This window comes from Miscanthus floridulus, chromosome 15 (genome assembly GCF_019320115.1).
Source record: "Miscanthus floridulus cultivar M001 chromosome 15, ASM1932011v1, whole genome shotgun sequence".
Taxonomy (NCBI): Eukaryota; Viridiplantae; Streptophyta; class Magnoliopsida; order Poales; family Poaceae; genus Miscanthus; species Miscanthus floridulus.
The window spans coordinates 85,942,331-86,083,759 of record NC_089594.1 but is presented as its reverse complement, the minus strand read 5'-3'; the positions used below and the strand labels follow the sequence as shown (position 1 = coordinate 86,083,759).

Here is a 141,429-nt window from a genome sequence, read left to right as displayed (position 1 = left end):
CATTGACATCTGTTACCCATCTGAGATTTTTATCCAAATATAGAAAGTAAACAAGCATAAGTACTTCCCGTACTTAACAAGATAACATGGGGTTATGAAAGCTCAAAAAGGATGACACTGGTTTACTATAGTTAGTATTTTTAGTAAGTCAAGATTTTATCATCAACTATTATCATATTATGCTTAAGACCCAATTAAACCCATATGATCAGATATTAGAATCCACTGTATCATATTATCATCGTAGGGCATCATAAATGAACAACAATAAATAGCTAGTTATTCTGTGAGTTTTCCAGGCTGCTCATGACCATGAGCACGACTGTTATAATAGTTTGTAACCCTCTACAGAGGTTGTGCACATTCACCATGAGTCATGTTTCCCATATGCCCGGGTTAATTACTCCCATATCACTGCCAAGGTGAGTGGGCGGGGTACACTATGAAGCCATTTCATAGGTTTTTCTAACAAGTTAGGGCCGCTAGGTTTCCTCAGCAGCCAGATGTAGGAACACCCCTTTCCTATGGCACAAATCCTTCGTGGCTATACACATAAGAACAGGGGCAGTCCTATACCCAACGTGGCAAGCCCCTTTTGTGCCATAAAGGTAACCTCTAACAAGCTAGAAAAGGTCCTATTACTGAGCTAAAGTCAAAGCCATGTGACTCTCACGATTGCACTGTCAGTCCCAGCTTTTGCCGACAGATAAGTCCTTATGGAGGGCCGAGAGCATCATGATCAAAAGTCATTTGCTCCTTCACCCTATAATTCAGTTGTTTAAAAGCAAATTTTACCTTTTCATTCTATAGAACCATTATTCATTATTTGGATCATGTACAATTACATTGAGCGCTAGCAACTACCCATATGCATATAACCCGTAGGAGACAAGGGAACATGATAATCAACCACTAGGATGTCCTTACGGGTATCAAAATTAGACACATGCAAATGAGTAATTAATAAGGGTGAATAGGACATCAAGGTAGATCCCATGCTATACTTGCCTTGGTTAACAAACTATTACTAGTCCTGCTAGTCGTCAAAGAACTCTTGGTCACCAACGTTCTCCTCACCGTCTGAACACGACCAACACGACAACATACAACATTTTAGGAACATTCATGCAAAGCAAACAATCCTATAGTTAGAACAGTACACCAGCAGTATATAAAATAAGATAAAATGTTTATGAAAAGAATCTATGTCTCGCTACGATCACGTCAGCGCGAAGTTCACGAAAAACGGAGCTAATACATGAAAGTTATGAATTAAACGGGGTTTCCTATAGCAATTTATTTAATTAAACCTAACCATGAAATTTAAATGTTGCAAACATGTTTAACAGTGGTACTAACACATAGATTATGCAATTATGAAACTAACGCAATTTAAACGGGTCGATTCAGAGCTAAAACGAAGTTTTTATGAGCAAAACAAATCCAGTGGCATTTCTGTAATTATAATGAACTATTTTCGGATTTAAATCAAATCTGTGATTTTTAAAATCGGCCGAGGACCGCGGGTTCAAAATGGAAAGACTTGGGGGTCTCTTTAGAAAAAAGACCCATGAAGGGGTATCGGCCTTCGGTGACCATTGATCAAGTGATGGATGGCTCAGATTGGAACTAAGGGGAAGAGAGAAGGAGGCAGCGGTCAGAACAGTGGCGGCCGCGGCAGGGGCTCCATGGCTGGTGGCGAGGAACTCGCCAGCGCACGTGGATCACGGCCTATAGGCCATGGTTTTGATGAACCGAAGGCACCAGGGAAGAGAGGGGGTGCACGCGACCTCACCCAGGCCGAGATTACGGCCGAAGGACACGGCCGGCAGGGGTGGTCGCCATGGCCGGCGGTGGGAAGGTCAACGACGCTCACGGATTGGGCCCTAGAGGCCATGAAACTCAAAATTGAAGGCATGGAGAGAAGGAGGGGAGCAAGGGGGTCTCACCGCGGTTGAAAACAAGGTCGGAGGTGGCTCAGGGACGGCGGCCACGCGACGGTTCCGAGCTTGGCGAATCACGACGCTGCTGTGGTGGTTGCGGCTTCCTCGTGCATGGGCGAACGCGAAAATAGAGCAGGGGAGATAGCAGGGAGGGTGGCGATGGGTCTTGGCTCCATTTTATAGAGGCTAGGCATTGGGGAGATGCTCCCACGATGACTCGAGTGGGCGCGGGCGGTTGCGGCTTGACTAGGCGCAGGACGTGGGAGGCTAGGGAAGGCACTGACGTGTGGGCCCAGGTGGTCAACGGCTAAGGCGCGGGGAGGGCGTGGCATCGGATGGGCGTGCGGTTCCGCCCGAGCTGGGCCGACGCCTTGCTGGCGTGCGGTGCTAGGTCGGCAGGGCTAGGCTGGCACGGAGGAAAAGAAGGGCCAGCGGCCAAGTGGGCTAGTGGGGAAGGAAATGGCCAGCAGGCCGAAACTAAAGAAGGGAGGGGAGAGAAAATGAATTTCCTTTTCTTTTTCCAAATCAAAGTTCCAATTTCATTTCCAAATGATTTTTGAATCCTTTTGAGTTTAAATCAAAACCACTCAACATATTAAATAAAATGCTGTAGCATGAGTGCATCAATATGTATCTATCCTTATGATTGATTTTAATTTCACAAAAATTATTATTTTCCTATATTTAATGCACACATATTTGCATAAATATATCAAATTTACTATTTTAAAAGAATGCAAATTTTAGGGTGTTACACTTGCTTTTCACCGTTGCCTTCATCCATCGGCGCCAAGTCTTGCTCAAGCTTCACCGCCACATGGTTCATCGCTCCAAAGGCTCCAACTTGCCCTTCACGCTTGCAACCGGTCCATCAAGTCAAGTCTTGTCTTGATCTTCTTCACCTTAGTCACATGACTCATTGTCAGGTCTCATATGCAATGAGCTCCTTCATCATATGTGTGAGCCTTGCAACAAATCCAAGCCATTTCACCTTCATGGCATTGGTTGCTCACACATGATGTACTTCTAGACTAATCATCTGTGTATCTCACTCAAACACATATTAGTCCATCTAAGGTTGTTACTCAATTACCAAAACCAAACAAGGACCTTTTAGAGCTCCTAGAAGCAAGGCTCAAGTGAGCAATGGCAGTATGGCAACTTTGACTACTATCAACAGTAGCCCTATGAAGAAGTTTCAAGCGGTCACTAGGGAGGACGTATGTCCTTCTCTGTTCGTGTCTATCATGATCAGCTAATGGGCTACCACGAGCAACAGATGCAACATTCCCGCCTCAACACCAGGTTGACAAACATAGAAGAGACCTAGCAAGACATTCAAAACATGCTTCACCAGCACTCCCAGTGGCAAGCAGAAGTGGGAGATCACCTCACCAACATCTAGCAACATCAGCAGCAGGACAATGAGAACTGAAGCTATCTATTCTAGAAGTTCAACATTGACCCACCATTCTGATCGACTACAACAACACCCAGCTTGGGGGAGGAGGATCCCCCGTAATCTAAGGTAAGTTTTCCTTTTCCTTTTCTTTATTTTTGAGTTTGTCTTATTTTTAGTTAAAAAACAAAAACAAAAAACACAAAATAAAAATTTGTCTTTATCTTATATATATATTAGTAAGGTGTGATCTAAAAAAATGAAACCAAATAAAAAGAGTGTGTATAAAGTTTGCTTTAAATTCCTATTTTTAAGAGCTAAATAAATAAAAAGAACTTGAAGATGAATTTTCACAATGGAAATGATGAATAGTTGCTCTGTTATAATTCCTTTCAAGTACCTAGTTTTCAGCCTTAAATTCTCCTGAGTTTTGGATATTATTGTTTTGACATGAGAATTTGCTCTGAACTTGAAACTCATGGGTCGCAAATGCTTGATCTAAGTCTAGGTAATTGACGAATATGAAATGAGAAGGTCTAAGAGGCTATTTATCTTGTTCCAAGTGATACTAAATTCTAGAGAATTCTTTTGAAAAACTTAAAAAGGAAATATGATGAGTTCCTGTATGACAAAACTTGAATTCCTACCAGAGTCAAACATGTTTATAGCACAAGACAAGTTTTGAAGATCAAAACTCTAGGGAAGTGGTACTAGAAAAGCATTACTCCCCTTTGGTTCTCTCAACATAATTGTTCTAGTGGTAGTGTCAATGAAAACTCCATGACCCCTCATCCAATTCATGCCCAAAATCACATCTATTGCTAGTCCTGGCAATATTATAAGATCCATAGTGTACTCCCTCTTTTGTATAGAGATGAGTACATCTCTCACTAATTGATTAGTAGAAATAGTGGCCCTAGCTAAACTTATACTATAACCACCCTTGTCTACCTCAATTATCTTCCAATGATACTTAGATGCAAATGTTTGGCTCATAAATGAATGAGAATCTCCAGAATCAAATAAAACAATGGTGGGATATTTGTTAACAAGAAATATACCGACGTTCACAACTTCTCCCATGGGAATTTCTTCCATGGCTGTATAGTGCACGTATCCAGGATGTGCTTTTGGATTGGACTGTTTCTGATTACCCTAGTTTTGATTGCCATTCTTCTTGGGATGGGGGCACTCCTTGGCCCAATGACCCAACTGATTGTTGTTGAAGCATGGCTAGTTGTTCCTTGGTCTTGCTGAGCTTCCCTAGCCTGCATTGCCCTTAGATATGGCAACGGTGAATGCCCTACAAAATATCTTCTGGGGGCAATTAGCCTGAGCTTTTGGCTGAGGAGGCCTATACTTATGCGCTGGGGGACAAAATTATGGCCTAGCCGCCACTAGAGCTCTAGCCTGAGATGATCCTAAGGCACCCACATCAGCTGCTCTTTTGTGGCCCTTTGCTACTATGTGCAAGTTGTTCTAGTTCTCTTGGGTTAAGGCATCACTAACAAACTCATTATAGGTGGCACACCTTGAGTTGGCTGTGGTCTTCATCAGTTTGGTGCCAAGGCCTCTCTTGAAGCTCTCTATTTTCTTTTCCCCCATGTTGATAAACTCTGGGGCATATCTAGATAGATTGTTGAAGGTATGCATATACTCGGTAAGGGTTTTGGTCCCTTGAGTAAGCATCATGAACTTGGCGGCTTTCATGCGCATCTGCCCCATGTTGCTAACATATCTGGCTCAGCACCTCAAAAGCAACTACCTAGGCACCTTCCCAAGGAGTTCTTTTCCTTTAGATTCTGCCTTCCACCCATGCCATAAGGGTGCTTGGGTACGAGCATGTATGGTTAGCTACACCATATACCATTGTAGTCCCTCTAGGTATTCTTTATTCCAGAAATAGAGGGGTGGTTTGGTATCCCCCACAAAATGCAGGACCTTCCAAAGTAGGGTAGGGGTACCAAACATTTCTAGAAAAGTCTCACTCCTAGCTAATGTCGCCATCTGTTCCAACAAAATGGTGCAACTCTTGTGAGAACAACGTTATAATAGAAAAGAGTTACCTAACTGAATAAGAGACTTATAAGGGGAGGAACAATACAAGTGTGTAATGAATGATTGATTATGATGCATGTATGTTTCGTACGTCCTCACAAACTTAGGAAAATTAAACTTCTAACGATATTGTAGGGTTCATAAACCTGGGGTCCTTCGAGGACCATCTTCCACGCCTAGGGCTTGGCCTAGGAAAACAACATATATTTCATGGGCCGACCCAAAAAACTAAAACACAGCGGGCCTAGAAGGGAAGTCTGGTCATCGATCAGGAGGTCTACCCTTAAGAACAGGTGCCCGCCCATCAACTTCTTCAGCCCACCTCTCTGACCGGAGCACTCGCTTCAGGCATCAGCCGTCTCCAAGCAGTCTCTCCAATTGGAAGGCTTGGCCCGAAATGTTGCTTCCTACTCCAACCCCGCAACTCTGACCCCGTGACTCCAACCCTACGACCAGGGCTTATGGGAAGCCTACTCACCGCTCTTCTCTAACCAACGCACTAAGAGCCGACTAGAGTCATCCGACCGGGGACTCCCCTTTTAGAAGGAACCTAGAAGACGTGCAGAGAAAGGCAAGGCTTGGCTCACAAGTCAAAACCATTGTACCAGGGATCATACCCTGCACGAAACAGTGCTCTGCAGCCATCCTAACACAAAGTATTGTAGGGGCCACTAGAAACTCCCATATGGTAAGCCCCCCATGTATCTCTAGACATCGATCGCGGTATGGGCTCCAGGATTTGCCATACCAGGTGAACATAGCGTGGCTCCTCACATGCCACTAGGCATCCAGAAGTATTTGTAGGTACCGACATCCATCCTTCCTGAAGAAGATAGCTCAACCCCCCATGCACATCTGACATCCTATAGCGACATTGATGGTATTGGGGGGCTTCAACCACTATCCAGTTTTCATCACCGTAGGCAGTAAGGCTTAGAAATATCTATACTCTCTCCCTCTCACCTGTAAAAAGCCATCCCCTTCATCTATAAAAGGGGATGTGCTCCCTCCAACCAAGAGAGATCAACTTCTTCAAGCTTAGACTCACTAGATCGACATCAACACTCCCAACTGCAAGACCACCTAGTTCCGACCGTGACCCTTCTGGTCAGAGCCAACCGAACCTCTTGTATCCCTCCTTCTTCCTCCTTCTTGTTTGTACCCCCACTATAGACTTTGAGCGTCCAGGCTTAGGAATAAAGTCAATGACCGACCCCAACTAGACATAGGGCACGTTGCCCAAACCAGTATAAATCCTATGTCATTGAGCGCTAGGCCACCTCTAATCACAACATACAGCAAAACTACAAATATTTACTAGTTGGTCACTTTCTGCACCGATAGTTCGCGTCGTCTATGGGGAAGACGTTGTATGTTCAACACCTTTTGGTCATTGGATGGCCCATTTTTCTGCCACCCCCGCCGTAGCGGGCTCGGACGATACGATTTGTTTCGGCTCACTAGAGTTCCCCACACTCTCGCCCACCAGGATGCAGGTTCCACCTGTCTTCGAGCCGACCTAGGTCTTCCGCTTCGGGAGCCTAGACTTCATCGCTGACCGGCTCAGCGTACTCCACCTCCGTGAGGAGGCTCGTGACTCGACACCCATCGCAGGGACGTCCTCCATCGACTCCGGGATGCACGACTTCAACGACGCGGCATCTGTGCTTCTTTCTAAGCAAACTCTCTGCTCAAACCCCACTATAAGTAATATGCGTACTACTCGCTCTTTATTTGCTATCTCTCACCAGTCACCTAGAGGAAATGTACCGCCCATGCCACAAACGCCATACGATTGGTTCCCCTATGGCCTTGCGTCCTCCATGGATGCCTACGCTCGGGGGCTCCGAAGGATGCTGGCACCGTCCCCCACACGTCCGAGTTCGTGGGAGTGGCGGGCTTCGTTCCTGCCATTTCCCACAAACTCCCGGATGGTGATGGCGAGAGCGACGGTTCAAGCATCGATGATGTGGCACCCCTGCCACTATCTGTCCGGGGAGTGCACTATGGCGGACGCTCCATGACAACCGCCGGTGGTTGCGAAGTCTATGCAAACTCACACCCCTCCGGACCTACGTGCGGGAGCCCTCGTGTCTATGCAAGCACACGCCGAGGAATTATGACAACGATGGTAGAATCAGCCGCCGCCTGCACCAGTGCCGTTAGTACAACACATTGCGCCCCATGCGCCTGGCCTGGCGGGTGGTGCCTGGGGTCGTGCTCGTCAGGTTTAGCACGACATCATGAGCGAGGGGAACGATGTCCCACGATTCGCTCGGGCCGGCTAGAATATCGCTGCTACAACAATGCTTCTCCACGGTGTTCCCAAGCCCGTCGACCCTCAGGAGCGGGCAGTCTACCGGAACCTCTAGGTTCTCGTAGAGGCCGCCGCTGTCCAACAGGCGAAAAGCTCCGCACCATGACTCTGACCCACGCCCTCTCTCCCCACTAGGGGGACGGGGATGCACCAGCTAGATTGATCCATTCACTCACCGCCGTAGCCGGCAGGCTTAGCTCGGGGAGCGGCGGCCGTGCCATGGTCCAACCAGGCACCTGCTCCACACCAACCGCACTAGGACGCTCATAGCATCACTAGCAACCGTCGTCGGGCCCAACACGGCAAGGACGTCTACCATACGGCAGCAGGCGACATGGACCTTGGCCGAACCAATGAGGGAAGCGGTGAAACGCGCCCTAGGCGTGATCGCCAGCCAGATAACTGGAGCCCCAACCCTGAGGGCTCGGGGCCATAGGCCTTCAGCCAGGTGCATCTAAAGAGCACCATTTCCATAGCATTTCCAGCCTCCCACCAACATCACTAAATACACCAGGGAGACGAACCTAGGCATCTGGCTCGAAGACTTCTGGCTCACCTGTCGAGCCAGAGGGGTGGATGATGACTTTTTCATCATCCAATATCTTCCCATTTGCATAGGGGGAACATGTTCGGGCATGGCCCAAATTCCTTCCACACGACAGCATCCGTGACTAGGCAGACCTCAAGAGGGTCTTCATTGGGAATTTCTAGGGGATGTACGTCTGCCCGGGAAACTCCTAGGACCTCAAGAGCTGCCAGTAGGAGCCCAGCGAATCCCTATGAGATTACATCCATAGGTTTTCCCAATGTTGTAACTCCCTCCTTGATGTCGTGGACGCAGACATCATCAGTGCTTTCCTTTTTGGGACAAACTGCAAGTCCCTGATCCACAAGCTTGGCTGTCTAAAACCCTGCACCACTCGTGATCTGCTCGACATCACCACCAACCATTCCTCTAGCAAGGAGGCGGTCGAAGCGGTCTTTAGTGGAGGCTAGGACAAAGGCAAGCCCAAGTGCGTGGATCCAGACGAAGGCCCCTCCACTCAAAGGGGAAAGAAGTACAGGAAGGATCGGCGTCGGTCGGATGACACCGTGTTGATCGCTGCAGCTAAACGCACGCCCAGGCAGCCCCAACAAGGACTCCCTGACCACTTCAATAAACTCATGGATGGTCCATGCCCCAATCATGCCTATCCCATCAAACACCTCTACAAGGAGTGCGAGCTCCTCAAACATTTCCTCCGACAGGCTAGCGCGCCAAAGGAGGGGGACAGCAAGGAGCCGGCAGTTAGGAGGGGTGGTGCAGTAGGCAAGGATGGGGATGGTTTCCCTAAACCTAAGGAGTGCATCATGACCTTTGGTGGGTCCTACGCCATCTGGTCCAAACGCTAGCATATGGTACGCTATAGGGAGGCATGCATTGCCAAAACGGCCGTCCCCTCCTTCCTCAGCTGGTCGGAGTCTCCAATCACCTACGATCAGCGGGACCATCCCTCCCACATCGCAAGACTAGGATGCTATCTGCTCATTGTCGACCCCATCGTCCGCAAGAAGCGGCTTACGAGGGTGCTGATGGACGGTGGCAGCGGCCTCAACATCCTATACATCGACACCCTCGATGCCATGCGCATCCCCCGATCGAAACTCCGCCCAACGGGCTCCCCCTTCCACGAGGTAATCCTGGGAGCACAGGCATACCTGCTCGGGCAGATCGATCTGCTCGTCACATTCGGTAGCCGAACCAACTTCCGCTCAGAGGTACTCACCTTCGAGGTGGTGGACTTTCTAGGGTCCTACCATGCCATCTTGGGGTGGCCATGCTACGCAAGATTCATGGCAATCCCCAACTACACCTACCTCAAGCTAAAGATGCTGGGACCAAATGACATCATCACTGTGAGCAGCGTGTTCTCGCACGCCTTCACATGCGACCGCGAACACTATGAGCTCACCACTACGGTCGTCAACTCGTCTGAGCTCCCACTGGCTCAGGGAGTCATCGGTCCCTAGCAGCCCCGGACTGTAACCAACCAACTTCCTCATCGGCCTTCTGCCCGCTTGAAGAAACCAAGGTGGTGGAAATCGATCCCACTGACCCAACCAAGACAGTTTAGGTCGGGACCCAGCTTCCGGCCAAATAGGAAAGCGAGCTCATCGACTTCCTGCGCGACAACCGTGATGTCTTTGCATGGCAGCCATCTAACATGCTGAGGATACCCTGGGAGGTCACCGAGCATGCACTATGCCTTACCCCGGGCTCTAAACCCACCAAACAACGCCTGTGTCGCTTCAACGACGAAAGGTGCAAGGCCGTAGGCGAGGAAATCACCAAACTCCTGGTAGCCAGGTTCATCAGGGAGGTCTTCCATTCCGACTGGCTTGCCAATCCCATCTTGGTCAGAAAAAAGACCAGGAAGTGGAGAATGTGCGTCGATTATACCGGACTTAACAAAGCATGCCCGAAGGACCATTTCCCATTACCATGCATATACCAGATAATTGACTCCACCTCGGGTTGTGAAATCCTCTCTTTTTTGGATGCCTACTCAGGCTATCACCAGATCACGATGAAAGAGTCCGATTAGCTTGCAACCTCGTTCATCACCCCGTATGGTTCATACTGCTACATAACCATGCCTTTCAGCCTGAAGAACACTGGCGCCACCTACCAAAGGTGCATGCAGCAATGCTTCGCCGACCAAATCGACCCGCTCGACTAGCCCGATCAGGCCACACGGCCAAAACCAACGATCGCCGTCTATGTTGATGATATAGTGGTCAAAACGGCTCAAGCTTGGGACCTGATCACAAACTTGGCCATGACGTTCACAAACCTCCGAAGTTTCAACATGAAGCTGAATCCCAAAAAGTGTGTTTTCGGGGTTCCAAAGGAGAAACTACTTGGATACATCATATACGAGTGCGGCATTGAAGCCAACCCCGAAAAGATCACAGCCATCTCCAACATAGGCCCCATACGCAACATCAAGGGTGTGTAGAGACTCACTGGTTGCCTGGCTGCCTTAAGCCGCTTCATCTCCCGGCTCGGTGAATGGGGGATGCCGCTCTACAAGCTCCTCAAAAGGATAGACATCTTCGTCTGGACTAAGGAAGCCTAGTAGGCTCTCGAAAGCCTCAAAATGTTCCTAACATCAGCCCCAATCCTCATCGCTCCCAAGCGGGGAGAACCCCTCCTCCTCTATGTTGCGACAAGTAACCATGTGGTGAGTGCCGCCCTGGTCGTATAGAGGGAGGAACTAGGACACCAGCTCAAAGTGCAGTGACCCGTATACTTCGTTGGAGAAGTGCTTACCAACCCCAAGGTCTGGTACCCCCAGGTGCAGAAACTCCTATACGCCATACTAATGGCGACTAGGAAGCTCCTACACTACTTCACCAACCACGAAGTTATAGTTGTCACTTCATACCCACTCGGAGACATTATCCACAACCACGACACCACGGGACGAATCTCTAAGTGGGCCCTTGAACTCATGGGACATGACATCAGGTATACCCCTCACACTGCAATTAAGTCTCAGGCTCTCACGAATTTTGTCACCGAATGGACGGAGGTCCAGCTACTGGCCTAGGATGTCTCCCACGAGTGCTGGACAATGTACTTCGATAGATCTGTAATGGCACCTAGCTCGAGGGCTGGAGTGGTTCTGATCTCCCTAGATGGGAGTAGGCTCTGCTATGCCATCCACCTCCACTTTTTGGCTTCAAACAATGCCATGGAATATGAGGCCCTTATCAATGGACTATGCATCGCCATTGAGCTCGGCGCTACGCGACTCTATGTCCGTGGCGACTCAAAACCAGTCATTGATCAAGTCATGAAGGAGTCCTCCTACAAAAGTCCCCTCATGACAGCATACTACCAAGAGGTGCGCAAGCTTGAGGACAAATTCCAGGGAATCGAACTGCATCACGTCCCTCGAAGGGACAATGACGCCGCCAATTTCCTCGCAAAACTAGCCGCCAGGCGAGATCCATCCCCGAGCGGAGTCTTCGTCAATGACGTCCATGAGCCATTCGCTCGCATCCTAGAAGGTCTGACCTAGACACACCCCAACAACCAGCCGGCGCTCGAGGGTTTTGATCCCAGCACCTCTATAATGACGTCACCCGTGGACGTCACCGTATTGGTACTCGATCAAACCGACTGGCGAGTACCACTGCTCGCCTACCTCCTCGAGGAGGTTCTCCCACCTAAAAGAACTAAAGCCTGATGAATCGCTCAATGAGCCAAGACCTATGCCATGCTCGGTAATGAACTCTACAAACAAAGTTCGTCAGGAGTACTCATGAAGTGCGTTCCCGCTAGCCAGGGAAAACAGATCCTCCTCGAGGTCCATTCCGGGATCTATGGACATCTTGCGGCCCCAAGGTCCTTGGTTGGAAAAACATGTCGCCAAGGTTTTTACTGGCCCACCACGCTACAAGATGTAGAGGAGGTCGTCCACAGGTGTGAAGGATGCTAGTTCTACGCTCGGCAAACCCATTTACCAGCGTAAGAGCTCCAAACCATCCCAATCACCTAGCCATTCGTGGTCTGGGGCCTCAACATGGTGGGACCTCTCAACAAAGGTCTAGGCAGTTTTACCCACGTACTCGTAGCAGTCGACAAGTTTACCAAATGGATAGAGGCCAAGCCCATCATCAATCTCTGCTCGGAAGAGGCGATCAAATTCTTCCTCGACATCATCTATCAATTCGATGTTCCTAACTGTATTATCACTAACCACGGGACTAACTTCACCAGGAAGAAGTTCCAAGACTTCAGCAATGGATACGGCATCAAAATTGATTGGGCTTCGGTCGGACATCCATGAACTAATGGTTAGGTCGAACGCACCAACGGCATGGTCCTCCAAGGACTCATGACACGCATCTTCGACTGACTCAACAAACACGCCGGGTGGTGGGTTGCAGAGGTCCCAGCAATCCTCTAGAGCCTAATAACGACCCCAAACTGATTCATGAGATTCACACCTTTCTTCCTGGCCTATGGAGCGGAAGCTGTGTTGCCCTCCGACCTTGACCATGGTGCACCAAGAGTAAAAGCTTTCGACCGTGACTGAGCCACGGCGGCTCAACAAGACGCAGTTAACCTACTTGAAGAGGCCTGCGAGACAACCGTCATCTGCTCCGCCCGCTATCAACAAACCCTCTACAGGTACCACGAAAGGAAGATCAGAGGAAGGAATCTCAAAGTCAGTGATCTCGTGCTACGAAGGACCCACTCGACGAAGGAAAAACACAAGCTCTCTCTACCCTGAGAAGGACCCTATGCAGTAATCGAGGTAATCCAATTGGGCACCTACCGACTGGAGGACAACAATGGCAATGTCCTCAACAACACTTGGAACATTGAACATCTACGTCATTTTTCCCTTAAATCGGTCTAAACACCTTCAGTTAAAGCACATGCTCCTGTAAGAGCGCCCCCGCCTGAACACTTTCAACCCAGGTCGCTCAAGGGCTCCATAAATATACAAATATTGAGTACTACCTCTCTGTTTTGTTTACTGGTGTATGGAGAAATTCCTTCCTACCCTAACGAAGGGGTAGTTCATTCCCTTAAATTTACCTTACATAGCTTTGCTTTAAAAATTCTAACTGATTGCACCCTGCCTTTTCCTACAGCTACATCCAGCCGAGCCTCGCGGGCCATGCCCCAGGCTTGCGAAGTTGCGACCTATGGAACAAATGGGTAGGTACGAGAAAGAAAGAAATTTAAAACAAAATTATGCTAAGGAGAAACTAAGGAACGGAAGGGAACAAGCTTCCTCGAACGGAATAACTCCACCACAGAAAACAAAATACCATTATAGCTGTTAAGCACAGGAACATTTTATACGGGGGCTTCCCCCACAAATTTAAAACTGCTATGGCCACTCAACAACTTCACTTGAATGCCAGAAGAGACAACCAGACCTCCCTGAGTTGATCGAGTCACCCAGGATAGATCAATTGGCCTCCTAAGTCGATCAATTCACTCAGGATAAGCACCTGAGATACAGGTAGGAAGCGAAGGGGCGCCTCATGCGGGCCATGCCGACTCTGTCTCGAATGACGAGCATGGGTCCTAGTCGGACATTTCCAACTAAAGCTCTCTGAACCCCGTCTCTCAGGTCATCAAGGTAAGCATATGTTCATTAAATACAAAACTGTTCACACGAGGGCTAACCCACAATTGACAAGCGCAGGTCCTGGATGGATGTTTCTGACTAGAGCTCGACGAACCCCGTCTCTCCAGTCTTCAAGGTAAAACACTATCAAAGCCCCTCTATTTCAATTTAAAACATTCATACATCCATACGCACATTTCATTCCATACACCTGAATCCCTCTGACGGTTAGGGCATGAACCGCCTGAGGGCTCAGGAACTAAGCATCGCACATGCAGCGAAATGTATCAGAACGCTCCGTGTTGCACCATGAAGCGGTGGCTTGCCTCATTCGATATGAGCAACCGAACAGAGCTAGGGGAGAAAACCGTAGATGAGCACTGTGTGGCCTTTGCCTGGTCTAGCAAACCGGGTCATCTCAACCTTCTCGTTCGACCCTGAACCACTCGCCAGACCCATAGAATCCCCATCGAGGGGAGGCCGTCAGGCCACCCGGGTCGCTCTGCAGAACGACCTAGGCATCTATCGGGTTGTAGGTAAAGGAGTAGTGGAATGCCATAAGAGGGCTATGCCAACCCCGTCACAAACGATGGACCTGGATTCCACTCGATCACACCCGTTAGCGAGCTCACTGAGCTAGTCTTCGAGCCCAAGTGATTGGGATAGGCGACAAAACTCAGCCCCTCTAGTTGTGAGGAACTAGATGGGGTAGCGCAAAACAACTCACAACCCCCATGGAGGCCTGACAAGGCTCGGGGGCTTAAATGCCTTGGGACCGTGACTCCAAACTCGCGTCGATGAGATAGGCGATATCCGGCTACGGCTCTTGGGACTGCGACTCCTAAACTCGTGTCGACGGGATAGGCGACATCTGGCTATGGCTCTTGAGACCATGACTCCTAAACTCGCGTCGACAGGATCGGCGACATCCGGTTATGGCTCCTAGGACCGCGACTCCTAAACTCGTGTAATGGCTTCAGATGGCTTCACTAACTAAAACTACCTCTCTCGATCCACGACGAGCACCGACGCCTCGGTCTACTCATGACTCCACCTTACCTGATCCCACGGCGCGCACTGACACTAAAGATCGAACTCTGTTACATCCAAAACTAAACTTCCTCGCCCGATCCCCGGTGTGCACCGACACCGGGATCAATAAATTCTGTCTCAATCCAATCCCCATGCTTAAAAACACCTCGGCTACACAACGACGCCATGGTTAAACAAAATCACATCTTAAAACTCAAAACACACGCACCCATAGACATAACACAAAGAACCCCCAGCCGATTCTGCCAAACCACCCAGGGGCTTGGGGGCTACACCCGCGGGTGCGCTCGTGCGCACCCGCCAGCAAGACAAAAAACCCCTTGGACGATTTGGCTCAAATCGCCCGGGGGCTCGGGGGCTCCTGTCGGGTTCATAAACTCGGGCTCCCTCGAGGACCATCTTCCACGCCCAGGCTTGGCCCAAGAAAACAACATATATTTCATGGGTCGGCCCAAAAAACTAAAACACAGCAGGCCAAAAGGGAAGTCCGGTCATCGACCGGGAGGTCTACCCTTAAGAATAGGCGCCCGCTCGTCAACTTCTTTGACCCACCTCTTCGACCGGAGCACTCACTTTAGGCACCAGCCTGTCACCAAGCAGTCTCTCTAATTGGAAGGCTTGGCCCTGAAACATTGCTTCCTACTCCAACCCCGCAACTCTGACCCCGCGACTCCAACCCTGCGATCAGGGCTCATGGGAAGCCTGCTCACCGCTCTTCTCCGACCAACGCACTAAGAGCCGACTGGAGTCATTCGATCAGGGGCTCCCCTTTTGGAAGGAACCAGAAGACGTGCGGAGAAAGGCAAGGCATGGCTCATAAGTCAAAACCATTGTACCAGGGATCATACCCTGCACGAAACAGTGCTCTGCAGCCATCCTGACACAAAGTATTGTAGGGATCGCTAGAAACTCCCATATGGTAAGCTCCCCGCGTGTCTCTGGACATCGATCGTGGTATGGGCTCTAGGATTTGCCATACCGGGTGAACATAGTGCGGCTCCTCACATGCCACTAGGCATACCGGTGTCCATCCTTCCTGAAGAAGATAGCTCAACCCCACGTGCACATCTGACATCCTATAGCGACATCGACGGTATTAGGGGGCTTCAACCACTATCTAGTTTTCATCATCATAGGCAGCAAGGCTTAGAAATATCTGTACTCTCTCCCTTCTCACCTGTAAAAATCCATCCTCTTCATCTATAAAAGGGGATGCGCTCTCTCCAACCAAGAGAGATCAACTTCTTTGAGCTTAGACTCAGTAGATCGACATCAACACTCCTAATCACAGGACCACCCAGTTCTGACTGTGACCCTTCCGGTCAGAGCCAACCGAACCTCTTGTATCCCTCCTTCTTCCTCCTTCTCGTTTGTACCCCCACTACAGACTTCGAGCGTCTGGGCTCAGGAATAAAGTCACCGACCGACCCTAACTGGACGTAGGACATGTTGCCTGAACCATTATAAATCCTATGTCATTGAGCGCTAGGCCACCTCCGATCACAACGTATAACAAAACTACAAATATTTACTAGTTGGTCACTTTCTGCACCGACAAATATACACGGTGGCATACATGTGTTCTCTCATATATAACATAGCTAGTCAGGCTACATGTTTCGCTGTTAGTGTACCTACACAAGAATTTCATTTTAGCCCAACCCCACACTTATATATGCAGAAATAAAAATTTGGGCTCTCGGTTGTAAGCTAAATACTTCCATATGTATATACCCATATATATACTTCCGTATAAAAGCTACCCAAAAGTAAATACGTCCTATATATACATATAAATATGCATATACAGTCATATCAAAGCTAACCCATAATTAAATACCTCTGTATATATATGAGACATATATATACTTTAGTATCAAAGCTAACTCTCCCCTTAGACCGCATGCTCACATCTTGCGGTCATGTCACTAATCATCTTACCATGGGCATAGAGGTATTTGATCCATATATTACCACTCAAGTGAATGGCATCCATACAATAGCACGCCATATGGATGACGAAAATTAAAAAAACCCCAAGTTAGTACTTAATTAGCCACCTAAAATCCTTAACTGGGCATAAAGGAAGTGATCATTGGCACACTCTAGATTCAAACTTTATTTTTTAACACCTATATATATAGCTATAAGTTGCTAAAAACTGATTTTGGAAATAAAAACCTTTGTTTTAAATACACATGTGGCAATTAATTTTGAATCTTTCTCTAATGCCAGCTGTAGCAGAACCATCCAATTTATAAGAGCATAAGTACAATGGCAGCATGCAAACAGTCACACTATAATACTTAAGCCTATATAAACCTAGTAGTTCGTCAAGTACCATGAAGGGTCTCGATTAATCATCAACATACAACCAAGATCATACATGATTCAATATATATGTCACACATTACATAAAGTTCACAAATACAGTTCCATACATCAGAGTTGATTAAAGTTATTACAAACCAAGTTCAGATAAAATAGTAGTGGAAGCAAATAGAGTTTGAAACCAACGTCTCCATCATTGTTCAAATACGGTGCTAGCTCATGATCACAATTCCACAAAAGCATAAGAGAGGGATTAACGAGAAATATGTTGCCTAGGGCCCTACTCCTCGTCCATGGTAGGACAGAAGCAGTTCTTACAGTAACCATGATACATCGTATTATCTGCAATAATGGGAATAAACCCTAAGTACGAGAAGGTACTCAACTAGACTTACCCATCATGAACAAAAAATAAAGTGACTCCAAGGATTATGCAAGGCTATATAAGTAGAGCCAGCTTGACAATATTTTGTATAAAAAGCTTACCAATTCAAGTATATAGTTATAATTCAATCATTAAGTTAATTGTAGCTATTCATCTCTATATTAGCAACTAACCAGTGCCAAACATGTGGTATATTATTTAGTAGCATAACAATAATAACCATAGTCGGTGTAGTAATTCTATGTTCTTCATAACCTTCATTCCATAATACACTTACTACGATGTTAGAGCTAGCCAAGTTTCTCACTGTCTAGGAGAAACGGTGATTCGAATCAATTTCAACCAGCTGAGAATTTATTCCTAAAACAAACCCAGTAAGACTAGATCAATGGTCACCTTAGGCACCTTTGGTACAACTTAGGTCCACATTTCACCAAGACGTTCAGGCCCTGACCTACCCTTGGACTCATGTTTGGCTCCCCGCACATCCTTACTACTATCTAGAGTGCACACTTTTACAAAATGGGGCCTAGTCTAAGTTGAGCTACTCAGCTTCGCAGTCAGAATGAGTTATCTGACCAGCTAAGTGAGAGGCAAGTGTTTAATCTCGATAGAAGTGCCAACAATGGTACTGTCCTTAACAGGCACAGACGGAATCACATGAGTCAACCTACACATAAACTCTGCCTGGCCTCTGGTTACATTACGCCATGGTTCTATTCTACGATAGCAAATATAGCTAACCGTGCTTCGGTATCCACCTATATCTCATAGGTGACAGGAAATCACCCGACTTCTACTGGTCTAAGCATGGCTAAGCATATATTTGATCCTAAATCTACATAGGGTTAAAGGTATATATATATATATAGTTCTATGCATCAAGTGTTTCCAATCAACTCTTATAACCTAATGCATCAAACATAAAGGACTTAAGTGATATTTTGTAAAACATGGGAGGCTTAAAATGCTCTATGGCTTGCCTTTGATAAAGGAAGTTGGCATGTGGTCTGGGTACTCGGGTAAGTCTTCAAGAGTTTGCTCCTCTCCTTTTGGTGCTATGGCCTGAGGTGCCTCCTGTTGTTCCTCTGACTCTTCTTCGAACTCCAACAGAGTTATCCCTTCGGATGATCCTATATGCACGAGCATGGAATAAGATACCATGGATGCATATATAATGACAAGTAGCATAGGATATAGTGTGATGAAATGCATCCTCCTAAGTGTTCTCAATAGCATTGCCTTAAGGTTATAACAAGTTATATTTTCTTTTACTGAGTAGGTGCATATCTCTTCTCTAGTAACTAAACAAATACTTATGTAGATCATTATCTGGACTACAAGGCAGCAACCACTTGTTTTGACCATAATAGGAGTTATACACATATAATTAATATAGTTGGGGACTTTCTGGAAAGCTTATGAAATTTCCTACCACTTTCTTTTAATCATATCAAAGTGATTAAGTAGTTATCTAGGTCCTAACAATTCAATCTTTTAGATCTATCCAGAGAGCAAGCATTTCAGATAGCATACTTCTGACCACCATAATTCTCAAACCATAAGGCCTATAACTATGAAAATTTAACACAAGGTATATATGTAAGTTATCTACAATTGTGTTATTAACCATCTTTACTAGAAAAGATCATTATCACCATGAAATCATCATCACAACAGAAACTACACATGAAGTCATCTAGTTGAATTATAAAAGCAATAATTAACTAGTTGCCTATAAACAAATACTTCTAAGCCTCACTAATAGTATCAACGGATTATATGCATCACACGCACCACAGAAAACATCATGGTTAAGCCTAACTAATTTCTTTATATTCATTTATTAATTTCCTTAGATAATAAGGTGATTTACAGAGTAAATATTTTTAGTGCTCAATAAATATTGATAAAATTACAGTATGCTACACATGACCCTAGTAGTCTACTTGTACAAATGTCATTCCATTTGGATAAGTAGAGCTTCCTCTATAAAAATGACAAGTTACATATGCTTATTTTAGCAAAAAATAGTTTAGTATAGTTAAAAGTGTCAAGCAATAGATTTAAAATTTTTCTTACTTTTCTCCTAGCATGAGAATACTGTGTAAAAATTTATATGGTCATATGTTGTGTATTTTTACCCTAATTAATTTCACTAGAATCTAGCAATTAATTAAGATTAAATAGTAAGACCATATTACAATTATGTCTACTATAGGTTTAGTATTTTTCCTAGCTAGAGCATGTAAACACAAGACTATCAAAATAGGAATCATAATTTTATCACTTTTCTAGCTCAAGTTATGCATTTTATAAGATATAAACTACTTTAAAAGTACTTATTTTGCTCAATTTAATTCTACCACAAAAATACCCTAAGAAGTAGATTTCATATTTTTATCAAATAGTACTCTTCATGATGAATCCAACAAAATTTGGTTCACCTCATTTGGATACACATAGCTCTAGATATAATTTTTGCAAGTTAGTATTAAAATCTATGAAAAATAAACAAAAATAACTAAACCCTAAATGCTAGGTGCATTCGGTCTATACACACCACTGTGACTGACGCAGGGTCCCAGTAGTCAACCCAACCCCACATGACAACAAACATAGAACAGAGGTGGTGCTTTGAACGATGAGAACTCAGCCGACGGTGAGGTCACCGGCGACGAGGTCACCGTCAGTTGTGTTCCCCATCATCACGCGCATCTACTGGTACCCTAGGTTTGCTTGGAGGATCACCGGCGCTACCTCACTAGCGAGCATGGTGGCTCAGTGGTGGTGCACGGTGGTGCTCCATCCATCTTCGGTGATGGCATGGCCAGGCGAGCATGGCCAGGTGATGTTTCGGCATGACTGCGGCAGTAATGGGGAACTAGAATATGGCGTGAACACCTACGACCTAGGGTGATGATGGACTAACAGAGAAGAAGGTAGGAGCTGTCAGTGGATAGGATTAGCCATAGGCGAGCTTAGAGCCCGGTGGTGCACCATAGCTATGGAGGCAACGGCGACACAAAATGCAACCTCACTTGAGCTGGATGGTGGCACAGGTGGTCCGGGGAGGTGGAGCGGCTCACAGTCGAGCAGTGTGCATAGATTATTGGCATGGCGGTGGTGGCGCGCAAGCTTGATGAAGGTCAGCGGTGATGATGGCAGCACTATGGTTCCGCTTCGGCGAGCGCAAGAGCGGAGAGAGAGGCAAGGTAGAGACTGAGCGCGAGTCAGAGGTGCGCGGCTCAGCGTCCACTCATGCCCGCTCTGTCCTGATCGATGGGGCCATCACCGGTGGATAGCCACCAGGTGGTGACTGCGGCCTGTGCATGGTTGGCCATGATGGTCAGCGTAGCACTGCTCTGAATCAGTCCATCAGGCCTGACTGACGGAGCATCTTGAAGCGATTACTACTCCTAATCCGTGGTACTTTAGCAAAAATTTCCTTAATAAACATGGTAGAGATACGAGAAAGCTACAAGATTGATTAAAAGAGTTTTGTCTAATTTCGCAATGATTTTCAAACTACAAAGCTCTAATGTGAGCTACTTTGAAACTGAAATCAGCATTCTACACAGAAAATTTTAAGTCACAAAACATCATTTTGTTGGAACTTGTGCGCCCTATTTGACCATGTTAGACACTGAATTAGCTCATGACCCTTAAATATAGTTTGTTACCCATGATGTGAAATACAACTTTTATTTAGGTCACATGGCCATGCAAATACTCTAAGCTACTATTCAACTTTGGTCAAACTAGCATCATGAAAATGGCATTACAAAGTAAACCAACACTTAGAAGCAAAATTGGCTTAAGTTATGAATATAAACATTGTTCCAAATATCATTCTAGATGCGTCTATGGTATTTTGGTTACCTAACAACTATCTCATGCATTGGTCACATATGATCACAAGCATAATTAAGTATATGAGCAACATCACATGTGAAAGAGAAGGTAAATGAAATAAAACTTCATATGCTCATGCTCGTGAATGCTTGAATGATGCTTGTGCTCATGAAATGTAAATGCCAAATGCAATGCTTAACACTGATGTGTTACAGCCCCTCTGTAATACCCTTGGTGTTACGAGCTCGTTTAGCACCGCGATTTAGGCCTAAGTAAAAAATTTTGAAATGAGTTTCTCGGATTTTTGATTTAAAGCGTACTTGACGTGATGAGTGAATCTTGTATGACTTAATTTTGTGGACTCAAATAAACACCCAAGTTAAATTACTTAGTGTGTAAAGATATTCAGGAATGTCGAACGACAATTCTAGCCAATCTATAGCGAACGGTTTGTTCTATTCGATTAAGCATGAAAAGCAACTTTTTATAAATAAAATAAAATCCTATTAATAAATAGAACGATATACATATATATAGTTTTTGAATCAAATTAAAATTGAGCTTTGTTGAAATTTTCCTATGCCTAGACGTTGCAAATTATCTAAATTAGTAAACCATTATATATATACACACAAATGTTACGATGATAACTCAAACAAAAAAAAGGGCAAACATACTCCTATAGTGGCGCTAGTGCAGCTCGGTCCTCTCTGTATAAGTTGACCAACTATTGCTTGCTCTTTCTTCTCTCACACGCCTATCTTCTGTGTCTCCCTTGCTTTGCCTCTGTCTGCCCCTGTCTTGTCTCTGTCTGTCCTCTATGCTGTGCCATACACTCTCTCCTCTCTCTCTCTAGACTTTTGCTGCACTACACAAGGATGCCCCAATAGCCCATGCCTACCCTTGTGAGCCTGTCTACTGCCCTCGTGAGCCTTAAGCCAAGGACCAAGATACTCTGTCTCCCTTGCCCTTCCTCTGCTTGTTTGCGCCGCCGTTGCTCGACCCGGACGCCGAGCCCCGTGAAGCCCTCGACCACTGCCCAACCTATGCCCACAATGCCATTTTTCTTTCTCTCACCGAGGCCAGTGTGTGGCTCTGTCTCGCTTCCTCTCCTCCACGTGCAACACCCTGCCTCGCTACCGTCTGTTGTCGGCCCTTGCGAGCACGTGTGTGAGCCCCAAGGCCGCACTAGACTCCAGCCCTGCCTCTCCCAGCACCAACGCCTCCCTACGCGTGGCTCCTGCTCTAGCCTTGCCTCCTCTCCACCACACGTAGGTGCAACTAAGCCCTCGGCCCATGCCAGAACATGGCCATGGTGCTGCTCCTGTTGGGTCCTGCCGCATCCCATGCCACGACTCTACCTCAGCTCAGTGCCTTCCTCCTCGTGTGCGCACGCCACCGCTGCGTGGACTCGCGCCGCTCCACCTCATAGCCACCGTGCCTCATGCCACTCGACCACACAACTGCCATTTTCCCTCCCCTGCACCTCCTCCACATGCCGCTTCTCCTTGGTGCCATGCGCAGTCTCTCCCTCGCTGCCGGCACCGCCTCGACCATGTGCACCGACGCCTCACCTTCTTCCTCCCCTCACTGCATCACCTTTGTCTGAACGTGACGGGTAGGTCAATCTGCCTGAGCGGGTATGCCTATGCACCCAAGATCACTCTATGAAAGGGAGAGCCCACCAGGCGGAGCTCCGATCAGGGAATATGCATGGCGTCGAGGGTGTTGACGTAGAGGATGTTGAGGCTGCTGTCTCTGTCCATCAGCACCTTGGTGAGGCGCTTCTTGCGGATGATGGGATCAACGATAAGTGGGTAGCGTCCTAGTCTTGCGACGTGGGAGGGATGGTCCTTCTGATCGAAGGTGATTAGAGATTTCGACTAGCTAAGGAAGGAGGGGATGGCCAGTCTCAGTGGTGTATGCTTCCCTATAGCATACCTTGTGCTGGTGCTTGGACTAGATGGTGTTAGATCCACCAAAAATCATGATGCATTCATCGGTGTCGGGGAAACCATCTCTGTCCTTGCTCGCCGTGCCTCCTTTCTTGACTGTCGCCTCTTTGTCGTCCCCTTCTTTCGGCCCGTCGGCCTATCGTAGGAAACATTTGAGGAGCTCGTAGTCCTTGTAGAGGTGTTTGATGGGGTAGGCATGGTTGGTGCATAGGCTATCCATGAGTTTATTGAAATGGTCAGGTAGGCCCTGTTGGGGCTACTTGCCCATGCGGTCAGTTGTGGCAAACGTTTGTCGGTCAGCCTATGAGCACGAGCTCCTCGACCACGCGAGGCCTGCTACTCCACGGTGTCGTCATTCTCAGGCGCCTCCAACCGGCTCCCAGCATTGTTGCCACCGCATGCCCGGTCGGCGCCGCTGTGCCTACCACCATGGCTCACGTGGTCGGACAGCTGGGGACCCACTCGGGTCTTGCCATGGCCAAGCGTGGTCACGCGGGCTCCCATGCCCCTCACCGATGTGTTCCTTCCGCTAGGTCGTGCCTTGTGCGCGCTGCTCTTCCACACCGACACTCCCCGTTATTGTCCACTCCGGTGCTCTGCTCCTCTGCTCCGTGCTTTGCCTTGAGGATGATGGAAAGGTAGAAATGGACTTGAACACAAATAGAATATTTTATTCAGGTCCACTTTACAAAAATGCTAGACTCGTAGATTCACAAAAAGGGGCTTAGTTGATTTAGAGAGAACTCAGGGGCCCCATCACTAAGTGTCATCGCTACATCCGCTTGGGCCGGCCTGTCGCCGCCCTGGTTGGGCCGCTGGCCACATGCCCCGACTAGGCCTCTAGCTGCGCGCGCGTCGTGCCCTGTCTAGGCCATTTGCCCCGTGCTGGGCTGGCCAGTTGACCGTGCACTTGGGCCACTCGCGTGGTTATCACCGCTGCTGGGCCACCACTGCTGTTTATCGCTGCTGCTAGGCAGTTGTCGCCGACCCTTTCTATTTTCTAAATGCTTTTCTACTATAGGGTTCTAATTGACTTGTAAAATTCATAGTAAATCATTGAAAAATCATAAAAATGTCAAACCAATTTTGTTGAGTCTCTAAAAACATGATCTACCTGTTAGTATATTTTGTTCACATAGTTTGATAATATTCTTGGAAGCTATATAATTAATTTAAAGTACTTAATATTATAAAATATAAACTTGTATGAATTGTTGTGATAAAATGGTAATAGTGTTGAATCTAAAATGTTTACAGTAGGCTCCTAGAAATATTAGGTACTCACTGTAATTTGTGTAGCTCTAGAAGAATTAGTTTACTAGATTAATAATGACGTCCTATTTCGAATAGTGATAAAATTGATAGAATCGATAAAGAAACAACTTGGGTTTATATAACTAAAACATTCGTTGGGAAATAATGCCTTATTCACCGACATGGATACATTGCCTAAGTACGGACATCGTTAGAGCGAGCTCGTTAGCTTGTGAGGCATGATCGGGTTTCTAAGCATTTCGGCTGTCGTTGTTTATTTATATCTATGCAATTGCACCGCATTGCATATCATATAGGTACGATGATGGATCAATGGATCAAGTGAAGGATGAGTGGGAATCTACAGATGGTGTGACGGTATTCTCTCTAGGAGATGATGTGATGGGCTTTCTATTCAGATGATGTGGATAATCTGAAGATGCAAATACTAACTTTTGGTTATATTTTACCCAGGCAAGCCCCGGTGCATAACCCCTACTTTTCTGCAGTTTAAACTATATTTATGCATTAAGTTTTAAGGAGTTGAATGAAACCCACTTGCATTTATATCTTTATCCTATGAGTCTTACTAGTATGACAGGCTCATGTAGATTGCTATGCTACAGGACTCCGATAGAAGTCGAGTGATGGCTGTCACTCGTGAAAGATAGGAGATATATTATTGGATTATTATCACTTGAAATATATAAAATGCTGGAAAGGAAAAATGGTGATTGGGTAGGGATATGGTTTGGGTATTGGTGGGTGTAAGAGGTCGTGTCGCCGTGGACGCGGGGCATGGCTTGGTTACACTGCTTTCTCTGTCTGTGTCGATTAAGGACTGGCCGTTGCATAAGACTCTAGGCAAGTCACATACTTATTATGCCGAGCACATACTTGTGTATGGGCGCTTGGAAGACTTGTTGCTCTCTTGTCGTGGGTTCCGGCTCTTTCTAAACCGACTAGTCAGGGTTTCTTTTTGGTGGAGGAGGTCCTTTCACCGCACTGAGTCCGAGACTTAGGGGCAGGGGGCTTGGAGTCCTAGTTTGGATGGGTACCTAGGACCCTAGGACAGGAGGGTTATGGGTAGGTTCTACTTGTGCTTGGGGTGTAAGCGGGGCGTGTCTTTCTGGGGTACCCAGCTAGGGGCATTGATTCGTGAATCACCAGGCAATTTGGTACGGCTTGTCTATGGTTTAGCATCGTAGTAAGAACTAAAAGATGAAAGATGGAAAAAGGAAATTTGATTGCTTACCACCTGCTTGAAAGTAGCAGAAGTGCTTACATAGAATGGTTAGTTAATGAATCAATGCGGCTATTAATAAAAATCGAATATAAGGACGCACGGTTAGTAATGCTTCCTATAAATATAATAAAGCCACAAGCCAGATAGCCTTGAATATCCTTGGAGTCTTTTCTTTTCTTCTATCGGGTAAGTCTTACTGAGTACAATTGAGTACTTAGGGTTTTATTCCCCCTGTTGCAGGTGACAGGTGGATGCTAAAATTGACCATTGTGTGTGTATTCCTCTTGGTGGGCTCAGAGAGGATTTCCTTTACGTCGCGATCATAGTTTTTATTTATAACTCTCACCAAATGTTTTTATAAATGAAAGTTGTATAATCTGTTGTCATAGTTTACATATCAATGCTTCATCATGCCATGAATAGATGTTTATTTCCATTGTAACTCTGTTCATATGTTTATATTCCGTTGTTCAATTAAATTGTTCATAACTCTGATGTTGTATTAAAAGTGATGTAAGAAATGGTAACTAATGATGTAAGCTTTATTCTCTCATTTGTGATTCTGATGGAAAATTATGGATTTTTGAGTTGTCCCCTAGGGTGTACCCAATGGAACTGTGTAGTTCGGTGTTCTCCCTTGAGTGCTTAGTGTCTAATGAAAGACAAGCACTCCCGGGAGGCATTAGATTAGGCGGTTCTACCACACCCTCCACCTTATAGAAATCTCATCCCGAGATTTGCAAGACCTACCATTCTTTATAAAAAGCGGGATAGACTTCACGCAAATAATCCTCCTATTCTAATGTGGCATCTTGTTCACTATGGTTATTCCACACCACCTTATAGAACTTAATGACCTTGCTCTGGGTTACCCTTTCCATTTCTTCTAGCACTCAGATTAGTTTCTCTACATAAGTCAAATCCGTTTGGAGCTTAATGTTGGTGGGTGCAATAGCTTCATCAGGTATGTGGTTTGGGCAGAACCATCTGGGGGGTTTTCTGTGTTGCCAGCGAGGGAGGTTTTTGTTTCATCGATGAGTGCGCACGAGCGCACCCACGGGTGTAGCCCCCGAGCCCCCGGGCGGTTCGGGCAGAACCGTCTTGGGGGGTGTTTGTTAGCGAGCGTGTATGCGTGTTCTTTAGTTGAGATGGAGTTGTTGACTAAGGTGTCGTTGCATAGCTGAGGCGGTTAGTTTTGAGGGATTGGGTGAGATAGAGCTTGTGGGTCCTAGCATCGGTGCACGCCGTGGGACTGGACGAGGCAGTTAGTCTTAGGGATTGGACGAGGTAGAGCTCGTGGATCCTGGCATCAGTGCACGCCATGGGATCGGTCGAGTCAGAGTCATGGATCCTAGCCCCGGTGTAGCCTGTGTAGCCGGGGTAGTTATTTTTTGGGATCGAGCGAGGCGGCAAGGCGGTGCACACGGATCCTAGCGTCGGTGCAGCCCGTGCAGCCAAGGTAGTTAGTTAGTTAGTTAGTTTAGGGATTGGGTGAGGAAGCAACACAGTGCTCATGGGTCCTGGCATCGGTGCAGCCCATGTAGCCGAGTTAGTTAGTTAGTTTAGGGATCGAGCAAGGCGACAAGGTGGTGCTCACGGATCCTAGCATCAGTGCAACCCGTGTAGCCAAGGCAGTTAGTTAGTTAGTTTAGGGATCAGGCAAGGTGGCAAGGCAGTGCTCGTAGATCCTGGCGTCGATGTAGCCCACGCAGCCGAGGCAGTTAGTTAGTTAGTTTAGGGATCAGGCGAGGCAGCAAGGCGGTGCTCATAGATCCTGATGGGGTGAGTTTGAGATCATGGACCCAAGCATTTTGTGTCTTGAGCCCCGAGCCCCGTTGGGCTTTAGTAGGGTTGGTTTGAGTTTTGTGTGTTACCCCGTCCTTGGTTCCTCACAACCGGAGGGGCTGAGTTTTGTCGTTTGTCCCGATCGCTCGGTGAGTTCGCTAACGGGTATGATCGAGTGGAATCTAGGTCCATCGTTCATGATAGGGTCGGCATAGCCCTCTTGTGACATTCCACTGCTCCTTTACCTACAACTCGGTGGATGCCTGGGTCATTCCGGAGACCGACCCAGGTGGGCTAATGGCCTTCCCTCAATGGAGATTCTATGGGCTTGGCAAGAGGTTTAGGATCAAACAAGAAGGTTGAGATGACCCTATCTGCCAAACTAGGCGAGGGCCACATGGGGCTCATCTGTGTTTTTTCCCTTGGCTCTGTTGGTTGCTCATGTCGAATGAGGCAACCATCGCTTCGTGACGCAACACGGAGCGTTGTGATGCATTTCGCTGCACGTGCGATGCTTAGTTCCCGAGCCCTCGGGCGGTTCAGGGCCCAAATCATCCAGGAGGCACGGGCATATGGAATGAATGCGCATATAGATGTATGAAATGATTTATAAAGAAATAGAGGGGGTTTGGTAGTGTTACCTTGATGACTCGAGTGACGGGGTTTGGAAAGCTCTAGTCGGAAATATCCGACCAGGACCCGTGCTCGTTGTTCGTGATGGAGTCGGCATGGCCTACATGGGGCTTCCCTTTGCTCCCTACCTGTCTCTTGATGTGTTTCTTGTATCAATGAATACATCAGTACTATTTTTTGATAGAAATCACTATCCATTCTTTGTTTTTAGCCTAGCATATCTTTTGTTTTTTTCTCCTTTTTCATACCTGCCCGTTAGTTCTATAGGTTGTAGCTTTTTAAGAGCCTAGGCATGGCCCGCAGGGTTTAGCTACTCGTAACCGTAGGTCATGGTGGGGTGCGTTCGGATAGGAGCAAGAACAAAAGTTACGTAGGGCGATCAAAGGAAAAGGAATGCCCTTCCATTTGGGGATGAAGTTGTTTTTCATGTGATAGTAAAAAAGAGAGTAAAAATGAGAGGTAGTATTTAGTATTGTACCCATATGGAGCCTGCGAGCGACCCGGGCTGAAAGTGTTCGGGCTGGGGTGCTTTACAGGGGCAAGTGTTGACTAAAAAGCGGTTAGACCAAATTTAGGGGGAAAACGACATAGTTGTTCAATGTTCCAAGTGTTGGTGAGAACGTTGCCATTGCTGTCCTCCAGTCGGTAGGTGCCTGGTCGAATTACTTCGGTCACCATACATGGCCCTTCCCATGGTGGAGAGAGATTGTGTTTTTCCTTCGTTGATTGGGTCCTCTAGAGTACGAGATCACCGACTTCGAGTATCCTCCCTCTGATCTTCCTTTTGTGGTACCAGTGGAGGGTTTATTGGTAGCGAGCGGAGCAGATGATGGTTGTCTCATGGGCCTCTTCAAGCAGGTCGACTGCATCTTGTTGAGCCTGTGTGGCTCGGTCGTAGTCAAAATCCTTCACTCTTGGGGCGCCATGGTTGAGGTCAGAGGGTAGCACTGCCCTGGCTCTATAGGCTAGGAAGAAGGGTGTGAATCCTATGGATCGGTTTGGGGTCATTCTTAGGCTCTAGAGGATCGCTAGGACCTCTGCAACCCATCACTCGGTGTACTTGTTGAAATGGTCGAAGATGCGTGACTTAAGTACTTGGAGGACCATGCCATTAGCACATTCGACCTGACCGTTAGTTCGTGGATGTCCAACCAAGGCCCAATTGATCCTGATGCGATATCCATCACTAAAGCCTAGGAACTTCTTTCTAGTAAAGTTAGTCCCGTGATCAGTGATGATACAATTAGGAGCGCTGAACCAGTAGATGATGTCGAGGAAGAATTTGACTACCTCCTCTGAGCGGATGTTGGTAATGGTCTTGGCCTCTATCCACTTGGTAAACTTATTGACTGCTATGAGTAGATGAGTGAAGCCGCCTAGGCCCTTTTTGAGGGGCCCCACCATGTCGAGGCCCCAGACCACGAATGGCCAAGTGATGGGGATGGATCAGAGCTCCTATACCGGCAAATGGGTTTGCCAAGCGTAGAACTGGCATCCTTCACACCTGCGGACGACCTCCTCTGTATCTCGTAGCGCAGTGGGCCAGTAAAAACCTTGGCAAAATGCTTTTCCAACCTGCGACCTTGGGGCCACATGATGTCTGCAAATCCCGACATGGACCAAAGGAGGAGTTGCTTCCCCTAGTTGGTGGGGACGCACTTCATGAGCACTCCTGACGGACTCCATTTGTAGAGCTCGTCACCAAGCGCGATGAAGGTCTTGGTGCATCGAGTGATTCGTCAGGCTTTAGTCCTTTTGGGCGGGAGAATCTCCTCGAGGAGGTAGGCGAGTAGCAGCGCTCTCCAGTCGGTTTGACCAAGTGTCAATACGGCAACATTTGCGTGTGACATCATCATGGAGGTACTGGGATTGGAGCCCCGAGGGTTGGCTTGGCATTGGGGTCAAAGCCCCCAGGTGCTGGCTTAGCATTGCGGTCGGAGCCCCCGAGCGTCGGCTGGGCATCGGGGTATGTCTAGATCGGACCTTCTAGGATGCGGGCGGATGGCTCATGGACGTCATTGATGAAGACCCCACTTGGGGATGGATCTCTACTGGCAGCCAATTTCACAAGAAAATTGGTGGCATCATTGTCCCTTCAAGGGACGTGATGTAGCTCGATCCCCTGGAATTTGTCCTTGAGCTTGCGCACCTCTTGGCAGTATGTTGCCATGAGGGGTTTTTTGTAGGATTCCTTCATGACCTAATCAATGACTAGCTCTGAGTCACCGCGAACATAGAGTCGTGCAGCACCAAGCTTGATGGCGATGCGTAGTCCATTGATGAGGGCCTCGTACTCCATGGCATTGTTTGAGGCTAAAAAGTGGAGGCAGATGGTGTAGCGAAGGCTACTCCTGTCCGGGAAGATCAAAACCACTCTAGCCCCTGAGCCAAGCGCCATTACGGACCCGTCGAAGTATATTGTCCAATACTCGTGGGTGACGTCTGGGGTCGGTAGCTATACCTCTGTCCATTCAGCGACAAAATCCATGAGAGCCTGAGATTTAATGGCGGTATGGGGGATGTACATCATGTCATGGCCAATGAGTTTGAGAGCCCACTTAGAGATCTGTCCCACGGCATCGCGGTTGTGGATGATGTCCCCGAGTGGGTATAAAGTGACAACCGTGACTTTGTGGTCGGTGAAGTAGTGTAGGAGCTTCCGGGTCGCCATCAGCATGGCGTATAGGAGTTTCTACACCTAGGGGTACCGGACCTTAGGGTGGGTGAGTACTTTGCCAACGAAGCATACGGGCCACTAGACCTTAAGCTGGTGTCCCAGCTCCTCCCTTTCGATCACCAGCGTGGTGATTACCACATGGTTGTTGGCCGCGATGTAGAAGAGAAGGGGTTCTCCTCGTTCAGGAGTGACAAGGATCAAGGCTGGCGTTAGGGATGCTTTGAGGCTCTCTAGGGCCTGCTGGGCTTCCTCAGTCTAGATGAAAGTGTCTGTCTTTTTGAGGAGCTTGTAGAGTGGCATCCCCCATTCACCGAGCCAGGAGATGAATCAACTTAGGGTAGCCAGACAGCCGGTGAGCCTTTGCACGCCCTTGACGTTGCGTATGGGACCCATGTTGAAGATGGCATGATTTTTTTAGGGTTGGCCTCGATGCCGCACTCGGACACAATGTATCCTAGCAGCTTCCCCTTTGGAATCCCCAAAAACACATTTCTCGAGATTTAGCCTGATGTTGAACCTTTGGAGGTTCATGAACATTGTGGCCAAGTTTGCGATTAGGTCATAGGCTTGAGCTATTTTGACCACTATGGCATCAACATAGACGGCAATCATTGGTCTTGGCCACTCGATTTGGTCAGGCTAATCGAGCGGGTCAATTTGGTCAGCGAAGCATTGCTGCATGCACCTCTGGTAGGTGGCACCAGCGTTCTTCAAGCCGAATGGTATGGTTACATAGCAGTATGAACCATATGGGGTGATGAATGAGGTTGTGAGCTGATAAGACTCTTTCATCGTGATCTGGTGATAGCCTGAGTAGGCATCTAGAAAGAAGAGGATCTCACAACCCAAGGGGGAGTTGACTATCTGGTCTATGTGCGGCAAAGGAAAGTGATCATTCAGGACATGCTTTGTCGAGGCCAATATAGTCAACACACATTCTCCACTTCCTGGTCTTCTTTTTAACAAGAACGGGATTGTCAAGTCAGTCGGAGTGGAATACCTCTCTGATGAATCCGTCTGCAAGGAGTTTGGCGATCTCTTCGCCTTTGGCCCTACGCCTCTTGTTGTCGAAGCAACGTAGGCGCTGCTTGGTGAGCTTTCAGCCCAAGATGAGGCATAGTGCGTGCTCATCGACCCCCCGTGGTACACCCGGCATGTCAGCAGGCTACCATGCGAAGACATCGCAGTTGTCACATAGGAAGTCGACAAGCTCATGTTCCTATTTGGCCAAGAGCTAGGTCCTGAATTCGAACCATCTTGGTTGGGTCGATGGGGTCGATTCCCACCGCCTTGGTTTCCTCGAGCGATCGAAAGTTCGTCAATGAGGTTGGTTGGTTGTAGTTTGGGACTACCGAGATCGATGATTCTGCTCATGGTCGCACGTGAAGGCGTGTGAGAAGGCACTGCTCATGGTGATGACACCATTTGGTCCCGACATCTTCAGCTTGAGGTAGGTGTAGTTGGGGATTGCCATGAATTTGGAATAGCATGGCCGCCCCAAGATGGCGTGGTAGGATCCTAGAAAATCCACCACTTCGAAGGTGAGAACCTCTAAGCGAAAAGTTGGCTCGGCTACTGAACGTGATGGGTAGGTCAATCTTCCTGAGTGGGTATGCCTGTGCACCTGAGATCACTCTGTGGAAGGGAGAGCCCGCTAGGCGAAGCTCCGATCAGGGAATACGCATGGTGTTGAGGGTGTCGACGTAGAGGATGTTGAGGCCGCTACCTTCATCTATCAACACCTTGGTGAGGCGCTTCTTGTGGAATGATTTGATCAATGACAAGCGGGTAGCGTCCTGGTCTCACGACAGTGGGAGGGATGGTCCTTCTGATCGAAGGTGATTAGAGATTTCGACTAGCTGAGGAAGGAGGGGATGTCCGTCTCGGTAGCATATGCTTCCCTATAGCATACCTTGTGCTGCTTCTTGGACCAGATGGCGTCGGATCCACCGAAGATCATGATGCATTCATCAGGTGTCGGGGAAACCATCTCCATCCTTGCCCGTCATGCCTCCTTTCTTGGCTGCCGCCTCTTTGTCGTCCCCTTCTTTTGGCCCATCGGCCTATCATAGGAAACATTTGAGGAGCTCATAGTCCTTGTAGAGGTGTTTGATGGGGTAGGCATGGTTGGTGCATAGGCTATCCATGAGTTTGTTGAAATGGTCAGGCAGGCCCTATTGGGGCTGCTTGCCCATGCAGTCAGTTGTGGCAACCAACGCGATGTTGTCCAGTCGGTGCCAGTTCCTTTTTGTTCTTCTTGCCCCTCTATGTGGAGGGGCCCTCATCTTGCTCCATGCGCTCGACCTTGCCTTTGTCCCAACCTTTGTTGAAGTCTGCTCCAACCGCATCCTCGCGCGGAGGTGTGGTTAGTGGCGACGTCGAGTAGGTCACGGGTGGTATGGGGCTTTAGGCATCTAAGCTTGTGGATTAGGGACTCACAGGTCATCATGGAGAGGAACACACTGATGACGTCCATGTCGACGATATCAGGGAGGGAGTTGTATCGTTGGGAGAACCTGTGGATGTAGTCCCGCAGGGACTCGCTGGGCTCCTGCTAGCAACTCTTAAGGTCCCAGGAGTTCCCTGGGCGGACATATGTCCCCTAGAAATTCCTGATGAAGACACTCTTGAGGTCCGCCTAGTCGTGGATGCTATCGTGTGAGAGGAATTCAAGCCATGCCCGAACATGTTCCCCCACATAGATGGGGAGATATAGAATGATGAAATAGTCATCATCCACCCCTCTAGCTCGGTAGGTGAGCTGAAAATCTTCAAGCTAAATACCAGGGTTTGTCTCCCTAGTGTACTTGGTGATGTTGGTGGGCGGTCAGAAGCGCTGTGGGAATAGCGCTCTCTAGATACGCTAGGTCAAAGGCCTGTGGCCCCAGTCCCACAGGGTTGGGACTCTGGTCGTCTGGTTGGCGACCATGCCTAGGGCACATTTCACCGCTCCCCTCGATGGTTTGACTAGGATCCATGTCGCCTGCTCTTGCTGCCGCCATGTGGACATCATCATCGTGTCAGGGCCTAATGCCAAGTTACTGACAATGCTGTGAGCGTCCTGGTGTGGACCGGGCCACTCGTGTACCAACGGTCAGTGGGGAGCAGGCGCTAGGTCAGACCGTAGTGTGGCTCCCGCCCCCTAAGCCACACCTGGTGGCTTTAGCAGCGAGCAGATGGAGCGATTCATCTAGCGCGTCCCTGTTTCCCTAGTGGGGAGAGAGTGCGCATGATGGAGTCATGATGTGGAGCTTTCTGCCTGTTGAACAGCGGTGGCTCCTACTAGAACCTAGAGGTTCTGATAGACTACCCGCTCCTAGGGGTCGATGAGCTCGGGAACGCCATGCAGAAGCATTGCCAGTAGTAGCGATGTTCTGGCCAGCCCGAGCGAACTGTGGGAGATCGCTCCCCTTGTTCATGATGTCGTGTTGGACCTAACAGACATGACCCTAGGCGCCACCCTCTAGGCCATGCGCATGGGGGGCAACATGTTATACCGAATGCGCCGAAGCAGGCGGCGGCTGGTTCTACTGCTGTTGTCGTAATTCCTCGATGTGCGCTTGCAGTAGACATGAGGGCCCCCACATGTGGGTCCAGGAGGGGTGTGAGTCTGCACAAATTCCACAACCATCGGTGGCTATCCTGGAGCGTCCGCCATAACGCACTCCTGGGACGGACGATGGCGAGGTGCCACGTCGCTGAATGCTGGAGCCGTTGCTCTCACCCTCATCATCTGAGAGTTCATGGAGAGTGGTAGGAGCATAGCTCATCATTGCCATGAATTCAGATGTGAGGGGGGATGGCGCCAGCATCCTTTGGAGCCCCCGAGCGTAAACATCCACAAGGGCACAAGGCTGTAGGGGAACTGAACGTACGGTGTTCAGTGGCGCAGGCAGTATGGTCCCTCTAGATGATCAGCGAGAGATAGTAGATAAAGAGTAAATAATAGTACACATATTACTTACAGCGAGGTTTGAGCAGAGAGTTTGCTTGGAATAGAGCACAGATGCCGCGTTGTTGAAGTCATGAGTCATGGAGTCGATGGAGGGCGCCCCTTCGACAGGTGCCGGGATGAGTGCCTCCTCACGGAGGTGTAGTACGCCGAGTCGGTCGGCGACGAAGTCTAGGCTTCCAAAGAGGAAGGCCTAAGATGGCTCAAAGACGGGTGGAACCCACATCCCAATAGGTGAGAGCGTCGGAAACTCCAATGAGACGAAGCGAATTGAATCGCTAGAGCCCACCACGGCGAGGGTGGCAGAAAAGTGGGCCATCCAATGACCAAAAAGTGTTGAACGTACGTCTTCCCCACGGATGGTGCCAACTGTCGGTGCAGAAAGTGACCAACAAGTAAATATTTATAGTTTTGCCGTACGTTGTGATCGGAGGTGGCCTAGCACTCAATGACATAGGGTTTATACTGGTTCAGGCAACATGCCCTATGTCCAGTTTAAGTCGGTCGGTGACTTTATTCCTGAGCTCAGGTGCTCAAAGTTTGCAGTGGGGCTACAAATGAGAAGGAGAAAGATGGGGTGCATGAGAGGTCTGATCGGCTCTGGTTGGAAGGGCCAAGAGCGACAGGAGCTCCTCTATAAGCTAAGTGTTCAAGCATATGCTTGAGGTTCGAACCTGGTGGTTCTGTGGTTGTGAGTGAGTGAACTTGATCGATCTGGATTAACTTATATGAACTTGAATCCACCTAGTCTCTTAGGAGAGAGCGCATCCCCTTTTATAGATGAAGGGGATGGCCTTACAAGTGAGAGGGAGAGAGTTCGTATACTTCTAAGTCTTGTTGCCCACTGCCAGTGGGTACAGGAGGATGGTAGGCGCCCACAACACTGTTGGATGTCGGTTGTACGTGGGAGGTTATGTCGTCTTGTTTTGGGTATGGCAGATGTCAGCACCTGCATATACTGTTGATGCCTAGAGGCATGTGAGGAGTTTCATCATGTTCACTTGGTACGGTAAATCCCGATGCCAACAACACTGTCGATGCCCAGAGGCATAGTGGGGGGCCTTATCGTATGGGAGTTAACGGCGCCCATAATACTATAGAGGAAAATGTCGACGCCTACAATATTGTTTGTGTCATGCCAGTTGCAAAGTACTGTTCCTGTAGGTGATAGGGTATGGTCCCTGATATCATGGTTTGACTTGAGTGCCTTGCCTTGCTTTCTCCGTTTGTTCCCTAGTCCCTTTCGGGCGAGCGTCCCCAGTCGGTTGGTCCCAGTCGGCACTGGTTGCACTAGTCGGATAAGAGTAGTGAGCAGGGTCTTTGCATACCTCGGTCGGAGACGTGGGGTCGGAGTCGAAGGTAGTGCTTTGCCAGGCCTTCTGGTCAGAGAGACTGTCCAGAGGCGCTGGAGACCGAAATGAGTGCTCCAGTCAGAGAGGTAGGCCGGAGTCGACAAGTGAGCGTTATTCCTCCTCAGTCCTGACCTTCCAGTCGGTGACTGGACCACCCTTCTAGTCTATTATTTTAGACACTTGGGCCAGCACATGAGTTGCACGCTGTCTATTTGGGCTGAGCCTTTGCTGGGGAAGCCAGTCCATGAGGGACCCCGGGTTTATGAACCCAACAGCTTGGTTCATATCTTCATGCTTGGACTTTGCTTGATATCTAGGATCCTAAGGTCTTGCTTAAGGTGTTGATCATCGGATCATCATGTCACCTTCGTCCAAGTCACGTCTTGCGCCCTATTGAACTACAAAACAAACACTTGCAAATTCTTTAGTCTAATTTGGTTGTGTTGGTCATCAAACACCAAAATCCAAAGTAAATGGATCTAGGGTCCATTTTCCTTATAGTGGTGACGCGCCGGTGTCCATCGCAGAGCGTCGCTGCCCCACCCCATCGCACGTGGCCAGACCGCCACAGCACTTCTCAGCTTCAACCGTCAGTAGGGCATACACCATAGTGAGCTACATATGCTTCTCCACCATCTCTACCTTGCCGTGAGGGTGTAGGCTCGCTAGAACAGTCGCGCCGCCGCTGTGGATAGCCGCTCGCCACTGCAGCTCGCTGCCAGCGCGTCTCTGAGTTCCTAACCGACACCCATCCTTGCGCGTTTAGCTGTAGATGGTGGTCGGCCCCTTACTTCCAGTCGTAGCGAGACTAGTTGGCCTGGTGTAACCGCCGTTAACGCTGGTGTGCCGCGCCACCACGTGCGGGCACACCGAGGACCGCCCCATTGCAAAGGCAACACATTCCAGGGTCTTTAATGCTAAGCATGAAGTCTGTAGTAATAGTGTTCTGTTGCTCTACGTTATTATCCAAAAGCCCCGGCCCTCTTTTGCAAAACGCGAGCGCGCGTGGGCTGCCCCGGCCTTGGGCCATTGCTGGGCCACCGCGACGCGCTCGCTGCTGCGCCGCGCTGGGCTACCGGGCCGAAATGGTCGCCATCGGCCCTTTCCTTTTTCTAATGTATTTTCTACTTTAGTTTCTAAGGCAAACTTGTAAATTCAATATAAAATTGTGTAGTTAACCGAAAATTGTGAAACCAATTTTTATCACGTTCCTAAAATCATGATCTATCTGCTAGTATATTTTGTTCATATAGTTTTATAATATTTTCAGATGTGATCTAATTAATTTGAGATGCTTAATATTGTTAAGATATAAACTTGAAGGAATTTTTATGATAAATTGGTGATAGTGTTGGCTCAGAATTTTTCATAGTAAATTTCTAACATTATTAGGTGCTCACTATAGTTTTTGTAGCTCCATAACAATTTGTTTGCTAAGGTAGCCATATGAACCTTAGTTCGATAATATATGTTTAATCAATAAAATGCCGAAACATCTTGGGATTGTATAACTAAAACACTAACTAGGAAACAACGTCTTATTCGACAACGTGGATACGTAGACTAGTACGTTAGTCATTAAAGCTAGCTCATTAGCTTATGGAGCGTAATCGTAATTGAGAGTTATAGTTGCCGTTGATTAATTACATCTCTGTGTTGCATCCACGTATATCATAATAGGAACAACGATCGATCATAGAGTCGACCGAGGTAGCAGAAAAGATGGTGCCTTGATGATCGTGTCACCATGATGGAATGCTAACTTTTGATTATATCTTACCCAGACAAGCCCCGGTATATAACCCCTATCATTCTAAACTTTATCTTATGCTTGTGCATTAAGTTTTAAGGAGTTGAATGAAAACCACTTTTATATATATATATATATAAGTGGTTTTCATTAGTATGTCAAGATCATGTAGATTGTTATGTTATAAGGTCCGGTAGAAGTCGAGTGATTACCTGTCACTCGCGAGAGATAGGAAAGATATCATTGTTGTTATTATATTACTATCATATGGAATATATATAAATGATAATTGGAGACCGGACGGAATGGTACTTTGGATCTAGACTTGGTTTGGCATTCGAGCGAGGCTCGAATTGCACCTGTTCCGCCTGTGTCGATTAAGGACCGTCCATTGCTATGGAGGGTAGTCAGGTCACAGACTTATTATCCCAAACACATACTTGCTAGAGTTCAATTAAAAAAGGAACTGCATGGAAGTCATACAGCATACATGATGTCCCGTTAAAGCGACAGGCGTAAAATTATAACAAACTAAAATGCAAAATAACCTTTGATCTGAAATTAGAATAAACCACAATGCATAATATTAATTTGAAATCCAGCAGATATTCCTTATGATAAATAGACAATGTGCTTATAATTTAAAAGGTTTACATGTGAAATCTAAGTAGCTTGGTAAGTGGGTCTGGAGTTGAGGTCACTATACCTGCCTATTTCATCTCTCTGTAATAAGCCTTACAAAAAGCATTGGTGTGCTGACTATAGAGAACATGTGAATCACAAGTTCATAGAATGTAATCATCTATCCAATGGACACAGACATATATGTATATCTGCACATCAGAAGCTCAACGTGGCTGGAGGCACGAAGCAGGCAGTTATGAAGCCACTGAGTGTTTCTAGGTTTGTTATAGGAATAGGGAAATTACAGAAACCACAAAATGGAATTGCACTTAATATAAATAAAAGCAGACCATGAATGAATTGAACTTTCTAAGATGTGTCCAAGGAAAATGGAGACATTCAGGTTTGATCTCAAACATGGGCACTGTTAGACAATTTATCTAAGCAGTTTGTTATAGGAATAGGGAAATTACAGAAACAACAAAATGGAATTGCACTGGAAAAGAAATAAAAGCAGACCATGAATGAATTGAACTTTCCAAGATGCGTCCAAGGAACCTATATGTAACTAATTGAGACATTCAGGTTCGATCACAAACCCGAGCACTGTCAGACGAAGCAATATGACAAGCAGCTTAAATTTCTGAGTTTACCAAAATGAATATGGCTAAAAATTTAATAACCAAAAGTAGGGAGTAATGGAACACACAGAGTTCCTTTGTAAATAAGTTGATCACAGGTGTATCAAGATTGCAGTAGCTACCTTGAGAGGAACTAGGCCCAGATCCAATATCTGAGCGGACATCGATATGCAAATGCGCTGCGATGATGCTCCCCTTGACCTGTACTCCAATCACCTCAATGAAGTCGGGCATCAGGATGGAGCGAAAATAGCTGGAACCCTATATTAAGAACAAAAATCAATCTGAAACACTAGATCAAGAACCAAATCGTTCTGGGGACATAAGAACCGTCGATGAAGAACCAAACCAATTTGGGGAGCTGAGAGAGGTTGTACCTACGCCAGTGATGGAGAGGCTAACGCTGATCCCTCCTCATGTTGCCACGTGGGGCAAGACATTTTTTGATTGAGGGTGGGCCGTGAAGGCGACGGAGAAGCGGAGGCGTACACGCAGACTGCACATCTGCGCACCGGCACCACTGAGCATCTGTGCCGCGTAGACGCTAGGGTTGGGGGAGAGGAAGAGGTGACGAAGCCATCTGTACGCGCAACCGGCAGCATGAGTGAATCGTAGGAGCTACGAAGCACTGACGAGTGGACATGAAGGGCGTACCTGATTGCGCCATCCTCAGAGGCAGCCGTGCACTCAGACATCAGCGACGAAGTGAGCGTCGGAGGAGGCGAGTGTGAACAAGCTGAACGAGCCGAGCCAGAGCACACGAGCCAAACGCCCCGAGCCGGCTGCATGCATGTGGTCCACTGCCTGTGAAAAGTGACATGCACATGGGGTCCATAATAAAAAAAGTAGCCAATCAGGAGCTCGGAAATAAGCTCCACGGGCGCTCATACGCGAGGTTTTTTCACTCTGGACGACGAACACGACGGGCATGAAACCGTCTTGCTGCAGCTGCAGGCAGCGATGACTCCCATGGATCCCGATGTCGTCTTGGAGGCGTCGGGGAGCATCGCCATCGGTGATGGCAGCAGCTCTGTCTCCAAGTCCGAGAGCGAAAATGATTTCTGCTGCATGGCCAATTTCTGCCATAGGTACACCAACGATGAGCCAGCCGAAGGATGTAGAAACCTGACCATCTCATGTCTCGTGGATCCCGACGACTAGCCTCATGGTGGAGTGTGTTAGTTGATCTCCACCAATAGGCCCAACGGGCTATTGGGCCCTTGGATCTGCACCCTGATCAGGGGCGCCCAACCCTAATATGGTTGGTGGGCCTCTGTCGCACAACACTATAAAGATAGGTGGGGTTCATGGCTTTAACTACGAGGTTGACCGGAGACACCGTGACCCACCAACAGAAAACCTAACCCGATCTAAAGAAGAGTGCTGCCAGCGATGGAAAGCCCCACCGACTTTGTCCGTCGCCACTGGACCTCGCCACCACTACGCTGAACTCCATTGTGCCAAGCTACCATGACACTAGCGTCCAAGCCGCTACGGCGCCATGGACCAAATGATGACCTAGGGCGAGGTACATCAACAGTTTCCCGATCTAAGTAAGAAGCTTAACCCTTAATCTACTTTACAGAGGTACTATGTGAACCTTACAATGGTATCAGAGCAAGGTTGCAAGTGTGTAGATCTAGTATGGGTAGAGCATTGAAAAGAAATCAAAGAAAGAACAAGGGTTCGATCTGTTTCGAATTGAAACCCTAACCCTAACCGGGTAAAAGAAAAATGAAAAGAGACCGAGGGGTGGCAGATGTCACTCAACTCCCGGTCACCACCACCACCGAGTAGGGAAAGATGCCGCACCGCCGTCTTTGCCGGCACGCGGCAAGAAAAGAACAGAACCGAGGTGAGAGATTTAGTTTTTGGATATAAAAGAGAGTCACCGAACCCCAACCCTAACAGGGTGAACAAAAGGAGTAAGAAGAAGGACTCAGCTTCAAGAAGACCCGAATCCGAACTCGAACCCACGAAAAACTCACTGGGGAAGATGAATAGTGACTCCAGTGAGTCAAACCCTAACCCGCACGAATAGCTCAGGAAAGAAGAACAGTATGCAACCCTAACCCTAATTCCCAATAGGATGAAATCCAAAAAGAAAAGAAAGAAGATCCAAAAGAGAAGGAGAAACGGAGAAGGGGAAACGGCATACTTCACCACGGTACCGCGCTGCCGCCTCGTCGGCGTGCGAGAACAAGGGTCAAGCCACCGGGCACGTGCTTTGGCCAAGGGTGTCGTGGCCAGGCCGCTCGACGGTGCCTCGCTCACCCGCTGGCCAGCGACGGCGCCATCATCGCCACGCCTCACTCGGTGTCGTCACGGGGCTGAGAGAGAGAAGGTAGAGAAGAGGCCGGTAAGATCTAGGGTTTAGGGGTTTCAGGAGCTCCTCACTATGGGGATCAGGGCACCGCCACCAGTTCGCTCGATGGTGGCGCACTCACCCACGTGGGGAGCACGCGCGCCAGCATGGGGGCCGGCAACGGCGCCATGGTCTTTCCCTTCACTTGGTCGCCGCTGCTGCTCTGTCGCTCGCAAGGCTGAGAAAGAGAAGAGGAGAAGAGAAATGATGCTAGGTTTCCCGGGGAGGCAGCTGCGTGGTGGTTTTGTTCCCGCGAGAAGCACGCTCAGCCGTCGGATTAGAACGGACGGCGCAGATCGATTGGACCGACTTGTGGCCCAGGCGAGCGAGCACGGCGGGCCACTTTCCTGGCCCAGGCCTAGGTTGCGGCCTGGGCGCGGGGGAGGCAACGCGAGCGAGCACGCATGCGAGCTGGGCCTGGGCTGTGTAGGCGCATTGCTGGGCCGTGGGCGCTGCTGTTGCCAGCTGGGTCGCGGGGAATTTTTTCTGCTGCCAGGCTAAATGAATAGTAAATAGAGTTTTGTTTTATTCTTTTCAGAAGCAAATTTTGATAGAATTTTGTCTACTTTAATATCTCTGTTAAAATTTGAACCAACGGGATAATTTTTCAGAGAATATTTGATGAAAGTTTAATGCTTCTGAAAAATAGATAATGAATTTTTTTATTTTTCCGCTGTTAAAGAAATAGTTGATTCTCCAGTTATTTTGAACCAACGTGATATTTAATTAGAGAAAAAAAGATTTTGACATGATTAAGATGTTGTTATTTTTTGACCAATGTTGTTAATAACAATATCGTAATTTTAATGATTTTGTGCATTAATTCTATTTCTGTCCAATGATGATGTAGAATTAGTGTATAAGAACAGTTGTAAATTTTAATGATTTTATGCATTAATTCTATTTCTACCCAACGGTGATGTAGAATTAATGTATAAGAATAGTTGTTTGTTTTGATTTTGACCAACGTTGGAATCAAGGCATGCAATTGTTGTTATTTTTTATGTTAAGAAAAAGTTTGACCTGGCCTTCATCTTGACTAAGGTGGACTGGGTAGTCACCTCACCGTGTTCCACATAGCCTGTGGCACCGGTGAGGGAGACAAACGAGGATGATGTCGCTTGGACAACTAAAGAGAGGAATTTTGAATCCCAAAAGATGTCATATGACCTTAAGCATAGAAAGTGGGTCACTACCAACAAAAAATATTTGGCTGTGATAAAGAACATGATTGAGCCTGCAATTGTGGGCTCAATCCTAGAGTGTGACACAGTCACCGAGTACCTCAATAGAATAAAGAGTTAGTTCATTGGCTCTTCAAAGACATGCTACTAGCTGATAAAAGCAGCTGGCGATAGAGAGTTACTCTAGAAATGGTGGATAAGAGAGCTCACAATGCGTCGTCAAAATTATGACATTGTCGATGAGGCCATATTTCGAGGAGAAGAATAGAAAGACTAGTTAAGAATAATATTCTTCCTCCATTAGAGCTCTCAGATTTAGAACAATGCAGAGAATGCATAAAAGAAAATTACTTAAAGAAAATTAAGAAATATGTCAAACGAAGAGCAGGAATTTTATAGATTATTCACACAGATATTTGTGGTCTATTTCCTGTAAAGAGTGTGGATAGTTATGATTCATTTATAACATTCACAGATGATTACTCCCATTATGGCTATATTTATTTAATTAAAGAAAGAACAAAAGCATTGGATAAATTTAAGATATTTAAGGCAGAAGTTAAAAACCAACACAATTTAAAGATTAAGATAGTCAGATCTGACCGTGGGGGGAGTACTACGGTCGGCATACCCTATATGGCCAAGTTCCTGGACCTTTTACAAGATTCTTATAGGAGAAAGGCAAAGTAGCACAGTATTCTATACTGAGCGAACATCAGCAGAATGGAGTAGCTGAAAGTCACAATCGTACCCCGATGGATATGGTGCGTAGTATGATAAGTTACTCCACCTTATCGTTGAGCCTATGGATGGAAGCGTTAAAAACCACCATTCATATTCTCAATAGAGTACCAAGTAAGTCAATGCCTAAAATACCGTATGAGTTGTGGACATGAAGAGTACCATCACTAAACCACTTACGTGTATGGGGGAGTCCTGCTAAGGCTAAAGTATTTAACCCAAACATTGGGAAGCTAGATCCCAATATAGTAAGTTAACATTTCATTGGCTACCCAGAAAAGTCAAAAGGTTTTCATTTCTACTGTCTAGACAGACATATAAAGTTTGTGGAAACGAGACACGTTGTCTTCCTAGAGGATGAAATGATGAGGGGGAGCATGGTAGCTCGAGAATTTGACCTTGAAGAGAAGTGGGTGTATGCGTCCACTCTGATGATTCATGAGCCAATTTTCTCACTACCTGCTGTCGCTACACCGACAGTGCAAGATATTGTGGCGCCAGCACCTAGTTGTTATTCCGTCTATGGCAACAATGGATGATGATGAGGATCCTGTTCTTTAGGATCCTATAGAACCTATTGCCACACATGAGGGGGAGCAACAACAGCCTCAAACAGAAGATGTGCCAAATGTGGAGGTCCTTAGAAGGTCTCAAAGAATTAGAAAATCAGCTATTTCTGCTGACTATGAAGTATACAATACTGAGGAATTTTAAATGGAGGATGATCCCACCTCATTTGAATAAGCCATGAGAAGTGATCATTCATCAAAGTGGCTTGGGGACATAGAAGATGAAATGAAATCTATGAATGCCAATAAAGTTTAGGACTTAAAAATAATTCCTAAAGGAGCCAAAATGGTAGGCTGTAAATGGGTCTACAAAAGATATAAAGTGAGACTTGTGACAAAAGGCTTTACCCAAAGAGAAGGGATTGATTACAATGAGACCTTTTCTCCAGTCTCATGTAAGGATTCCTTTAGAATCATAATGACATTAGTAGGCATATTACGATTTAGAATTAGATCAGATGGATGTAAAGACAACATTTCTCAACTGGGTACTTGGAGGAAAATATTTACATGGCACAACCGAAAGGTTTTGTCATGGAAGGAAAAGAACAAATGGGATGTCCGCCTAAAGAAATCAATTTATGGATTAAAACAAGCTTCAAGACAGTGGTACTCGAAGTTTGATCAGACAATAAGAAATTTTAGGTTTAAAGAGAATATAGAGGACAATTGTGTCTATGCAAAGTTTTAAGAATGGAAAGTTTATCTTCCTTGTCCTGTATGTGGATGATATCTTACTTGCTAGTAGTGATGTCAGTCTACTACTAGGAGATAAAGAAGTTTTTGTCCTCAAAATTTGATATGAAAGATCTTGGTGAAGCTTCATTCGTTCTAGGGATCAAGATTCACCGAGATAGAAGTAAAGGGGTATTAGGACTGTCATAAAAGGCATACATAGAAAGGATCTTAAAGAAAATTAGTATGCACAAATGTAGTCCCTCACCTGCTCCTATAGTCAAGGGCGATAGATATGGGGATTTTCAATGCCCTAGGAACCAGTATGAGATCGTTCAAATTGAAAATAGGTTCCATATGCTTTAGTTATCGGAAGCTTGCAATATGCTCAAGTATGTACACACCCTGACTTGGCATTTGTTACTGGGTTACTTGACAGATTCTAGAGCAATTCTGGAACAGAACACTGGAAATTAGTAAAGAAAGTCTTGCGTTATTTGCAAGGAACGAAAAGCCTCATGATGACGTATAGAAGATCTGATTCACTCCATATAGTGGGATATTCAGATTCTGGTTATGCGGGAGATGATAGAAAATCCACGTCTGGACGTGTATTCACTCTCGCAAGGGGACCTATTTCATGGAAAAGCTCAAAGCAAACCGTCACTACATCGTCCACAATGTATGCCGAGGTTTGTAGCGTGTTATGAGGCTACAGGGCAGGTGAACTGGCTAAAGAAGTTCATACCCGGTTTAAAGGTGGTTGACGACATCTATAGACCACTTAAGTTATATTGCGATCATAATCCGGCAATACAGTATGTTCATAATAATAAGTCAAGTGGTGCTGTCAAACACATTGATATAAAATATTCTGTTGTGAAAGATAAAGTCCGGAATCATGTCATAAGTCTTGAGCATATAAGTACTGAAAAAATGCTCGCTGGATCCACTTACAAAAGGCTTACCACCCAACGTGTTCAGAGAACATGTAGCTAGCATGGGTTTAAGAGAAAACCTAAAATTCCTAGATAAAAGAAGGCCTATTAAATCTATCGGTAATTGACCGTAACGATGAAACATACTCTATACGCTAATCTGTAATGGAATGAACAAAAGTAAATGATATGAAATTGAAAGATGGTAGTGAGATCAAAGAGGAGAATGTTAGTTGATCTCCACCAACGGTCTATTGGGCCCTTAGATCTACGCCCTGATCAGGGGCGCCCAACCCTAATACGGTTGGTGGGCCCCTGTCGCACAGCACTATAAAGATAGGTAGGTTCACGGCTCTAACTACAAGGTTGATCGGAGACGCCGTGACCCACCAACAGAAAATCTAACCTGGTCTAAAAAAGAGTGCTGCTAGTGATGGGAAGCCCCACCGACTCCGTCGTCGCCACTGGACCTCGCCACCACTACGCTGGACTCCACTGTGCCGAGCTGCCGCGACACTGGCGTCCAAGCCGCTGCGTCGCCATGGACCGAATGATGACCTAGGACGAGGTACATCAACAGTTTCCCGATCTATGTAAGAAGCTTACCCATCTACTTTACAGAGCTACTATGTGAACCTTACATAGTGCAGCTTTGAGTTCCAAGTGGTGGCCAGCAAGACGACGACGACCGCCGCACGTGCACGGCTGCTGGCCCCAGAGCAGGACATGGTGGTGCCGCCGCCCAGCATCTCCTGGCACCTCGAGCAGCTGCTGGAGACCGGCGTGGGGTCGGACGTCACCTTCTCCGTGGAGGACGGCGAGTTCTAGGCACACACGCTGGTGGTCAACAAGCGGGCGCCGGCCCTCCTAGTGGAAGACATGGGCGGAGGTGGTGAAGAGCAATAAGGGCAAGAAGAAGAAGAAGGACAGGAAGATGATGATATGGATCGAGGGCATCAAAGCTGTCGTCTTCAAGGCCCTGCTCCACTTCATCTACATGGACGAGCTGCGCCGATGGACGACCTAGTGCGCGCCGCCAGAGCCGGGAAGCAGCCGTCGTCGAGCAGCATGGCGCGGTTGGCCGGCGATCTGCTGGCGGCCGCGGAGCGGTACCAGCTGGTGGAGAGGATGCGGACCCTGTGCGAGCTGATCACGCCGGAGAACGCAGCGGCCACGCTGGAGCTGGCGAGGCGCCAGGGCCGGCCCGAGCTCCGGGCTTTCTGCCTCGACTACATGACGTCGCCGGGCGTGTTCAAGGCGGTGGTGGCCAGCGAGGGCTACCAGGCTCTCCCCGCCGACGCTCTCCGGGACATCATCACCCAAGTAGCTCATTAGAACTAGCTAGCTGCTTCAATTCCCAGCCCTCTTCCTATTCCTGCTGTACAACCTAGGCTAGCTTCAATTCTTTCCTGTTCAAGTAGTAATTGTTTTGATCATAAATATAATATAATTAATTATCAATGAAGAGAAATTATAATTAATCAATAATCGAGTTTGCTTGGCTTTTAACTAACTCGATGATCCAATACTGCCAGCCAAGAGCTGCCGCCGAAACGCACGCATGGTCTGCCGGCACGTACCAGCAGCATCACCCATAACGTGTCGAGCGAGCACCCATCGTTACTAGTACTCTTCATCATGCATCGCATTGCATCCGATCGATGATCCAAACCATGGCGGGCCGTGGCCACGGCAAGCAGCGCGCCGCTGCGCTCCTGGCGCTCGCCGGCCTCTTCGTCGTCCTCGCTGGCCTGACGCTGTTTGCTTCCCTCGCCGGCCTCGCTGCAGCGGTGCCTCCGCTGCTGCTCCTGAGCCCCGTGCTCGTCCCCGCGGCGCTGCTGGCTTGGCTGCTCGCGACGGGCGCCGTCGCGTCGGCCGCGCTGGCCCTCGGAGCCCTGTCCATCCTGTCGCGCCTGGTGCGCAAGGCTGCAACAAGCCCGAGCGACGGCGACTGCGACTGCGTTGACAAGGGGAAGCGGCGCGTCGGGGAGCTGGCGGCGGTGGCCGGCAACAGGACGCCGCACGCGGCGCTGGCCGTGGTGAGCCCGGGACAGGGCCTCACCGACCACAAGAAGGCCAAAGACTACAAACACTATATACGTCGCCGGACGGATGGTACAGGACGACTCATGAACCTACCACAACTCCATCTACTAGTAGTACAGTGTACTTGCTGTTACCGTCCTGCCTGTCTGATGAATCCCTTGAGTTGTAATCTTACACCGGTGAGTATGATATGTGTACTTCTATTTTGAATTGAGAACGTAATAAACTTCTATTTTGCTGTGGTACCTCAAATAACCGTGAGTTATTCATTTATTTCGATCAGATCGGACAGTTACGATCATCTATCTTTTTCTAGATTTGATTGATACGTGCTAACCTCAATGATTTGCATGTGTGTGTGCATGCGTGAGGTGAGAGCGTGAGTGGATAATGACGTGTGTATGCACGAGGCCGTGAGTGGATTCAGATCAAATACGTGTGAAATTGAATTTAGATAGAACTATTTACCCTATTTTAGTTCAAATTTCAATACCGACATGGATAGTTCGAATTTATATTTACATTCTAATATCAACTTGATTTTGAAGACAACAAATACAATATCCATTTGCTTCATTGATTATTTTAGTAGAACAAACAATTATGCAAGTAGAGATTTAAAATATGAGTGTAAAAGATTTTGAAACATATTTTGAAACCTGTCAAGCTGGCCGGTCATTCCAATGATGGACCCAAGAAATTTTGCGCTGCTGCCAGTACGAGAGAAGAATCGGGAGGCTTGTTTTCACAGAGAAAGGAGGAATCCCTGCCATCTTTACTCCCGTCATTATTGGAACCGGGAGGAATTTTATTTGTTTTCCTAAATTTTAATTTAGTAATTAATTCATAAATTTTTTTAAAAAATGAATGGCTTAGATTTATTTGAGATATTTTTCTAGGTAAAGGGGTACCTTAGCATTGCCAGTTGCCTTCTCCTTCTATAATGCAACGCACAGGAAAGGATGGATGATGAATGGCGAGTGTTAGTTGATCTCCACCAATAGGTCCAACGGTTTATTGGGCCCTTGTCTCTGCTCTCTGATCGGGGGAGCCCAACCTTAATACGGTTGGTGTACCCCTGTCGCACAGCACATATAAAAGGTAAGATGGGGATCAGGGCTCGGGTTACGAGGTTCAACGGAGCCATCCCACCCACAGTAAACCTAAACCGATCAAAGTAGTGTTGCCAGTGACGGGAAGCCCATCAACATCATCGTCGCCACTGCAGCGCCACTGGACTTCATCTTCATCGCGCAGGACGCCTACTACACCGTGGCACCAGTGTCCACGTCGCTGCGGTGAAGCTCCGAAGGGCAAATGAGCCTTACTACGGATCTACGGTTACACAGAAAAGGTACACCCACGATCCTAACATTGGTACCAGAGCCAGATTGCCAGTGTGTAACCCTAACCCTAATCGGGTAAAAGAAACGAAAAAGGGACCGGGGGTGGCGGACGTCACTGGAACCCCGGTCACCACCGCCACCGCGCGGGGAAAAGTGCCGGTGCGGCAAGAAAAGAAAAGAGTTCCTTACGGATCTGAACAGAGAAGGGGTTCACTAACCCTAAACCCGTAAAAGCCTTCAACGGGAAGAGAAACAGTAGAAAGAAGAAGAAGAGTGGGTTCAGATTTGGCCGAACCCTAAGACCTAACCCTAATTTTAACCCCATCCCAAATCGGGTTGATCCCAAAAGAAGAAGGGGAAGGGGGAAGAAGGGGAAGGAATCAGTCTCGGGGAAGAACAGTGAACCCTAGCATCTCGATCTCAAATCAAAACAAATCGGGTTCAACCAAACCCTAACCCTAACTCAAATAAAGAAGGGGAAGAGACCCATTCGGATGAACTCCAAAAAGAAAAGAAGATCCAAAAGCAAATCAGAGAAGGGGAAGGTCGGATTCCGAACCCTAACCCTAGATCTAAACCCAAATCCCCACCTCAGGTTTGGATAAGAGAAGAGAAATCCAAATCGAAGAAGGGGGAAAGAGGAATGGACCTACTTCGTCGTGCGTCGGGATGGCCCTTTGCCGACACGGGAGAAGAAGAGCCGAGACGGCCCTTCGCCGGCGCGGGAGAAGAAAAGCCGAGCGGGGGGCAGCTGCTCGCCAAGCTCGGCCAAGGGGGCGCCGCGGCCAAGCCGCTCGACAGCGGCGTGCTCACCCGTTGGGGAGCACGCGCGCCGGCGAGGGGGACGGCGACGGCGCCATGGTCGCTCCACCGCCTTCGTTCGCTCTCGGTGGCTGCTGTCGTTGCGCTGAGGAGAGGAAGGAGAGAGAGCGAAGAGAGAGAATGGGAGGTGCCGAATGGAATTAGGGTTTTCGGGAGGAGGCCAGCGTCGGCGTTTTGATCACCCGATCTCGCCGCTCGGCCGTCCGATTGAAATGAACGGCGTCGGTTGATCGGGCCAGCTCTTGCCCAGGCGGGCGCGCGTGGCCGCGTGACTTTGCTGGCCGAGGACCAGGTTGCAGCCTGGGTGCGGTCTGCGCACGCGCTGAGAGATGGGCCGGGCTGTTTCACTGGCTGGGCCAAAGAAATAGTATGAATTTGAGTAATTTTTTCATTTTTCCTTTTCCAGTAAATGTTTATTTCCTGGAAATTGATTAATAGCTTAAAGAAAATAGAAAAAGTAATTTTTTCCTGTAGGTAAAATTGAAGAAATGAGTATATGTTTTTCACTGCTAAAGAAATGGTTTATTCTCCAGTTAATTTGTACCAACGTGATATTTAATTGGAGAAAAAGAAAGTTTTTCCGCTGCTAAAGAAATTATTTATTCTCCAGTTATTTTGAACCAATGTGGTATTTAATTAGATAAAAAGAGATTTGACATGATTATGATGTTTTTATTTTCTGACCAACGTTGTTAATAACAATATCATAGTTTTAATGATTTATGCATTAATTTTACTTCTGCCCAACGGTGATGTAGAATTAGTGTATGAGAACAGTTATATAATTTTAATAATTTATGCATTAATTTTACTTCTGCCCAACGGTGATGTAGAATTAGTGTATGAGAACAGATGTAAAAGTTAAAAATTTATGCATTAATTCTATTTCTGCCCAATGGTGATGTAGAATTAGTGTATAAGAATAGTTGTATGTTTTGATTTTAACCAACGTTGGAATTAAGACATGCAAATGGTGTTATTTATATGTTAAGAAAAGGTTTGACCTGGTTTTCATCTTGGCTAAGATGGACTGGGTAGTCACCTCACCGTGTCCCACTGATTCTGTGGCACCGGTAAGGGAGACAAAAGAGAATGATGCCGATTAGGCAACTAAAGAAAGGGATTTTGAATCCCAAAAGATGTCTTATGACTTTGAGCATAGGAAGTGGGTCACTGCCAACAAGAAATGTTTAACTGTGATAAAGGACACGATTGAGCCTGTAATTGTGGGCTAAATCCCAGTGTGTGACACGGTCACCGAATACCTCGATAGAATAAAAGTCAGTTCACTGCTTTTCAAAGACATATGCTACCCAACTGATAAAGCAGCTGGTGATGGAGAGTCACTTTGGAAATGGTGGCATAAGAGAGCTCACGATGCATCGTCGAAATTATGGCACTGTCGTTTAGGCCATATTTCAAGGAGGAGAATAGAAAGATAAGTTAAGAATGATATTCTTTCTCTATTAGAGCTCTTAGATTTAAAACAATGCAGAGAATGCATAAAAGGAAAGTATATAAAGAAAAGTAAGAAAGATGACAAACGAAGCGCAGGAATTTTATAGATTATTCACACAGACATCTATGGTCAATTTCCTGTAAAGAGTGTGGATGGTAATGATTCTTTCATAACATTCACAGATAATTACTCCCGTTATGTCTACATTTATCCAATCAAAGAAAGAACAGAAGCATTGGATAAATATAGATATTTAAGGCAAAAGTTGAAATCCAACGCAATTTAAAGATAAAGATCGTCAGGTCTGACCGTGGGGGAGTACTACGGTCGGCATACCCCATATGGCCAAGTTCCTAGACCTTATGCAGGGTTCTTACAGGAGAATGGCAAAGTAGCCCAGTATTCTATACCGGACGAACCTCAGCATAATGGAGTAGCTGAAAGACGCAATCGTACAATGAATGAATATGGTGCGTAGTATGATAAGTTACTCCACCATACAGTTGAGCCTGTGAATGGAGGCGTTAAAACCGCCATTCATATTCTCAATAGAGTATCAAGAAAGTCAATGCCCAAAACACCGTATGAGTTGTGGACAGAAAGAGTACCCTCACTAAACCACTTGCATATGTGGGGGGGAGCCCTGCTGAGGCTAAAGTATTTAACCTAAACATTGGAAAGTTAGATCCCAAAATAGTAAGTTGTCATTTGTTTGGCTACTTAGAAAAGTCAAAAGGTTTTCGTTTTCTACTATCCAGAGAGACATACAAAGTTTATGGAAATGAGACACGCTATCTTCCTAAAGGACAAATTGATGAGGGGGAGCATGATAGCTCGAGAAATTGACCTTGAAGTGAAGCGGGTGTAAGTGCCCACTCCAACGATTCATGAGCCATTTTTCTCACTACCTGCTGTCGCTGCACTGACAGTGCAAGACACTATGGTGCCAGCACCTGTTGTTATCCCACCTGTGGCAACAATGAATGACGATGAGGAACCTGTTCTTCAGGATCCTATAGAACCTATTGCCACACATGAGGGGGAGCAACAACAGCCTCAAATAAAACATGTGCCAAATGTGAAGGCCCCTAGAAGGTCTCAAAGAGTTAGAAAATCAGCTATTCCTACTGATTATGAAGTGTACAACACTAAGAAATTTCAAATGGAGAATGATCCCACCTCATTTGAAGAAGCCATGAGAAGTGATCATTCATCAAAGTGGCTTGAGGCCATAGAAGATGAAATGAAATCAATGAATGCAAATAAAGTTTGGGATTTGGAAATAATTCCTAAATGAGCCAAAACAGTAGGCTGTAAATGGGTCTACAGAACAAAACTTGACTCTCAAGGGAATATAAAGACATATAAAGCGTGACTTGTGGCAAAAGGCTTTATGCAAAGAGAAGAGATTGATTACAATGAGACATTTCTCCAGTCTCATGTAAAGTTTCCTTTAGAATCATAATGGCATTAGTGGCACATTACGATTTAGAATTACATCAGATGGATGTAAACACGGCATTCCTCAATGGAGACTTAGAGAAAAATGTTTACATGGCACAACTGAAAAGTTCTGTCATGGAAGGAAAAGAACGAATGGGATGCCACCTAAAGAAATCTATTTATGGATTAAAACAAGCTTCAAGACAGTGATACTTAAAGTTTGATCAGATAATAAAGAATTTTGGGTTTAAAGAGAATGTAGAGGACAATTGTGTCTATACAAAGTTTAAGAATGGGAAGTTTATCTTTCTTGTCCTGTATGTGGATGATATCTTACTTGCTAGTAGTGATATCAGTCTACTACTGGAAACAAAGAAGTTTTATCCTCAAAATTTGATATGAAAGATCTTGGTGAGCCTTCGTTTGTTCTAGGGATCAAGATTCACCGAGATAAAAGTAAGGGGGTATTAGGACTATCACAAAAGGCATACATAGAAAGAATCTTAAAGAAATTCAGTATGCACAAATGTAGTCCCTCGCCTGCTCCTATAGTTAAGGGCGACAGATATGGGAATTTTCAATGCCCTAGGAACCAATATGAGCTCAATCAAATGAAAGTGGTTCCATATGCTTCAGCTATCGGAAGCTTGCAACATGCTCAAGTATGTACGCGTCCTGACTTGGCATTTGTTACCGGGTTTTACTTGACAGATTCTAGAGCAATTCTGAAATAGAACACTGAAATTGATAAAGAAAGTCTTGCGTTATTTGCGAGGAACGAAAGGCCTCATGATGACATATAGAAGATCTGATTCACTCCACATAGTGGGATATTCAGATTCTGATTATGCGAGAGATGATAGAAAATTAAGAAAGGATATGAATTCACTCTCGCAAAAAGGGGAGCTATTTCATGGAAAAGCTCAAAGCAAGCCGTCACTATATCATCCACAATGTATGATAGTTTGTAGCGTGTTATGAGGCAACGGACAGGTGAACTGACTAAAGAAGTTCATACCCGGTTTGAAGGTGGCGATATCTATAGACCACTTAAGTTATACTACGATAATAATTCGGCAGTACAGTATGCTCACAACATAAGTCAAGTGGTGCTACCAAACACATTGACATAAAGTATTATGTTGTGAAAGATAAAGTCCGGGGTCAAGTCATAAGTCTTGAGCATATAAGTACAGAAAAGATGTTCGCGGATCCGCTTACAAAAGGCTTATCACCCAACGTGTTCAGAGAACATGGTGTTTAGAGAACATGTAGCTAGCATGGGTTTAAGGGAAAGCCTAAAATTCCTAGATAAAAGAAGTCCCAAAGATAATTATCTATTTCAAAACAGAGTAGTGTGTTGTAGCTGTTAAGTCTATCGGTATTGGACCGTGACGATGAGACATGCTCTATGCGCTAATCTGTAATGGAATGAACAAAAGTAAATGAAATTGAAAGATGGTAGTGAGATCAAAGGGGAGAATGTTAGTTAATCTCCACCAATAGGCCCAACCCTTGTCTCTGCTCCCTGATCGGGGAAGCCCAACCCTAATACGGTTGGTGGGCCCCTGTCGTACAGCACCAGTGCCGGCCCTAAGGGGTGGGCAGGAGGTGCGACGGCCGAGGGCCCTCGCGGGATGGGGGCCCAAGCCCAAGTATAAAATACTCCATACCCTTTAGCTATAGTCCATTAGAATTTAAGATTAATGAGAAAATGCAGCGGCCCATCAGCAAAAAGAGTCGTCGGCCTCTTTCTTTCCGGGAGGCAAGGAGCCGAGCCGCCAACACCCACACACGCGCACATAGCGATCGCGAGTCGCGACTTCCGGACTTCTGGCGAGACGGGAGACTGCGAGAGACACAGCGTCGATCACCAGTTCACCACGCGATCACCAGCGCAGATCACCGAGACACCGATGCTCGAGTTCCAGTCTTCCAGAAGCCAGACGACGACGGCGACCAGGCAGCTGAAGCAGGGCTCGACAAAGACGACGACATCTGATCTTGGTTATTGCCTTCTGCCCTTTTTGTGATTTGTGAATCTTGGTTCTGAATAAGTTCATATCCAAATTGTCTATGCCCTAGGGTTTTTTTCCTTGTTCAATTTTTGTCTAGTACTTTGTACTCATATAGTTATGTTTTTCTTGTAGTTTAGGTCAGGTGTTAGAATTTTAGAATGTTACCTAAGAAACATTTATCGAGAGGGATCGTCGCGACAAGTTCGTCAGAGGGCCCTCAAAATCTTAGGACCGGCACTGCACAGCACATATAAAAGGTAAGGTGGGGATCAGAGCTCGGGTTACGAGGTTCAACGGAGCCGCCGCCATCCCACCCACAGTAAACCTAAACCGATCAAAGTAGTGCTGCCAGCGACGGGAAGCCCATCAACCTTACCGTCGCTACTGCAGCGCCACTGGACTTCATCTTCATCGCGCAGGACGCCTACTACAGCACGGCACCGGCGTCCACGTCGCTGCGGTGAAGCTCCGAAGGGCAAAGGAGCTTTACTACGGATCTACAGTTACATACAAAGGTACACCCACGATCCTAACAGCGAGGCTATCCAAGAATAGAGAGTGAATGTTTTGGAATACATAACTACTAATTTTAGAGTGTCATTTACCTAGTCTCTTGGAGATGATTTTTTTTCCTAATACTAGCTATTTAGCTTTGCAAAATGATTTAGCTAATCTCTTAGAGATGCTCTAACGAGAGGAAGTCTCTCCTATCCCTATAGTACCCGATGATACCCTGTACCAGCCACACGACGAGAAGAGAGGTAACTGTGAAAGAGGTCTGTGAAGGTGGGGCTTGCAAATGTTGGTGCGGCGTCTCGCTGCAGCAGCACAAGGAGCTGGGCGCCCTGCAGATGATGCTAGAACCCAACCTTAACCTCCTGCTCAGACACGAGACACTGATGTTTTGAAGGTGATGACAATCTCGCCCCAGCTAAACAGAGCTTCTACAAAAACTGTGGGGAGAGCAGCGGAGGACGCTAGCCACCTTGTCTTCTCCTGTAACGACGTCGCTCAGTCCTTGTGGGCGCATCTTGGTTGCAGTTTTTAGAAACTAACTTCCTCTTAATGAAAAACATATCTCATGGCACAATCGAGAAAAAAAAAATAGAAACTAAACCAGCAAACATAGCCAATACAGCTTTTAATGCAAAGCCTGGTCAAGAACCTGGCACCAAGCACTTGTTTGTTGGTAACAATCTTTCTTAAAAAATGATTTTTTTTTCATTTTAGTTTTCCTAATATTTATAGGGTGGTAGTTATTTTCTTGTTGAAGAAATAATCGTATGATGAACAATAATGTGTATGGTTCCAAATATACTAGCTCTTCAAGTGATTATGGCATCAAGAGGTTAATAGTCAAGTGCTAATAATTAACTCATTGACCTAAACAAAATCTACCGACCCAACTAGATAGCTAATAGCAGCTAATATTAGTTGTGGCGTCTCGAGAAAGCGGTTTTAAAGATATGTTTGACCTTCCTATTTTTTAGAAAAAAAAATGAAGCAAAAATTCTGAGTTTGAGTTTGGCCCGGCCGGTGTCTCGTTTCTGCCAAGAAGCAAATCTCGCTCTGCAATTTGTGCAGGACAAAGAAGAAAGAGAAATAAAAGTCGTAAATAAACTTGGTTGTCCTTGAAGGTCACATACAGCACGCACGCACGTACGTCCTGCTATATATACACACACGTACATACAGATATACCAAACGCCTAAGTAGCTAGTCCTTGGTCTTGAGGTTGCCTCTGACGCAGGACTTGACCAAGCTCTTGAGCCCCTTCTTCTTCCTGCTGCTTGGATCGTGCACCTTCTCCTTCCTGGTGTCGTGGCCATATGCTCTCGCCTGGTGGCTAGCCTTGTCCTCGTCTGCTGGTGTGATCTCCATGTCCTCCTCCATCTGCAACAAGCAAGGAAGCACATGCATATATATGAAGTAGCTGCGATAGATACAGATGGGATGAATTGAAGACGACGACTGCATGATGATGAATGAAAAAAGAGAGGACAAAATCCAACGACCTTGAGCACACGGTGTTCGAGGAAGGCTACGCGGTCGATGAGGCTTCCCTTGGCCTGCGCCTCCTCCAGCACCTCCTTGGCCGGCCGCGGGCGGCGCCAGGTCTTGCTCCCCCGCGGCGTGCTGGCGGCGGCGGAGTCGTCGTCGTCACTACTGATGATGACGAGCCCGCGATGGCCGCCGGTGGCGGCAGGGGTGGAGGGCGACGATGCGGTGGTAGCACTAGGAGGACTAGCGTTGCCGTTGCCGTTGCGGTGCATGTCCTCCAGGTAGCCCAGCAGCAGGTCCAGCCGGTCCACCCGCGCCATCATGCTCGCCGCCGCCGGCTGCCGCGCAACCGTTGCCGCCATGTATGTATCGCTAGCTGCTGTCTGCTGATGATCGTCTGATCGACGACGACGGCGACGACGACCGTCACACTACACTACTGCTAGAGTGCTAGAGGTTTCGATCGATATTCCTACGAGCTCGTCGGGCCGGCATGCGATCGAGTGCTATATATAGTACTCCGTACAAGTAAAAGCAACTAGTAGTACTCCGGTCTCCGGCCGGCCGGCCGAGCGGGCACGTGTCGGTCAGCGCCGACGTGGCAGGGTCCGGAGGCGCTCTGCGTGGCGCATGCCCATGGAGCCCAACTGCATGCTCTCACTCACTCCGTCAGCCAGCGCGTCGGTCGTCCCTGTCCCGATAAGGCGATAAGGTTCAATTTGGCAGCCATGCAGTATGTACATGGTATGGTCGGTAGCGTCTAGAAGGACCGACGGACGGACAAGCACAAGCCGAAGCCGGGACAACGTGCTACTTCTTCCTCTGCCGAAGAAAGAAGAGTCTTGCTCGCTGAAAAGTCCAGTAGTTCCAAATTTAACTAGCTAGATTTATATTTATAGAAAGTATAGCATCAATATAAATCATATACTATTAATTAATAGTATTATTGTATAAATATTTAGTAATCAGATTTGGAATCCTTTAACTTCTTAGAAAACGAGATTTCTGTTTCATTGGACGGAGGGAGTCCTTTGTTACGGTACTCCTTGAATTTATCCTGTGATATAGTTTATGCAAAGAATTTTAAGGCAGATTAAGAGAAAATAAAAACGTACGTGTCCTCACTTTCACCGTGTTCGTTTGTTGGTTTCAGCCAAACTTCTTCAATCAGCCAACAGTGTTTTTCTCTTAAAAAAAAACCAGCACCAGTCAGCCCAAACCAGCACCAGCACCAACCAGCGAACACGCTATTTGTTTTGTAACCAAACGTTATAATTAATATGATTAATAATGATTGGTTGGTAAATACCAAGTAACGATATAATATCTATCAAATTTATACAACTATTTAATGCAAAACTGATTGATTGATTTCTCTCATGAGGTCACGAGTGAACGCCTTTGCGAAATAACTTTTTCTCGTATCTATCTATTCAGTATGCATTTATTATTTAGCTACTAGGACACGAGTACGATGCATGTTAATTTGAGAAGTTAAACAAAAGGGCGTGGCCTGAGCTTGGACATTCGGACGCTGGTCCCGTCTGAACGTCCGCGCCGCTGCACCTGCTGGATCTAGTTCTAGAACATTCAGATGCAACAACTGTAACGTACGTTCAAAAACAAATAAAACATATGAAATATGCATCTAAAACACTTGCAAAATCACCTGAAAGACACTTAAAACCATTGTAAACATACGCAACATCCAGATAAAAATACTTGCATCATGTGTGAAAACATATGCAACATTCAGATAAATACTCTTGCAACATAAGACGGAAAAAACAAATAAAACATTGAGAACAGGAGCTTGCAACAAACGTGTACAACCATTGCAACATATGCAACATCTTGATATGCTTTTGCAACATCCGTATGAAACACTTGCAACATACCTCTAAAACATTTGAAACACTTAAACAGACGCTTGCAATATGTGTTTTTCACCCTTCTTCCATACGACGCAGCGCAGAGCGGGGGGGGGGGGGGGGGGGGGGGGCGCTGGCCAGCTAATAGCCGAGGATGGTGGCGCGGCCTGGTAGCGGCCAGTTGCGCATGCGCCTGGCCTGGGCCTGGCCAACAACGCCCCCTCTCCTGGTCGCATGGCCTAGGCGCGGCGAAGGACGGAGCACGGCGGCGCGGGCGGGGGGGGGGGGGGGGGGGGGGGGGGAGGCGCCACTGCACTCGCCAAGCACGCGCATGGAGCTTGGAGGTGAAGGGCGAGGCACCGACGACCGGGTCCGGCAGCAGTTGCAGTCGGTGGGCGTGGCTGGCAGCGTACCTCACGCGAAGGATTCCTCCTCTCCGAGGGAGACGGAGGTGCCGCGGGGATTGGGGGCGCCGCGGGGGACGGTGGCGGTGGCGCGGGATGGAGGCGGAAGCGTGACGGATTGGGACGGTCGGACGGCCGCACGGCGCCATGAAGCCGCAATGCACGAGCGCGGAGTACGGGAGACGAGCTTCCTTGGAGATTTGATTTTTTTTTAGATGAGCGTCGTATGCGGCTTTGAGTGGAGCGAGACATCCGCCATTCTAGACGTCTTAATGGTAGCATTAGCGTACACAAAATGAAAGAGGCCCTAGTGAATTGGAAGCCACTGTCTCGTGAGCTGCCCTATGTACGTACCTACATCTAGCCGATCAAATCAACAAACAAAATACTAAATTTGGCGCTGTAGGGCCGCCCCCAACACAACCGGCATGGCTAGACTGGCCAATTGATTTACTAATTTATACATAAACAGTTAGGTTAAAGGACTTATTTTCTTGTACGCAACGTCAATCCAATGGCCCCCGTTTGGCTGGCAGAATTTTGACTCAAATTGTCTGAAAAACATTGTTCTGGCTAAATTGTTGTGAGAGAAAAATATTGTTCCGGCTCAAAAAAGAAGCCGAACAAGCCGAATATGGGGTAAGCCGAATGTTGCCATTATTCTCGTCTCGACGTTTTCCCTAACCCTCAAGATGCAGCGGTTTTCACCATTTGCTTCTTAAATTGACTTTGGTTTCCTTTTTTTTTAAGATAATACTCCCTCCATCCTAAATTATAATTGTTTTTTTAGAATCAAAGCGTCAAATTTATATTTATACAGTAAATTATAACATTTAATGGTATCAAATAAGTATCATTGGTACCAAATAGTTGCAGACCGGGTCCCGCGGACAGTTGACGTGATTATTGGTGATTCTTGCAGCTGGGGACCCATAATTTGATCATTAGCGTACTCAAACAGGGTCATATTATGGCTAGATGCATAAAAATGCAATGTATTTGTTCCAAAAAAATCAATGTATTTAAAATTCAAAATGATTTATAATTTAGAATGGACGAAGTATATATCTCGAAAAGTAAGACGAGCTGTAATGCAGAACGTGAAATGCTTGTCTTAGACGGAGCAGAGGGAGACATAGTAGCCGAGCAGAGTCGTGTGGCAACAGAACAGAGCAGAGCAGAGCACGCCATGTGTGAACTGTCGACACAAGAGGATTACAGGAGACCCCAGGAATCAAAGTCAGCAGTGCAGTATACGTAGAAAGAATGAAGGATTGATACTCTGAAACCCAATGCGCATATACGGATGAAGCAAAGCATTGAAGCAGGTAAAGAAGATTTGTTTATTACTGTCGCTGCATCTGATCATATTTACAGACAACTAGATAAATGGATTGCTGATCATATCATAGTCTGAATGTCTGATAGATAGATAAATGGATTTAGGTGCTACTAGCAGCTACTGCGAAATACTAGTAAAACAACTAGTGGAGTGGAGGGGAGAGTATTTACAGACAGCAAGAAGGGATTGGAATGGAAGCATGGATGAGATGATGAGCCAGTCCAGTCCATAGTGAATGCAGTGCTGATGACACTCATTCACATGTGCTGGTCATCTTCGTCATCGCTGGGATCGTCGTCGTCAGCAGAGCTTGTTACGCGAGCGTGGTGGTTGTGGCCACGGTCAGCATGAGCATGAGCAGCAGCAGCAGCATCACGAGCGGCGAGGGCGGTGGACCTGTCGAGGATGAACTTGCCTTCCTTGTACCTCTGGCCCTTGTCGAAGGCGACGAGGTACTTCCAGCCGAGGATGGCTCCGCAGGCGACGCAGAAGATGTCGCAGACGGTGTGCAGCCCCGTCGTCATCATCCGGTCGTCCTTGCTACCAACATTCACATTCACGCTGCATATACATATTTATATATATACAAGTATGTTATGTTATGTTTGTGTACATATATATCTCTAATAGGGAGGGGGGAAAAAGAATGCAAAAGTTACATCCTGTTGAAGAGGTAGGCCTTGCCGTTCTTGCACCGGAACGTCTGATGCGATGCATCCAATCCAATCCAACAGAAGAATGCCAATCAAATGGATGCAAGGGACAGGGGAGAAGAAACAATAAATAAATACTAAATAAATAAATAAAACAGAAGCAACCAACACCCTTACCCTTGCGACGATGTCGGTGTCGTAGGCGAGGTGGGTGTCGCAGTGCTTGCAGCGGTAGATGATGGCGCCCGTCGCCGGGAGGCTCACCAGCAACAGCCGACCCATGGACCCCCGATCCGATGGATGCCCTGTACCAACAAACCAATTCGATCGGTGGATCTCGACGGCGGCCGCCCTACCCGTACCCCTATCTGTAGCACACACCTGCAATCCAATCGATCGATCGCAGGCGCAGGCCAATCAACGGGTCGATCCCGGCGGGCGATGGGATTAGCGGCGGCCTGGGCGCCGCTGGACGGGAGGGGAAGGGGAAGGGGAAGGGGAAGAACCGAAGAGAGAGGGGAAGAGGAAGGAGGGGATGGGGGAATGAAAAGAAAAGAAAAAGAAAAACCGCTGCCCTGCCCGCTGCCCGCGTTGGAATTGGGAAGGGAAGGAGCCGTGTGCTTTCCTGTCCTGGCTTTCTTGCCCTGGTTATGCCACGCCTACCCACGGCCACGGATAAGACGCTCGTCTCGTCTCGTGCTGGCCGCTTTCTTCCCTTCCCTACCACAGCGCATTCAAGTATTTAAAATTATTATTGTACTCTATATAAACGATTCTAGAGATTAAAAATCATTTTGCATTAAACATTTTTCCTTTAATCAACCAATCACTAATAATCATGTTGTTGATAGCGTCTGATTAGAAAATAAAGTGAGGGCACATACATTTCTTGTATTCTCTATTAATCTATCCTAAAGTTTATAAAACACACTATACTATAGGATAGAGGGAGTAGCTACATCGGCTGTATAAGATATATATGATTTGACTATTGGATTATAGATATGTGATAAGGATCTACTCGTGGAAGGGTGTGTGGTGATGGTCAGGATAAAACTAGAATCACTCGGAGATCACTCGACAAGATCAACTAGCACCGGTGATTACTCTACGAGAGCCATGCTCAATTCTCACATCATATCAATATCAACTCTTTTCAAATGATGGACTACATGGTTTATTTATACTAGAAATGTCCCTCCTAGTTGGGTGTGAACATGAGCATAAATAAAAGCAAGTGGAAGATCATCTTGGTGGAGAAATTGAAGTGTCTTCTTTCATTCTCGCGCAACCATTTGTTGCGTTGGAAACTAGACTCGTATATCTTTCTAATGATACAGAATATGAGTGCTAAAACCATAAAAATTAATGCCAGCAAACCACAAAATATAGCAATAATCCTGCAAGCTACCATGGCCTTATCAATATGGATATATGTTCAATACTAAATATATCTAGACTCGCATATGAACTCCTCTTAAGGCTTTGTTGGGTTTTGTGGAAATTGAAAGGGGATAAAAGAGATGGAGGGCATTTGCTCTTTTAATTCTCTCCGATCCTCTTAGATTGGAGATTAACCTAACAATACCAACTCAGATATATAGACAACATACCATTTCATCCTTGCTTTCCCTCTGCTAACTGCTCAGTATGTGGGCTTCTTCCACTGGAAATAACTACCTTGCCCCAGCCTAGTCCAACAACAAATACTGGTTAGACTCTCAGTATGGGCCACAATGAACTGGACTGGCCTGACCTACTGCCGATACTCCCTCCATCATTAAAACAAGAGTCAACTAATTCCAAAATATACTAATATTTATGATGCATAATAAGTATCACTAAATTAATCATATAGTACTTTTTTATCATATTAAATCTATTTGAAGATACAAATATTGATATTATTTTCAATAAATCTAGTTAAATTTAAGACGGTTAGACCGTTGGAAGGAATTTTACGTAATTTGAACTTCAGTTTAAGACACTTTGGCCATTGTTTTTTTTCCTACAGAAAGGAATTTACATGCTTGTAATATTATCTAATTACATTATTACATGCATGCATCATGCGTGATCGAAAAAACCATGTATATGTAACAATATGTTAAGAAACCACATGGTCAAAACCGCTACCGTTGAAACGCAAATGCTCTGGTGAGGGCGTCCGTTTGGCCAAACGCTTCTGCTGGTGGGCTATGATGCTGATCCAAACGACCCAACAAGTGCGCTCCATTGTGCTTGCTTTTTCTCCCTGCTTTCAGCCCTTGTTTACGAACGGAACCAACTCTCTTACCAAGGTCCGCGCACCGCCACCCGCGCGCGCTGGACCGCCCACCGGCCACCATCCTCCACTGCACCCGAGCGTTGCAGCCTGCCTTCCTCCCTCTGCACCGAGCTTCCGTTCTCCGTCGTGCCCACCCAACCGTTTCCATGTTGCCGGCGAGCTCCATGCCTCCGTGTCGCCGATGAGCTTCGTACTAGCGACCTCCGCGCCACTCCGCGGCATCAAGGTTTGCGCCGATGTCGAGCTCTGCATGCTGACAAGCCTCCATTCGTCCAAGCAACAAGTACATGTTCGCGCTGAAAGCATATGTTTCAAGTGTTTCAGGTGTTTTAGACGTATGTTTCAAGAGCTTTCATCTAGATGTTGCATATGTTGCAATGGCTATATACATACGCATGTTGCAAGCGCATGTTTCAAGTGGTTGACGTGTTTGAGACGTATGTTGTGTTACAAACTAGTGGGTGCTGCATTTGTTGCTATGGCTATACATGTGTTCAATTGTATGTTTCAAGTGTTTCAGGTGTGAGATGTATGTTGCAGTGTATATTACAAATATTTTGGACGTATGCTGCAAGTGTTTCACTGGACGTTACAAAAATAGATATGGTCTTGCACATATTGCAATGGCGCATGTAGCCAGTGGACGGAGCCACCACGGGACTTGGTGCGGACCTCGACAAAGGAGCAGCCGTCCAGGTACGTGAAAAGGTAGTGCCGTAGGGGATGTGGAGCACAACGCGCGCAGCGCAGCCAGGGCCTACAGAGAGGGCATGGCACTGTATGGCGCGGAGGAGATAAGTCATGATGGGGATGCGGGAGCGCTGTTTTCTGACAGTTTGTGCAGATAGGATGCGGACGCTGTTTCTAAGAGCAAGGCTAATAATACAGCCGGCTGTAAGGTTCCTTGCAGCCTTCTCTCAGCCCACTCATATAATAGTTAGCTCTTTACAGTTAATACATGGCCCACTTGTCTCTCTCGCAGACTTTCTTGGTTCTTGTGCCCAAGCCGGCTGTAAGCTTACAGCCCGCTTCTCCTCTCTCTCCTCTCCTCTCTCCTCCACCTCAGCATTTATTCGACTTACAACCTGCTATTATACTTGCTCTAAGCTGTGTCCGGGCGCTGTCCTAGCACCCGATCATCCGGCGCTAGGCGCCGCCGTTCCAAAAACGAGGACAAGTAAACCCAACGACAGGAATTATTAAAACTGACCACCGCCACCGGTAACAAACTGGATCTACCATCGATGCCATAACCAACTATGAGTACACGTGTTAGCAATTAGCATCTGGCGTGACATATTCCGTGATTATTTTTTATTTTCCGATCACGGCGTTTTGGTCTTTTGGTGCGTATACGTGTTGCTCCGTTTGACTCGGGCACTCGGTAAGGGAAAAAGATTGTGGGTCCACACCCATTTTTGTGGCTAGACTCCAGAGATCACTTGTGTCCGACAATACTGTACGTATATGTCCTAAATTCCATTCACGATCGACACGTTGTATGTGTATCTACAAGGGCATGAACTCCTCGTCGATGACCTTGTAGTGCTTCTTGGCGTCGTACTGCTGCACGATGAGCACGGAGGCGGTGGTGGAGAAGTCGGAGGACGCGAGGATGTCGCCGACGGGGCCCAGCTCCAGGCACTCGGCCCACTCGTCCAGCCCCTCCGTCAGCACCGAGCTGCGGTCCCTGCCGCGCCCCACGATGAAGAGCCGGTAGTCCGCCTGCATGCCCCGGAGCACCGCCACCAGCTCCGCCCCGTCCGCCACGTGCTTCTCCAGGTACCCGATGGCGGCCACGGCGGCGCCCAGCTGCTTGCTCCCGGCCACGTGCTTCCGGTAGAACTCCGCGAAGAACTTGTCGTCTACCTGCATCTGCGCCTCCTCCTGCCCCAGCGCCGACGACGCCGGGGCGCCCATCATGCCGCCGCCGCTGCCGCCGCCGGGCCGGCTGCCCTTGCTCTCGAACAGGCTCGTCCGGGCCCTGGCGCGCGCCTGCGCCGTCGCGTTCTGCACCACGCGCAGCGCCGTCAGACGCACGCCCGGGTGCTTCGACATCAGGGACGCCAGCGTCAGGGCCTCGCGGTCGTCCGCGCCGCCGATGAACACAACCACCACGGCCGCCGTCTGGGTCTGCTGTGTCTGGGAGCTGGTGCTGACGACGGATGCATGCTTCCCACCGAGGCCTCGGTCCACCACCACCCCCACCGAGCACGGCGCCAGCTGCAGCACCTTCTGGTTGACCACCCGGAAGCCATGGTGGCCCGGCTCCATGCTGCCGTCCGCCCGCTGCGCCTTGTGGAACGGGAGCAGCACCAGCGCCGCCATCGCGTCCTCCGCGCAGATGCACATGTCGCTGTGCATGTCCGGAAACGACGACAGAGCCAGCAGCCGCCGCACCTTCACCTTGGCGCCGCCGCCGCACTCCGCCTGGTACGCGTCCAGCGCCTCGCCGATGAGCTTCCGCATCTCCGACACCTCCTCGTCCACCACGGTCACGCCGTCGAATCCGCCGCCCTTCACGATGGCCGCCGCCGTCTGGTCCGTCATCTGCACCATGTCCACGGCGTACACGGCGAGCTCGCCGCCTCCTCCCGCGCCGCCGCCCCACCGCAGCGCCTCCATGATGTAGGACAGCGTCGGCACGTCCTGCGGGCCGTGCAGCCCCACCACGAGGCGCAGCTCCGTGGACGGGTCGTGGTGCTGCAGCCCCATGAGCCGCCACTGCACGCTCCGCCGCGCCCACGACGCGATGCCCATCCCGACCATGGGCGTCACCGCCACGTTGAGCGCCACCATGAAGATGATGGCCATGAACGACTTGTCCGTGATGATGCCGGCGTCGAACGCCGCCTGGGCGCAGTAGAGGTGGAAGTACCCCTTCACGTTGAGCAGCATCCCCAGCGCCAGCGCCTCCAGCATCCCCAGACCTCGGAGGAGTCCCGCCGCCGCGCACCCGGTGAGCTTCCCGAGCGTCCCCATGACGGTGACGAAGAAGACCTTCCACCACGGGAACGGCAGCTCCATGACGTAGGCCCGGAAGCCGTCGTCCCGCGTGAGCCCCGCCACCTCGATGTCGTCCGTGGTCTGGCGCAGCGACAGGCAGACGTGGGCGACGTAGAGCGGCAGCACGAAGGAGCTGAGCACGAAGTTGGTCTTGCTCACCAGCAGCCTGGACACCCGGCCCTCGCTGGGGAACGCCAGCCCCACCAGGAACGCCGCCATGTTCACGTTCAGGCGCAGCGCGGAGCTGAGCCAGCAGAGCGCGGCTGCGGCGAGCGCCACGAGGGAGAGGTCGAAGCCCCGCATGCGGCGGCCCTCCGGGTTGCGCGCGCCCACCCACTCGGCCATGGCCCTGGACACGAAGGCGGACACGATGACGACGACGAGGACGGCGGCCGTGAGCACCGGCTGCACGATCGGGGAGTCGTCGGACTCGCGGCCGTCCACGCCCGTGTCGCGCCAGATCATGCTGCCGACGGCGATGAGCATGGTGGTGAGCATGTCGGAGGCGAGGCCGGCGCCCACGGCGAGGCGGCCCACGGCGGTCTTGGCGATCTTGAGGTCGGTGGTGAGGCGGGTGAGGACGGGGGAGGCGGTGTTGGCGAGCACGGCGGCCAGGCCGAGGAAGGAGCGGAGGGACCGCTCGTGGACCACGCCGGAGGTGGCCTGCATGAGCGGCATGTGGAAGAGCGTGACGAGGACGCAGGTGGAGAGGATGCCGGCGTAGGCGACGACGGAGTCGCCGGTGGGGGCGTCCAGCAGCGTGGTGGGGTCCATCTCGACGCCGAGCGCGAAGAGGTAGGGCGCGAAGACGAAGCCGCCGATCTTGCCGAAGACGAGGTTGATGGCGTTGGTGAGGGAGAGCACGCGGAACTGCGCAAGGATGATGCCGAGCAGCAGGTCGGAGAAGACGCGCGGCTGGTACACTTTGCGGAGCAGCGCGTACAGGACCTTGCTGCTCACCAGGATGACGCCGAACTCGAACAGGATCGTGTTGTAGTTGGCCGACAGGATGCTGCTCGTCATGGAGCAATCCATGGCGCCGCCCGACGACACGATATGCTGCTCGTCGATCAGAGATCAATTTCTTCTTCGTTTCAATTCGTTCCGCGACGAAGAACAAGGCAGCAAGAGCGGAACAGGTACGGTGGTGCGGCTGCGGCAGAGAGCATTTCGCGCGGGTGCTGCTGCAAAGCTTCGTCTCTCTTTAATTATTAAATGATTAGTTAATTAGTTATGATATATCCCTTACTTATTTCTCTCATCTCTTAATTACGCTAAAATTAGCTACGGCGGCGCCTTCCTATATTCTTTCTTCTTCCCTCTTGCATGCAGCAGCTTGTCTTTTTCTTTTATCTATTCTTTTTTTAACAAAACTAGTAAAGGTTCCCCTCGAATATTAGTTTTTTTAGTTGAAATGCTATTTTTGCAAATACTTTTGTTTATTTTTAATATTTTTTCATTGTAATAACACAAAATCTGTATAGTTATCGAGGAAGTATTGTTCTGTTGTTACATGCTGGACTACCTATGAGCAAGTGTGTATGTTGTGTGTTGCTGACTTTTTAATGGCTGCAACATTTGATCTGATATGCTATTTAACATTTATGCGTGGAAAGGAATCCCACGGGGATTATTTATTCCCCCATGCGGTGGTGGGATGGGGAAATAAACTTAGCCCCCGAAGGTCTTGTTTGAATGTACGTGTATCCATCTCAATTCATATGTGTTGGAGTGGAATAAAATGGAATGGAATTTAGTTCAATTACACTCCAATCCACTTCAATACATGTGGATTGAGATAAATACCAGCGCATCCAAACAAGACCGAAGGCATTCTTCATGGGGATGGAGAAAGTTTGTCGCTGCGTGGACGGGGCATGTGACCTATTCTCTAGTGATAATATACAATGGGCAGAGGTTATATGACCAAAGCATTCGAGTGGGAGGGTGTCCTCTAAAAACACTCAGCCTGTTCGGCCGAACACATTTTAGTTTATTTCAGTTTATTCTCTCTCACAGAATACTATTAAATCAGTCGAAATGAAGTGAAAGTGTATCAGCCGACTGTGTAAATCGCCAGCTGACGAGTGTGAACAAAAAATAAAATATTTCCCATAGCTAATGGTTGTGGGCCACGAGGGCTGAGACTGCGTTTCATGAGAAACGGTGTGAGCTTAGCGCTGAGTTCTTCGCTAACGACCGTTTTTTTTTCTTCATATTTCTCTCTCTTCCACGTCAGAAAAAGCTAGCTCAAAAGCTTCAGAGCTACATGTTGTGACATGCTGAGGGATGGTGGATAGATCAAGGTGCGCAGAGAGGATGCTGCACCACCTTTGTACGGGATAGTATTTGCTAGTCTAAATTGAAGGGGTAGTTTGAGCGAAGAAGAGAGGAGAGTACGTGGGCCCACATTGCTGGTTCATTCATTACTTTGAGTATGAAATGAAGAAATCGGGTCATATATGCTGTATTTTTTACTATTTGATCTTTTTTTTAAGTTTCTCTTAAATAGACCTCTGGCGGAAACAATTTCAGAAATGGACCCTTTGCTCGGCGCCAGAGTGACTGGCGCCGAGCTCGGCGCCACGGTCACTGACGCCGAGGTCCTGGGCACGGGAAAATGACCTGCCAGGGGCTTGGCGCTAGAGTGACTGGCGCCGAGGTCGGCGCCGTAGATCTTGGCGCCGAGCTCGGCGCCAGTCTGAATGGCGCCGAGCTACCTGCATTTAACCCATCCTGCACTTCTTCCCCGAGCGTTATTCCTCTTATTTCTCCTCGGGTTTTTTCTCGCCACTTCACCCTACCTCACGAATCGACATATTGGACCTTGAAAACCTTGATTTGATCCGTAGATCTTCGAGAGCAAGGTATACTCGCTCACCTCCTTGTTTTTCTCGCATCGATTCGGTACATATTAGTCGGATTTTTGAACCTAAGAATCGTCATCACTTAGGGTTTCATTGTATCCCTCAATATATGTATTATACAACCGTAGGTTCATTTCAAGGCGTGGAAAAAGCTAGCAAACCAAGCCACATGTAGTTATGTTATGGGTTTATTGTTGTGGATGAAATGAGAAACCCTAGGTTTAGGGTATAATTTTAAAAGCTTTTGGTTCTTAGAACGAAATTGATTGTATTGTAGTTATGGTTCTCATTGATATTTTGTTGTGATGTTTTTATTTATATTTGTTAAATTACATCCTATTTGTTAGATGCAAGAAATGTTTTGGGAGGAGTTTTGGCGAAAACGGGGTCGTCCTCGAGAATTATACCCCGACGCGTCTAGCAAAGATGCCCCCGTTCCTCCTGACCTTCCTGTCCCTAACTGTGACTGTGGTTTCCCGGCCCATGTTTTTCAATCGAAACATCCGGACACAGCCGCGCGTTGCTTCTACACATGTAGTCGGTTTAATGTAAGAAATTATTTGTACTATCCTTTTTCTTTATTTGTTTAAGTATGGTACTAATATTTTATTAGAATCTCGTTGTGTAGGACCATGAGAGGTGCTTTTTCTTTCAGTGGATCGATGGTACAGACAAGTTTGATCCTAGGTACCTCTTTTTCGACGATTGGTTTAGAGGGAGACATCCATGTGAGCACTTCAAGCGGTGGGTTCCACCCCCCTAACCCTCCGGCAATGATGGCTAAGGAGAAGTACCTAGCCGTAGTTAGACGACTCGAGGAACCTCCTCTGTGCGATTACGGAGATCGAGCTATGATAAACCCTAAGAATACGTTGGAGTCTGTGTGTCCAAACAAGCATGAAGTAAGTGCAAAGTGTATGTGTTAAAATCTTGAGCTATATGTGTTTATGTACTAATGTCTCATTATTTAGGTGTATTCAATGGCGAAGTATCGTTTCAAGGAGTGGTTGTATGGTCCTAAGAACCAATGGCCGGAAGAACCACGGAGGGTTAAGGAAAAGAAGAAAGAACGGGTAATCTACAAAGCACCTCCTGTCATGTGCGAATGTGGTGTAAAATCCAACTATGACCTAGTCCATTCAGAGCTTGGAATAGGTCATTATTGCGGCCATATGATTGAGTATGATGAGGTTCATTATTTTTTTGGTAAACATGAAATCGTATTTTGTTTGTTTTCCTAATACATATATGATATAATATTTGTTTTGAACAGAGCACTAGGAAATACAGTTGGGAATATTATGATGGTCAAGCTAAGTTCTTGGATGAACTGAAAAAGAGGCAAGTAATTGCACGGAAGAGGGAATATGGACCTGACTACGTCAACCTATTCGTTAAACGTCAAAAAAAAGATGCGTGAGTTTGCTAGACAGCGCGGTATTTGTAACCCGATCGATGTTGGGCTTAACAAATAGGGATTGGAGAGGCGGACGACGTTAGAGGAGGAGAGGGCAAGGAATGAGGCAAGGGAGGAGACAAGAGTAGAGATGTAGGTCTTGAACGAGCATGTTGCTACATTATGTGCCAGTGAGTGCTTGAAAACCTTTTTTTCGTTGCCTGGTTTTAAATGTAATATTATCGAGTTGCTAACTGATTGCATTTTATACATCAAGGGATTGGTTGCAGCGGGGAACATGCTGCAGAGGTGGCTCGTGCAAGGTATGAGGAGAAGAAGTTAGATGGCCATAGATCACGAGCTGGTCACACCGTTCAATCACCGATTGTGCTGTGTGATGATGGAGACGAGGATGAGGACGACACTGGCAGACTAAGTGAGCTCATTGCTCTAGCAGAGGCAGGCATATAGGTGCAGGAGGCTGAGGACGACACTGGCAGACTGACCGAGCTCATCTCTCTAGCAGAGGCGGGCATTCAGGCATAGAAGGCTGACGACAACACTGGCAGACTAAGCGAGCTCATCGCTCTAGCAGAGGCGGGCTTACAGGCAGAGGAGGATGACGACGCGTTCTTCACTCAGGCCGCAGTGGCCGCAGATGAAGTGGAGGCCGCTTACTACAAGCGACAGGCGGGTCAGAGCAACGCAGTTGAGCCTAGCCACAGCAATAGGGTTGTAGTAGAGGACTGGTACTCGGATGATGAGTTGCTTACTCAGTACATTTTAGATTGAGGATTTGGAAGTGCATTTGCCCCTTTGTCTACTGTCGGCACTTAGTTGTACTATTAATATGTTGTGTAATGTGACATAGTATCGAACTTTTTATTATGTGGTTGTTTTCATTATCAATGGTCTTAATATTCCGCTTAATGATACAGACTTATTTCCATTTGAACACGTGCTGCAAAAAATAGTTAACGACATACGATATTATAGAAATCAACACACGAAACACATTAAATGGCATGTGACTACATGTACCGAACCTGGGTACATAGTTTTCTTTGACTAAACCTAACATGCCTTAGGTAATTAAACCATGCCTTTGGTAATTAAACCTAAAATGCATTAGGTAATTCAACCTGGGGTTCTCCACAAGAAAAAGATAAAGTCATCCTAGTAGTGTGGCCACATAGCAAATTGTGTTGAACCTTCTCCATAGTAGCCTCCCGTTGTTGTTGGTGGTGGTGGCGGGGGTGATGGGGGAGACCCCTTTTATTGTGGTTAGGGCAGGTGCAATATGGATCATTGCAGAGTGCCTCCTGTGAATCGGCACCATTGTTGTTGTCGTCCTGTTCATCGTCCTTGTAACTGTTGTTAACTTCCCTTTCTAGATCGAAGATACGGTCTTGTAGGTAGTAGATGTACTCCGCATGCGGATAAATAGGTCGAGGATCGACCCACCTACTGAACTCACAGTTTTCTTTGGCCAAGGAAGACTACAAAAAGTATGTCGTGTAAGTGATATACAAGACAAACATATTGAAGAAACAAACAGTAATAGCAATTACCCATGCTCGCGGGCATTTGAAGAAATGACGACCTCCATCTATTCCCTCGGTGAACATCTGCACTAGGCAGTCCTCACCATGCATGCATTTTGGCCACTCTTCTTTCCTTTCATCGTATCCTGTCAGTGGTGCCTCTTTGGTGAAATCACTTTTGCTCTCAACTGGGAACCTCTCAAAAAGAGCTTCCTCAAAGAAATCAGGACCAAGAGGACCCTCTCACCCCCAGGTAGTTTTCTTCCCCTTTCCTCTCCCTCTGGACGACCCTCCAGACATTGGTACTACAATGAAAGCAAATGCTGAGAAGTGTTCTTCTTCCTTATTGTTTGTGTGAATGAGAGGGAGTGAGTGGTTATTTATAGGTTGAGAGGAGGAATGAAGGCCTGTCAATGTGCCATGTCAGCGATCCATGTGCCTCTTCACCTCAGCCCTTGGATCAAATAGTCATAAGATGGATGGTGGAGATAGAGTTTAGTTGTGCTTCCTTGAATGTTGTCCTTGCATCTGAAAGGTCTATATCAGTGATGTGATAATTCGATGTTGTCCGTGTATCTGAAAAGTCTATGTTTATTGTCTGAAAATCATAGATTCATTCACTGTTGCTTGGTAATCCTAGATTCTTGTACACAGCATATGCACAAATATTCCTGGATTATAAATGTAATAAATTTATAGTTAATCTGTGTACTACATTTGTGCCTTTGTACAAGTATAGTATGATTAAAGGTTCACGCAAAAAATTCGCAAGATACAGTCTTGTATTAGAAGCATCCACAGTTACAAATAGAGACATCAATATATATTCTAAACATTTAATTATCCAACAAGCATAATGCAACCACAACGAATATCACAATCAACATAATATGTCATGCAAAGTCCAAATAGTCCACAATGTCCATACAGTCTCGAATAGTTAAAGAAAAGTAAATACAAAATTCACAATAGTTCATAGTAACACCTACCACGTCCCTCACTGTCTCCTACTCTTGCCCCTACCCTTGTGACCTAGAGCGCTGGTGCCTAGAGTGTAAGGGTCACGTGGACGGCGTTCGCCTAGTGCCTAGAGGCGGTGTAGGATGAGTCGATGGAGCATCATGGAGCTGAGAGGGCCCAAGCTCATCGTGCCTCTTGTCCATGTCATCGTCATCGTCGGCCTCCTCGTCCTCCTCCTTGTCCCCTGTAGCTGCTTGACTAGAGGAACCCAAGGCTCCTCTTCCTATGGAAGGATTGTATATGTCATGCATCGTGTTTGTCCTGCAACCACAACGACCAGTCGCACGGCATAGACGAAGTGACAGCCTCTGTTGTACAAAACTATGTTAACCGAAAGAATATAACGTATTAATGATTTGTTTGAAAGAATATTTTTAATCTTACATCTAGGAAGCCAAGTATGTAGTCATCATTGACTCTAGGCCGAATGCGCTCGATCTCTTCAACTAAGCTTCTCAGTGTATTGCCCTGCAACAAAGTTTTCAATAATAAGACTTTTGAACAGATATCATTTAGTTTTGTTTTCTTTTGTACAAGAATGTAACTTATTATAAGGGTTATACGGCTCGAAGGTTGCAATAACTACAATAGATAACTCCTAATGTCGGTCCAAGTACGCCTAATGTATTGTTATGTAACTAAACGTAACAAAATAAGTCGATTGGCTTACCACTCTGTCCAAGATCGGTCCTGCCTCCACCTGCCTTCCTGCACGAGTGGACCGGTCGTACGTCGTGTCCTCATCGTCAGAGGACTCGATGTCGGCGTAGTCAGTTTTGGTCCACTGTAGCCTGAGCTTGCACCTTGTCGAACGCTGGTACCAAGCTTGGTACCGCCTGAACTCACGGTTCGTGTGCGGCTCGTTGTTGTCGTCCAGGTTGTCGTGCATCTCCTCCCATTCCTTAATGTAGGACTTGGTGGTGCCTCTCCCAGTCAAAAATCTTCTTGTTCCTCTGACGATCCAACCTACACGTATGTCATCGTTACATTAATCCACGTACGTGGCACCATATTATAAGAAATGGACCATCATCATGAGATATTTGAAATATCAAAACACTTACTTGTGTAAGTCAACGCTAGTCGAGAACAGAGGCATAGGCCAAAGCTATCTCACTCGAAATTGGTGTGCAACCCTATCTGGCAGGTGGTACTCGACAGCATAGAAACAGATTAGAGGGCACCTCATCCTATAGAAGTAGTCGTCGGCCCCACATACGTTGCTCAGCTGAAAAGGAAGTGCGTCCTCTCCACCATACGGCTCCCACTCCACCTGCATCATGTCCAAATAAGATGTTAGATGGTATACTAATCCTTTTAAAGGCAGCATGGAAAATAAAATTTACTTACACTAGACGCCGTCAGCGAATCTAGCTCGTTCGTGTACTCAATGTACGCCCGGTCTATCCTCAGTGTGCGAAACCCTGACCTGGTCCTAAAGGTACGCCCACGTCGGCTGGCGACTTGGAGGCTGACCTTGGAACCACTCACGACGAGCCAGTACCTGTGGATGACCAACTGGAAAACGAGCCCACATCCACAGCTGTAACAGGTACACACATCCACCAAGTGACGGGTTCGCCGTAGACCGACGACACCCCTCGCACAGCTACCGGTATAGAAAACACAAGACTGTAGAGCCCCAGCTGTACTGACCCGCCTAGTTCCAGTCACTGAGGTAGTGGATCCATATCCAGGATGCATTGTCACCCGTTGCGTCGAGAAAGAGAACGCAAGCAAAAAGGTGTAGGATCCACGCCCGGCAGTAGTACCCAACCGTCTCCTCATCTGCCTCCTCGGGGCACTGTGCGAACTCTGTACATAGCCATGAGATGGGAACTCTAGAAGTGCGAGCCCCTTGCTCGCCAAGCTCACGCCTAAGGAAGGCCTCCACTCGTGCTCTCCATCCCTCTGACCTGCACTGCCCGGTGACTGGGTTCCCATGAATCCTTAGGCCTAGCATCTTCTGACAGTCCTAAAGCGAGATTGTCATCTCCCCGAAAGGTAGGTGGAAGCTGTGAGTCTCCGGCCGCCACCTATATTTAAGACCAAGCAAGATTACTTGTCAAAAAGTCAATCGCATGAACAAATGGCCATGAATGGAGGCAATGATTCACTTTAATACCTGTCTACCAACGCAGTTATCGCCGCTGAGTTGAACTTGGGCAACCCATGACAAACCTGAAAGGAGATGACATCCAGGCCAGCTCTTTGCAGGAAAGGAGTGTACCTATCGTCGTACCGAATGTCCAAGAACCCACTGTGGGTCCTAGAACGAAGGTGCGGAAGGTCCTGCATCGAATATAACATAGTCACATGTTACTTCACGAAACACATGTACGAATAAAACTTATAGATTATTACCTGCCCCAGCGCAACGAGACGTCCTCGGTGGGTCTCCTCGTACGTCGGGTCGAGCAGGTGGAATTGCTCCATCCTACAAAAAAAGTGAATCAATTAGAATTGCAATGTACAATGAAACATGAACTTATAAATGTATAGGTAATTGACACAAATACAAGCATAAATTGATACATGCATAATTAAATATATGATACGACAAATATAAAATAATACTATAAATCAATAGTCCTACCTCACTAATCTGCCAATGGCAACTTCGTGAGTTGTGGCCAAGTCTACCGCACTTGCCGCACTCGTGCTGCTCGGGATCAGTAACAAATGTAGTTCCTCTACCACGCCTAGTTCTTTCGGGTATCTGATCCATAACCATCCTATGCCTCGTCCTCTGCCTTGATCCACTGCTTGTTCCAACGGTAAGCTGGATCCGTAATGTACTTCGGCCCATCATATGGAGGCCACTCTCTAGGGTCCCGGAAAGGCACGAAGCGAGGGCTCCATGTGTTCACAAGCATGTTGACACTGAACTCATGAGGTATCCTCCTCTCGATATTATAGTTGCGATGCCTAGCTGCTGCCACCAAATGCGAACATACAAAGTGGTATTGCCTTGGTTTACCACAAGTGCACTTGAAATCTTGGAGGACAACCACATGTATCCTCGACTCTCGGACCTCGCCGTCGGACGTTGTACCACCCCTATGCTCGACCTGATAAGTCCCTATAGGCGTGGTCAAAGCATGCAACCTCATGTGTGCCAGCCCTTTCTCTTGCCTTCTCTAGGTGTGCCTTTGGTTTCAGAGCCCATATCTCTCCATCACTCCTCAACTGCAATGCATGGGCGTGTCTATCGTTGAACCAGGCAATAAGCTTATAGAAGGTGAATTGAACAATTGCATTCATGGGCATATCACATATCCCCAATAGCAACTTATTGAATGACTATGCCATGTTGCTGCACTGAAACTCGTACCTCCAGCCACCGTCGTCATGAGCTCTCGTCCATTTCTCCAAATCCCTCATCAAACCTATGAGCCATTGTCTACCTTCTGCATTTGATGCGGTTCTGACCTGCTCTAACTTTTCCCTAAAGTACTTGTCCTCAAGCTGTCGAGCAGCCTCCTGGAATAGATCAAAGTTTTTCTTAACACCGTCCTTCCGTAGTAGATTCTCGGCAAGGTGTCGAGTACACCAACGATGGTGCAAAGGTGCATACCCCTCTAACTGCTCTCGCATGGCATTAAGTATGCCCTGATGCCTATCAGATGTGATGCCAACCTCCCTGCTAGGGCCAACCATGTGTATCTAGACTAGCCTCAAGAACCATCCCCAACTATCATTGTTCTCCTTCTCAACCAAAGCAAATGCCAAAGGAACCAACTTGTTGTTCGCGTCATAGGATATGGCTATAAGAAGTGTGTCCTGGTATTTGCCAATCAAGAATGTACCATCAATGGAAAAGATAGGATGACAGTGCCTAAAGGCCTCGACACACTGAGGAAAGCACCAGAAGGCATGGAAAAATATCTGCCTCCCATCCTTCCAAGCATTAGGTTTTGGGATGTACTCATAATGCATGCCTGGATTCACCGCTTTGATTGCATTAAAAAGAACTGGCAGCTGCTCATATCCATCCTCCCAGTCCCCATATATCATGTTCCACGCTTACTGCTTAGCCTTCCATACTTTACCATAAGTTATCACATATCCTCCATACAACGCCTCAACGGTCCTGATAATTGTTCTCACCTTCATGTTGGGTTCTCCCTGCAAAATTCTCATCAACCGCTTGGCAATGAGGGTAGATGTCAACTGTCGATGCCTCAGTGTCAGCTCATGGTCAGCATAATTGTGTGGCCCAACAACTTTTGTGATCTTCCATTTTCCGGTCACCTGTTGCTTCCTTGCACAAACCCTCCATGGGTAGCGTTCCTTGTCACACACAACTGTGTAACGGCGCTCCACATATGAATGCAATACCCTGTAAGGCCTCTTTCGTATCACTGTAAAAACCTGCAACCACCTCTTCAAAGCAGGGAGGTCACTGAACACCCTCCCCTCCTCAATTACCATGTTAGGACTGGCCTCAGGAGCTTCTAGGAGCTCATCATCACGTCCTTCTACAAACGCCAGATCAGAATGAGCAAGATCACTAAACTCATGAACTCTAGGATCACGACGGTTGGGAAAGATATGCCTCATCATCTCAACATCACTCTCCGTCAGCTCTCCAATAGGACGATCATCATCAGAATCAAGAGCCCTAGCCATCTCATATGGCTCAGAATCATTCATAATTTCAACATTATTGGAGCCACAAAATCCATCTGAAAAGTGCACTTGCGCAGCAACATGGGGCACATCCATATTCTCAGGAATTTCTCCTGCAACGTCATTACAGAAATGAGGAAAGAATGAAAGAAATAGATGTAAGAAATGGGATAAGCTCCAAAAACCATACGGTTAAGACACTTACTCAGATGATTCTGTGTCAAAGGGATCTCATAAGGAGGATCTGCCACGAAAACATGAGTATGACAACCATCTCCAAATAACGTATTGGGGGCAGATTGAGCATCAGGAACCATAGGCGCAATCTGCACATGCAGGTAAGGTTCCAGAACAGGAGGGTCGATGTGTGCCGGATGATCCATTGCTGGGGTAAACCCATGAGGGATTGGATCAACTAACACCCGACGAACAACCATGTCCAAACATTGCAGCTGGCTCTTCATAGCCGATCTCACATAGTTGTCCCACTGATCCGCACAACCAATTGAGATCATTCGCCTGAAGATGTTCAGAGGACAATCTAGGTGCAGTACACCATCAATTGCAATATCATCATCTCCAAAGCAATGCAGCTCCTCCCGAGCCCTTGCAACCATATCACTAAATGAAGGCCTATCATTGAATGGCACATGCACGCTTTGCATGTCAAGAAACTCAACATATCCATAACGATCGCTTTTAACCGTGCCTCCATGATATATGGTCACTAGGTTGTCCATCTATTTCAAAAACGTAATGAAACACATGTCCTTTAGTCCAAATTAGACGATAGATAGTACCTAACAAGTACTTTCTAACTATAAACTAAGTAATCATGATAATAACTACGTATATATTTATAGTGTACTCACTAAATAGCAAGATCATATGTAGTTAACTACAAATATAACTACATATCTAAGTAGCTATCTAACTATATCTATTTACTAATGTATCTATGTTTCTATCTATCTACATATATATCTCACTAAATCAACTAACTAAGTCATCACAGTATAACTAGTAAATAACAAACACCAACTAAATAGGTACATTGCATATTCATATTTTTTACCTTTCTGGGTCGACGGACGATGGGCGTAGGTCAAGGCGAAGATCCGGGCCTGTGGTGGTGCGGCCAACGACAGAGGTGGACGTCGGCAAGGCGGGGCGAGACTGGCTCGACGGGCACGGGAGGCGGGGCGAGACGAGGGCGGCGGTGGATGTCGGCAAGGCGGGGCGAGGCCGGCGGTGGAGGGGGCAAGGCGGGGCGAGGCCGAGGCCGCCGGTGGAGACAAAGGCGAGGACGGTAGTGGAGGGCGTGGCGGCTCGGCGCTGCAGCCAACCAACGGGCAACAGCGCGAGGGCACGACGGCGTGGTGCGGGCTCAGGCGAGGGAGCGGAGGCAGCGGCGCGGCGCGGGCTCGGCCACCGGAGTAGCAGCGGCGTGGGCGAGCGGGCAGGCGCGGCACGGGCGGGCTCGGCGCGGGCGGGCGCGCGCGGTGTGGGCGGGCGCGGGCGCGGCGGTGGAGCGACGACGGCGCGGGCAGGGACGGCTAGGGCAAGATGGGGAAGAAGACTGGCCGGTAGATATTTAGGGGGCTCGGCGCCATAGTGACTGGCGCCGAGCTCGGCGCCAAGATCTACGGCGCCGAGCTCGGCGCCAGTCACTCTGGCGCCGAGCCCCTGGCAGGCCATTTTCCCGTGCCCAGGACCTCGACGCCAGTGACCGTGGCGCCGAGCTTGGCGCCAGTCACTCTGGCGCCGAGCCAAGGGTCCATTTCTGGAATTATTTCCGCCAGGGGTCTATTTAAGAGAAACTTTCAAAAAAAGGGCCAAATAATAAAAAATTCAGTCATATATGCAAGTATGGGGGATTAATAGGGATGAACATAAAGGGAATTGTTATTCTCGAGGCGCCTTTATTTTTGTGTTCTTTTTAGGCAACGATTGACAGCCATTGATACGAAACGAACACTCCTGATTAGATCGCGCACTATATATCCTCTTCCTCATGCAACAGCACCAGCCCGCTCCTGCCGCCAACCTCCCCCACCAACCCGCCCAGCAGCTCCCCGGCCTGCCGCCGCCACGCCGCCCTCAAACCACCGCTACCACGCCCTCGTCTAATCCCATATTCCTAGTCCTCCGAATTCGTTACCGAGCCCTCCCCCCACCCGCCGCCGGCACTTCCCATCCGGATGAATCCTACCCCCGCGCCCCCCCGGTGGCTCCACCACTGCGTGTACATCCGGCCGACCGTCCCTCGGGCCTCCTTTTTATAAGGTCGCCCTGTGGGAGAGAAGGAAGACGCACGCAGAGAGAGAGAGAGAGAGGAGGAAGTCGCATGCGTCGTCTGAATGCATGCAGTGGATTTTTTCATGTCGACTTAGGTTGTCTCCAACAGCGCAACCCAAACACAAAATAGGTGGTTCACAGTACTTTGCATACCTAAAAACATGCTCCAACAGAAGACCCAGACAAAGGACCCATTTTTGCATCCGAGGCCAGCCAGAACGCAAAAAAGCGTCGTCGAGGAGAGACGACGCAAAAATCTTGCGCCCCTAGTGGTGGGCCCACGGACGAGATGACGGCGAGGACCGTGGCGGGGCGCTACCGGCTCGGCAAGGCGAGCCCACGGCGGGGAGCGGCCGGCCTCGTTCCCTCGTCCAGCAGCCCCGACTCCCCCTCCGTCGCTACCGACGAATCTCCGCAAAACGCACCGAGAGAGAGAGCTGCGAGAGATGGAGGAGCTGAAAAAAGTAGATCTCACTGGCTCCTTCTCCCTTCTCACGCGGGATGGACGCCAATGCCCCTGGATCCACGCGCTGCGGCTCCTCCTCCCTCCTCACGCGCGTAGCCGGCGAAGGAGAAGAAGCCCGGCGGCCAGGAACGACGGAGCGAGGCGGCGATGAGAGGCGAGATGGCGCGGGAGGCAGGGCGGGAGGGCCGGAGCGGATGAGGCGGATGCGCGCCGTCGGCGGCGCGACGGGAGGTGTGGGGCGGTGGTGCTAGTCCGAGTAGGAGGGGTGGGGCGGCGGAGAAGAAAGAAGAGTTGGTGGTGCGTCGCGGGATCCCCGTTCTCCCAAGAGCGATGGGCTAATTTTGGGTTCGCTGTTGGAGAAAGAAAATTTTAGGTGGGTGACCAACCCAATCCTTAAAATGGGTCTTGTGTTTGGGTTTGGGCTGTTGGAGATAGTCTTATGAAAACAGTGTAGAAGTAAATGTGGAAGCAACTAACGACGCATGCAGTGGAATCAATTAAAGCGGAGTTTAAGGAGGAGGCCGGTGTAACAAACTTTTTACGGCAGGCACATCCGGCGGATCCTCCTCCTCCATTGATCGTGATCCCATCCATAGTTTTCCTTCCTTATTATCCGGGTCCGGCGGCCATGGCGTCGAATGGAGTAGGCGGCGGCGGCGGCCCTCACAAGTTCTTCAAGGTCCTGCTTCCCGGCTCCTTCGAGATCAGCCTGGTACGTACTACGTTTAATCCGTATCGAAACGTTCCGTCCGATCGATCCACACCAACACCCACAGCAACATTCATCTATCTACATGCATCTGCGTGCATCCATCATCCATGGCGCATGCATGCAGTCCCTGCCGCCCAAGTTCGCGGCGAGCCTCGGCGTGTCGTGTCCATGGCGCACCGCCTCCAAGCTGCGGGATCGCACGGGGAGGTCGTGGGACGTGGACCTCCAGCGAGACGCCGCCCACCGGGTGTCCTTCACGGGCGGCGGCTGGCGCGGCTTCGTCTCGGCCAACGCCGTCTCCGCCGGGCAGCTGCTGGTCTTCGAGCACCGTGGCGTCTTCGACTTCACCGTCGACCGGTTTGACGCCTCCGGCTGTTGTTGTGACGACAATGGAGGGCATGAAGATGGAGGAGGAAGAGGACCTAATAAAGTTGTTGACCAGCACATGACGACGACAGGGACAGAGGCCGCGGCCGACAAGGAGTCCGGCAACAGCCGACGGCGGCCAGAGGCAGCGCCGTGCACCGGCGGCGTCAAGAGGAGGCGGCGGTTGCCCAGCACGGCCACCACCGTCGTCTCCGGCGGCGATGACAACGAGACGCTCTGCCACCGCATCGAGAGGCCTTACCAGCTGCGATTATTGGTAACAACTACTGTGCTGTACATACTGGATTGTTGATGATCTATTTAATAATTTGTGCATGCACATACGTCAGGACCTGAGCAAGAGCTTCTGCGACCGCGTCGGCTGGACGTCGTCGTGCGATGTCGTGCTCTGCGCCGCCGGTGACGGTGACGGTGGCAGCAAGGAGGAGGAGAAGCGGTGGCAGGTGAGCGTGAAGGTGTCGGCCAAGAACGCCATGATGTGCGGAGGCTGGGCGGAGTTTGCCAAGGACAATGGACTCGCCGTCTCCGACGCCTGCATCTTCGTGCCACTCCCAGCCAGTCCAGGCTCAGGCTCAGGCTCCGACGTCCTTCAAGTCCACCTCCTCAGGGGCAACAGGAGCAGGGGCACATCTGTTTGACATCTCTAAGGCTCTAATTCAAAGCCCATTTCAGACTTACCAAACGACAGCCACCTGGGCCTTGTTTAGTTCCCTTCAAAATTCCTAAGTTTTTTCACTCTCTCTCCATCACATCAATTTTTAGCCGCTTGCATGGAGTATTAAATGTAGGTAAAAAAAATAACTAATTACACAGTTTAGTTGGAAATCACGAGATGAATCTTTTGAGCCTAGTTGGTCCACGATTGGACAATATTTATCAAATAAAACGAAAGTGGTACTATTCATCAGGTTGAAAAAACTTTCAATCTAAACGTGGCCCTGGTGACATGCATGGTCGATCTTTGTTGAATGAGCACAAAACCCTAAACCCTGGTGGTATATGTGATTGAATTTCAGATGTGTGAAAATGTTCAATCGTCATTCTTGAGTCAGATGTGTGAAGATGTCAATCATATTTTGTTTGCAACAACTGGTGGTATAATATATGAATGAATTTCACAAGCCCACTACAGTTTTTTGTTTTTCTTCTCGCTAGCAAGAGTGCCCGTACGTTACAACGAATTATTAGTGTGCTCTCAATCCCGGCCTCCACCATCCATTTGTGTGCTTGATTACGCACCATTGGTATGAAAATGTGACTTAAAGTATTGGCATGAAAAGTTTTACAAGAGTAGTGATCCATGAAAATGTCACTTAAAATTTTTGTACCTTGCCTCACCGTACCGATCCATGTGTTTTGTTGATGTCCTTTGTCCTACAGACATGTTTATAGGAAGCCATATCTAGCCAGGGAGAAGGGTTTTACAAGAGTGGTGCGTTAGGTGGGCTCAGTCTTCTGTCACTCTCCATTTGGACCTTAAAGCCCAAAAAAGGCAGTTACAACCTAGAAATTTTGGCATATTTAGATTACATATTTAAGTCCACCTTGTCTTAGATTGAGGCTCAAACAGATCCAATCCTAATTTTCCAATCTAGAGAGACTTGCTAGCACCGTGAGCGTAAAGCATTTTTTTAATCTATACATTGTTTTCATTTGTTTTATATTTAGATTACATATTTGCTTTATTTGGATACAAGTAGACGTCAAAATATTGTTTTGTCATTATCTTTATTCAAAATTTGTCTGTTTATTATATTAACTGTATTTGATATGGACTCTTTTGTTCAGGTTTTTTGCTTTCTTGATCCACATGGTAATTTAAGTATTGTTTTCTTGATCGTAATTAGTATTTATTAATTAATTTAATTACATGGATTCTTTATCTAGATATTTTTTATTGTTATAATCCAAATGTCATAGGTGATCATAGGTCATAGGTGATCATTAAAGTCGATGGTGCATATTCTTTTATTTGATCATGGTAACTAAGCTGCCTTGTCTAAAGTGCTAGCCATTTATTAACACTGCTGTAATAAAATAATAAAATAGTAGATACTCAAGATTTTATAAATCATCTCTTTTACTTGGATTGACAATAATTTTAAAATTGACAATCTTGATTAAAAACAATATTTTGCTACTACATTGCAAAGATGGTTTTCATATAATGTAGATATCTGCATGCAGTATAAAATATCAGATACCGATAGTCGTCAGAGTTTGAAAAGTTTGCTTTGTAAAAAAAAAAAGAAAAAAAGAACCCTAAGCGGTGGTAAAAATTATTGTTTTTGCTGTGTCATAAAACCTGAAAAGACGATGTTGGCATAAATTTGCGCGCAGGAGGTTGTGAGGGTGAGTTATGGAAATTGAATATCTTGGTGGAGCGATAAGATTGATGCAAGGGGCCTGCCGCGCCCGGGCAGGGCACCCCGAAAACAAAGCCATACCTTCCTGCTCCGCCGAGCTCGGTGCTACTTAGCCTTGTTTAGTTACTCCAGAATCCAAATTTTGGCACTATGTAAAAAGAAGATTCCTCGTCATATCAAACTTATGGTACATGCATGGAGTACTAAACGTTGACGAAATCAAAAACTAATTGCACAGTTTGGTTGTACTTTGCGAGACGAACGTTTTGAGTCTAATTAGTCAACGATTGAACAATTATTACCAAATACAACCGAAATGCTACAGTACGCTACAGTGCGTACGATTCTGGCGGCGCCAATTCGGCCGGCAAACTAAACGGGGCCTTACTGCTAGCTAAGGTCCTTGCATGAGTGACAGGTAGTCATATGTCCATAGCTCGTGTGCATGCAGAGTCCCGGTGTGATCAACAGAGAATTAATGACCTTGTTAGCTTGAGCTTATCAGCTATTTAGAAAATCGTGTTTTTCTCTCGTAACAAATCAGCCATACAAATTAACCGAAGCCAAAATAAGTCCAGCCGAACAGACCCAATGTTGCTGTACTCCTACTTGTTGGAAATAGTATATTTTGGATATGTATGCATGCTTGTAATCTCAACCACCTGGTGTACACGGCCAAGGGAATAGATCTATGCGTGTGTTGTACATGGTCAGGGAATAATTCTTCACTGCTAAGAATAGGAGATAATCACGTAACACTTTCCTTGACCGGTATTCCAGGTGGTCCTTTGCTATATGTAATGCCACGATCGGGGCTTTTCCGATCTCATCTAACATGCAACACGCTGAGCCCAAGATAGGGTCAGCGCTTCCTCCTACTGCGCCTCTGATTTTAACACTACTGATGAATGAGATGAACAACAACAGTAGCGAAGTCAGCAATTGTAAGAGCAACAACACTGCCCTAGCTAGCATGCAGCAGGACAGAGAGGAAGAGATCATCATCATCGGCAATGCAGGTGCATGGGGTGCACCGTACCGCCGCTCAAGTTTCAACACCTCAGCTCGTCGATCATCATATCTCGAATTCTCAACTACTGCCAGGCAACAGGCTTCCAGCTCTTGGACAGGCTGCCATCGTCGGTCCGGTCTGGTGATCCGCCATTAACTTGCATCGATCCGATCCATCCGTATCCATAATGTACTGTATCCATGGTGCAGACTGCAGAGCAGAGGCGTCACGTCACGGTAGATGCGTGAAGCATGCATGGTTGCTCTTGCTCAACCGGCCTGGTCTTTGCTGACCTAACCGCACGGCCTTTACATGACGTACGTGTCAATCCGACCTCCATGCCATGCATGCAGGACTTGATATGCCATGTAGTACTTTTTTACTTGGATCACCGCTTTCCGCCCCCGGTCCCTCCTCCGCGACGGACCCATGCAATGCATGCATCACTAGCTAGCTGCAGGCGCTGCATCTGCATGCATGCCGACCCCCGGCACCTTCCCTTGCCTGGATCGGTCTATATAACGACCTCCACAGCCACCTAAGCTCTAGCAGACAAACACACACACACGCACGCACACAGCACCTAAGCCCTAGCCACCGAAACCTAGCCGATCGATCGATATGGCTAGCCGCACGTGGCGCAGCCCCAGCGCCGCAATGGCATGCTGCAGCCACCAGCTGGTCGTGGTGGTCCTAGTCATCCTGGCGCTAACGCCCGCCGAGGCGAGCAGAGCCATGCCAACGACGACTAAGACGACGATGGTGGTGGCCAGCGGCGGCACTGGTAACAGACACCAGCAGAACCATGAGGGACCTGCTGCCGCAGCTGCCGGAGCAGCGGACGTGAACAGCGCCGACCAGAAGACCTTCCTGTCGGTGCCGGGCTACGTCGGTGGTGTTGGAGGGTTTGCTGGCGCCGGCGGCCTCGGCGGCGTTGGCGGAGCCGTCGGGGGCATCAGCGGCGCGCTCGGAGGCGTTGCCGGTGGCATTGGCGGCGTGACTGGCGTCGGCGGCCTCGGAGGTGTCGGTGGCGGTGGACTCGGAGGGTTTGGACCTCTTGGTGGTATAGGCGGTGGATCAGGTCTCGGCGGCCTGGGAGGAGGTGGCGCCGGCCTTGGCGGTCTGGGTGGTGGATCTGGTCTCGGCGGCGGCGGCGGCGGCGGCCTTGGCGGTGGATCAGGATCAGGTCTGGGCGGCGGCAGCGGTGGTGGAGGTGGCCTTGGCGGTGGCAGTGGGCTTGCTGGTGGCAGCGGTGGTGGTTATCATAGCGGCGTCGGCGGTGGCGGTGGCTGCCTTCACCCGTGAAGCAAGCAGGCGCCAAGCGTACTAGCGTGCATGCATTGCATGCACACACGTGTCTGCTAGATGCATGCAAGCTACTGCTAGCCTTGCTGTTGTCAGTCGTGTCCATGCATGCATCGTTCCCTTTTGTACTTGTACTACCTGTAAGTTTGTGTATCATCATGTTTTTTTCTAATAATTATGGCACCTTGGTTTGTATAATTAATTGCATGCTTGTTGTTAAATAAATCATAATAAGATAAGAATGCAGCTAGCTACATAGTACATGTTCTAGCTCAATCTAAAACTAGTATTAACTATACTGGTTTGAGTAATTATTTTGTTTCTCGCAGCTTGCTTGCTTGCTGCAGTGTGCACCGCTGCTGAATCACTTTGGCTTCTTCGGTTCTTCCGTGTCATTGGTGGTGGCGTAACTAGCTGTTCGTTCACCCCGGCCCCTAATTTTCTCGATAAAATTTAGTACTGTATGTGCATGGTGACTTTCCAACCAGTTAATTAACTTCTTGATTGATTCAGAAGCAATAAATAGGATATTATACTCTATCAGGCTCCTACTTCGAATGGACTTAGGCCCATACAGTGCTCCGGAGTTACGTTCTAAGGGGCTTAGGCCCATATAGCATTTAACGGCCTGGTCCATGTACAAATACAATGTCCCGACCCGAGCCTATTTCGGCAGCAAGAAGAAGCCGCCGCCGCAACCTTCTGCTGCGCATGCTGTGTTTTGCTGAGAGCAAAAAAAAGCACAGCAGCAACAGCGGCTTCTGCTTCTAGCTCAAGCATATAACAGTACCAGTACTAATATTATGTGCTGACTTGTTCTCGCTCACTGTGCGTATCGTATGCTGATAGAACTACTAGAGTCTTCTCTTTCCTCACAAGTCACAATAATGTCAAACGCCAGCACTCACGCCGACACGTCTTGTTCGCTTATGCTGAAATGTTGTATCTATGACTGAAAAATAGTGCTGAATAAGCTTGAGTGAATATCAACAACCAAACCAATGCAACGACATCAATACAATTGTCTGGCGACTGCTTCAAGCAGCCAGAACTGAAGTTCAGGTTTCCCACTGTGGTGACTTCCCATTTCCAACCATGCAAGTTAACTTTTCTCACCTCCAACTTCCAGGGATGCCTAAAGAGAATACTTAATGTTAATGCAGCGAAACATTTGCACAAAACATCTATCTCGAGCAGGGAACCGTAGACAAACACATGAAATCATCCAATCCACAAAAATAAATTGATCCACGAATGAATGGTACGGTATCATTGTTTTAGGGATCCTAATACGAGACGACTCGTTACCACAATGCATAGAGGGGAGGTCTGGTCATAAGCGCACCACAAAATCATCTTCATCGTCCCCGTGACTACTTCAAGCTTGCAGAACTTTTCATCAACTAACCAAGAAGTAGTCCGGTTAAGGACTTATCAGCTAGAATCTACAATATTTTTCTCTCACAACAAAACAGCTTCAGCCAGCTTATCAGCCGGCTTTAATACTAGCCGAACAGGCCCTAATTCAGGTTTTCATGTTGATTACCCAAGTCGATCCTGAGTGATTAGTTATTATCAGACATGAGATTTTTTTTTGGCGTTGATGGTGCCCAGACGTCCGTTCGGAACGGATCCGTCGGACGGTAACTTAGGCGCACTACCACCAAAACAGCCCACCGGAACAACATCGTCCACGCGCCGAATGGACTTGCTGGCTTTTCCTTTCTTCCTCTCGCACACAACTTCCTTCGGGACCTTGGCTTCAGGCGCCGCATCTACATAGCACGGAGGTCAGGTCGAGCTCTGCATCGACAGATTCGAGGCTAGGAAAGCTCTCTTCTAATCAAAACATATACTTGCAACATACGTGTATAGCCATTGCATACATACGCAACATCAAGATATATTTTTCCAACATTCAGATGAAACACTTGTAATATACGTATGAAACAGATGAAATATTTAAAACATACATTTGCAACATGTGTGTATAGCAATTGCACACATATGCAACATCTAGATCCACTTTTGCAACATCCAAATGAAAAACACTTGCAACATGCATATGAAATAGATGAAACATTTGGAACATAAGCTTGAAATATACGTGTATAACTATTGCAACATCCCGACCTACTTTTAGCAACGTCGATATAAAACATTTGCGACATACATATGAAACAAACTCTTGCAACATGCGCTTCTAGCGCAATGTCACCTTGCTGCTTGGACGAACGGGTGCTCGTCATTGCGGAGCTCACCGATGTGGCAGCGGCGCGTGCAACTCGCCGACGGGGCAGCGTCACACGAATCTCCTCCACTCGCCTGCTTGCTAGAGCATCATTCGTGGAGGCTCGCCGGCTTGATGGCACATGCATGGAGCTCGACGACGCGTCGATGGTTGGTAGCATGTGCAAAGCTCGCCGCAACGACCATCACAACCTCTGCCCCGTAGTTCCTCATCGAAGTCATCGACGACAGGCTCAGAACGAATGGATAAGAACAAATCGGTGGGAAGCAAGTGGGGATTTCTGTCGCAGGGTAGAGAGATGGAGAGAGCTTAGAGCATGGCCGTTACCTATTGGTCGGGCCGGACCGCTATGCAGACCCGAGACACGACGTCCGCCCGTCCGGAAGCCTTGCATAAAGCATTACCCTTTTTTCTTGGTGGGTGGGTGGGGGGGGGGGGGGGGGGGGGGGGGGGGGGGGGTTGTTTCACCGAAGAAAAATGTTTATTGTTAGATGCAGTTCTATTTTCATCCACTTGGCAGCGTTTCTAAAGATTTGGAGAGAATCAGAACCAATCCACCCATCCAAAAGGCCATATAAATAATAATGTAATAATAGTTGTTGGCGTTTATATTTTCGAAGGTTTGATCAAATCTTGTCCTAAACTACAAGTGTGACGTGAGGAAGTATGATTCCCCATCCATGCATGCCGTGCGTAATAATCTCTAAAAAACTTGCTTCTTCGACTGTGGTATGTATAATTAACGTGGTCAACACAATAGCACAAGGTAGAGTGGCGCACCTTCACCCAACCTGTACAACGACGACCCAACGGCAAATAAAAAAAAACTTAGATAGACCAACTAATAAAACTATATAAAAAAGGCTGAAGATATGTGAACCAATCGAATATTGGATCGACAGCGAGCAAAAGACCAGCGCCACCACCTAAATCACTTGCCGCATCCGCCATGGCAAATTGAGAGGATTATGATGAGGATCAGCGCGACGATGATGCCGAGAACGATGAGCTTCATCTTCATGTTCTGGTACCACATCTTGCGCCGCAACCGCGCGCCATCCCGCCTGAAATCAGCAGCCTGAAACAACACAGAGGAGTCAATGTTCCATTTCAGTTCTTCCCTCCTCTTCTGACACCGGCAAGTTCAGATTACTAAGTTGTTACGCTATAAACAGAAACTTGCAACAAACACTGACCCCCTCGTGGAGCTGCTCTGTCCTTGTGACAAGCCCATCGATCTGTATTCCGCGATCAATGGCCTAAAATATTTCAATCAAATTGCTCATTCAGAAATAGTCAAGTCCAGAGCCCAAAGATAACTGAAGAATAAAAGCAGAATTATTGAAGGTTTCAGTCAAGGTAAGCAGATGCGTGCAGGAATCCATCATCAGGTCATGCATGCCTGGGAAAACATATACTGATATACGTTGGTTATTACCTTGTCAATGTTTTCCATCATGATGCTTTTCACTTGATCGACCTGAGCCTTCACTTTGGACAGCTTACTCACCTCCTCCGGGTGATCCGTACAGTACTGCATCTGATCTCTAAGCCTCGGCCTGTATTGCCAGTCCCCAAGCATGCACAACACATTGAGGAATAAAAAAAAAAAACAAAATGTCTGAAAAAAATCCTTGTTCTTGCAGACGAAGAATGAGAATTGTTACCCGAAATCCCGTGTGAGACTGTTGGCTGTAGCTGTTGTTGCTTTGCCCCCTGCATATCTCTTGTTGAAGTCCTCCTTGATCATCTCGAGGAAGGCCATAGGAATCTGCCGCCCGGCTGACTCGGTTGCGACAACGCAAAATGCTGCAATTTGATCTCAGTTATTAACCCAGGCGGAGTTGACCAAACAGAAATAATGTTTTTGTTCATCTTCCTATATTACCCCCGCCCCCCCCCCCCCCCCCCCCCCCCCCCCCCCCCCCCCCCCCCCAAAAAAAAAAGAGACATTCCAGCTTCCTATGCTAAATGGTGGTAAGCAATTTTGCACTGAAGACTTGCAGTCATACAGCTCTGCTTTGTTTCAGGTCTCGACAAAATATATATTTTTTTCTGCTACATATGTTCAGTTTCAGTCTACTAAACAGAAAGTCAATTCTGTGACTCGGGGGATAACTTAGCATGAAGGCAGGGAAGGAATAATCATGTTACTGACAGAAAAGATTTAAAGCTGTGCAATAAAAGGAGCATCAGCATCCTATCTTAGTAAGCAATAATAAGTTTTGGACTAAAGCTTCAATCGAAATGTTGGAAACAAATTATTGATAAGTTGGGAAGAGTTGTATTTTTAGAAAATTCTAACGCGTCATGATCACTAAGTCTAACTAACAGGCCAATTCAAAATGCTCTTCTGAGTGCTCTGCTAGAAACTCTGACTGAATCCAACAGGAACAAGTGATTTATTATATATCAGTTATATGTTAAACCAGTAGTCAGTAGAGTTGTTGCGCAAGCACCTCCCAAACGATAAACAACAAGTAGAGCTAAGACAGATGATATCCTAAACACATGTTAGCAGTCGATTTTCATTAGATTTCAGATTCAGAGAAGCAGAAGGAACACAAGCAAGGCAATATTAATTAGGAGTTTATTAGTAGGATAAAGTAACATGGTGAAAGTTCAAAGTAGCATAGAATGAAAAACATGATATTGTACCAAGATTTGAGGCAGAAATTTAAGATTTATGCTTTGCAAGAACACAGAGCAACAGACGCACACGGATGCATCTGGTTGGTGGTGTGGTTGATCGAGCTAAGGTTAGCTGAGTACCGTATCCGTCGCTGACGAGGAAGTTGAAGGTGTGGCCGTCGCAGGTGTAGGTGAATCGGTTGTTCCCCGCCGGCAGCTTGTGCAGGCACTGCGCGGCGATGTCCCGGAAGTTGCCCGTGTAGGACGTGTGCTCCGCCACCGCCACCGTGCCCCGCGCCACCATGGCGTAGATGAGCGCCCCGGCAGCAGGTCTCTCCGGAGGCTGCGCCATCGATCCCAGCTGTCGTCGATCGTCTTCTTCTCCGATGGACCAGCAGGTACGCCCCTGACCTGACCTGATGAGAAGGAAGGAAGAAGCAGAGAAGCTGCTGATCTGACGATGACCGATGTCTTTAGCTTAGTGGCCAAGAAAATGGTGGTCTTTACAATGTGCAAGTACCAATTAGTTTAATGAATCCACGCAAGGAAGCTATGTCTTGGTCGAAAGGAGACACCGCGTTGGAAGAACTCAACCTGTCAAGGGTTCTAGATGGGAACGAACGAGAACGAAGCTCCTCGGCCCGCACGAGTATTACAGCAGATAAGAAAGATCAGAACCGTCCGTCCGTCCATTGACTAGCTAGCAGTTGCCCTCTTTTTTTTTTCTTTTGATTTTGAATTGGATTTTGACGAAGAAGTCGCAATCCCAATTTCCCCCGCGTTGATTACTTCGTTGATTACTCCACCTTGGACGACTTGCCTTGTTGTTGAGGCGGCCGGCAACTAAGGAATTTGTCTCCTGCTCCCTCCTAAAATACAATCTCATCCATACGCATGTAAGTATATCTTTTAATTAAACACTATCCATATACGCTTTTTTTCCTGCCTAAAATTATCCATGTAATTGATACACGATCAAATAGCATGTATGCATATTTTTTAAAACTATGTCTTACTAGAAAATTAAGCAAGTTAACAACCCAACTAGTTAATTAGTGAGAGGCAAAGCCTCTTAACATATACTCCTTATTTGGTTCTAAACTTTGGATGCATATCGAGGGATCTTTGAACGGCTCTGCTCTGGGTCCTCCGTGGCTTTAGGTGAAGCCTGACAAACACCAACACAAGAAACGGCTCCGTGAGTCCTAGGCCTGTTTGGACAGCTTATACAATCTATACATCTTCAGATTCTACAATCTAGCGAGCTGAGGTCTGAGGACACCTTCTATCAGCTTCTGGATTGAACTTAACCAATCTGCCCCTCACTTTTTGGCCCACTCAGTGCAGCCAGCTTTTAGAAGTAAGGGCATTTTGGTAACTACACACTGTAAAGTGCTATAAACCAGCTTTTAGAAGTTATATAAATCCAAACAACCTCTCATTTCAGCTTTTATAATCCAGCTTATAGGAATCTGACTTTTAGAAGCTAACTTCTGCAATTCATGGGGATCCAAACGCAGCCCTAAGCTGAAGTAGCTGGAGCGGGTTTTAAACTGCAGGGTAAAGTTGCCTGAACGTAGCTTCTCCGTGCGGTTGAGATGCAAAGTCATTTTTGAAAATTTTATATGAAAATGACAAAATTCATGTGCATGTGTACTAGTAGAAGACAAAAAAAAAACCAAGAATTTTGTCTTGTAGTGCATGTATAAGTGGAAAAAACATCTTAGGTGTGTTTAACTTTTTTACTTCAAACGATGTATTTCTAAAATTTTATATAGATTGAAGAACGTAAAACTAGTATTACTAGATTTATCACTCTCATAATATATAATTGTTTTTATTCAAGATAATATTTTATACATATTTTTAGTCCATGTGCCATAATGGAAACCGTGTCAATGCCCTAATGGACTTATATTTCCGATTTGAGAAAGTAGTTAACAATTTTGACAACACCAAGAAAGCATATATATTAGTCAAAGAGAAGGAATCAAATCAATACCTCGTTTTCTCAGTGAGAGATCAACATGCAGTATTTTCTCAGCAAGTCCCTGGAACGTGCAGGTTTTTCTTTGTTTTGGAATAAAGAAACACGAACTAAATAAATTAATACCATTCGGCCCTGGTACTAACCAATAGAATGGACCTGCTTATCTGAGAGCCCTGTATATATGGAGTAGTAGACTAGTACCCTTTCCGTTCCAAATTGCAAGAAAAAGTTTGAAAAAGCCGACTCAATTTAGAACAGAGGTTACAGTTTATAACAAAGGGAGTAGTATAACTAGATAAGCAGCGAGCTGTCAAGTCAAGCTAGGGCAAGCTTCAATTCCAAATGTTGCTCATCAGATATTCAGATGCCTGCACATAATACAAAGACAATTCTCTGTCATTCAGAGTTCACACCTGACACTGGATCTGATACTTCAGGCTACCAGTTGCTACCAGAACACTGAACAAATAAGTGGATTTTTCTCGGCAACTCATATCAAGCTTCGCTATCCTTCACATCATGGGCAGCTAAAACTAAGCTAAAATATATTGATCACAGGGTGGCCAGGTTTAGACCTTGACGACAAAGTACATATGGAGTCTCACATGTACTGTGGAGTGGAGATACAACAGGGCTCTACAGACGATTAATGTGGTAGTACAACAGCAACGTAGCACAGGTTATATGGCACCTACTCCAGCTGCCTGGCAAAACGGCGACCAACTACAAGTCAAAACGGACCTATATGTGTCGCTAAAAGCAGCAGCAGTCCATGCATGTGTATCATATATAGCTGAGTCAGAGGCATCCGCTACTTGCACTGCCTTGGGTGGAACTTCTCCTCCAACAGCAACGACGTGATCAGCCGCTGCAGTCGCACAGCTCCACGGCCAGGCTGGAGGAGGCTGGTGTTTCCAATCACCGTGCAAGGGTCGCTCCCGTTCTCCCGCGTTCCAGCACACCAGCCTCCCGGAGTCGGCATGTCCACACCACGGCCCAGGATCTTCTCATCTATCTTGTCCAGCACCGGATCATCCTCGTGGAACTTCCGAGCAAACGGCGCATCGCTGGCAACCATGCGGTCTAAGTCTTCGACTGTCAGGTAGTGCGGGTGCTGCTTCGGAGGGTTGTCCCATGAGATGTAATGCAGGTCATGGTTCACGGTCGTGTTCTTGAATTCGTCGGCGTTGCAGACCACAGTGTGGAAGTATCCTTCAGGCGAGGAGATGAAATTGGAATAGTACATGAGCACTGTGCGAGGTAGGTTATCCCAGCCCCATATGCAGTATTCAACAAAAGGCCTAGACAGTGCCATCCAAGCAGAACCTGCAATGTTATGCGGTCATCAGGTGCCTCTATATCTAAAAGATCCAGAGATTCAAAATCAACACTAATTCCCTAGTAATGGTTCAAACTAATAAAGCTAGCCTCATTCCATAAAAGTTCTCAGAGATATTACTAGCCCTGCTAGTTTTAAAAGCAAGAATAAAGTCCATATAATTTCCTTGTCAATAGTTATCGAAGAAAGCAATTGTTGCTAAGATTTGCTCCTCGGTAATGATGATTGATGAATGCTCGTTGCAGATGTCAGCTCCACATTTTTACATCCTCTGCTTATCTGTTTAAGCTGTCTGGACCTAGAGCATTTTTATCTGAGTTGTGGTAAGTGTTTAAGAAATAGGAATAGATTAATTTCCTGCCTAGACAGAAGCCAAAAGTTCCGTTTTTGTGGGGGTGGCTAAGCATGTATAATGGATGTGAAGGGCACCGCATTAAGGAAAAGCTATATTTTTGTTTTATGGCAAGTTCATTGGCACAGCTTCTGAATTTAGTAACTGACATAGATGCCTGGTTATCTGTTTAATCTGTCTGGACCTAGAGTATTTATGTATGAGCTGTAGTAACTGCTTAAGAAACTGGAATCAACTAATTTCCTGCCTAGACAGAAGCAGAAAACTCTTTTTTGGGGGTGGCTAAGCATGGATAATGGATATAAAAACTGAGCACCATATTATATTAAGGAAAAACTTGATTTTTGTGGAAAGTTCATTGACACAGTTTCTGAACTTAGTAACTGACACATAAAACAAGGATAACCTTTCAAATTAATGACAGCTAACAAATGCATCGGGTGAGTAATCTACTAGCTTGGAATGCCTTGGTTAGTTTCCAAAACAGGAGGTCATCTTTATATATAAATAAATGTGTTGCCATGCAAATGTTGTCTACTACAGGCAATAAACAAATAGAATCCCAAATGTTTGTTCCAGAAATCAGATCAAACAAAATAAGATTATATAGATGAAAAGGTAACTTAAGCAAGGAGAATTTCAGGCAGCGATATATTACACTGTACAAACGAAGAAGCTAGAAAAATACCACATCTGTATGTAGTATTGTGTAGAAGACCTAAGGTAAACTGCTGACTGAAATTTATTAACATACTAAAAATTAATTTGAGTTGGTGACAACCCAATCCCTGTACCAATTCACACTTCAAAATTTTGAACCGGTCACCACAACTAGAAATATCAAGCTGTGTTTAACATGTGGCAAAGATCCAAGAGTCTGAAGGTTTCAACAACATCACATTCAATTATTAAAAAAAATCATTGAAGACATTCTTGCAAATGTGACAAGGGCAGATAGAAAATGTAGCCAGGTACAACACATTGCAAGATTAAGCTATGAGCTGCTATAGTAATCTGCACAAATGTATGGTAAATTGTACACAATTCTTTGTGTTAAGTCTAGGTAGAATGTGAATCTTTAGAGTAGCAGGTCAGATCGGATGGAAACATACCAGTGAAGAGCTTGAATGCTGTAGGGACACTCCGCCTTTGCGGTATCCAGAACACGTCGGCCTTCTTCTTCATGTAGAGCCCTGGATCAATGATGACCGGCTTTGCCCTCTGAAACCTATACGCCATCAGAGACAAGCAAGGTAGAGTAGAAGTTGCCCTGAATCAGCACCCTTCAGTGATGGATGAGTGAAGAAAAACCATGAAGGAAGCAAGGAAGCACGCACTCCTTCCATCCAATGTCGCTGGTGTGGTCGATGAAGTTGAGATCGCGCGGCAGCTTGGAGAATACATGTATCAAATCTGCACCGGCAAGTTTGGAAGTGAAAAGAAGCCAACCCAAGGCGGGGCTTTTGTAGATTAGAAATGATGACTTGGATGAAGAAGAAGAAAGGAAGGCACTTACCATCCTGCGTGACGAGCGGGTAATCGGAGGCGGAGAGGTTGATGAACCAATCCCAGTGTGAGCCGCCGTCGCCGGCATGGCCCCACAAGAATGCGGCGGCGGCGTGGAGCGTGTTGGCGACCATGGTGGGTCCGCGGTAGGTGACGAGGTTGGCGCGGTCGACGACGCGGACGTTGGCCGCGGCGGCGATGGCCGGGTGGGAGGCGAGGTCGGCGGCGAGGCTCCTGCGGTCGGAGTCGGGCGCCTCGGCATCGAGGTGCAGGATGTAGCGGTTCCTGGGGTGGTAGAGCGCGAGGAGGACGCGGCGGAGCGCGGAGGCGTCCCCCGCGGATCCGGAGATGAGGAAGGCGATGCGGGGCGGCGAGGCCGCGGCGGCGGGGGACGGCGGGGTGGGGGCGAGCTTGTGCTCCACGAAGAGCGCCGAGGAGGAGGGCGTGGAGGTGGAGGGGAAGGGCGAGGGGAAGGTGGTGAGGGCGACGAGGAGGAGGAGCGAGAGCGCGGAGCCGACGGCCAGAGGGAGCAGCCAGCGGCGGTCGACGGCGGCGTGGAGGGAGTGCGCGAGGGGCTTCATCGCCGGCGGTGGATGTGGGGGGGTGGGGGCCCAGGTGGCAGCTTGTGCCGGGCGGCGCTTTGCTTTGCTATCTAGGAGTACTTTGAGCCTCGCCTGCAGGGGTTTGGGTGGTTGACCTGTCCACGTACTTTACTTTGGGAGGAGGCCTCGTCAGTCGTCACCTCCTCCATTCATTTTTTCTTCTTCTTCGTTTGATTGATTTCGTTTTCATTTTGCCGGAAAATCAGATCTTAGTTTCAAACAAAAAAATGAAATCAACGCTCCTGCCGAACACTATTAACTTAGTTGGAGCAGTTAATGCATTATCTAATATACGGAGTCCTATACCTTAATGCAAATGCTCGAAAGGCGCTCCCACAGTCTGAGTTTTTTTATAATATGCATGCTATTTATGTTCAAATAAGAAACTTATAGCGAATTGAGCCAGCTCAACTTATTAGACTTTTATATGATGACACCCAAATGGACGCTTCTAAATTTATATCACGTTCATATGGGTAAGTATACGCAGCATTCTATATATAAAGAGATTGTGATAACTAATAATTAAACCGCTGGAAAAGCATTGGCAACAAATTGTCTGGATCTATCCTCCTAAAGCAAAGGGTTTTTGTCACAGGTAGCTAAAGCCAAAGGACATGCGTTACTTGTGACTACATTGAACGTCATTACGTATATCTATGAAGTACTCCTATATAGCATAATACCTTCAGTTCTTCCTTGCTCGAAAAGGAACAAATTCAGTACACGAAACGTCATCATTTACGTATGTATTACCTCTGAACAACTTCCACAAGAAATCTGTGACTACAAACAAATTTGTCCTCATTAGCTAGTGTCCTGTTGCATTAGCATTAGCATTGCCATTTGCCAGCCACCTAATGCATTCTTCACCACCCAAAAGAGAGAGAGAAAAGGGGGCCCTTCCAGATCGTGCAACGCGGCACAAGTGGAGTGCAGTGCAGCGAAGAAACCGGTCCAAGTGTCGTCATCATCATCTGCTAACTGAAGCCTCATCTCGTATGCATGAAGGCATCAGACACATTGGCAACATGAAGGCCTCTTCCTCCAGCCACGGCCATCAGACGACGATGAGCAAGGTGCGGCAGATGAATGTACATATGCACCAGAGGACCACTCTGTGTGTGATCATGGAATAAAGTGACATGACACATGAACAAAAGTTTCCCCAGCTCCTCTGTTTTCCTGGCAAACAACTGAATATGTAGTAGTATTTACCAAGACCCGGCCTACAGCAAACTTAGGCTAACACTCGTATTCTATATGGAGTAACAAACATCAGATCCCTAACTGACTGGCAATCTTATTGTGATTTCTTCCTGGTAACAAATGCACCATATCAGGACTGGTCATTTCTCGTTGCACATGATGAGTGACTCAGCAGCAGGATCCTACCTTACCAACAAACCCAAAACATATATAATGACAGACAACAGATGCATTCCCATCTGATTGTTCAGTCCTGTCATTGGCGCCTTCGACGACGGACCAGGAGGCGCTGCCCCATTGCCCGTCTCAGGTCTCTCTGTCGGGCAAGTATAGCTGCAGAGGCTGGGCCTCACAACTCGGTACACGCCTTTGCTCGCCAACACATAGATGTCCTTGTTGTTGTCCTCACCAAACGAGTATATGTAGCCAAGAGACGGGAGAAGGCTCCCAGCAGCGGTGTCGCAGGGTATTGGAGAGTCCTTGGAGCAGCTGAAGGGGATCAGAGTGGAGGTGTAGTTCCCACTGCTCTCAGGGGTCTCTGTGCCGGTCCACATGGCCGAAGCGTACAGGTCAGCATACAAATACCTGGAAACACATTAATGAGATACATACACCTCATGAGTTGAATTTCAAGAATTGGTCTGTGCAAAAGGAGTTCCGGATGAAAGCAATGGACATATTGAGATAGCAGTATGTATTGAGCGAATGATGATGATGATGATACCTTCCATACAAGCAGGGATCAGTGGACCCTCTATAGACATAACCTCCCATGATTGATGCCGACCCAATATTCTTATTGACATCGGAATGACTGTATCCCATGATTGGAGGAATGGCGTTTATGGAGCTGAGTGAGGTATTTCCTCCAGGTGCCCACTGTGGATGATAAACAAGTGGACCCTCAAGCGCACGCCATCCATAGTTTCCGCCTTTGGAGATCAAATCTACTTCTTCGTATTCATCCTACACGGTTAACGTCGTCCAAACACAAATGAAGCTGTTTACATACATATTCAGTTCCACAACAATGACTAGAAAGCAATGAATCCCTGACTCCAAGTCACATAAGGCAAACTAATCAAGCAAGTCAACATTAGTAACTAGCAAATTAAACATGGATTACTGAGGCACTTGAATGGTACCTGCCCAACATCTCCACAGTAGAAGTAGGAAGGCCTCTCAGAATCGAAGCTGCATCTCCACGGGTTTCTAAGACCCAATGCCCAAATTTCGGGTTCTAACTCGCTATCATCAGAATACGGGTTGTCTTTAGGAATAGAGTAGTTGCCCCACAAACTTGTGTTACTAATTTCACTAGTTCCTGAATGAAAAGAAAAAAACAAAAATCAGATCATGTTGCGCTCATTCAGAAAAAAAAAATAATAGTCTATCTGACAACTATATGTTTGGCAGAGGAAACCAGCTAACCCATACTCAACTCATATAGACTAATTTGAATTGCAGACATCAATTTGATAAGTAACAAGTGCTTGCAAGATTCATAGCCGTGGCCCAACAATTAATTCAGCATAAAAATGATAGCTAACAATGCTGCCTGTACGAATGCCTGTTTCATTTTTTAAAGTTTCAGAAATCAGCTCCACCTGACTTTCTTCATGGAGATTATTATAACAATGTGTTGGTCAATCTGGACAATGCGTAATGATATTATCTTCAGAGGTATTCCACATTCAGTCCAAAGATGCAAGATGGTCTTCAAGAAGGAATTTGCTCTGGTTATCGTTCGAGCAAAAGCAGCTTTTCACCCCAATATAGACTCATGGCTAGAAGCATTTGTGTAATTGCTTTGATTTTCTTCTTATCCTTCTTTGTTTCCTGAACTTCTTCTTAAGGACTGTCACTGTACTGTTTTTATTATTAATAATAAAATTCCAGTAGGGGGTTAAACCCCTCCTGTTTCATTAAAAAAAAAGATCCCAGTCTCATCTAGTCATCTTCTGGCATCTTTGACTAACATGATAGCTAATAGTACTGCCCATGCGTCCAATAATTTGCTAACTTATTAGTAGCCACCGTAGCCACCGCGGGCCTAAAAGAGAGAAATCATTGGAATTGTCTAACTCGAAGGTTTTGTTTGGTGGTTAGGACCAGAGTTTAGTACTGATGTGTCCGTTTTGTTTGCTAGTGCTGAGGCCAAAGTCTTCATGTAAAGTAACTAAGATGAAAAGCAAGATCAATTTATGGAGATGAAAACACAGAAATTAAATGGACTACAGGAAAACAATAAAATATAGAAATTTAATTCGAGCAAAGCAACAAACAAATAACAAAGAATTCCAATAATTAACAAGTCAGCAAATGACATAAAGACTCGAAGACTTACTCGGTGTAATGTCAACGTCAAGCCTCATAATTTTGCCCAAAAGTGACTTCTTGTTCTGAGCGAAATTAAAAGGGTCGCCCTTTCCTCCACCATCGCCCGTCATGAGGTAGAGGTACCCATCGGTAGGACCAAAAAGTACCTGTCCTCCATGTTGAGATGTGTAAGGTAGCCCCATTGTGAAAATCCTTCTAACCTCAGACGGATCAGCAGAAGTTGCCTGACAAAGCATTTCAAGAAGAATGTGAGCACTGAACAGATGAAGTTCAGGGAACATCAAGACAGTGATTGGAAGAGTATGTTCAGAGGAGCAAACCTCAGAAACATTTGCTGAGGAGCCTTTGGCTGAATATTCTGATACAACAACTTGATACTGGCACGGTTGAGCACCATTCTCAGTACCAAGCTTCGAAGGATCGCAGCCCACATCAGAATTGCAGGAGCACCTTCCAGTGCAGCTGGGTGACTTTGTCCTATCACAGTTGTAAGAGGCAAAGAAGCGGCCATTGGTAGCAAAATTGGGATGGAATGCCATGCCCATGAGTCCAAACGCCGAATCAAAGTGCACCTGATCAGTCAGATCGACAAATGGGCTTGCTTCTTCGAATTGCAGAGTGCCCCCAGATCCTTGCTCAGGGACAGTGGCCAACCATATCTTCCCAGGTTGGCTGCCAAGGAAGATCCTATTGGAGCCATCCGGGTGAGGAGCCATGTTAAGGTAGGACCCATTATCGATCCTCTCAAGGCATATCCCTTTAGGGGAGGGTGAAGGTTGGGTGGCGCTAAATGAGACCGTGTCACCACTGAAGCATACAGACTGGTCATCAGGCGAACCGCCAAAGGAGCTGCAGAAGTCACTTTGGGACTGCCATGCATCGGTGAGCTTCGACGGTGAACTAGGAGGCGGTGCGGTGCCTTGCAGGGGAGGTTGGAAGGGGGAATTAGTGATGCTGACATCCTTGCAAGTATCCCAAACAAGTTTGCAGTAGTCCTGAGTAGTGGTTTCCTTGGACTGAGCAGAAGTTGCCGACGCCGTGGAGTTGCAGAGGAAAGGAATCGTCCGAATCTTTGGCCCGGCATTGAACAAGTCAGCAGAATATGGACTGCATTTCTGGAAGCAGAGTTGTTGAATTCAGTGTATTGTCATGTAAATAAACTTCCTTTTTTGAGTGAGACATCTAAATTGACATGTAAATTAAATTGCTTTTTCTGAGTGAGACATAGATCTCAGTCAGTTCAGAGGGTATTGGTAACCAAATTCAGTCACTTGGAATGATGTTATACTACTACTTAGATAGAATACGCAGAGTACTGTCAAATATGGTTTCTTTTATTATTGTTTGGTCTGAATTTGTAGAAATATTTAGACTGGACATTAATTTTACAGCAATCATTGTGACGCTAGCGAACGTTTTTTGTTTAGTGCATCTAGCATTTTTCTGCAGGATTTTTTTTACAATGATGCAGGACTCTGTTGATTGTGACTAGTTGAGTATCAGGAAAAGCAAAAGTTTCAATCTTCCTGTACATAAGAACAGTGCAGGTGAAGATAACAGTAAGACTCGCAGCAGAATGGAGCAAATTAGCAAATCCATCTGCACCGAAACCCTGCCCGGCTGACCCCCAAAGCATCAAACCCAGGCAAGCAAATCGTCGAGCAGGTGAGGAGCGGTTTTATATATATAAAAAAATAAAAGAGCAAAGTTTGCGATTTTTTTTTATTTTTAACGCTTTTTGTAAACTAATTTTAAATCTAATACTGTTTTATTTTATTTTTTAAACTAACTTTTGCCCGCACCTATTTCTCTGGCGCGGCGAAACGCCTGTGCCGCGCCATGCATGGTGGCGCGGCGAGAGGGATGACGTGGCGGCGACCGAGGTGCTGACCGGTGACGTGGCAGGGTTTACTGCGCCACCGATCTTGGCGCGGCGCCGCCGCGCCATCTCTCACGGCGCGGTAGTCCCAGGTAAATATCGCCTGCGAGCCGCCCTCCCTCTATCTGTCTTAACACGGTGGACGACTTCCGCGCCGCGCCCTCCCGCCACTCCCAAGTGCTGTTGGCGCCTGGCCCTCCGTTGCCGCCTCCCTCCCCCCCCCCCTTCCATTCCCTGGCCGCCTCCCTCCCTCCTCGGTCTCGTTTAAGGTAATGACACACTTTTTATTTTCGTTTGAATGGTGGATTGAAATATTATGAATGTGAGTTAAGGTTAGGAGGAAAATTATGTTTGAAAACTATGGGCTATGGTTTGGAGGAAGATATTAGTTTGATTTTGTCAATGTTAAGGTTAATTATTTAGTTAGAAGTATGTTTACCATGTATATTTTTGTTGCTATAAGTGTTGGTTATACTATTTGAGTTGTAATGCAAATGATTATATTTTACATTAATTTGCGTTGTTTTGATTGATGTTTAATTTGAACTATTTTATTAAATGGAAGACATGTTTCGGGAGCAGTTGTGGCGAAAACGGGGTTGTCCTAGAGAATTGTACCCCCGACAAGTCTAGCAAAGATGCCCCCGTCCCTCCTGACCTCCCTGTCCCTAACTGTGACTGTGGTCGTCCGCCCGACGTGTTTCAATCGAGACATCGGCCACAGCGGCTTATTTCTTCTACACATGCAGTCGTTTTAATGTAAGTAATTATTTCCGTATATTTTTTCTTCATTTGTATTACTAGGTTACTAATATTTTGTTGGAATTTTGTTGTGTAGGCCCATGAGAGGTGCTTTTTCTTTTATTGGATCGACGGTGCAGACAAGTTTGACCCTAGGTACCTCCTTTTCGACGATTGGTAGAGAGGGCGACATCCACGAGAGCACTTCGAGTGGTGGGTTCCACCTCCCCCTACCCCCCTCCAATAACGGCTAAGGAGAAGCACTTAGCCGTAGTTAGACGACTCGAGGAACCTCCTCTGTGCGATTATGGAGATCGAGCTGTGATAAACCCTGAAAATACGTTGGAGTTTGTGTGTCCAAACAAGCATGAAGTAAGTGCAAAGTGTATGTGTTGAAATGTTGAGCTATATGTGTTCATATACTAATGTCACCTTATTTAGGTGTTTTCAATGGCGAAGTGACGTTTCAATGAGTGGTTGTATGGTCCTAAGAACCAATGGCCGAAAGAAGCGTCAAAGGTCAAGGAAAAGAAGAAAGAAAAGGTAATTTACAAAGCACCTCCTGTCATGTGCCAATGTGGTGTTAAATCCAACTATGGCCTAGTCCATTCGGAGCTTAGATGTTGATGCAAAAGTGATCTGCAAACACAAAGGGCTAATACCCGAATCGATATCCAAAGCGTGCCAGTCGATTTGACCTGCTAATCGACAAGGATGAAGATACGAACACTTTGGTCCTGACAACAGCGATACGCCCGGAAGTCACGGCCAAGAGGTGCTCACGCGGAACTCGAGAATCGCCGAAGGTCGCACTGAAGCGATGCAGTTCGCCGAATCAATGAGAACTCGTAAAAAAGGAAAAATATGCAAATTGACGAAGTCGTCGAAAAGTAAGTAGATGCAAATAAGAGTAAAAGTTGGTTTTGATATTGATTGAGATATATCTATTACATTGCCCCTTACTCCATATTTATACCCTGATCTAAAGAGACACAACCAAACACAACTAGGACACCAATCCCATATCTAAGGAAACACGTGACTCTTACATGAATCATACCCTAACAAATATAGAAAAGGAAATCAACTCCTATCTATTTCCCTGTCCGCCTCAATTACGATGGAAATCTCACCGTCCTCCTTCCCATCGGCATACTCCCTATTTCATTGGCAGTAGTCTTCAAGTCTTCCTTCATCGGCATACTCCCTGTTTCATCGGCAGTAGTCTTCAAGTCTTCCTTCATCGGCATATTCCCTGTCTCATCGGCAGTAGTCTTCAAGCCTCCCTTCATCGGCATCGACAATAACACCTCCAACCTCATCGGCAACGCCCGAGTCCAAATCAACCTTTACATCGACCATCACCAGCTATCGGTAACCATCTTTACAAACTGGCTTTCATTGGCTATCAAAGTATTCAATAACTTTCCCCTTGCCGATTAGTCCACTCCGATTATTTTGACACGTGCAAAAAACGGTGTCAACACATGCCCCCCAATTTCGGAGTATAAAACCATTAATGCTCCGAAATTTACTCCAGATAACGCTTGCCTTTGCCCGATTACCGTAACTCATTCTCCAAGCCAAAACTTGATTTGCTATCAAATCCAATCAAATCTAATCTTGATTCACGCACTTCAGTAAATATCGCACAATCGCCAACCACTCTTGCCTTGATTACGGTTGAGATACCAAAACAATAACCCATCGGCAAGATCTTAACATGATAATGCTGCCATTTTCAGAATTAAAATATCATACATCGATATCCCTTCCAAGTCATGATTACTTGTTATCAACTCATCTGTACAATCCCCTGATTATCGCGCGAACAGTTACCATATCCCTCTGAACCGCCTTGACCTATATGCGCGCGACATAGAGATAAGTCCAAAATACCCTTATTCTGGGCGGCTTATAAATAGATTTCTCCGGAACCCTCATTTTCTATCTTCAGCCTCCAATCCTTGGCATTCTCTCTCTCCGGCGGCGACTCCGACGAACAACCGCGCGACCTCAACCAACAAGAACCCTTCTCCGGCGCTAACTTCAAGTTTCCGGCTCGTACCTCCACCTTCCTCAAGACAATGGCCATCAACTTCGACGTCCCCGCGGTTCGCTCCACTTCCATTACCTTTTACTTTGATCTTTTTGCAAATTCATTTAGTTGGTGATTTTTCCTTTCTTCTGTCTTCTGGATTCCATAACCCTAGGAACTGCGCAACAAATTAATTATCCCAACCGATCAGCCGCACGTCCAATGCCTTGGACCAATGGGCAACCCAGATCCAACCGATCTGATCAATGCAGAGGTTAACAGAATCCCCTTTAGAGCCCAAAATTTCTCTTTGAATTTGTGGAAAGACATATTCCGATCTTGGCCCAAAACCACCAAAGGGTGGAAAGATTGGTACTTGAGGGTTAATAGATCGATGCAAGTATACTGGGCAGAACAAAGATTAGACCAATGCATCAGGCTCTCTATTGCCGATATGCAGAAAAATGAATCAATGATAATTGCAGCTGCTTATTTCTGGTCAGACACGACCAATACTTTTATGTTTGGACATGGCCCAGCTACTCCTACCCTTGCCGATGTCCACATGCTTACTGGCTTGGACATCTCAACTACCGATGAAGGCTCCATCTATGGTAGAAAGTCTGAATATAGGGTGAATACCCGCAACATCGGTGGTTGGACAGGATATATTCAAGAATACCAGAAAACCGGGACACTTAGCCAGAGGGAACATGCCACATTCCTGAATATGTGGTTAGAAAAATTTATCTTCTGTGGTCGATCAGTAGGACCAACCAACGCCTTCCTCCCTGCAGCTGAACTTTTGGCTAATGGCGTAAGGTTTCCTCTTGGCCGATACCTTCTGAGCTCCACTTATCATCTTCTTCATCAAGTGTCTCAGAAACTTTTGCTTGGCGAACCCATCGGCAACCTGGGAGGTCCGTGGTGGTTTATCAACATGTGGCTGAATGCCCATATGCACAAACGTTTGCAATGGGACTTTTTTGCTCAACAATTCCCACGAGAAATTGCTGAAGACTATGTGCTTGGAGATGATGAATCGGCAACACGCTCACCCCTCAATTTTGGTGAAGCCATAATTGTCCTTCCTGGAACAGAAGCCAACGAAGACCAAATCGGCAGATTCTTTCAAAGCTTCTACAATGGTCTTTCTCGTGATCATAGGGCCTGGGTGCCTTATATCGACGAAGAAAACAGATTCCCCCTTCTTTTCAACTTTGCCGATGACACTCTGAATCAAGATAATGAGCTCATGATGGCTATCATCACTCCCAGGGCAATTCCAGTAAACACATTCGGCAGCGGGAAAAACACCAACATTACATATGAATTTTACAACCCATCGGCAGTATCCCGCCAATTGGCTTTTGGGCAACTGCCAATCAAACTCTGCTTTGCCGATGTGATCAAACCCAGGGAAACAATCACCTGCGGAACAGACTGGAACAAGGTAGTACAACTCTCCCCCGATGCCGATACTACAGATGTTGATATATCCACCTGGACACCAATATCTTTCATCACCGAGTCATATAAGCAATGGTGGCGAGAGTGGAAGGAACAACTGTTCGCAACTTCTGTTCACACATATCGGCACATGATCGACCCTGAATATGCCATCCCTGACGACGCGGTAAGTTTCCTTTAACTCTCTTCTGCTTTTCCCTTTATATATCAGTAACTGATTCTCTTGTAACAGGTTAACAACCCAGCACCATCGGTGAGTAAAAGTGGGAAACCCTTCAATCTCCGGCCTGTTTCCCCAATATCGCCGATCGGCTACAACGCTCCCACCTTAGCCGCTTTGACCCACCAGAAGATTCGTACCAAGACCATCACTTCTAAGTCCAAATTGGCTACATCCAGGGCTACTCCATCGGCCGCTGCTACAACCTTGGTCAAAGCATTTAAGGTAACAACCTTGATTATTTTCACTTATGCCGATCACAAACTGTATTAACCTTAATCATCAGGGGGTAAAAGCTGCTACTGGATCATCATCGGCAATTCCGCCGATATCAAGCACCACTTCTTTCGATAAACCTTCAGAGGTAGCTTCTTGACTTTACATTTTATCTGTTAAATATCATATCTTACACTTGTTTTGCAGCAACAATTGGGTACATCGGCAATCGTACCAGATGTCCAAGCTTCACAACCAACAAGTGTCGATGCCCCCCAGCCAATCGTTGCCGATGCCCAAGCAAAGCACAAAGCTGTAATAGATACTGAAGCACAGCCAAAACGACAAAGGTCTATGCCGATCCCTACATCTGCCCCAATGTCATCGGTCATCATACCTCAAGAGCCCACCACCGATGAAGTCACAGAGGATATCCCATCGGCAAGCTCAGCCGATCCCCCACACGACATACTCCAGGTTGCTTCCTCCAGTCAAGCACAGGAAATTGCCTTGAAACAGGTAAACCAATCAACCTATCTGATTTTACAATACTCACACTTACTCCTAACTGATCTCCTTTTCTCTCTCTCAGGAACAAGATTCCCCGAACAGCCTATTTTCCTTTGCCATTGACATTTCTGACGATGATGGAGAGGAGACAAGTTCTTCCCTTGCGCTAGGAACAATATCGGCAGAGACTAAATCCAAGTTGGAAACCCTCCTGAACTTGCTACAGCAAGGAACCGCCCAACTGGTAGATGGCTCGGACCCCGCAAAGGCAATTTTCAAAACAATTCGTGGCCAGGTCCCTGCCGATGTTGAAGAAGTACTCTTCCCAGCAGCCCACTTAGAAAGCCGCCAACTGCAATATCAACGGGCTGCTCAGCGCATTGCCGATAGAGCAGCTCAAGCTCAACTCAAAGAAGAAATGCTACAACTGAAACAAATCGCTGATGAGAAGCACAAGGGCATCGTCAACTTGCAGACTTCGGGTGCTGCACTTAAGCAGAAAATCTTGGATCTATCGGCAAGGAAGGCAGCTCTATTGGCTGAATTGAAAGAAATCGATGCAGCCTTAACTCATGCTCAACAAGAAGAAAGCCAGCTACCCAATGCCGTCAAAGCCCTTCAGCAAGAAAGAGATATCCAAGCTCGCAAAGCTTTAGCCATGAAGAAAAAACTCAAGCCTATGGAGGGTGCTGCCGATGACGATATCAAAGAAATGGAGGAAGCCGACCAGATTCGCCCGCGTGCGATATTAGCTATCCAATCCTTGTTGAACGTGTAATCTTATTTATTGTATCGGTACTTTATGAGACATTGACACCCTTGCATAACTCTAGCCGATAGTACTGTTATCGGCACTTATACTTTTATGCATCTGTCCAGATACTAGGGTAATATTTCTTTAAATATTTTCCATTTAACGCTCTGGGAAACACAACCCCTTCGAGGGTTTCTAAAATATATGCATTACCAGGAATAGACTGATTTATCCGATATGGACCTTCCCAATTAGGAGACCACTTTCCAAACTTTGAACTTTTAGTCTCAATCGGTAAAATCAATTTCCAGACCAGATCTCCATCGGCAAACTCTTTTACTTTCACCTTCTTATCATACCATCTAGCTACTCTTTTCTTATTTTCTTCGATACTAACTAAAGCCCTTAACCGATGACCCGCCACATCTTCCAACTCATCCTTCATAAGAGTATTATAATCATCGGCTGTCAGCTGATTTTGAGAACGTATTCGTCTAGAGCCAACCTTAATTTCCCAAGGCAATACTGCATCGTGTCCATATACTAACTGATAAGGCGTTACTTTGGTTGCACCATGGCATGACATCCGATATGACCACAAGGCTTCATTTAATACTGTATGCCACCTCCTAGGATTTTCTTCAATCTTGCGCTTAATGAGCTTGATGATCCCTTTGTTAGAAGCCTCAGCTTGACCATTAGCTTGAGCATAATATGGAGAAGAATTTAAAATTTTAATTCCCATACCTACAGCAAACTCATCAAATTCTCCTGATGTAAACATAGTGCCCTGATCGGTAGTGATAGTCTGAGGAATACCAAATCGGTAAACAATATGCTCTTTCACAAAATCAATCATATTGACCGATGTCACCTTTTTTAAAGGAATTGCCTCAACCCACTTTGTGAAATAATCGGTAGCAACCAGAATAAATTTATGTCCTTTACTTGATGGCGGATAAATCTGACCAATGAGATCAATAGCCCATCCCCGGAACGGCCATGGTTTGATTATAGGATTCATAGCCGATGCAGGCGCTCTTTGAATATTACCAAACTTTTGACACCCCTGGCATCCCTTAAAATATTTAAAACAATCTTCAAGAATAGTTGGCCAATAGTACCCATTCCTTCTGATCATCCATTTCATCTTGAAAGCCGATTGATGTGCCCCACATACTCCTTCATGAATTTCACCCATCAAGCTTTTCGATTCATCATTGCTAACACATCTGAGTAAAACTCTATCTATAGTTCGATAATATAATTCATCATCGAGGAGCACATATTTGGTAGCTTGGAACCTTATACGTCTCTCAACCTTTCTATATGGATCCTTTAAATAATCGACAATCTCTTTCCTCCAGTCATCGGTATCAACTGCCGATGTTAGCACTTCCTGAATAGGCTGATATCCTGAAGCATGCTGAGCTAGTCGATTAGCTTCCTCATTATGCAATCGAGAGATATGTTCAAGACGAAAATCTCTAAATCCTTTCAACAATTGCAAACATCTTTCATAATACGAAATCAAAGCTTCACTTCGGCATTCATAAATTCCAGCCAATTGATTTATAACTAGCATAGAATCACCAAAGATTTCAACAACATCGGCACGTATCTCCTTTAGCAATTCTAACCCTTTTATCAAGGCTTGGTATTCAGCTTGATTGTTTGTCGCTGTAGCAACAATCGGCAATGAAAACTCATACTTCTTTCCTTGAGGTGAAATTAACACAATGCCGATACCTGCCCCTTCACCACATGTGGACCCATCGAAGAAAAGTGTCCAGGGAGCAATCCCCAGAGAATCCACCGTATTACAATGCTGAGTGACAAAATCAGCCATCACTTGCCCTTTAACTGCCTTAGTTGATTTGTAGCGTAGTTCAAATTCTAATAATGCTAAAATCCATTTGCCGATTCTACCACTTAATATCGGCATCGACAGCATATACTTGACCACATCGTCTTTGCATATGACCGTACATTCGGCAGATAACAAATAATGCCTTAATTTGACACAAGAAAAGTATAAACACAGACATAATTTTTCGATGGCCGAATACCTCGTCTCAGCATCCACTAATCTTCTGCTCAAATAATAAATAACACGTTCTTTCCCTTCAAATTCTTGAATAAGAGCTGAACCGATAACTATATCATCAGCTGACAAATATAACCTGAAAGGCTTCCCATGTTGAGGTGGAACTAGTACTGGAGGATTTGATAAATATTTCTTAATTTCATCAAGGGCTAATTGCTGTTCAACTCCCCATACAAATTCCTGATCAGCTTTCAATTTAAGTAGTGGGCTGAAAGCTTTGATCTTACCCGACAGATTAGATATGAATCTTCTAATGAAATTAATCTTACCGATCAAAGATTGCAATTCAGTCTTATTGGCAGGAGCAATCACCTTGTTAATTGCATCAATAGACTTTCTACTGATTTCAATGCCCCGCTGATGCACCATAAAACCCAAGAATTGTCCTGCCGATACACCGAATGCACATTTATTAGGATTCATCTTCAATCCATGCTTCCTTGTGCACTCCAGTATCTTTCGCAGATCGGCTAAATGTGCTGTGATATCTCCAGACTTAATCACTACATCATCAATGTAGATCTCCACTAATGTGCCGATGTACTCATGAAAAATAAAGTTCATAGCCCTTTGATAAGTAGCACCGGCATTTTTCAAACCAAACGTCATGACTATCCACTCGAACAACCCCACATGTCCTGGACATCTGAAAGCAGTCTTGGGAATATCTTCCTCAGCCATGAATATTTGATTGTAACCTGCATTACCATCCATGAAGCTGATAATTTGATGTCCAGCCGCAGCATCAATCAACAAATCAGCAATCGGCATTGGATAGCCATCCATCGGTGTGGCTTTGTTGAGATTCCTGAAATCAATACAAACACGAAGTTTTCCATTTTTCTTATAAACAGGAACCACATTAGAGATCCACTCTGCATATCGACATTGCCGAATAAACTTTGCTTCAATTAATTTAGTTATTTCGGCCTTAATGTCAGGAAGTACATTAGGGTTGCATCGGCGCGCTGGCTGCTGATGTGGCCGAAATCCAGATTTGATAGGTAACCGATGTTCAACTATCGATCGGTCTAATCCAGGCATCTCAGTATAATCCCAAGCAAAACAATCTTTATATTCTTTTAACAAATCTGTTATTCGCTGCTTACACTTGGAATCTAACTTAGCACTAATAAAAGTAGGTCTTGACCTATCACCATCACCGATATCTACTTCTACTAAATCATCTGCCGATGTGAACCCTTGACCTAATTTTCCATCATCGGCAAACCTATCCATTAAAACTCCTCTTCAGAACCGACTGCTTGGATCGGTGGAATTTCATAATCAGCAACTCTAAGGAACTCCTTTTCCCAAGCTTCTCCTGATATGCATTTAGTTCGCTCATAAGTATCTGATTCTGCCGATGCGATGATATAAGAAGAATCACCAGGGACGACCTCAATCTTATCCCCAATCCACTGTACGAGGCATTGATGCATTGTAGAAGGAACACAACAATTAGCATGAATCCAATCCCTCCCTAGAAGCAGATTATATGCACCCTTGCCATTGATAACAAAGAACATCGTTGGCAAGGTTTTGCTGCCGATGGTCAATTCAACGCACACTGCCCCTTTAGCCGGTGACACATTGCCTTCAAAATCTTTCAACATCATATCGGTTTTGGTCAAGTCTTGATCTCCCTTACCAAGTTTCCGATACATCACGTAAGGCATAATATTAATCGCAGCCCCTCCATCAATAAGTACCTTAGACACAGACTGCCCATCAACTCTGCCCTTCACAAATAAAGCCTTAAGATGCTGTCTCTCGTCATCGGTAGGTTTCTCAAAAACAGCCATCATTGGATCTAGTGTTAACTGAGCTACTTGATCAGAGAGAACAACTTCTTCCTCATTATCAGATAGTCCCAGAAACTCCATTGGCAACATGAATACCATATTAACATCTGCCGATGGACCCTTATTTTTGTGTTTTACCTGCCACTGCTGATGACCAGGCCTTTCATTGGAGGAATTTTCCTCTTGGTATAAATCCTCCTGACGCTCACGTTGCATCCTCCTTCTCTGCGTCTTTGTCAGACCCTCTGGGCACCATCGAGGAAACTTGGTTTTCCAAACCGGCTGATAACAAGTCCTAGTTGGTTCTACACGACGTATATTAGGGTCCCTGTAGAATATTTCCTCATCGGGAACTCTTGCGTTTGCCATCTCCTCAAGCTCCTCTTGATTCCTTGGAAAATATCCAGCGCGTTTACCAAGCCTCTCATGTACACTAAGTCTGCCCCCCAGCCGATCATGCACTGATGCTCTGCCTCTGATCGGCTCATTGATAGACAAACCCTGATTATCACGTTGAAACCTCCTTTCTGAACGATTGACTCCGTAATAACCATTACACTCAGGGCAATTTTCAACAGTTGGCAATTTAATACCTTCTTCCCAACAATGGATGAAAAACGGACATCTCCAATGATCTTTATGTCGATTCCACTCTTCCTGACGTCTCATTTCTTGCTGTTGCCGATATCGGTCATTACGTTGACGCCAACCCTCCTGCTGCCTTCGATGAGTAATCACAATGCCAGGTCGAGGAGGATTTTTGGAACTACTGCTTTCTCCTAGCAAACCCTTACTCTTTGCATCATCGGTAGTTATCCGATGTTGGGGGTCTACTGACGCGTTTTTCTCAGCAGCCTCTGACGTCAATACCTTGGTCTTTCCTTTGGCATCCAACATATTTGCTGGAAAAGGGTGTTGATCAATTTTCATCGGCTTCTGGGTCTTGGAAGTACCAAACTTAATTCTCCCAGATTCAATAGCCGATTGTAACTGTTGCCTGAATACCTTGCACTCATTTGTACTGTGTGAAGTTGCATTGTGCCATTTGCAGTACAAAATCTTCTTCAACTCTTCTGCCGATGGGATCACATGATTAGGTGACAGCTTAATTTAGCCCTCTTGAAGCAGAAGATCAAATATTTTATCGGCCTTGGTGATATCAAAGGTAAACTTTTCTGGCTCTTTTTGACCAAAGGGACATGATATCGGCTTTTTATTCTTAACCCACTCAGCTAAGCCGATAACTGGTTCTTCATCAGAGTCAGAATCTCCTACTTCTTCAACAAATGATACCTTTTTACTCCAGTTCTTTTTAGGTTCAAAAACCCTAGTATCTTGATCAGAGATCCTTTGCACAAGATGACTGAGGCTTTCAAACTCCTGAGAAGCATATCTGTCCTTAAGATGTGGCAATAACCCTTGGAAAGCCAGATCGGCAAGCTGCCGATCATCCAGCACCAGGCTGTAGCACTTATTTTTTACATCTCATAGCCTTTGTACAAAGCTCTCTACCGATTCATCATTACGCTGTCTCAATTTTACTAAATCGGTAAGCTTCTTTTCATGGATTCCAGCAAAGAAATACTTATGGAATTGTTTTTCTAGATCAACCCAAGTAATAATAGAATTTGGTGGTAATGAAATGAACCATGTAAATGCCGATCCAGACAAAGATGATGAAAATAATCGAACTCTTAATTCATCTCTGTTAGCTGCCTCTCCACATTGAATAATGAAACGATTGACATGTTCCATTGTTGATGTATCATCTTGCCCAGAGAATTTGGTGAAATCCGGTACCTTGTACTGATTTGGGAGAGGAATTAAATCGTATGCAGGAGGGTATGGAGTTCGATACGAATAAGTATTGACCTTGGGCTTTATCCCAAACTGATCCTTCACAATTTCTGCTATCTTATCGGCCCAAAAAGCATCAGCCTCCTGCTGACGAACTGGTTGAATTTCTACAGGAGGTGCCTGCTGACATCCCTCCACATATCTTTGTAGCCCACGATCTCCAGCAATCGGCATATTTGCCGTTACTTGTGGTCCATTAGCCAGTTGGAAAGGATTCATCGGCTGGGCTGCCGATGCTTGATTCTGGAAACCAGCTTGCATATGACCTTGTTGAATCCCTGCAACCTGCTGATTTCGCTGAACTGTATGTTGAACAGGTAACTGTCCTGACCAATCATTATTAGAACTCATCGGTACAAAACTTACCGATGGCTGGTAATTTGCTGATATTGTTGGATAATTATAACTGGTTTGAGGCATGAACTGAACCCCAGTTTGACTCATAGCAGGGGCTTTCTGCTGCATCGGCAGTATGCTCGCCGATGGACTTGAATTGAATGTTTGAACCATAGGCATTTGGAAACCTCCTGGAGTTGGTTGTACAGAAGTAGTTGCGGCATATTGAGGCACTTGAGCCATCGGCGAAACGGCCGATGGTATAGGCGCTCTTCCTACTGCATCAAACACTTGAGGTAATTTAGGATTGAAAGCAGATGACTCTGGAGGCATGCCATATCCCCACCAATTAGTAGGAATCTGGCTATTCTGAGACACAGGGCCTGACATAGCTGATGCCGATAGATCTGTATTAAGCTGAACTCGCCCTCCTGGTAGTACCTGATCTGATTGTATCGGTGTAGATTGAATATTAGGTGAGCCTGCCAATACTGGAGGGGAAGTAACTTCTGTACCCACAACGGCCGAAGGAGCCGATGGAGTTTTGACAGATGCCGGCTCTGGTTGATGATAGGCAGGCCCAACGTAATGTGGTGCCGCTTGTCCTTCTTTGAGAGTTCGAACCACAGCATTATGAACAGTATTGGACAGCACATTGGAATGATTAATCAAAGCATGATTTACTGCAGAATTAACCATCTCTTGAAGTTTACCAGGATTGGAGTCAAAGGTAACCTGCCGAGGCAACGGCAAATCTTGCTTTTGGATGACTTGTCCACTCTTGTTCAAGCTAAACGATCTCAGACAAAGCTGCTTGTATTCTTCTACAGCCTTTTCCATAGCCTACCTCTGTTCTTCCTTGAGATCTTCTTCTGATACTGCGATAATGTTTCCTGAATCGATCTCGGAATTGAACATATTGATTGATTGGTCCCACTGGGCGTGCCAAAAGATGTGTTGATGCAAAAGTGATCTGCAAACACAAAGGGCTAATACCCGAATCGATATCCAAAGCGTGCCAGTCGATTTGACCTGCTAATCGACAAGGATGAAGATACGAACACTTTGGTCCTGACAACAGCGATACGCCCGGAAGTCACGGCCAAGAGGTGCTCACGCGGAACTCGAGAATCGCCGAAGGTCGCACTGAAGCGATGCAGTTCGCCGAATCAATGAGAACTCGTAAAAAAGGAAAAATATGCAAATTGACGAAGTCGTCGAAAAGTAAGTAGATGCAAATAAGAGTAAAAGTTGGTTTTGATATTGATTGAGATATATCTATTACATTGCCCCTTACTCCATATTTATACCCTGATCTAAAGAGACACAACCAAACACAACTAGGACACCAATCCCATATCTAAGGAAACACGTGACTCTTACATGAATCATACCCTAACAAATATAGAAAAGGAAATCAACTCCTATCTATTTCCCTGTCCGCCTCAATTACGATGGAAATCTCACCGTCCTCCTTCCCATCGGCATACTCCCTATTTCATTGGCAGTAGTCTTCAAGTCTTCCTTCATCGGCATACTCCCTGTTTCATCGGCAGTAGTCTTCAAGTCTTCCTTCATCGGCATATTCCCTGTCTCATCGGCAGTAGTCTTCAAGCCTCCCTTCATCGGCATCGACAATAACACCTCCAACCTCATCGGCAACGCCCGAGTCCAAATCAACCTTTACATCGACCATCACCAGCTATCGGTAACCATCTTTACAAACTGGCTTTCATTGGCTATCAAAGTATTCAATAACTTTCCCCTTGCCGATTAGTCCACTCCGATTATTTTGACACGTGCAAAAAACGGTGTCAACATTAGAATAGGCTATTATTGCGGCCATGTGGTTGACTATGATGAGGTTGGTTATTGGTGTTGAAAACCTGAAATTGTATTTTTAAATTTTTTGAAGAATTATGATATAATTTTTCGTTTGAACAGAGCACTAGGAAATGCAAGTGGGAATCTTATGATGGTCAAGATAAGTTCTTGGATGACTTGAAGGGGATGCAAGTAATTGCACGGAAGAGGAGATATGGACGTGACTATGTCGACCACTTCATTAAACTACGAAAGAAGAACATGCGTGAGTTTACTAGAAAGAGCGATATTCGTAACCCGATCGATGTCAGGCTTGATAAATGGGGGTCGAAGAGACAGAGGACATTAGAGCAGGATAAGGCAAGGAAGGCTGCAATGGAGGAGGAAATAATATAGATGCAGGTCCTGAACGACCTTGTTGCCGCATTGTGTGCAAGTGAGTCATTGGAAGCCTTCTTACTTTCGTTGCCCGCTTTTAAATGTACTATAATCGCGTTGGTAACTTGTTGCATTTTATACATGAAGGGATTGAATGCAGCGGGGACCATGCCGCAGAGGTGGCCCATGCAAGTTATGTGGAAAACAAGTTACATGAGCATAGAACCCGAGCCAGTTGCAGCATTCTATGCCCGATTATGTTGGACAATGAGGGGGACGAGGATGAGGATGACATTGCCAGGTTGAGCGATCTCATCGCTCTAGTGGAGGAGGGCTTACAGGTGGGGAAGGATGAGGACAACACTGGTAGACTGAGTGAGCCCATCGCTCTAGCAGAGGTGGGTTTGAAGACGGAGGAGGATGAGGAAGCGTTCTTCTCTCAAGCCGTAGAGGCCTCAGATGAAGCGGAGGCCGCTTACTATAGACAATAGGCAGATCAGGGCAATACGGGTGAGTCTAGCCACATGAACGAGGAGGAAGAGAATGTGTTCTTCTCTCAGGCCACAGATGAAGCGGATGCTGCTTACTACAAGCGAAAGGCAGATCAGAGCAATGTAGGTGACCCTAGCCACAACAACAGGTGAAAGCTCTAGTTTGGTTTTGGTTAATTAATGAAACCCTAAGTGCTAACCTAGTTTATCAAAGTGATTATGAGATAGGTAGCACTACTCCAAGTGATGAAGCAATGGCGAAGATCATGACAATGGTGATGGCATGGTTATGATCAAAGGCTTGAACTTGGAAAACAAGGAAGAGAAAAACAAAAGGCTCAAGGCAAAGGTATAAAATGTAGGAGCCATTTTGTTTTAGTGATCAAGACACTAAGTGAGTGTGATCACATTTAGGATAGATAGCCGTATTATTAAGAGGAATGAAACTCGTATCGAAATGCGGTTATCAAAGTGCCACTAGATGCTCTAATTCATTGCATATGCATTTAGGATCTAGTGGAGTGCTAACACCCTTGAACATATTTGTGAAAATATGCTAACACATGTGTACAAGGTGATACATTTGGTGGTTGGCACATTTGAGCAAGGGTGAAGGAGATAGAGATGAAAGAGGGTCAGTCTCGCTGTTTTAGCGTCAGTCATGCGACCGGACGCTGGACCTTTGACTGGTCGGACGCTGGACGACAGTGTCCGATCAGAGCTGACGTGGCTGTACCGAGATCAAGGTGACTGACCGGACGGTGGCTGTATCCGGTCAAGGTCGACCAGACGCGTCTGGTCAAGATTTGCCATCTCTGGGAGCTTACTGGAAATGACCGGACGCCGGGTGTTCAACGTCCGGTCACTTATGCCGGAGCGTCCGGTCATGTCATGACCGTTGAGATCAGACGAATCCTGTTAAACACAGGATGACACATGGCTGGCATCGGGCGACCGGATGCTGGGTCCAGCGTCCGATCAATATGACCGGAGCGTCCGGTCACCCCGATCAGTGCCCAGTGAAGGGGTACAACGGCTCTATTTTGTGGGAGCTTCTATTTAAGCCCCATGGCTGGCTCAAGCTTATTCTCTTGCATATTTTCATTGATATAGCAACCTTGTGAGCTTAGCCAAAGTCCTCCCACTCATCTCCATCATTAATTCATCATCATTGTGAGATTAGGAGAGAATCCAAGTGCATTGCTTGAGTGATTGCATCTAGAGGCACTTGGTATTCGTGTTGCGCTGCGGGATTCGCTTGTTGCTCTTGGTGGTTGCCACCACCTAGATGGCTTGGTGCAGCGGTGGAGCATCGGCACGAGTTGGTGATTGTTCGTGGCCATCTCCGGTGATTGTGAGGGGAGTTGTACCTTTCCTGGTGGAGTGCCGAAAGGTCACTCTAGTAAATTGCTCGTGTCATTGAGTTACCTCACTTGTGGGTAGGTTCTTGCGGTGTCCAATCGTATGGACGAGGTTTGTGAAACACCTCTTAGCCGCCGAACCACCAAGTGTTGGTCGACACAACGGGGACTAGCGTGTTGGCAAGCACGTGAACCTCGGGAGAAAAATCGATTGTCTCTTGCCATTTGATATTCTCCCAGTGATTGGTTTCATATTCATCTTGTGATTGATTTATTCCTCTACATGGCGGTATAACCATCCTACTCACTCGTTTATATTATTGCAAACTAGTTATAGCAAGCTCTTTAGTGTAATTAGATTTGAGAGCTTGCTTTGCTATTTAAGTTTGCTTAGTGGAGCTCTTTAGAGTAGAAAGATTAAGAGCTCTTAGTGAGTAGTATCATAGCAAGTTGTGTGTCTAGCTATCATTACAACTAGAATTATTGGATAGGTGGCTTGCAACATTTGTAGAGCTAGAGCAAGTTTGTATTTCGCTATTTATCATACTAATCAAATTGCTTTAGTTGATTTGTAGATTTTTAAATAGGCTATTCACCCCTCTCTAGCCATATTATGACCTTTCAATAGGGTTGTGGTAGAAGATTGATACTCGGACGACGAGTTGCCCTGATCTGCTTCCCCTTCGACCCCCAATTCTTGCTCATTGCCTCCAACACCGTCAATGGACGGCCCGTCCAGCACACCCTGTATCCTGTACCCATTCTCCACCACCACCTCAGCCATGGGCACATTAGAACCTTGGAGCACCCTAGTGTAGCAGGACCAGTGAGCAAGGTCGCGTAAGGGCATGAGGATATAGTATGCCCTAGTCTTCCCAGTATCAAACCTGCCCTTCAGTGTGAAATCATCGTCAAACTTTGCATTCAAACGGATACAAAGGTCGTTGAAGCTAGGAGCTTCATCAAACCATTCCAATTCTTCTTCCATATTCTCAATCATACCATCTTCTATCCTAACACTTCCTCCGTAAAAAACTCTAACACAACAATCCATCTACAAAAGCATTTTAAGAAACTTCATCAAGTCATTAAAATTGTCGTACGTAATGTCCATAGTAATATTAATACCTATTCTAACTATAACTATACTAACTAATCTAATATTAACATCTATACAAGGCTAACTACAACAACTAATTATACTAAATACAATATATAACTAGACTCACTAACTGTACTAACTAAACTAACTAACTTTACTATCTATACTTACTATATTGCCTATACTAACTAAACTAACTAACTTTACTAACTATACTTTACTAATTATACTAACTTACTATACTAATAATGTCGATTCAATCAACAAATACACTAGGGGAGTACCTCACGACAGCGTGCGCTCGTCCTCGCGACGGCGGCGCACTAGACCGGGCCAGGAGGCGCGGGCGCTGGCCTCGGCAGTGGCGGCGGGTGGACACGGGATAGAGAGAAAGGTGTGCGGCAGTTGGGAGCGGTGTACAGCGCGGCAGTGAGGGCAGCGGCGCGGCAGTGAGGGCGGTTGCGGGTGCGGCGGGCGGGCGGAGGGGGTGGCGCGCCGATGTGGCGGGAGTGGCGCACTGGCGTGCGTGGTGCGGCCGCAGCCGGTGGTAGGCGAGGCAGGCAGGCGCGGTGGCCGCATGCGGGCGCGGGCGTGCGTGCGGTGGGACTGGGCCGCGGGCCTTTAGTCGGCTCTGCTGCGCCCTGGGCGGTGGCGCGTCACTGCCGCGTCATGATGTGTGGGTCGATGGCGTGGCAGACCCTGCCAAGTCACCGGTCAGCGCCTCGGTCATCACCACGTCATCCCTCTCGCCGCGCCATCATGCATGGCGCGGCACAGGCGTTTCGCCGCGTCAGAGAAATAGGCGCGGGCAAAAGTGTTAGTTTTGAAAAAAAAACAAAACAGTATTAGATTTAAAATTAGTTTACAAAAAAGTGTTAAAAATAAAAAAAATGCAGAGGCCAAGTGATGGCACATGGCACATGGTAGTGGTGGATGACGCTTACAGCGCAGAGGATTGACTTAACGACGGCGGCACAGGCAGCGTCGGCGATGGCCATGGCGTCGAACTGCTTGCTGAGCGCGGCATCGGCGGTGGCGTCGCAGCAGCTGCTGTTCCCGCTGCCGCTGGGGGAGGCGCAAAACTTGAGCGTGGCGTTGAGCAGCACCGGCGCCCCTGGAGGGAGAAGGAGCAGCAGCAACAAGTTAGTTGAGCATGCAGCACGCCAGCGCCGGTCGCCGGTCGGCAAAGTGAAGGGAAGGGAACTGACTGACTTGCGTCGGTGCATAGCGGAAAGGCGAGAGAGGCAGGGAGGAGGAGGAAGCTGAGGCTGAAGCTCAGGCTCAGCAGTAGCCGCCGCCGCAGCATCTTCATCTGTGGAGCCTGCTCTGCTGGATCGCCGACGAAAATGGAGCCAGGCTGAAATCTTGTCGATCTACTAGTTAGTACGCAGTGCAGTGAGGCAGAGTGAAGATGACGTACAGGCTCCAGCGTACAACAAGAAAAGGTATGCATTGGGCGGAGAGGAGAGAGTGGGATTGGATAGACACGAGACGAGACCACAGAGAGGAGAGGGAGTCGTACTGCTACTAACTCTGCCTGCCAGCGTAGAAGAAGAAGAAGGTCGAAGGAGACGGAGAGAGTCAACTTGGTGTATGGGTGGGTTGGTGGCAACGCAGAACAGCCGCAACAGCCAGTGCCAGTCTGCCAGAGGTAGGAGATGGTTGGGAAGTAGTGGAGCGCTACTAAAATATAAATATAGGCCTAAGTTTTTTCACCCTCTCTTTATCACATCAATTTTTAGCCGCTTGCATGGAGCATTAAATATAGGTAAAAAAAATAACTAATTACACAGTTTAGTTGAAAATCACGAGATGAATCTTTTGAGCTTAGTTGGTCCACGATTGGACAATATTTACCAAATAAGACGAAAATACTACTATTCATCAGGTTGAAATTTTTTGCAATCTAAACATGCCCATAGTAGTAAAATCTCCCGTATCTTCTTCTTCACGTGCACGTGTAACAGTGTAAGCACCCCATTCTTATTTAGTCTTATGCTTACCTTCAAAATACTAAGCCGACACATTTTGAAATTGACAAAGTTATCACTGACACCACACCATCTCCTTGTGGATAAACATATTATCCATAACTAAAAAAATAGCACCATTAAAAAAATAGCACCGCCTTAAACCATGTCCACTCGTACAGGCATCGTGCGCCGCCCAAATGAGACAAATTTTCTAAAAAAAAAAAAATATGACAGCGAAGGCACTCCGTGCCATTGACAAAATGGCATATAAGATGAGTGACCTAGCCGGGCTGCAAACTCAAGGGGTTAAACTCAGCAGAGTGCTCGATTTCATTGCACCGTTTTCAAAAGTGAGGTGTAGGTATTAAAATGAAATAAAATCCATATCGCACACACAGTTTTACATGTAGACCCTGGTATTTAAATGTCAGCGCCACGCATGAGGTGGTGTTGTCTCAAAAAGTTGTGACAGTTAGAGCATCAGCAGTGTATATGATCGATCCTGGTTCTATCCCATGATTTGATGGCACTTGTTAAAAACGTAGCAATGTATAGAACCAACGTCGAATCTATAAATAGAGCCCACGACATTAAAAAAAGGCAGCCCAACTTGCAATCCTCGGTGACCAACAGGTCAACAGCGCCGGGTGCCGGTGCCTAATGGCCCCCACCCCTCCTTTCTTTACGAGATGATTCTGTGGCAGGAGAGAGAATGGTGGATGGGAGCGGGTTCTATCCATCGCACCTAGTTCTTCAACGAACCAGCGACGCAATGTATCGACCCAAGTCAATAAAAAATAGGACCGGCATAGAACCGCACACTGCGGACGCTAAGGCTAGCCAGTCCGCGCCATTGACAAAAACGTAAACGAAAGGCATAGAAGGTGACCCCTGCAGGTCTGCAAAAAAAAAAGGGGGGGGGGGGGGGGGGGGGGGGGGTGGCGGAATTGGGGGTTCAACCCAAATAGTGCAGGCAACATGTGATGTGATTGATTGTGTAAAAAAAAGCAGGTGATTGATGCTCATTAATTATAAATTATTTGGTAGTGGTTCTGGTGGTTGGCCAGATTCCAAGTCGACATTTTCCTATGTTCACTTCAGGACATTTGATTGATGATCCAAATGCGGCATGGTTTTACCTTTACACACTCATTTTTAGTTTGTTGTGGTACTTTGCTTCATACACCTCTATATCTATTAGGGGCGATAAAAGGTCGTCTAATTTTTCCTTCATTATTAGTAATAATGTCTTGGTTCACTTTTTTTTTGCCACCATTTCAAATGTATATATGGCACACCTATCTACTACCTCCATTTTTCTTTATAAGGTCCATCGATATGACTTGGGTTTCCAAAATTACATTTTGACCATTTATGTATTTCATATTGTATTATGTTTATAAATTCATTATGATAGTTGGATAACACATTTAATCACAAATCTAACCATATAAAGTATGTATTATAATAGTTCAGATATATAGTGCGTCCGAAAGAAGCTGGCCATTTGAGTTCTCGAGTATCTGATTCGGCATAACTGCTACTAGTATTTATAGCTACTTATTATTTTAGTTCTCATTTTTTCCACTCCATCCTCTTCTAAAATTGTTGTAGCTCCTCCTGTTGTTCCCCTAAAAGAAAAGATATGGTAGCTTTATGGTTGAATCCTAAGCCCTAAAACCCTAAACCCTCAACCATTTGGATATGTGTCCATGCATGCATGTATGTATATAAAATCTTATGTTTCTACTATGTTTAACAAAGAAAACGGTTACAGAGGGGCACTAGCTATTGCACACATGAAGAGCTCGCTTAATTATATTATTGTGGTACTTCTCTCTAGATAAAGGTCTTCGTAGAAAACCGTACCATCATTAAGATGGCATCAGCACCTTTGAAGCTAGGGATTGACCCATAGTCTAGGGTTCTCCGTCATTGTAGTCTAGGGTGCTCATTGAGGTTGAGCTCCTGCGGTTCTCTTGTTTTTAAATATGCACCAGAGGACCACTCTGTGTGTGATCATGGAATAAAGTGACATGACACATGAACAAAAGTTTCCCCAGCTCCTCTGTTTTCCTTGCAAACAACTGAATATGTAGTAGTATTTACCAAGACCCGGCCTACAGCAAACTTAGGCTAACACTCATATATTCTATATGGAGTAACAAACATCAGATCCCTAACTGACTGGCAGTCTTATTGTGATCTCTTCCTTTTGAACATGATGACTGACTCAGCAGCAGGATCCTATCTTACCAACAAACCCAACACACACACACACACACACACACACACACACACACACACACACACACACACACACACACACACACACACACACACACACACACACACACACACACACTGCGGCTGGCCATAGAATAACTTATTCTGTGGTCACTTTGAGTTACGATAATTACCATGCTAATTTACGAGATTACAGTAACTTCTTACTAAGTGATTTACTATAAAATTATCGTAAATATCATCATGAATTGTAGTAACACGAGTATCGTAAATATATATTCATGTTATCGTAAATTGGTACAAATATTATCGTAAATCAAGGTGGCTATAGAATAAGTTATTCTATGGTCAGTTGCAGAATAGCCTTACCCTATATATATATATATATATATATATATATATATATATATATATATATATATATATATATATATATATATATATATATATATGTTACTTCATATGTTTATGTGATAGCTCAAGTGCTTGATGTTTGATCACCTAAGTAACTTAGATCAACATAGGATCATAAATGAGTTAGGGTTTGTGTTTATCATTTAGTCAAAATATGCTTCAAAGTGTTTAAATTAGGTTTTAAGCCCTTTTCATGATGCTGTTTTGACCAAAATGTAATTATAATTTTTGTACCTTTTCTGAGGTTTGACCCTAAATAAAAGTTGAAGTACTGGTTGTGTACTACAAACTTTGTTTAAGGATCAAGGATCAGATACACTTCTAACATGTTCAAACTGTAGCCACAAATCTCAATCTAGTGCTGTTTTGAATCTCTGGAAGAAATTCTGAGATTAGCAGTTAACAAGTTCAATGTTTGGGAATTTATCCAATCAATTTTTATAAATAAAATTTGTACAACTTTGCTTCTATGAATTGGTGTGATGTTTGCACTTTGATATTGAGCTATTGATTGGATTGTTTGATCAAAGTTTAGCTATTAAATAAATTGCCAAATTAGCAAATCAATTCATTTGTAGCCTTGTTAACTGATTGAAGTTTTTCAGTTTCAAGGTTAGATTTTCAAAAATTAATATCTTTCAAACTATCAAGAATTAGACTTTCAACCTTTAAGCAATGTTCGAGAACTCTCTAAGCTCTGAAATGTTTAGTAAGGGAGTTTTAGCTTTGGACTTTTGGATAGAGAGATAGAGAAAGGGAAAGTAGCTCGGTCAGGCTGCTACAGTGCCGTGCCGATCAGCAGCCTGTCTGCTTACCGGCGACTGTCGTCGACGGTGTCCTTCTCGTCAGTTCGCCGTTTAAGCGACGCCATCACCGTGAACAGAGCCGAACCTTGCTGGCAGCCCTGGAGAAGCCTCGCCGCGCCATTCAATGCCCAGTGCCGGCCAACTCCTTCTTCTCTTCCTTTTTCTCTCACCGCCGGCCATTCATCGCTGTAGGCAGCAATTGGCCATCACTGCTCGCTCTCCATTCAATTGCTTGCACCCGTAGATTCGCCACACTTCACTCTTCCACCCCCTCCTAGCTTTGCCGTCCAATTTTGAAGGTAAAGCTCTCGGGCCACGCAGCCGCCATGGGCGCCATGGCCGCCGAGCTCGTGCTTGCCGTGGCCAGCGCGTTCCAGTATTCCTCCTCTACCCCCATCTCTTGTTTTAGCTTTTATATAGGTCGTGTTTGCTTAAATCTAAATCGGTTGATTGTTTTAAGCTTTTCTCTCGCCGGAACGGCAAGCACCGTCGCCGTGCTCTGAGTGCCGCACCGCCCCGCACGTGGCCGCGCCCTGCTGCAGCCTCGCTAGACCAATTACCGAGACCTAGAGCATCGCACGGTCACTCTAAAGCTTATGCGCGCGTGTGCCGGCGGCTTCTTCACCGGAGCCGGCAGGCACGTCGCCAAGCCGCGCCGCCATAGCCGTCGCCGCCATGGTTAGGGACTGTTATAGGTTCAACCAGTTACCTTGATCGATGCGGGAGGTTGATAGGAGCACAATGGTGCCAACCTCTTCGCCGGAGATCTCGCCACCGGCGAGATTTGGCCGGTCAAAGCCGCCCATGTCCCTGTGCCTGTGACAGGTGGGACCGGTTGACCTTGGGTCCCGGCTGTCAGCCACTCCGGGTGTGTATGGACTGGGTGCACCTAGCTTCGGTTAGGTTGTGAATAGTTTGTTTTGTCTTTTTCTTTTTCCAGATTTTGATTCAAACTTCAAAAATTCATAACTTGAGCTAGGAAAATCCAAAATTGATGAATCAAATTTTGTTAGCTTTGTTTTTCTGTACTCTACATATTAGAGTCATAAAATGTTATGTTTGGCAACTTTTTATACACTGTTTTATTTACCTAATTAAATGATCATTTAACTTTGCAAAAAATGATATCTAGAGTTCTATTTATCCAAAAATTGTGAAACCAAGTTTGTTAACTTTGTTCTATTATTCTCCAGTTAAGAAAAATATAAAACCTACTGTTTGCCCAATTTTCATATGTAGTATTATTTTCATAGTAAATTTGTATGTTTAATTTATATTCTTTGTATCTTATGATGTATATATCCAAATGATATGAAAATTTTATAGTATATTGATTACAACAGGTATGTACTGCTGTATTTCCAGAATACCAGATTTGTGCAGCAGCTGGTCTTTTCCTTTTATACCTCGTTGTTATATACATATATATACAAAGATGAATGTGCTAATAATAGAAAAGGAATGCAATTTTTAACTTGTCCATATATGCTACTTGTTGCTTGCCTAGCTCCCACCTTGTTATGATGAGTGGATATGTGATCATGTTGTGGTATTTTGTGAAACCTTGTTGATGTACTAAATACACACAAAACTAATGTTTTCTAGATGAATTGAAATAATTAACTTCTCTACCGGAGAAGAGATATGCACGTACTCGGTAAAATATTTCATTGTAAGCAACATCTTGTTACCCTTTATGTTGTTAAAACAATACTAGTATTCTATGATGTTAGGGCTGCATAAGTGCATCTTGATTTCCATATCATGGCATCATCATCTTGCATCATTTTATGCATTCTCTTTATTTATGCATCGCTTACATACATATAGGATTGGAAGAGGAACTTCCAGTCAAGTACGTGACCGTCGAGGAGGAGAACCCTCAGGAGTTGCCACCCAAAGACGAAGGACATACCTCTGACTCACTTCCGGAGTGCTCGAACCACGGACCCTCCACTTTTCGCCGAGGCAAGCCCCGGACATTTCACTTTCCTATCTATCTCTGTTTTAAATTACACTTGAGTAATGTTAAACTTTAGTTATGCATTAAGTTGCTAGGTGTTGATTGGTAACCGTTGCTGCATCTCGTACCTTGACCAGAAAAATTTATCACCCTTTCTAACTAGATATAGACCGCTCTATGCTTAGTTATGCTTAGACCGGTAGAAGCCAGGTGATTCCTGTCACCTGCGAGATATAGGTGGTCACTTGTCCAATTGAGAAACCATAGATTCATATGGAGATTAATAATTGGTGACCGGGCGGGATCCTCGGTTGTTGTTGTTGATGTCTCAGGCTCGACCTGTGTTTTGATTCCGTCTGTGTCAATTAAGGACCGCTTCGTTGTTGGACCTTGGTTGAGATTGAACATACCTTCACATAACGGCTGGATAACTCGTTCTGACTGTGAAACTAAATGGCTCGTTCGAGATGAGTCATTGGACTGTTAGCATTTCTGGGAGGGGAGCCTGAAGGAAGGGGACTGGTCCAAGACCATGTTTGCTACGGGCTACGGGCTACGGGCAATTCATGTGAGGACGTAGGATCATAAGTTTTACGAAACGGTCCAAATTCACCACCGAATGGAGTGAACGGTGACTCACGCGAGTGTTGCTAACTTGTGGGAGTGTGTGATATGGGCTTTACACAGCTGGTGTAATCGATTCGAATCGCCGCCTCTTTCGGATAGTGAGAAACTTATACTCCAGCAGTCGTAGTAAATACTTGGCATATGATTTTAGCAATTGAATCATGATTGGTTACTATTCTCTATAAATGGGCACCATTCTTTATAATTGATTAATATTCTCTATAATTCAATTTTGTGGTGTAAGATAGTGCTGATGTAGTTCTAAATAGCTAAATCTTCAATCCTGCAGCTAAAATTTGAAAGTAAGGATTACTTTAGTAAGCTCTTTTGCAAAGTATTGCTATCCAACTCACACCACCATATCTAGCCTTACATATCCTTGGAGTCTTTTATTTTAACATCTGTCGTGTAAGTCTTGCTAAGTACAATTACTCAGGGTTTTATTCCCTTCGTTGCAGGTGACACTCTGTATGAAGGTTATTGTATCACTTGCTTTAGTCCCGCGATGGACACCGATGAATAAAGGCCGTGTTCTTATACTTTTCTATCATGCTTTTGTTGGAGGTGGTTTGATAAATTGGCAATGTATTTAGACTTATGACAATAATGTAGTTTCAAAACTATGTTGCTTTCTTGTATCATATTTGAATTTGGTATTGTAATAAGTAATGTGAACTCGGTTTGTATCTTAAACTTCCGCTGTGAACTCTATGTATTATGACGCATGTTGTTTCCCTTAATCATGTACGAATTGGGCGGCTCTGTCACAGCGCCCACCCTTGACGTCGGCCAACAACGGCACCCTAGCCATGGCCGCGTGGCTTGTCCATGGCCTCATCCCTTGTCGAAAGTTGGCAGCGCTCGATGGTGGCAAAGGACACAAGCAAGGCAACGAAAGTCGGGGCATAGAGCAGCAGCATCTCGAGTCGACTCAGCAGCAGGACCATGTCGTTACTGACACGCTAGAACTTAGAGTAGGCTAGGTTCTCATCGTGGAACATCGACGGAAATGGCCAAGAAGGCCATCGCGATGGCGCACGCAGCCGAGGCCCCACCACAAAACCGCGACAAAAAGAGAAAAAAATGTCTGAATGGATTTGAAAATAGTTTAGGGCTCTCAATGAAAAATTGTTTACTAGCTTTTTATTAATTTTTAAAGTAATCATATCAAATAAAAATTATAAAATACATAATAATAAATCACACAAGTATTAGAAAATGAAACGAACTTTATATTTTCTATAAACAAGATCTACACGATATACGTGACAAAGATCATGAAGCGAGCTTTATATTTTCTATGTAATTATATTTCTAGATTTCTTAATATGTTCATCTAATCCGCAAACCATGTGTGTGGTCATATACATAGATAAAAATTTGTGACCCCCGTGCAACGCACATGCATCTATCTAGTTAAACCAAATAACACAAACTTCATCAGTCATTGCAACATTGTAGGGCTCCCACAGCTCATGCCACCACAGGTGCAGCCCGGCGTCGCAGATGAGAGCACGGCGGGCACGCCCACCCCTAGCGACATGACACCTATTGACGGTCATTATTGCAAACATAAACCGTCAATTTAACTTGCATTTATCCTTAATCTTAATCACCAAAATAGGTATAGGTATAGAGGTTTATACTAAGTATTTCCACGAGTTTTGGTGAATCTGTGAATGCAGGAGGATTTAATCAGAAAACAGGACAGAAGGACCCAATGTCATACACATCAAGTATATAAACCAATGTCAACAAATGTGCAAACACGAATATCTATGATCCTGGGGAGTGGACCCACCTGTCTGCAAAAGATGGGGCCAAATGGTGCTAGAAGGGGCCGACCGGCACAACCGATAGGCCGGTCGGCCTATGAGAGGCCCATTCGACCTCTCCTTCGTACGTTGATTTCCCACCGCCTTTAAGATATAATCTACGCCGTTGCTTAAGGTCGGTTCGTATCGAGGGTCCAGATTTGACGTTGCTATGGACTCATAGGGCCACAAGACTCCTAGTTCCCCCTATAAAAGGACCCCCAGACACCTTCCAGGGAGGCATCCATTGAGAGCCATCTCTCATTCAGATCAAGATACACCACAAGAGAGAAATCTCTACAAAGCTCTCAAGAGGTAGAAGTAGAATAGTTAAGTTGAGAGTTAGGGAGAGTTAGCTATGCTCAGGTTCTAGAGTAAAGAAAAATGTATATAGCATGTAATGAAATATCTTATTAAAGAGTCTTAGTCCCCCACCCTTTCATAGAAAAGCATGTAAGGCTTGCAACCAAGAACTTCATTAAGTGTGGCTTCTCTAATATGACCATCGCTTGCATAAAACCAAGATTTACTTTCACTGTTGTGCTGCTTTGGACCTTCCATCTTATTAGCTCTAACATATGAAATATAATGAGGTCTTCCTGCCGGGTCTCCTATGTGCTCTACAACTCCAACTAATTGATACAATGTGTTGCTCTCCATGCGTCTGAATCAATGATGATCAATGCCTCAGAAGAGGTTACAAAAATACAAAAAAAAGAACATGTAAATCATAACAATTAACTTGGAGATGGAGAAGGAAAATTGTACCTTTGTTTCATAAACCCTCGGATGTTAAACATTTCCTTAAAGCACACATTCACTTCCAATTTCTTAGTCTCAGTAGAAGAGACAAATTCATAGGCATGTAAAGTGACAATCAAGACAGGTGGAGCCTTGACTACGAGAATTTTTTGCTCTGCTTTTCTTTTAGCCTTACAATGTGGGCATGGCCAGTCTTCAGATAGCTCCACTTTCTTAGTATATGAAGCCCACAACTCCTCAATGGATACTTCAACTCTTCGAATGGGGAGTGACATGTCAAGAAATTTTTCTTCAGGTGTAGACTTATGAGGGCATTGAGTGATGGATATGGTATTAGATACACTGCCCCGAAATAGAGAATTGACACTGGTATCCATTGGCTTATGTGCTTGAGCTTCCTCCTCCATATTTAATTGATCAAGAAAAACAATAAGAAACTCATTGCTATCTTCCTCTCTTCTGGGCTCTAATTGAGGACATAGTTCGAAGATACTTGTCAAAAGGTTTTTTGGCTCAAGTGGAACTTGTGCATCGTATAAAGTATTTTTCTGGATAAAAAGCTTCTTCAAAGAAGAAATAAGGGGCCCTGTGGGGACATTCGGTCCTAGCATAGAGCGAAGGGAATCAAGTGACAGCAGACATTGGAGCGCTGCCTTAAAGAAACATGAATTACCAAGAAATTCTCCTATGTGTGTTACTATTCATAACTCTTATTATTATCAACACTTATCCTCATTTTAGTTTAGTTGATATACTAGTTAATAGATACATGATGGTGAACTATCAACGTTTTTAACCATTGTTTCCCTGTGGATTAATATGATACCTTGGAATACTCCCGGGTGAAAGCTACAGCAGTATCCGTGCGCTTGTGGATTTATCTGTGTGCGTTTAAAAATACGAACAAGTTTTATGGCGTCATTGCCGGGAAAACAATTGGCTTAAAGATTTTGATATTGATCTTGATGTCTACTAATCTAGTTATCACTAGCTTTTGTGGGATTACCCCTGTTCTGTTGAATTGTGAAAAATGTAGGCCAATAGACATTGTTTCGACCTTCTGGCGAGTTTCCACAAAGAAGAAAAGAAGATAAACATTGAAGAACCCAGGGTGCCTGAACATTCATGATCCATCAACATTGGAACCCTGCACCATGTGTAGATTGGAGAAAAGGTCGTCGTCACAAGTATTCAAATCACATCCCATGTGACGAACAAAGACGTTGCATTACTCACAAATTCCATTGTGAGTCATGGTGAGTTTGATCAAGAAAGGTGAGATAGTCTTACTCATGGACTTTAAATTTGATGAGTAATTATCTTTTTAATTTTTGCATTCCATTGTATGTTTATTCGAATAATTCATGCATATATTTCGTTTAGTTTAAGTTTTCTCATCCACAGCATGTTTAGTTCCCTGCATACATCCATATCGCTTGCATCTAAAGAAAAAAATGACATGAAAAAATCTCCATTGTTCAGCAGTAGTTAAGGGAAGGTGGAAAAAAAGGGATAAAATTTTAGCTCTTTAATATTTGGTATATAGAAAAGAAAGAGATGCACCGTGTATGTGTTTTCCTCAAATGGAGAAGAGGTATGGCAGCCATTGTCGCCTTCCAATCCCGTGCAAATTCAAGAACACAAGGGTAGCAGAACTGCAGTGTTTTATGCTAATCACGGAGTGTTTGATCAAGGGGAATGCAGGGGGTGTGAACATTGGCCACATCTGTGGCACTCAGATTTTGCAGCTTAAGGGGAAATATGTGTTATCGCTATCAAGGCATTTGGCTACTGGAATGGGACAAAGAAATGATGTTGATAACGTGTGTGAGAAAAGGGGCACCCAGCCAAAGCCTATTTATCAATTGAACTGGAATGCGAAGTACAAGGTGACGGTAAGGATTCTGATGATGCTCCTACAGATTTGGTGTGTTTTGCACTCAGAGAAGGCTACAAGGTGATGGTAAGGATTCTGATGACGTTCCTACAGCTTTGGTGTGTTTGGCACTCAGAGGCATCAACTGTGCATTACTCTGCTCTTGTATACATTCTGCGGCACCAATTACTATGCCCAGGAAACCATGCAATTGCAACCCTTTGTCCACATAGCCAAAGACACTAGAAAGGTATAAATATCCAATTTCTCCACATATCCAAAGAGACAAGAAGCTGGGAGGGATCTGCAGGGACCCTCGGAAAATCCTGAACATACAATGGCCATTCATCCACAAAATAACAGTCCTCACATAGCTAGCATACGACATAGTACTCGACGACCAATAAATATAGTCCCAATGCAAGCTAAGTTAATACAAGTCCAATAATGCAACACCCCATAGACATCTCGGGTGAGGTGTGAAGGGCTTTATTTCAGCTTGCAGACCAATTTAGTCACCCACCATGCTAACAAGTGTCTTTTGTGCTTGACGGCCATGTCTTGTTGCTTCCAAGTTCAGAGTTAGGCTGCAGAGGCACGCACACCCTTCCCTGGAACTTCTAGCATGATGGATGGTCCCAAAATTTAGCTTGATAGATGGTCCCAACTTGTTGCATCAGCATTCTCCCAAGATCTGTTTCCGGTACAAGAGTGCATCTTAGTTAAGAAATGCCTTGGTGGGCAAACAATGATTAGATTGTAAGTATCTATCTACTCATAGAAGTTACATAGGTAAAAGACCCACAAGTGTAATTCCATTGAAAAACAGAGTGGTCAAACAATTGTTCTGCACTTCATGACAGTAGCATTAACATCACACTATATTTTTCTGACTGAGTAGTATTTGTCAGGAACTTGAAAATGGTACTTTGTTGTATTGTCATTTTTTGTGATAGGAGCCAGCATAGGCTCCTTCGGATCTTTAGTCAGGGTGACCAACTCTAGACTAGGCAAACTAGCCTGTCTTTTGCTTATTCTGTGTTAGGGAAATAATTTAGGTTTCCAATGAAAACGGATGAAAACTAAACAGCAAAAGCAGCAAGCATGCCCATGAACCAAAAGAAAACATTGCTTCATTGGTGCACATTCTCGCATTTCTGGCAATAATCCAGAATGGCAATTGGACAACTGAGAAATGGTATGTAGAACTGAGAAATAAGCCAACTACAAGAATTATTTGGCTCCTTAGCTGTGGTCAAAAATTAAAATTACAGGGTTTGACAGCTATTATACCAATATATTACTTACTGTGTTTAATGGAAATCATATTAGTTCTGATGAAAAAATATAAAACTAAAAGGCAAATAAAAAATATGTAGTATACATGCACATAGTTGTGCACATTTTGGAACATTTTAACAATGACCAATAAGGGTGAGTTACACAAGATGGCGTGCATGATGCAACACATGAAAGATGAATCCTGGCTATGAGATAGGATAATAGATATTTGGTACCCATGAACAAACTGCTGAACCATATCATCATTCAGATACAGCACGCTATAAGCAATTTATAAGAAAAACTTCTGGGAGAAGGGTCGCTGTAAGCAGTTAAGAAGAAAAACTTCCAGGAGAAGGGTTTTACTCCATCTGATAGAGAATAATGAATTGAAGTGGAGATGACTTCTTTGGATGATGAAATGAAGCATTCCTTTATATGTTGCCAAAAAGAAATTACAGAATGAAGATGCAGGAGGGGGAGAAGTGCTAGTTTTGCAGATGTAAATGTAAAGGATAGAAGATTTATCAATGGAGGTAAAATATTAACAATCACAAGGCAAATAGTTTGTTGGAAAACAATAGACCAGTCAGATCTAAAGAATACTATGAGCACAGATTTGAATAAATAATGACTAATAATGAAAACCAGAATCAAAATGAACGTTATAACACATTATACCAAGATGTTACTGCATAACATAACTAATGTGAATAAATAATGACTACTAATGAAAACCAGAATCAAAATGAACGATATAACACCTTATACTGTGATGTTAGAAGCATAACATAATTAATAAAACATAAATGGTCCTGCCAGATAACAAACCTACATTTTAGTCTTACTTTGTATGTACTATGTTGGCCCAAAACAGAGAACGCGAAAAAAATTACCTGGAGGAGGACCAAATGTCCAGATACTTCGAGATCCCACTTTGAAGGTAGGTGTGATTGTAACCAAGATACCTTCCAGAGCCAAAATAAGCCACATCTTTTATAGTCTTGTTCTTCATATCAACTGCAATCACCAATGCCTTGTCCTTATTGGGGACAGGTGTTTGCATGATGTGAACAACATCAGCATCCTGGAAGCTCAGGGCAGGGTAACCTGCGTGGAGTCTCTTCAAGGTTACCTTTGTATCTGTAACATGTTTCAGACTAGGCAGCATTTGGGCAAACTCCAGGCTGTCCACTGGGATCTCAGAAATATTGACAGCACAGTCCTCCTCCCAGACGTTCCCAGAACCAATGTCTGAAATTTTCATTTTCTTTGTTGTAGCCACCAAATCTTCAGCGCCACAGATGCGTCCACTGTCAGAGCTTGGTCTGACCATCTCGAAAAACTTGATGTGATCTCCAAAAACCATGATGTTCCGAGAATAGCGGGCATAACCCCTGAGCGGCTTGGGCACCTGTGGCAACGGTAGTGGGATGTAGCGAAGAATATGGTTGTCCGGGAGAAGAAGGTGACAGATAAGGATGCCCCGCCAGAGGTCGACCCAGCCCACTGAACCGGACTCACCTCCTATAGTAAGGACAGCATTTGGATATGCAAAATTGAAATTCTCCTTGGGTGAATAATCATAATCAATACGAGTCAACTTGGTGTTCCATGTTCCTGTCTTGGAGTTGTACAGGTGGAGATCATACTGCTCGTCGTCGTACTTAAAATCGGAGACCCTAACAAGCAGGGCGAGGTAGAACATATCTTGGTCGCGGCAACGCAGAAGCACAGCCTCGCGGTCACTGAACTCTAGGTCGTCCGGGATGGGTACCAGATTTAGTGACGGCGGCGTGTTCATGGTGCCGGCCTGGTAGACGAAGTAGTGGTGGTCCTCGCTGTTGAGGAGACATTGGTCGTCGTCTCGACGGCTGATGGTGACGACGGGGAAACGGAACAGGACGAGGTCGTCCTCCGAGTAGACGGCCTTGGGCAAGTTGCCGTACACGGAGGGCTGGAAGTCGGAGCAATCGAAAGTGAAGTAGGAGGCGCGCGGCGGGCTGGCCACCCAGAAGGTGACCAGGATGGTACGGCCGTCCTCCGTGAAGCCCTCGGCGGTGGTGCCGTTGGTGTGATGGCTGAGGTAGCCGTACGGGTCGAGGAGGATCGACCCAGGAGGAGGAGAGCCCGGATCATCGGCGTGGAGGTAGATAGGCGGAGGTATCTTGAGCAACCTTTCGGCGGAGAACGAGGCCATGGCGAGATCTGGAAGGTGGGGATCGGGGAGAGTGGACGCGGAGGAGAGAAGGTGGGGATCGGATCTGGCCATCTGGGCGGCGGCTTGGCTGGAGGTGGAAACCCTAGAGATATTTATTTGAAGACAAGAGAAGGGCAGGAGACGACGGTCACCGTTCGATCACAATCGCGTGGCCCCTACCGAGTGTGCGCTTTTTTACAATTTAGCCATTTTTTTCAAAAGTTTCTCACAAATAGACCCCTGCCGGAAAGAATTCAGAAAATGGACCCTTAGCTCGGCGCCATTAGGCGCCAGCGTCTCTGGCGCCGAGCTCCTTGGCACGGTGGATGACTTGCTGGGGGCTCGGCGCCATTCACTCTGAGCCTGCGTCAGAGTGAATGGCGCCGAGCCTTTAATACCTATTGGGTCCGCGCCTTTCCTCTCTTCCTCTCCCTCTCTCGCCCTAGGATAGCCGAGCTCCTCCGCCGTCGCCGCCGCCCGCGCCCGAGCCCGCGCCACCGCGCCCGAGCCGTGCCGTGCCCGCGCCTGCTCCCGCGCCCACGCCGCGTCAACCGCGCCCGCGCGCATGCCCCGAGGCCACCCCAGCGGACGGCCCGCGCCCCGCGCCGCGCCGTTGCCGCGGCTGGCCGCCGCGCCTCGCCGCCTCCGCCGTCCTCGCCTTAGCCTCGCCTTGGGCTCCACCGTCGGCCTCGGCCGTGGCCCGCCTTGCCACCCTCCACCGTCGGCCTCGCCCCGCCTTGTCGCCGTCCACCGCCGGTGTGCCTCCCGCGCGCGTCGAGTCGGACGTGTCGCGCGGAGCCCCGGGCATCCCGCGCCCGCCGCGCGCCACCACTGTCGTCGGCCTGGATCATCGGCCTGACCCACGCCCATCTTCCGCCGGCCCGAAAAGGTAAAAATTATGAATATGCAATGTACGTACTTAGTTGGTATATGTTATTTACTAGTTAATATGATAACTCAGGTAGTTGATTTAGTTAGTGATATAGTGAGATATATATGTAGATAGATAGAAACTTAGATACATAGGTACATAGATATATGTAGATAGCTACTTAGATATGTAGTTACATATTTAGTTAACTACATTTGATCTAGCTATTTAGTGAGTACACTGTAAATATATACGTAGTTATTATCTTGATTACTTAGTTTGTAGTTAGAAAGTACTTGTTAGATACTATCTATCGTCTAATTTGGACTAAAGAACATATGTTTCGTTACGTGTTTGAACTAGATGGACAACCTAGTGACCATATATCATAGAGGCACCGTTGAAAGCGATCGCTATGGATATGTTGAGTTTCTTGACATGCAAAGCGTGCCTGTGCTATTCAATGATAGGTCTTCATTTAGTGAGATGGCTGCAAGGGCTCAGGAGGAGCTGCATTGCCTTGGAGATAATGGCATTGCAGTTGATGGTGTACTTCACCTAGGTTCTCCTCCGAACATCTTGAGGCAAATGATCTCAATTGGTTGTGCGGATCAGTAGGAGAACTATGTGAGATCGGCTATGAAGAGCCAGCTGCAATGTTTGGATGTGGTTGTGCGTCGGGTGTTAGTTGATCACATCCCTCATGGGTTTACCCCAGTAATGGATCATCGATATACATCGACCCTCCCATTCCGGAACCTTACCTGCATGTGCCGATTGCACCTACGGTTCCCGATGCTCAACCTGCCCCCAATGCGGTATTTAGAGATGGTTGTCAAACTCATGTTTCCGTGATAGATCCTCCTTATAAGATCCCTTTGACACAGAATCATCCGAGTAAGTGTCTTAACCGCATGGTTTTTGGGAGCTTACCACGTTCCTTACATCTATTTCTTTCATTCTTTCCTCATTTCTGTACTGATGTTGCAGGAGACATTCATGAGAATGTGGATGTGCCCCCTATTGCTGCGCAAGTGCACTTTAGAGATGGATTCCGTGGCTCCAATAGTGTTGAAATTATGCATGATTCGGAGCCATATAAGATGGGTAGGACTCTTGATTCAGATGATGATCGCCCTATTGGAGAGCTGACGGAGAGTGATGTTGAGATAATGAGGCGTATCTTTCCCAGCCGCCGTGATCCTAGAGTTCACGAGTTCAGCGATCTTGCTCATTTTGATTAGGCGTTTGCAGAAGGACATGATGATGTGCTCCTAGAAGCTCCTGAGGCTGGTCCTAACATGGTAATTGAGAATGGGAGGGTGTTCAATGACCTCCTTGCTTTGAAGAGGTGGTTGCAGGCTTTTGCAGTGATACGAAAGAGGCCTTATAGGGTATTGCATTCATATGCGGAGCGCCGTTACACAGTTGTGTGTGATAAGGAACGCTGCCCATAGAGGGTTTGTGCAAGAAAGCAACAGGTAACCAGAAAATAGAAGATCATAAAAGTTATCGGGCCACACAATTGTGCTGACCATGAGCTGACACTGAGGCATTGGCAGTTGACATCTACCCTCATTGCCAAGCGGTTGATGGGAATTTTGCAGGAAGAACCCCACATGAAGGTGAGGACAATTATCAGGACCGCTGAGGCGTTGTATGGAGGATATGCGATAACTTATGGTAAAGCATGGACGGCTAAGCAGTGAGTGTGGAAGATGATATATGGGGACTGGGAGGATGGGTATGAGCAACTGCCAGTTCTTTTTAATGCAATCAAAGCGGTGAATCTAGGCATGCATTATGAGTACATCCCAAAACCTAATGCATGGAAAGATGGGAGGCAAATATTTTTTCGTGCCTTCTGGTGCTTCCCTCAGTGTGTCGAGGCCTTTAGGCACTGTCGTCCCATCTTCTCCATTGATGGTATGATCTTGATTAGCAAATACTAGGGCACACTTCTTATAGCCATATCCTGTGACGCGAACAACAAGTTGGTTCCTTTGGCATTTGCTTTGGTTGAGAAGGAGAACAATGACAGTTGGGGATGGTTCTTGAGGCTAGTCCGGATACACGTGGTTGGGCCTAGCAGGGAGGTTGGCGTCATATCTGATAGGCATTAGGGCATACTTAATGCCGTGCGAGAGCAGATAGAGGGGTATGCACCTTTGCACCATCGTTGGTGTACTCGGCACCTTGCCGAGAATCTACTCCGGAAGGATGGTGTCAAGGGTAACTTTGATCTGTTCCAGGAGGCTGCTTGACAGCGTGAGGACAAGTACTTTAAGGAAAAGTTAGAGTAGGTCAGAACCGCATCAAATGTAGAAGGTAGACAATGGCTCACAGGTTTGATGAGGGATTTGGAGAAATGGACGAGAGCTCACAACGCCGGTGGATGGAGGTACGAGTTTCAGTGCAGCAACATGGCAGAGATCATTCAATAAGTTGCTATTGGGGATACGTGGTATGCCCATGAATGCAATCATTCAATTCACCTTCTATAAGCTTATTGCCTGGTTCAACGATAGACACGCCCATGCATTGTAGTTGCGGAGTGATGGAGAGATATGGGCTCTGAAACCAAAGGCACACCTAGAGAAGGCAAGAGAAAGGGCTGGCACACATGAGGTTGCATGCTTTGACCATGCCACAAGGACTTATTAGGTCGAGCATAGGGGCGGTACATGTGGTTGTCCTTCAAGATTTCAAGTGCACTTGTGGTAAACCAAGGCAGTACCACTTTCTATGTTCTCATTTGGTGGCAGCAGCTAGGCATCGCAACTATAATATCGAGAGGAGGATGCCACACGAGTTCAGTGTCGACATGCTTGTGCACACATGGAGCCCCCGCTTCATGCCTTTCTAGGACCCTAGAGAGTGGCCTCCATATGATGGGCCGAAGTACATTGCGGATCTAGCTTACCATTGGAACAAGCGTGGATCAAGGCAGAGGACAAGGCACAGGATGGTTATGGATCAGATACCCGAAAGAACGAGGCATAGAAGAGGAACTCCATTTATTACTGACCCCGAGCAGTATGAGTGCGGCAAGTGCGGTAGACTTGGCCACAATTCACGAAGTTGCCATTGGCAGATTAGTGAGGTGCGACTATTGGTTGATTTTATTATTTTATATTTGTCATATTAATTTAATTAATTATGTATGTCTCAATTTATGCTTGTATTTGTGTCAGTTACTTATATATTTCTAAGTTCATGTTTCATTGTATATTGAAATTCTAATTCATTCACTTTTTTTCTAGGATGGAGCAATTCCACCTGCTCGACCCTACGTATGAGGAGACCCACTAGGGACATCTCATAGCGCTGGGGCAGGTAATAATCTATAAGTTTTGTTCAAAATTTGGTGAGCATATATGTGTTCGTGAAGTAACAGGAGACTATGTTTTATTCGATGTAGGACCTTCTAGTCCTTCGTCCTAGAACCCACAGTGGGTTCTTGGACATGCGGTACGACGACAGGTATACTCCTTTCCTGCAAAGAGCTGGCCTGGATGTCATCTCTTTTTAGGTTCGTCGTGGGTTGCCCAAGTTCAACTCAGCGGCCATAACTGCGTTGGTTGATAGGTATTAAATTGAATCATTGCCTCCATTCATGACCATTTGTTCATGCAATTGACTTTTTGACAATTAACATTGCTTTGTCTTAAATATAGGTGGCGGCCAGAGACTCATAGCTTCCACCTACCTTTCAGGGAGATGATAGTCACGCTCTAGGACTGTCAGAAGATGCTAGGCCTAAGGATTCACGGCAACCCAGTCACCGGGCAGTGCAGGTCAGAGGGCTAGAGAGCACGAGTGGAGGCCTTCCTTGGGCATCAGCTTGGCGAGCAATTGGCTCACACTTCTGGAGTTCCCATCTCCTGGCTACGGGAAGAGTTCGCATAGTGTCCTGAGGAGGCAGATGAGGAGACAGTTGGGTACTACTACAGGGCGTGGATCCTACACCTGTTTGCCTGCGTTCTCTTCCTCGACACCATAGGTGACAGTGCGTCCTAGATGTGGATCCACTACCTCGGTGACTGGGACCAGGTGGGTCACTACAGCTGGGGCTCTGTAGTCTTGTGTTTTCTATACCGGCAGCTGTGCGAGGGGTGTCATTGGTCTACATCAAACCCATCACTTGGTGGATGCGTGTACCTGTTATAGCTGTGGATGTGGGCTCGTCTTCTAGTTGGCCGTCCTGAGGTTCTGGATCGTCATGAGTGGTTCCAGGGTTACCCTCCAAGACGGCAGCCGACGTGGGCGTACCTTTGGGACTAGTCCAGGGTTCCGTACATGAGGTCAGACCGGGCGTACATTGAGTTCACCAATGAGCTAGACACGCTGACGGCGTCTAGTGTAAGTAAATTATATTTTCCATGCTGGTTTGAAAAGGATTAGTATACCATCTAACATCTTGTTTGGACATATTGCAGGTGGAGTGGGAGCCATACGGTGGAGAGGACGCACTTCCTTTTCAGCTGAGCAATGTTTGTGGGGCTGACGACGACTTCTATAGGATGAGGTGCCCTCTAATCTACTTCTATGCTGTCGAGTCCACCTGCCAGATAGGGTTGCACGCTAATTTGGAGTGAGACAGCTTTGGCCTATGGCTCTGTTCTCGACTGGCGTTGACTTACACAAGTAAGTGTTTTGATATTTGAAATGTCTCTTGATGATGGTCCATTTCTATTAATATGGTGACACGTATATGGATTCAAGTAACGATGACATACGTGCAGGTTGGATCATCAGAGGAAG

The 141,429-nt window shown here is 46.3% G+C and overlaps 10 protein-coding genes, 1 long non-coding RNA gene and 1 pseudogene across 14 annotated transcripts; 3 read left to right on the top strand and 9 right to left on the bottom strand.

Annotated features, from left to right (window-relative positions):
• Positions 1-47,480: 47,480 nt before the first annotated feature.
• On the top strand, positions 47,481-47,952 carry LOC136506786 (oleosin 18 kDa-like; annotated as a pseudogene).
• Positions 47,953-56,584: 8,632 nt separating this feature from the next.
• Positions 56,585-57,405, bottom strand: LOC136506592 (uncharacterized). Its single transcript, XM_066501507.1, has 2 exons — positions 56,969-57,405; positions 56,585-56,846 (listed from the first exon to the last, which is right to left on the bottom strand). Exons 1-2 carry the CDS (start codon positions 57,314-57,316, stop codon positions 56,670-56,672), a joined length of 525 nt encoding a protein of 174 aa, XP_066357604.1. The 5' UTR covers positions 57,317-57,405; the 3' UTR covers positions 56,585-56,669.
• A 3,143-nt stretch (positions 57,406-60,548) lies between these two features.
• LOC136508269 (protein yippee-like At3g55890) lies at positions 60,549-61,815 on the bottom strand. 2 transcript variants are annotated; one of them, XM_066502922.1, is made up of 4 exons: positions 61,606-61,815; positions 61,402-61,529; positions 61,231-61,274; positions 60,549-61,132 (listed from the first exon to the last, which is right to left on the bottom strand). In XM_066502922.1, the coding sequence occupies exons 2-4, from the start codon at positions 61,504-61,506 to the stop codon at positions 60,829-60,831; spliced, it is 453 nt and encodes a 150-aa protein (XP_066359019.1). In that variant the 5' UTR covers positions 61,507-61,529; positions 61,606-61,815; the 3' UTR covers positions 60,549-60,828. The 2 variants fall into 2 exon arrangements, with proteins under 2 accessions (XP_066359019.1, XP_066359018.1); XM_066502921.1 differs by having other exon boundaries at positions 61,402-61,811.
• A 3,092-nt stretch (positions 61,816-64,907) lies between these two features.
• Positions 64,908-67,595, bottom strand: LOC136509262 (cation/H(+) antiporter 28-like). The gene has a single exon (XM_066504078.1). It carries the CDS (start codon positions 67,550-67,552, stop codon positions 65,021-65,023), a length of 2,532 nt encoding a protein of 843 aa, XP_066360175.1. The 5' UTR covers positions 67,553-67,595; the 3' UTR covers positions 64,908-65,020.
• Positions 67,596-73,280: 5,685 nt separating this feature from the next.
• Positions 73,281-74,876, bottom strand: LOC136506668 (uncharacterized). 2 transcript variants are annotated; one of them, XM_066501560.1, is made up of 5 exons: positions 74,695-74,876; positions 74,409-74,617; positions 74,015-74,310; positions 73,729-73,812; positions 73,281-73,652 (listed from the first exon to the last, which is right to left on the bottom strand). In XM_066501560.1, the coding sequence occupies exons 3-5, from the start codon at positions 74,231-74,233 to the stop codon at positions 73,386-73,388; spliced, it is 570 nt and encodes a 189-aa protein (XP_066357657.1). In that variant the 5' UTR covers positions 74,234-74,310; positions 74,409-74,617; positions 74,695-74,876; the 3' UTR covers positions 73,281-73,385. The 2 variants fall into 2 exon arrangements, with proteins under 2 accessions (XP_066357657.1, XP_066357658.1); XM_066501561.1 differs by having other exon boundaries at positions 74,409-74,876.
• A 616-nt stretch (positions 74,877-75,492) lies between these two features.
• On the bottom strand, positions 75,493-76,024 carry LOC136508428 (uncharacterized). The gene is made up of 3 exons (XR_010771967.1): positions 75,941-76,024; positions 75,709-75,781; positions 75,493-75,636 (listed from the first exon to the last, which is right to left on the bottom strand). It is a non-coding gene; the product is annotated as an uncharacterized lncRNA (long non-coding RNA).
• A 5,179-nt stretch (positions 76,025-81,203) lies between these two features.
• Positions 81,204-82,844, top strand: LOC136506411 (B3 domain-containing protein Os03g0212300-like). The gene is made up of 3 exons (XM_066501335.1): positions 81,204-81,452; positions 81,577-82,095; positions 82,169-82,844. The coding sequence occupies exons 1-3, from the start codon at positions 81,369-81,371 to the stop codon at positions 82,475-82,477; spliced, it is 912 nt and encodes a 303-aa protein (XP_066357432.1). The 5' UTR covers positions 81,204-81,368; the 3' UTR covers positions 82,478-82,844.
• A 2,259-nt stretch (positions 82,845-85,103) lies between these two features.
• LOC136509626 (glycine-rich protein 5-like) lies at positions 85,104-86,963 on the top strand. 2 transcript variants are annotated; one of them, XR_010772402.1, is made up of 2 exons: positions 85,104-86,662; positions 86,852-86,963. XR_010772402.1 is itself a non-coding variant. In XM_066504375.1 (2 exons), the coding sequence occupies exon 2, from the start codon at positions 85,839-85,841 to the stop codon at positions 86,520-86,522; it is 684 nt and encodes a 227-aa protein (XP_066360472.1). In that variant the 5' UTR covers positions 85,104-85,353; positions 85,427-85,838; the 3' UTR covers positions 86,523-86,711. The 2 variants fall into 2 exon arrangements, 1 of the variants encoding a protein (XP_066360472.1); XM_066504375.1 differs by lacking the exon at positions 86,852-86,963 and having other exon boundaries at positions 85,104-85,353; positions 85,427-86,711.
• Positions 86,964-89,484: 2,521 nt separating this feature from the next.
• On the bottom strand, positions 89,485-91,911 carry LOC136508900 (vesicle-associated membrane protein 721-like). Its single transcript, XM_066503680.1, has 5 exons — positions 91,546-91,911; positions 90,441-90,582; positions 90,212-90,332; positions 89,970-90,032; positions 89,485-89,851 (listed from the first exon to the last, which is right to left on the bottom strand). Exons 1-5 carry the CDS (start codon positions 91,754-91,756, stop codon positions 89,705-89,707), a joined length of 684 nt encoding a protein of 227 aa, XP_066359777.1. The 5' UTR covers positions 91,757-91,911; the 3' UTR covers positions 89,485-89,704.
• A 2,005-nt stretch (positions 91,912-93,916) lies between these two features.
• LOC136507920 (beta-glucuronosyltransferase GlcAT14A-like) lies at positions 93,917-97,241 on the bottom strand. Its single transcript, XM_066502514.1, has 4 exons — positions 96,602-97,241; positions 96,423-96,498; positions 96,198-96,313; positions 93,917-94,720 (listed from the first exon to the last, which is right to left on the bottom strand). The coding sequence occupies exons 1-4, from the start codon at positions 97,170-97,172 to the stop codon at positions 94,206-94,208; spliced, it is 1,278 nt and encodes a 425-aa protein (XP_066358611.1). The 5' UTR covers positions 97,173-97,241; the 3' UTR covers positions 93,917-94,205.
• Positions 97,242-97,945: 704 nt separating this feature from the next.
• LOC136507919 (HIPL1 protein-like) lies at positions 97,946-121,171 on the bottom strand. Its single transcript, XM_066502513.1, has 7 exons — positions 121,044-121,171; positions 120,776-120,945; positions 101,063-101,857; positions 100,750-100,966; positions 99,548-99,726; positions 99,127-99,368; positions 97,946-98,987 (listed from the first exon to the last, which is right to left on the bottom strand). Exons 1-7 carry the CDS (start codon positions 121,141-121,143, stop codon positions 98,585-98,587), a joined length of 2,106 nt encoding a protein of 701 aa, XP_066358610.1. The 5' UTR covers positions 121,144-121,171; the 3' UTR covers positions 97,946-98,584.
• Positions 121,172-132,568: 11,397 nt separating this feature from the next.
• LOC136508820 (uncharacterized) lies at positions 132,569-135,874 on the bottom strand. The gene is made up of 2 exons (XM_066503598.1): positions 134,491-135,874; positions 132,569-133,007 (listed from the first exon to the last, which is right to left on the bottom strand). Exons 1-2 carry the CDS (start codon positions 135,864-135,866, stop codon positions 132,959-132,961), a joined length of 1,425 nt encoding a protein of 474 aa, XP_066359695.1. The 5' UTR covers positions 135,867-135,874; the 3' UTR covers positions 132,569-132,958.
• Positions 135,875-141,429: the final 5,555 nt, after the last annotated feature.

What these genes read in the sequence shown, in the direction of transcription:
- LOC136506668 (XM_066501561.1), bottom strand. Translation starts at nt 74,233, where the DNA reads ATGCACGACAACCTGGACGACAACAACGAGCCGCACACGAACCGTGAG. An exon ending in GACCGATCTTGGACAGAGTG is followed by an intron (nt 73,813 to 74,014) that starts GTAAGCCAATCG and finishes ACTTTGTTGCAG; the next exon opens with GGCAATACACTGAGAAGCTT. An exon ending in ACATACTTGGCTTCCTAGAT is followed by an intron (nt 73,653 to 73,728) that starts GTAAGATTAAAA and finishes TTTGTACAACAG; the next exon opens with AGGCTGTCACTTCGTCTATG.
- LOC136509262 (XM_066504078.1), bottom strand. Translation starts at nt 67,552, where the DNA reads ATGGATTGCTCCATGACGAGCAGCATCCTGTCGGCCAACTACAACACG.
- LOC136507919 (XM_066502513.1), bottom strand. Translation starts at nt 121,143, where the DNA reads ATGAAGATGCTGCGGCGGCGGCTACTGCTGAGCCTGAGCTTCAGCCTC. An exon ending in TTAAGTCAATCCTCTGCGCT is followed by an intron (nt 101,858 to 120,775) that starts GTAAGCGTCATC and finishes CTCTGCTTCCAG; the next exon opens with AAATGCAGTCCATATTCTGC. An exon ending in ACTGTGGAGATGTTGGGCAG is followed by an intron (nt 99,369 to 99,547) that starts GTACCATTCAAG and finishes TTAACCGTGTAG; the next exon opens with GATGAATACGAAGAAGTAGA.
- LOC136506411 (XM_066501335.1), top strand. Translation starts at nt 81,369, where the DNA reads ATGGCGTCGAATGGAGTAGGCGGCGGCGGCGGCCCTCACAAGTTCTTC. An exon ending in GCTCCTTCGAGATCAGCCTG is followed by an intron (nt 81,453 to 81,576) that starts GTACGTACTACG and finishes GCATGCATGCAG; the next exon opens with TCCCTGCCGCCCAAGTTCGC. An exon ending in CTTACCAGCTGCGATTATTG is followed by an intron (nt 82,096 to 82,168) that starts GTAACAACTACT and finishes CACATACGTCAG; the next exon opens with GACCTGAGCAAGAGCTTCTG.
- LOC136508900 (XM_066503680.1), bottom strand. Translation starts at nt 91,756, where the DNA reads ATGGCGCAGCCTCCGGAGAGACCTGCTGCCGGGGCGCTCATCTACGCC. An exon ending in AGTCTCACACGGGATTTCGG is followed by an intron (nt 90,333 to 90,440) that starts GTAACAATTCTC and finishes CTGGCAATACAG; the next exon opens with GCCGAGGCTTAGAGATCAGA. An exon ending in CAGAGCAGCTCCACGAGGGG is followed by an intron (nt 89,852 to 89,969) that starts GTCAGTGTTTGT and finishes GTGTTGTTTCAG; the next exon opens with GCTGCTGATTTCAGGCGGGA.
- LOC136507920 (XM_066502514.1), bottom strand. Translation starts at nt 97,172, where the DNA reads ATGAAGCCCCTCGCGCACTCCCTCCACGCCGCCGTCGACCGCCGCTGG. An exon ending in CCCGCTCGTCACGCAGGATG is followed by an intron (nt 96,499 to 96,601) that starts GTAAGTGCCTTC and finishes TTGCCGGTGCAG; the next exon opens with ATTTGATACATGTATTCTCC. An exon ending in AGCATTCAAGCTCTTCACTG is followed by an intron (nt 94,721 to 96,197) that starts GTATGTTTCCAT and finishes ATAACATTGCAG; the next exon opens with GTTCTGCTTGGATGGCACTG.
- LOC136506592 (XM_066501507.1), bottom strand. Translation starts at nt 57,316, where the DNA reads ATGGCGGCAACGGTTGCGCGGCAGCCGGCGGCGGCGAGCATGATGGCG. An exon ending in TCGAACACCGTGTGCTCAAG is followed by an intron (nt 56,847 to 56,968) that starts GTCGTTGGATTT and finishes TGCTTGTTGCAG; the next exon opens with ATGGAGGAGGACATGGAGAT.
- LOC136509626 (XM_066504375.1), top strand. Translation starts at nt 85,839, where the DNA reads ATGGCTAGCCGCACGTGGCGCAGCCCCAGCGCCGCAATGGCATGCTGC.
- LOC136508269 (XM_066502922.1), bottom strand. Translation starts at nt 61,506, where the DNA reads ATGGGTCGGCTGTTGCTGGTGAGCCTCCCGGCGACGGGCGCCATCATC. An exon ending in ACACCGACATCGTCGCAAGG is followed by an intron (nt 61,275 to 61,401) that starts GTAAGGGTGTTG and finishes GCATCGCATCAG; the next exon opens with ACGTTCCGGTGCAAGAACGG. An exon ending in GCCTACCTCTTCAACAGGAT is followed by an intron (nt 61,133 to 61,230) that starts GTAACTTTTGCA and finishes ATGTATATGCAG; the next exon opens with CGTGAATGTGAATGTTGGTA.
- LOC136508820 (XM_066503598.1), bottom strand. Translation starts at nt 135,866, where the DNA reads ATGGCCAGATCCGATCCCCACCTTCTCTCCTCCGCGTCCACTCTCCCC. An exon ending in GACATTTGGTCCTCCTCCAG is followed by an intron (nt 133,008 to 134,490) that starts GTAATTTTTTTC and finishes TACCGGAAACAG; the next exon opens with ATCTTGGGAGAATGCTGATG.